This window comes from Nicotiana tabacum, chromosome 13, assembly GCF_000715075.1.
Source record: "Nicotiana tabacum cultivar K326 chromosome 13, ASM71507v2, whole genome shotgun sequence".
Taxonomy (NCBI): Eukaryota; Viridiplantae; Streptophyta; class Magnoliopsida; order Solanales; family Solanaceae; genus Nicotiana; species Nicotiana tabacum.
In genome coordinates this window covers 62,530,305-62,674,483 of record NC_134092.1, presented here as the reverse complement: position 1 = coordinate 62,674,483, position 144,179 = coordinate 62,530,305, and the positions used below count along the sequence as shown (strand labels likewise).

The 144,179-nt window shown below is 40.1% G+C and overlaps 1 long non-coding RNA gene across 1 annotated transcript; it reads right to left on the bottom strand.

The window, feature by feature from the left end:
• Window positions 1-49,645: 49,645 nt before the first annotated feature.
• Window positions 49,646-51,933, bottom strand: LOC142167844 (uncharacterized). The gene is made up of 2 exons (XR_012698021.1): window positions 51,316-51,933; window positions 49,646-50,901 (listed from the first exon to the last, which is right to left on the bottom strand). It is a non-coding gene; the product is annotated as an uncharacterized LOC142167844 (long non-coding RNA).
• Between the last annotated feature and the right edge of the window lie 92,246 nt (window positions 51,934-144,179).

Here is a 144,179-nt window from a genome sequence, read left to right as displayed (position 1 = left end):
TCTTCCGCTTCCCATGTCGTTTCTTTCGTATTCTTGTTCCTCCACAATACTTTGACGGAAGCTACATCCTTTGTTCTCAGCTTGTGGACTTGTCGATCTAATATAGCCACTGGCACTTCATCATATGATAGATCCTCTGTAACTTGTACATCTTTGATAGGGACGACCCGAGAAAGGTCTCCAATACATTTCCTCAACATTGATACATGGAATACCGGGTGGACAAATTCCAATTCAGATGGCAATTCTAACTCATAAGAAACCTATCCAATTCATTGAAGAATCTTGTACAACCCGATATACTGCAGACTCAGCTTGTACTTCTTCCCAAAATGCATAACACCCTTCATCGGTGAGATCCTCAGGAAAATCCAATCACCAACCTCACACTTCAGATCACGACGCCGGATATCAGAATAAGACTTTTGCCTATTTTGCGTTGTCCTCAGTTGTTCTTGTTTCACTTTCACCTTCTCAATGGCTTGGTGAATCAAATCTGGCCCATATAATTCTGTTTTGCTGACTTCGAACATCCAACTAGTGATCTACATCTCCTTCTGTACAACGCCTCGTACAGGGCCATTTTAATACTAGAAGGGTAGCTATTATTGTAGGCGAATTCTATGCGTGGTAGATGGTCATACCAATTACCCTTGAAATCTAGAACATATGCTCGTAGCATATCTTCAAGTATTTGAATGGTACGTTTATCCTGTCCGTCAGTCTGTAGATGAAATGCAGTGCTCAGATTCACTTGTGTGCCTAAACCCTTCTGAAATGAGCTCCAAAAGTTAGTCATAAACTAAGCTCCTCGGTCTGATATAATAGATACCGACATACCATAAAGCCTAATAATTTCCTTGATATACAACCTCACATAATCTTCAGCCGTGTAAGTTGTCTTAACTAGTAGAAAATGGGCAGATTTCGTAAGTCGATCAACTATCACCCAGATGGAGTCAAACTTATAGTAAGAGCGAAGTAATCCAATAATGAAGTCCATATTAATCGCCTCCTATCTCCAGGTCGGAATATCTATATTTTGAATCAGTCCACCGGGTTTCTGATGCTTGATATTTACTTGTTGACAATTAGGACACTGGCTACAAATTCTGCAATAGCCTTTTTCATGTTGTCCCACCAATATAGCCCCTTAACGTCATGGTACATCTTTGTCGAGCCGGGATGGATTGAATATTGAGATTGATAAATCTCAATCATAATCTTCTCTCGCAGCCCTGTCATATTAGGCACACATAATCGGCCCCAGTATCTCAGTGCCCCATCTTCTTCGATCTCGAAAGTCATAATCTTATGTTATTGAATGCCCACTCTCAATCGTACTAAGGTAGGGTCTTCATATTGTCGTGCTTTTATCTCGGCTACCAAAGACGATTCTGCCGTATTCTGTACAGTAACACCTTCGTCATCAGAGTCTAATAATCTGATTCTCATATTGGCCAGCTGATGAAGCTCTTTGGTCAACCCTTGTATGCTTGCCTCAATGTGTACTAAGCTTCCCATTGACTTACGGCTGAGAGCGTCTGCGACAACATTGGCTTTTCCGGGATGGTATAATATCTCGACATCGTAGTGTTTCAGTAATTTAAGCCACCTACCATGCCTCAAATTCAACTCCTTATGCTTGAAGATGTATTGTAAACTCTTGTGATCTGTGTAGATGTCCACATAAACGCCATATATGTGCCATAATATCTTTAAAGCATATATTACTGCAGCTAATTCCAAATCATAAGTCGGGTAATTCTTTTCATGTTTCTTCAGCTGTCTCGATTCATAAGCAATCACCTTCTCATGTTGCATCAATATGTACCCCAAACCTATACCCGAGGCATCACAATATACCACATAACCTTCTATTCCTTTTGGCAGAGTAAGCACTGGCACAGATGTTAATCGATTCTTCAGCTCCTAAAAAAGTATGTTCACAAGCGTTTGACCACTAAAACTTGGCAGTTTTTTGTGTTAACTTAGTCAATGGTGCTGATATAACCCTTATACAAATCGCCTATAATATCCTGCTATCCCCAGGAAGTTGCGGACTTCTGACGGCATTGTAGGTCTCGGCCAATTTCACTGCATCGATTTTCTAAGTATCGACACTAATACCCTCGTCAGATATCACATGGCCAAAGAATGCTACTGAGTTCAGACATAACTCACATTTAGAGAGCTTAGCATATAACTTATGATCCTGAAGGGTCTGTAATACTATCCGTAAGTGGCTTGCATGTTCCGTCTCCGAACGAGAATACACCAGAATGTCATCAATGAATACGATCATAAACACGTCAAGATAGGGTCTGAATACACTATTCATGAGATCCATAAAAGCTGATGGGGCATTTGTTAGCCCGAACGACATCACCAAGAACTCAAAGTGCCATATCTTGTTCGTAAGGCCGTCTTCAGAATATCCTTCTCCATAGCCCTCACCTGATGATACCCTGAACGTAAGTCAATCTTGGAGAAATACTTGTCACCCTGGAGTTGATCAAACAGGTCGTCAATCCTCGGAAGTGGCTACTTGTTCTTTATAGTAACCTTATTCAACTATCGATAATCGATACACATCCTTAACGACCTGTCTTTCTTCCGCACGAACAAGACTAACGCACCCCAAGGTGAAGTGCTAGGCCTAATGAAGCCCTTATCCAGCAAGTCATTCAACTGCGCCTTTAACTCTAGCAACTCTACCGATGCCATCCTGTACGGAGGGATAGAGATCGGCTGAGTGTCAAGCAACACATCAATGCTAAAATCAATCTCCCTTTTAGGAGGAAGGCTTGGGAGTTAATATGGGAAAACATCTGGAAATTTATTGACCATGTGAACTGATTGTAGAGTGGGCGGCTTCGCCTCTGCATCTCTAACACGAACGAGATGATAAATGTAACCTTTCGAGATCATCTTCCTTGACTTAAGATAGGAAATAAACCTACCTTTTGGCGTAGATGTTCCCCTTCCATTCAATGACAGGTTCAGTGGGAAACTGAAACCTAACCATCTTCGTACGACAATCAATGTTTGCATAACATGATGCCAACCGGTATATACCCTACCGGAGTGGATACCGCACGTGGTTTACTTATCAATTCAGGTTCAACACCAAACTTATTAGCCATAAAGGGTGTAACATATGATAATGTAGATCCCAGATCAATCATCGTATTTACATCATAAGAAAATATAGACAATATACCTATAACAACATCCGAAGATGACTTGAGATCTTGTCGACATGCTAGAGCATAGGTTCGATTTTGAGTACCGCTCGAACTCGGCACTGCACCTCTGCCTCTACCACGTCCCGTCGACTGCTAAAAACCCCTTGCTAGAGGTCGAACTGATGAGGAAGAACCAGACACAGATCCAGTTGGCTGAGCCATACCACCACTTCCTCTGTTAGGACAATCCCGCATCATATGGCCAGGCTGTCCGCAAGAATAACATGCATCGGAACCTCGACGACACAGTCCAAAGTGGGCCTAGCCGCAATGATCACAACAGGGTACTAGGGGTCTCGTCTGACTAGTATCCCCATGATATTGCGAGCCTGATGCCCGCGAACTCTGCCCTGGACCAGAATAGATAGATCGATCATACCGAGGCCTCTGAAACTGCAGAGGAGCACTAGCTACAGGTGGCACCGAACTCCTTGAGGACTAGGGTATGAAACTACCTCTGAAGTCACCAGAATACCCTTTAAATCTCGCCCTCTTATGTTGGCCCCTATCATGCTCCCTATCTACCCTTTGCTGGCGCTTACGATCCTCTAGTTGTCTGGGCATAAGCCTGAATGTGGGAAATATCCATGCCCTCCACCAAGGAGGCTGTCGTGTAATCATTGATCAGATGTGGTCCCAACCCGTTCACGAACTGGTGCACCCTATCGCTCATCTCGGCCACCATATGGGGAGAATACCTTGCTAAAGAATCAAACTGCATACTATACTCTCGCACACTCATTACTTCTGCACATCTTTTGTAAAGATCTAGGTAGTTTATACCAGTCTAGGCATCCGTGAGTTGAGCTTGGATCGGAGACTTAAGGTATACCTGCCGGCGTTCGCAGGCCTCGGAGTCACCCTCTATCTAGTTTCTATTTCATTCTCATTTTATAGATACTATTGTATAGGGATGTTTTAGTATATTCGTGTAGAGCTTGTGACTCGGTATCACCAAATTTTGGGTGTTATATTCAGTTGCATTGTGGAGTCCTTTTTATTATAGCTATTGGTTTAAATTGGGAGTTTTATTATTATTTCTGTAAATTCCTCATGTATGTTAGGCTTACCTAGTCTTAGAGACTAGGTGCTATCACGACATCCTACGGAGGGAGATTGGGGCCGTGACAAGTTGGTATCAGAGCTCTAGGTTCATAGGTGTTACGAGTCATAAGCAGGTTTAGTATAGTCTCGCGGATCGGCACAGAGACGTCTGTACTTATCTTTGAGAGGCTATAGAACTGTTAGGAAACTTCATTTCTTTGATTCCTTATCGTGCGAATTTATTGACTTTGAAATTCTGAATCTTTGTCTTTCTATTCTCTCACAGATGGTGAGGACACGCACCGTTAGATCTGACGATCAGACACACGCAGCCCCTGCTAGAGCTGCGAGAGGCCGGGGCCAGGACAAATGCCGAGGAGGGGCATGTGGTGTAGCCAAAGCACCTGCCCGAGCTACGACAGAGTAGCCACTAGTAGCTCTAGTTAGGGGGTAGGCACCTGAGGCGCCTGTTGCTACCCCTACACTTCAGGAGACCCTCGCACAGTTCTTGAGCATATTTGGTACTCTAGCTCAGGCGGGATTGATTCCACTTGCACCAGCCACATCTCAAACTAGGGGATGAGCTCAAACTCCCGCGGCCGTACCCCAGAGCATCGGGTCCATGTTGATTAGGTCCCAGAGGTTATACCAGTGCAGTCGGTTGTCCCAGTTCAGCATGAGGTTAGGACAAAAACATCTGAGGAGGAACAACTTAGACTTGCGAGGTTTAAGAAGTATCACCCTCCTACTTTTAGTGGTTTGGCTTTAGAGGATGCACATGGTTTCCTGAAGGAGTGCCACCATACTCTTCGCACTATAGTTATTTTGGAGACGAGTGGGGTTGCTTTTACTATATTCCAACTATTGGGACCAGCGTACCATTAGTGGCGGGCTTATGAGGAGGGTAGCCCAGCCGATGCAGCTTCACTCATATGGGCTCAGTTTTCAGAGATGTTCTTGAGAGAGTTTGTTACCTAGAGTCTTCGGGATGCATAGCGCGCGGAGTTTGAGCAATTGTGCTAGGGTGATATGACCGTGTCAGAGAATGCTGTCAGATTCAGTGAGTTGTCCCGACATGCACCCCCTTGGCTTCCATAGTCAGAGAGCGAGTCTGTCTATTTATCAAGGGGCTAAACTATGGTATTAGATTCACCATGGCTCGAGAGTTGGAGACATATACCCCATATCTGCAGGTGGTATACAATGCATAGAGATTAAAGGGTATGCGGGGCCGGGCGAGAGAGGACAGGGAGGCCAAGAGGCCTCGAGATTCTGGCGGATATAGTGGTGCCCATGCCTAGTTGCAACCCGCCATGGTAGATGCTACGTGAGCCGTCTAGTTCATTCAACACTTCCAACTTCTAGTGGTACTCTTGCTACTCCCAGGTCTCACGTTGATCATTATGCGCCGCTATTGTCTAGTGCACCTCCTACACGGGATGCTTTTAGCGGTCAGTCCAGCCGACTAGGCCCGAGCCAGTTTTAGCACCCACGTCTTCCTAGAGCTTGTTTTGATTATGGTGATACTCGTCATATGGTGATGGACTGCCCCAGACTCAAGAAGGGTGCACCTCCACTGACTACTCAGGCTCCACGTATTCCACAGGGTCCCCAGACTTCTCAGGCTATGGTTACTGCTCTAGTAGCTGCTCTACCTGCACAGCCAGCTAGGGTTAGAGGTTAGGAGGGTAGGGGTCGCCCTAGAGAGGGAGGCCAGACCTGATATTACGCTTTTCCGGGTAGGACGGAGACGGTTGCATCAGATGCAGTTATCATAGGTATTGTTCCGATTTGTCATACAGATGCATCAGTCTTATTTGATCTAGGATCCACTTATTCATATGTATCATCTTACTTTACTATGTATTTGGGTATATTTCGTGATTCTTTGAGTTCTCCTATTTATGTGTCCACGCCTGTGAGAGATTCTATTGTTGTTGACCGTGTGTATCAGTCGTGTTTAGTTATCATTCGTGGTTTTGAGACCAGAGTTAATCTATTATTGCTCAGTATGGATGACTTTGATGTTATCTTGGGCATGGACTAGTCGTCTCCCTTTCATGCTATTCTATATTTTCATGCCAAGACGGTGACGTTGGCTATGCCAGGTTTACTGTGGTTGGAGTGGAGGGGTACCTTGGATTATGTTCCTATAGGGTTGTGTCCTTCCTTATGGCACAACGGATGGTTGGGAAGGGGTGTGATGCATATCTAAACCTTTGTGAGAGATGTCAGTATTGATACTCCTACCGTTGAGTTAGTTCCGGTGGTGAGAGACTATCCAGATGTATTTCCATCAGATCTTCAAGTCATTCTGCCCGATATGGATATCGATTTTGGTATTGACTTGTTGTCGGACACTCATCCCATTTCTATTCCACCATATCGTATGGCCCTAGTGGAGTTAAAGGAGTTAAAGGAGCAGTTGCAAGAGTTGCTTGATAAGGGTTTCATTCGGCCTAGTATGTCACCTTGGGGTACTCCGGTTCTGTTTGTGAAAAGAAAAAGATGGTTTATGCACATGTGTATTGACTATCGGCAGTTGAAGAAGGTTACAGTGAAGAACAAATATCTATTTCCATGCTTTGATGACTTATTTGATCAGCTATAGGGTGCCAGAGTGTTCTCGAAGATTGATTTACGATCAAGGTATCATCAGCTGGAGATTCTGGATTCGGATATTCCGAAGATTGCTTTCAAGGCTCGGTATGGTCACTACGAGTTTCTTGTGATGTCATATGGGCTGACCAACGCCCCAGCACCGTTCATGCACTTGATGAACAGTGTATTCTAGTCCTATCTTGATTTATTCGTCATTGTGTTTATTGATGAAATCTTGGTGTACTCCCGCAACCGGGAGGATCATGAGCAGCATTTGAGAATTGTGCTCTAGACCCTGAGAGAAAAGTTGTATGCAAAATTTTCAAAGTGTGAATTTTAGCTTGATTCGGTGGCATTTTTGGGTCATGTGGTGTCGAGTGAAGGGATCAAGGTAGATCCAAAGAAGATTGAAGCAGTGCAGAGTTGGCCCATATTGTCTTCAGCCACTGAGATCCAGAGTTTTCTTGGTTTGACCGGGTATTACCGTCATTTCGTAGAGGGTTTCTCATCTATTGCTGCACCTATGACCAGATTGACCCAGAAGGGTGCTCTGTTCAGATGGACTTAAGAGTGTGAGGAGATCTTTCAAAAGCTCAAGACTACTTTGACTAAAGACCTAGTGTTAGTATTGCCTACGGGTTCGAAGTCTTACACTCACGTGTTGGCCTTGGCACGTTGTTGATGCAAGATGGTAGAGTGATTGCCTACGCATCTAGGCAGCTGAAGGTTCATGAGAAGAATTGTCCTGTCTACGATTTGGAATTGGCAGCCATTGTTCATGCCTTAACGATTTGGTGGCACTATTTGTATAGTGTCCTTTGTGAGGTCTATACCGACCACTAGAGCCTACAACATTTGTTCAAATAGAAGAATCTTAACTTGCGGCAACAAAGATGGTTAGAGTTGCTTAAGGACTATGATATCACCATTCTATATCATCCCGGGAAGTCCAATGTGGTGGTTGATGCCTTGAGTCGAAAGGCGGAGATCTTGGGCAGTTTAGCATATCTACTGACGGCAGAGAGGCCATTAGCATTGGATGTTTAGGCCTTGGCCACCCAATTTGTTAGATTGGATGTTTCGGAGCCCAGTCAAGTTCTAGATTGCGTGGTTTCTCGGTCTTCTTTATATGATTGCATCAGAGAGCGTCAGTATGACGACCCCCATTTGCTTGTTCTTAAGGACATGGTACAACACGACAATGCCAAGGAGGTGTCTATCAGTGATGACGGTGTGTTGCAAATGCAGGGCCGATTATGTGTGCCTAATGTGGATGGTTACGAGAGTTGATTCTTCAGGAGGCCCACAGCTCGCGGTACTCCATTCATCCGGGTGCCGCTAAGATGTATCAGGATCTGAGGCAGCACTATTGGTGGAGAAGAGTGAAGAAAGACATAGTGGAGTATGTAGCTCGGTGCCTAAATTGTGAGCAGGTGAAGTATGAGCACCAAAGGCCAGGTGGGCTGCTTTAGAGACTTGAGATTCCCGAGTAGATATGGAAGAGAGTTACCATGGATTTCGTTGTTGGGCTCCCAAGGACTCAGAAGAAATTTGACGCAGTATGAGTGATTGTGGATAGGTTGACCAAGTCAGCTCATATCATTTCGGTGGTGACTACTTATTCTTCAGAGCAGCTAGCTCAGATCTATATCCACGAGATTGTCTGACTTTATGGCGTGCCGGTATCCATCATCTCTTACTAGGGTACGCAGTTTATATCGTGCTTTTGGAGAGCCGTACAACGTGAGTTAGGCACACGGGTTGAGTTAAGTACAACATTACACCCTCAGACGGACGGACAGTCTGAGCGCACCATTCCGATATTAGAGGACATGCTTCGTACCTGTGTTATGGAGTTCGAGCGGTTCTTGGGATCAGTTCTTGCCGCATGCGGAGTTTGCCTACAATAACAACTACCATTCAAGTATTCAGATGGCTCCTTATAAGGCCCTATATGGGAGGCAGTGTCGTTCCCCAGTTGATTGGTTTGAGCCGGGATAGGCTAAGTTATTAGGCACGAATTAGGTTTGAGATGCCTTGGAGAAGGTGAAGTTGATCCAGGATCGACTTCGTACAGCCCAATCTAGACAGAAGAGTTATGCGGACCGGAAGGTTCATGATGTTGCATTCATGGTTGGAGAGCGAGTCTTGCTCCCATGAAGGGTTTGATGAGGGTCGGGAAGAAGGGCAAGTTGAGCCCTAGGTATAGCAGACCTTTTGAGATTCTTGAGAGGATTGGTGAGGTGGCCTACAAGGTTGCATTGCCACCTAGTCTATCTGTAGTTCATTCGGTGTTCCATGTTTCTATGCTCCAGAAGTATCACGGTGATCCGTCCCATGTGTTAGATTTCAGCTCAATCCAATTGCACAAGAATTTGTCTTATGTTGAGGAGCCGATGGCCATCTTGGACAAGTAGGTCCGAACGTTGAGGTCAAAGAGCATTACTTCAGTGAAGGTTAAGTGGATGGGTCAACTAGTTGAGGAGGCGACTTGGGATATCGAGCATGATATGCGTAGCCGTTATCCTCATCTTTTCATCACTTCAGGTATGTTTCTATACTCATTCAAGGACGAACGTTTGTTTTAAGAGGGGAAAGATGTAACAACCCGACCAGTCATTTTGAGTATTTTAGCCCCGTTCCTATTGCCTCCGGTATATTATATTGTGGTTATGTGATTTGCTAGGGTAGTTGGTTTTGGTTTCGGGTGAGTTTCAAAGTGAAATGAGACACTTAGTCCCTAAGTTGGAGGCTTAAGTTGAAAGGTTTAACTGGGGTTTGACTTTTATGTAGACGATTTCGGAATGGGGTTTTGATGGTTCCAATAGCTCCGTATGGTGATTTTGGACTTAGGAGCGTGTCCGAATATTAGTTTGGAGGTCCGTAGGTCGTTTCGGCTTGAATTGGCAAAAATTAGGAAGTTGAAGGTTTGGAAGGTGGAGAAGTTTGACCAGGAGTTGAATTTATTGATATCGGGGTTAGATTCCAATTTCGGAAGTTGGAATAGGTCCGTTGTGTCGCTTATGACTTGTGTGCAAAATTTAATGTCAATTGGAGTTAGTTTGGTATAAATCGGCGTTAGTTTTGGAAGTTGGATGTTCATGGTTTCAATAGGCTTGAATTGGGTTGCGATTTGTAGAATCGATGTTGTTTGATGTGATTTTAGGCCTTGAGCAGGTTCGCTTAGTATTTTGGAACTTGTTGGTGTATTCCAACGGGGTCCCGAGGGCCCCGGGTGTGAATCAAATTGAAATCGGATCATTTTAGGACTTAATGGAATGCTGAAGCTGCTGAGGTTCTGGTGCAATCGCACCTGCGCACTTTGGGCCGTAGGTGCGGCACCGCAAAAGCGTCCTGTGAGCCATAGAAGCGAAGGTTGGTATGGACAGCTGGGACCACAAGTGCGGTCAGTTATCCGCAGAAGCGGCCGGCCTCCACAGAAGCGCAAGCGCAAATGCGCTTAGGGGTCCGCAGGTGCGATATTTCGGGGGCCTAAGTGAGAGCCACACTTGCATTGGAAGTACCACAGGTGCGGAGCTGCAGATGCGGCTGAGGGCTCGCAGAAGCGAGATCACTAGGCAGAAAAGGATGAGTTCGAGGGTTTTAATTCATTCTTCATCTTTTGACTTAGAGAGCTCGGTTTGGGGCGATTTTGAGATGGATTTTCAAGGAATTGATTGGGGTAAGTGATTCTAACTTGGATTTGGCTATTATACGTGAATCCATCGTTGTTTTTATCATTGAATTAGTGTTTTGAGTTAGAAAATTTGGGAAAAATTGTGAAGACCTGTATGAGAAGATATCAAGTTAAAAGAAAGTATTTCACAGGAAAGCATCAAACACGGACAGGGGAACTTACCATGATTTTTGGCCTCCCATCGACCCTTGGCCAAATCACGCCACGAGCGCTCAACATACGAAGAGGTTGAAACCAATTGTCGAACCCAACCTGCAAGGTCCGGGACTGTACCAGGAAACCAGGGGGAAGCTGCACCATAAAGAAGAATATAGATGAGAAGAGGTAAAGGAAACATAACAAGTAATCAAACGTTATCGGTGAAGTTCTACTTACGCTTCATGTTCCATTCTTCGGGGAATGACATCTTCTCGGCGGGGATTAAATCGAAGGTCCTGACTCGGGCAAACCGGCATATCCATCCTCGGTCCTTGTCCTCGTATATGCTCGAGAATAGCACCTTCGTGGCCCGACGCTGAAGCCTTATCAGTCCGCCCCGATAAAGATGGGGGCTGTATAGCCTAATGAGATGATCGAGGGTGAAAGACATCCCCTCAATCTTGCTCGAGAAGAATCTGAGAAAAATGACAATACGCCAAAAGAGGGGTAGATCTGGCCTAGGATTACCTAGTATTGGCGGCAGAAGTCGATTATGACGGGATCGATGGAACCCAGTGTGAAAGGGTAAGTATACACACTTAAGAACCCTTTCACATGAGTGGTGATGTCCTCTTCGGGGGTAGGAATCACCACCTCTTTATTCTCCCAGGGGCAGTCCTTTTTCACCTGCTCAAGATCGCCTTCATATATTGAACAAATGTATCTAGACATGGGCTCTCATCGGCCAGGAACCGAAGAGGGTTTTTTGACTTTAAAGGGAAGTAAGTTCACATGGCCCGGGGATGCACTCTTCGATACGTGGCTCCACCGGTGTTTTGCCACCGGCCGACCTCGATGAGGAGGCCTTTTCTTCTTGAGGAACGGTCTTTGATGTTTTTGCCATTGCTATATGAGTTTTAAGGAAGGAAAAGGCGGAATTTAAATTTTAATAAGAGATTGGCAAATGGAAACCGACAAAGTTGATGGACTTGAAGAGAATAGAAGAGCTTTTGAAGATTAGAAGAAGTTTGAAAGTAAAGTTTGAAAAGATTATGAAGGTGGTCTATTTATAATAGCCACTTTGATGGTTTGAAAGCATTGGTGGCCGACCATCAACTAGCGTTAATTAATGACTTTGGGAACTGCGCAGACGCGACGCTTCAATCGATTCTGTCGCTTACGTCACGATGTTGGCGTCATAATTGATCGAGGTCCTAAATAAAAAGCTCAGTTCGTTTCTTCTCGTTACACTCCAAGAAACGAGGAGACTATCTGTATACGGTCAAATTCTACCCGATTTTGCTGTTTGATCGAGACAAGGGAGTTGCATCGGGGGTAGCCTCGTAATAAATCAGACCCGAGCTCGAAGATGAGACATCAAGCCTTGAGATCGAAGTGTACGTTGAGACCGACGCCAGCAATAAACGAGATCAAGTATGACCGAATTCGAGGGGAGCATAATAACGGAATGGCGAGATATCAGTAACCGGTCGAAGATCACGGCGTGAATCTCGGGACGGATATCCGTGATTGGTCGAGGATCATGGCGTGAATCTCGGAACGAACCAAATCAGAAGCGATTAACTAGCTGTTTATACGATTTCCTTCTGTAATTAGTGACATGCCATAATTAGGTTTCCTCTACTACATAAAGAGAAGTTCCAATCATTTGTAGGGCATCATGATTCACTGATAAGAATATACATATACACTGCTTTCTTTGTCTTACTTACTGTTCATCACTGCTGGTTCCATCCTCTGCTGTTCTTATTACCTAACCTCGAGACTATCTCGAATCGAAGTCGAGGCATTGTTTGCAGACCGATTTGATTTATTTTATTGTCCAATTTATCTATTTAATTCATTGTTTATCAATTTTATGCTGATTTAAATCACATATTCTTAAAACCACAATATAAGTTTAATTGTTATTCAATTTTTAGGGTAAACACAATTGGCACGAAACAAAATTATGCATACAAAGAACTAGGTTAAAACTTAATATAAACTAATATCAAATTTACACTAGTTTAGAATTAAAAAACAAAAAGAAAATTAACAACTGGACAGAAAAACTGGACATAATAATTTGACAGAAAACTGGACAGAAACTCCTAAACTTCTGATCTTCTCAACTTTTGACTTCTCTGGACTTATTGTAATTTTCTGGGATTGATACTATGCCCAACCTTTCACCCTAACCACCTGAAGCAACTGATATGCAGATGCTCACACAACAGATGCAAAACCTTTCAGTCCAGAGCAAAAACAAACTCAGCAACTTAGAACCAAATAGAGCAGAAACAGGGCAGTTTTTATGCTGCAGCTATGCAGACTTGCAACCTACAGGAAAACAGTCTAACAATGGCAGGGAAACTGTGTAGCTGATGCTCAAAACCTTGGCTTGAACTGGAACCAAACCACAGATTTGTTGGGCAGAAATCAGTCCAGTAGTTGCTGCTGATCTGCTGTTGGAATGCTTCTCAAACTGTACACAAATTGCTGCAGCAAGTGCAGACTCCTCAGCTCAACTGTGCAGATATTTTGGCTAGAAAATTACTGCTCAAAGCTGATCATACACTGCTGAATTTTGGCTAACAAAGCAGTCAACTAAGCAGAGCTCAACTGTGCAAAAACTGGGAGCTCAAAATGTGCAGATTTGCTGCCAAAAATACTGCAGAAAAAACTGATTAGAAACATAGACTGCTGAACTTATCAACAGAAGCTGGACAATGCAGAAGCTATTGTGCTGCAGAAACTGGAACTTGCAAAACAATCTGGAATTTCTGGCAAAAATTGGTGCAAGTTTGCTGTCAAAACCTGCTGAAACTTGTGCAATTCTGCTGTCAACTAATGTGGAAATCCGCTCCACCTACTGCAGCTCAAACTTAGGTTCAAAACCTCAAAAATCTCAAACTTGAACCAAACTTCTTAAAATTCAGCACAAACCAAAGCTGTAACAGCCTTTCAATTAGCAAACAGCAGCTCAAACAATTCTCAGCAGTAAACAATGCTCAATTAGACCATACAGTTTTCAGTTTTCTTGCAGTTTCTAGCAACCAGTTAAAAACTCAAACTCAGTACACTTTGCAGACTGTTTAATTCAGCAGAGAGAGCTGCTCAATTTAGCAAGGACAGAATTTCAGGAACAGGACAATGTTCTTCAAGATTTAATGCTTAAAGAAATTTGTACACCCCTCTTTTGCCTTCAAACCTTCAGCAAAATGCAGCAATAGAATTTCAAACAAAGTCTACAGAACTCCCAAACAATATTCAGCTCAGGATTTGCGACAAGAATTCTCAATTCAGGAAACTAACTCAGTTCATACAATTTCAAAACAACATCTCAAATTCGAGTCGCTAACAACTACTATCAACTAAAATGCATTCGACGACAGTCCAATATTAACTTTGATCACAAGTAGGATCATATTCTCACCAAGCGGTCTATCATCGAACTCAGATTCAATACGAAGATACTATGAAGATACCACCGGCCGACCTCGATGAGGAGGCCTTTTCTTCTTGAGGAACGGTCTTTGATGTTTTTGCAATTGCTATATGAGGATTAAGGAAGGAAAAGGCAGAATTTGAATTTTAATAAGAGATTGGCAAACGGAAACCGACAAAGTTGATGGACTTGAAGAGAATAGAAGAGCTTTTGAAGATTAGAAGAAGTTTGAAAGTAAAGTTTGAAAAGATTATGAAGGTGGTCTATTTATAATAGTCACTTTAACGGTTTGAAAGCATTGGTGGCCGACCATTAACTAGCGTTAATTAATGACTTTGGGAACTGTGCAGACGCGACTTTATCATTCAGAATAGTTTCCTATGGTTTATAATTATGGTATAAAGTTATTTTTACTAGATTCGAGCCGTTCGGAGTTGGATAATCGCGGAAAAGACTTACTAGTGGATTGAATTAGCGTGTTTTGAGTTAAGTATTTTATCTAACTTTGTGTGTCTGTGTATGGGAGGAGGGGGGGGATTACCCCTTAGGATTGGTATTGTTTTATATTAATTACGGTACGTGAAAGCCGTGTACGCAAGGTGATGAGTGGGTACATGGGCTAAATGTGGTAATTGACCGGTTTAAGCTATGTAGATTCTTTTCATACATTTAATTGAGTTGTCATAACATGTGATATCCATCATCGTTAGTCTACCTTCACATGCTTCACTTGACATTGTTAATACCTGTCTCATCTCTTACTTGTTATTTGCCTTTATATGCTTAGTTGAAGTTATTGTTTCTCTCATTTCATGGTTAAATATTTAACTGTTGAGTTACCATACTTGAAGTTGTTATTTCTTGGAATATCTTATTGTTGAATTTTGGTGTTGAGGTTATAAAGGCCGTGATTCATATTGAGGCAAAGTTGTAAATTGTTGAAATACCATTCTTGTTGAGATATTCACTTTCGGTTGCTATTGTTGAGACTCTTGTACATATTGTGGTTGAGCCATGTGCTATTTATTGTGGAAACATTATTGTTATTGACTTCTTTGGCAAATTGTGATTTTGGGTACTTGAGGTGCGATTTGTGATATGTTGTGATATTGATACACATGCGGTAGTATAAGAATTGGGGTTGATACGCATGCTGTGAGATAAGGTAAGATTTATACGCGTGTTGCTAGTAGGGAAACTACTTGAAGCCATGCAGTGCTGCTAGTAGCTATTCTTGTTATATTTCTTCTTTGTATCATTTCCATTGTTTCCATTATTATACTGTACTATACCTGTTCGGTTTCTTTATTGACTCCAGTAGGTGTCTTGACCTGATCTCGTTACTACTCTACCGAGGTTAGGCTTGATACTCACTGGGTATCGTTGTGGTGTACTAATGTACATCTTTTGTACAGATCCAGGTACTTCATACCATCCTAGGCATCCGTGAGTTGAGCTTGGATCAGAGACCAAACCTTGAGAGGTTTAGGGTATCTTTTATTTCTCTTTATTTACCATGTTTTCTAGATTATCTATGTTATGTTTATCATGTACGAGTTCTTGTTCATACTCTTGGATTATCTTTTGTGTTTGAATGTTAAATCATTGTTCTAAATATATCTTCTGGGGCTTTGAGTTGCATTCTTATTAGCTTAATCCATGTTAGTTGTTCTTGTTTTCCTAGATTAGTGTTTATTACAGGAATTTAAGAGGACTAACTAGTTCATAGTTAGATTCTTGTCTTTCTCTATTTTTAAACCTTATTCTCCTATCCTTTTTGATTCCGTGTATTTTTGCATTATTCGTACTTTTGATACGTTTCTGTATCATGACCCAAATACCCCTAAGCTAATTATAAGGAGCTAAGTGTAGTGAGTTATTACAAGTATAGCCTCCAATTACATGTAGTCTTCAATTAATGGCAAGTTACACACATAGCCTCCTAATTGCGATAGTATTTATCAATTGACATCCAAAGCGCGTGTTGGCTATCTTGGGCCGTACCATCCCCCCTCCCCCCTTGAAAAAGAATTCGTCCTTGAATTCGAACCTTGCAAGACATGGAAAGGAATGAGTACAAGAACAAGAGGCAAATATATGCATGTTAATGATAAAGCAAGAAAGTGCCCATGCATTCTTTTGACCCAATTCTCCCTAATAGACGCAAAGACTCCTCTAAAAATTATGTGGAAAACATCATCACATGGAATCACAAAATTTTCCAAGTAAGCACCAAGCATAACTCGTATGAACTTAACAAACAAGGAAAATGAATTAGGTAGTCCAAATATAGAAGCATACCACATGTATAAAGCATATTTAGATCTACCAACTCGCTTATCATTCAAATTCACTTCATGCCAAGAGTCGAAATAATCAAGCTCGAATTTCCATAAAGGCTTCTTAACACAAAGAAATAAAACATTAAGCATTTCATGCTTACGAAGAATTGTGCATAGTAAAGACACTTCACAAAAAGACTCATGCACCAAGTTAAGACAAAGATCTCTACCACATGCATCAAAGTGAACACTCTTGAAGTATAACCAAGTATCCTTAAAATCAACAAAGAATACTTTTCTCAACAAAATAATGGGCACTTGGCTCATTGCAAACCACAATCATGGAGTGAATAACTGGGATCAAACACAAATACTATTTTCAAATCATCTCTAAGGCCACTTATCAACTCACAACATGAATAGAATAGCATCATCAATAAACCATAGTCAATAAGTACAAGGTTGCTATTATGAAAGTCAAAGGTATAGCTAATTACCTCCATGGCTTTAGAAAGGCCAAAAATAAGCACTAACCATTCAAACATACCATTCTTGACTTTGAAAAACATAGGAATATCAACACCTATCACATGCCCACTTGGTAATTTCAAGCATCCATTTTTCTTTTTGGTCCTCCTTTGACAAACCTTCACAAAGAGTGGCACGGCATAAATGAAGTCATCAAAAGAAGATTTATCGCAAATAAGCTCAAAGAAATCTTTCCATGCTTCAAAATGATATTTACATTCATCCTAGAAGCATTAACAAAGACTATCCAAAATGTATCCTCAAAGCTTAAAGTAGAGAAAGTAGGGAAATTAACACTAAAGCTTGTATCAATTAGTGCACTCCCCTTTTATCAAAATCCTCTTCATCCGTGAGAATAGCATTAAGAATTTTCTTCTTAAAGGAACAAGTTAACTCCTCATTAGAATTTTTCTCTTCAAAGGAACAAGAAAATTCTCCATTGACATCCTCTTCAAAACCTTGCAAAAGTGAAGAAATAGAACTAGGTAAGGTAGAGAGAGTATCATTATCAATCAATCAATATTTATGCTTAATAAGAGAAATAGTAGGCTCATGAGAAACTTCCCTTAAAGGCTTGTAGTTGTTTGCAATGAAGCTCACCCTCGGTTTCTCTCCCTCTTCACTTTCTTTACATAAAGATTTAATCTTTACAATAGATACACCTTCATTCTCACTTTTCCCTCTCTTTCTCATTTTTGTCTTCTCTTGGAGCCTTACACTCATCACTCTTCTCCTTCTTTTGACTCTTCATCTTTTGACTCAACTCTCTCATTATATTGTAATCCTCACTCACGTGAAACGGGGTTAAGGGATAAAGGGTAAACTTTTGGCCATCCGTGATAAGGGAATACTTGTTTGTTCTCCCATCACGCTTTGCATACCTGTCGTATTTCCAAGGTCTCCCCTAAAAGTAGATGACAAGCTTGCATAGGAACAACATCCCACCAAAACTCATCTTTATATCTCCCAATTTTGAATTTTATGAACACCATTTTAGTGACTCTAAGGTCTCCACACTCATGTAGCCATTGGAGTCTATAAGGTGAAGGATGCTTCTTGGTTGGCAAATCCATTTGTTCAAGCAATGAGTGACTTACTATATTAGCCCAACTTCCGCTATCAATGATGAGAGAGCACAATTTTCCCAAAATCTTGCATCTTCCATGAAAACGATTCTCCCTTTGATCTCGAGCTTCTCTAGCTACGGCTAAAAAAGATCTCGGTACATCATTTTCTTGCTATTCTAATTCGTCATCACTTGTTTCATGTTCACTATCTCCATGCTCTTGGTCACTAGCTTCGGTTCTATAGCTTCCACCATCCATATCAATGCTAGTTCTTCTATTCGGACAATATTTCATGTAATGACCAAGTCCTTGACATTTATAGAATATCACAGTGCTAAGGGACTTGTTTTGAACACTGGAAGTCCCTTTAGTTTCCACTTTTAGCTTGCTTTTGTCAGCTTGAACCTTGGAGTCATATCAATGCTAGTTCTTCTATTCGGACAATATTTCATGTAATGACCAAGTCCTTGACATTTATGGAATATCACAGTGCTAAGGGACTTGTTTTGAACACTGGAAGTCCCTTTAGTTTCCACTTTTAGCTTGCTTTTGTCAGCTTGAATCTTGGAGTCATATTTGGAATCTTTGGACTTCTCCCAATTGTTTGTTGATTTCCATAGCTTATCATTCTTGTTCCAAGGAGATGAACTAGTAGCCTTGACTTGTAGCTTTTGTTTCCTTTGTGCCTTTCTACCTTCAAGGCCATCAAGTAAGCATATTCCAAAGCCTCACCAATTTTCTTGTGAAGACCCGCCAAGAATCTAGTGATAAAAACTTGGTCATCATCATCAACATCACACCTCAATCTTATTGTCTCCATCTCTTCATAGTACTCCTCAACACTCTTACTCCCTTGATAGGAAGTATGATGTTTCTTGAGCAACTCATGTTGATAGTAATCGAGTACATATCTTGACCTCAAAGCATTCTTCAATGCTCTCCAAGTAGTTATTGGAGGTTCATTGTGTCTAGCCCTTCTCCTCAACTCCTTTTCCCACCATGATGGAGCACCCTTCAAATTGAGTAATGCCATACTTCACCTTTTTAGCATCACTTATGTTGTAGATGTCAAAGTGCCTTTCTACTTTGAGTAACCATTCAAAATACTCTCCCGGGTCACTAGTTCCTTTGAAAGGTGGAAGAATTAGATTGGGAACCTGTAGGCATATTTCATCATCTTCTAGACCTCCTCTTGGACCTCTAGTATAAGGTTGGCCCTCTAGCGGGTCTGTCATGATCCTACTCCAAACGGAGCCGCGACGATGCCTAATACTACTTGCTAGGAAAGTTAATAGTCACATAACAACTATAAATTTGAAAAAATAATTTAATAAACTAAACGGCAGAAATATCATAAATATATGATAAAAACAATAACAATATCTCTACAACCATCCCAACGATCTGGTGTCAACGAGTACATGAACACTACTGAATATCAAAATACAAAGTCCAATCCTCAGTACAACTGTCTGGACAATAGAATAGTAATATGAAAATATATGAAAGAGAACTTCAAGTTCCGCGGACGACATAGCAACTATATTGTAGTATCCCAACAACCGGTACCAACACGACTCTAGCAATCACCACGCCTGGAAGTACTTGGATATGCGCACGAAGTGCAGAGTATAGTATGAGTACAACTGACTCCATGTAATCAATAAGTAACAAATTTAACCTTGGGCTGAAATCAGTGACGAGCTCAGAAGAAACAGTCAAAGACCAATAACAATAACAACACATGATATAATGATGGCAGAATCAGTAAATAACTCGAAGAGATTATCATTCTCAGCTCGTTCATATATCAGGAATTTAGACATGCTTACCAGTATAACAGTAAAGCCCAATAAAGATAAGAACATTTCATTTACCAGCTAGCATGAGAAAAATACATCTCTATGCCTACATGTCAAATATGAATGTCGAGTTAATGATTTCACAGTGAGATCCTCAAACACTCCTACTCTCAGCACACTTAGGTGCCTGACTCAAATGCCCACTTCATCACAATCACTCAGCACTGTACGAGTGCCTAGCATCAATACCCCTCACCAAAGCATGTGTATATATATCATCGTGTCTATGCGCACTACTGGTATGTCAGAATACGGAAAGGGCAGATCCTACCCAAGCTCTAATCAAAAGCCAATATGGCCTACTGTGGCGTGCAACCCGATCTAAATATCAATAAGCCGATAAGGCCTGATGCAGCATGCAACCTGGTCTAAATAATGATAAAGCCAATATGACCTGCTGCGACGTGCATCCCTATCCAAATAACACTCTCAACTCGGCTCTAAGGCCCACTTCAATCATCAACCTCTCAAGTCTCAAGGGATCGCAAATCTCATATCACCCAGCCCAAACCGTACCACATATGGACAACCACAACAATGTTCAATGTAATGACGAATAATGAACAGAAACTGTGATGTGATATGCAAATGAATAATCGTGACTAAGAATATAGCTACAGTTAAGACATATAGCTCAGAACAATAAAAATAACCCCATTAGGTCTCAACCGAATAATCACATAGCTTAAACATGATTTCTAATATGAATCACAACTCAGATAATCAACAAGTAGGGAAAACGCAGTTATAACAAGATATGATAGCAAACAAGTCGAGTAATCGTCTAAGGGTCAACACGGATCATGATTACACCGGTGCACGCCTACACGCCCTTCACCTAGCATGTGCGTCACCCCAATACATCTTATGTAACATGGTTACCAGGGTTAAATACCCTCAAATCCAAGTTTAGATATCTTACTTACCTCAAAATGCTCAAATCACATGCGAATCGGCTTCGAACGACTCGAATCTAGTCAAAGAAACTTAATATCATCAATAAAAACTATCGAAAACAATTTGAAATAATAAAGCTAAGGTCTTGTGTCAAATATGCAAAGTCAACCCCGGGCTCACACTTCGGAACCCGACAAAATTCATAAATTACGAACACCCATTCAATTATGAGTCCAACTATACAAATTTCATCCAATTCTAACTACCAATCGACCCTCAAATCACCAAATATTACTCTCCAATATCATAGCCCAAAATTCCCAGATTCCTCCTTAAATTCACATAATCTAGGTATAATAATCAATGGGTAATCAATATTTATCAACAAAAGTGATTAAACTTCACTTACCTCCTCAATTATGGTGAAAAGCACTCCAAACATCTCCCTTAGACGAGCTCTACAACTCCCAAAATGAGAAAAATAATGAAACCCTCGATTATAAAACTCTGCTAGTGATTCCACATCTGTGGTCCTGCAAGTGCGGCTAAATAATCGCTTTTGCGATCTCCATCCCGCTTCTGTGGCCTCACACTTGCGATCAAATCCTCGTAGGTGCGATTGCACTAGACTTGAAACCTTCAGCCATTCCTCTAAGTCCCAACATGATCCGCCAACCATCCAAAATAGACCCGAGGCCCCCGGGACCGTATCCAAACATACCAACAAGTCCTAAAACACGATACGAACTTACTCGAAATCCCAAATCACATTAAAAATCACCAAAATCATGAACCGCACATCAATTCAAGCCTAATGAAACCAATGAACTTCTACCTTTCAAAACTTATGCCGAATCACATTAAATCAACTCCGAATAGCCTCAAATTTTGCGTGCAAGTTCCAAATGAAACAACGGATCTATCCCAACTCCCGGAACCAAAATCCGATCCAATATCAATAAAGTCAATTCTCGATCAAATTTCTCAACCTTCCAAACTTTCCAAACCTTCAACTTCATCAAAAAATACCAAATCAACCTACGAACCTCCAAATCAACATCCAGACATACGCCTAAGTCTAAAATCACTACCCGAAATTTTGGAATCATCAAAATACCATTCCTGAGTCGTCTTCACAAAAGTCAAACTCCGATCAACTCTTTCAACTTAAGCTTTCAACCTTGGGACTAAGTGTCCCAATTCACTTCAAAACTTCCCCGAAACCAAACCTACTACCTTGGCAAGTCATATAACCATATGAAAATAGAAGAGGCAATAAATGGGGGAATATGACTACAATACACAAAACGACCGGCAGGGTCGTTACATGGTCACCTTCTTCAAAGTAGTTGATATCTCCATATTGCTCTTGTACAAACCGGTGACCCTGCCCTCTACCTCTTCCTCTCACTTGACCTCTTCCTCTCACTTGACCTCTTCCTCTTCCCCTTCCTATCATGTGGCCTCTTTCCCTTTGGTATATTCCATCTCCATTATATTCTTCATTGAAAACATGTTGGATGCGGTCCACATCAATCAAGGTGTCCTCTTGATTATGTTAAAAAAGTGGATTGTTCATCAGCCGAGGCTCTTGAGGTGGTAAGGGAGGGAGATTGTCCCTCCTTGGTGGAACTTCAGGCATATGTTGTGGAGGTAGATTCATTGTTGGTCTAGGTTGGGTCATTTGGGGTGTGGTATTATGGGTATGTGTGCTTGAGGTCTAAATGGTGGTTGGTGTGCTTGTGGGTAGTACACTTGGGTGGTGGAAAGTAACCTTAGTGGAGTTGTGATTGTGCACTTGTGGTTGTGGAGTGTGAACTTGTGGTCTAGGTAGTGTTGGAGTTTGATAAGGTTGTAGTTGAGGTACTTGTGGTGGTTGATGTGTGGTTGGAGGTTGGTAGTGGGTAGGTGGTCGGTAGTTTGGTGGAGGAAAATAAGGCCCCTTTGGTGATTGTGGTTACCTTGGTAAATTTTGTGGTATTTGGTTAGGTTGGTTGTATTGCAAATTTTCCCTTTGAAGCATTTGTCGCACTTGTGAATGAGAGGGTATAGTAGAGGAATTAGTAAGCATCATACTACGCTCCCTTCCTTGTTGCCTCAAGTGAGATTCCTCTATCATTGGATTCAACCTTGCATCCATTTGGTGTTGCCATATGGTAAGATTGGTAACCTTCTTACTTATGTCATAAAGCATAGATACAACTTCATGCATCAGATTCTCACTTCTTGGATCACAATTAGGACTAGAAGTTTGCCTGTACTCCATGATACATACAAAACGAGCAAACAAGTTAGTAGTAAAAGTCCTCACCAACTCACTTGATGTCGCTCAACCGTCGTGTATCACACTTTGCACCAATTGACTTTTGCGTAATCAAAGTCTTATTCACTTTTGCCTTATTCCGCTCGAGTAGTGAATGTCAAAATTGCTTGCAAACTTAAATCCCAAGGTTTCAAAACAAGTTCGAACCGTCTTCGGGGTGGAGTGGAAGTTGTGTATTCACAAGGACGATCAATTAAAAGCAAACACACTTAAACCAAGAATTTCACAACTAATTAAAAGATAAAAACACAAAACAATTTGTATATGGTCAAAATCGGGACTACCCGATTTTGCTGTTTGATCGAGACAAGGGAGTTACATCGGGGGTAGCCTCATAATAAATCAGACCCGAGCTCGAAGATGAGACATCAAGCCTAGAGATCGAAGTGTACGTTGAGACCGAGGCCAGCAACAATCGAGATCAAGTATGACTGACTTCGAGGGGAGTATAATAACGGAATGGCGAGAATTCAGTAACCGGTCGAAGATCACGGCATGAATCTCGGGACGGATATCCGTGATTGGTCGAGGATCATAGCGTGAATCTCGGAACGGACCAAATCAGAAGAGGTTAACTAGCTATTTATATGATTTCCTTATGTAATTAGAGACATACCATAATTAGGTTTTCTCTACTATATAAAGAGGAGTTCCAATCATTTGTAGGGTATCATGATTCACTTATAAGAATATACATATACGCTGCTTTCTTTGTCTTACTTACTGTTTATCACTGCTTGTTCCATCCTCTGATGTTTTTATTAACTAACCTCGATACTATCTCGAATCGAAATCGAGGCATTATTTGCAGACCAGTTTGATTTATTTTATTGTCCAATTTATCTATTTAATTCGTTGTTTATCAATTGGTGCTGGTTTAAATCACATATCCTTAAAATCACAATATAAGTTTAATTGTTACTCAACTTTTAGGGTAAACAGTTTGGCGCCCACCGTGGGGCTAAGGATAATAGTGATTGTTTAGTACTGATTTTGGTAAAACACACTATTTCACGCTTGTTCTTGTCAAGTATCTTTGCTTTCAGGTTAAAACATGTCAAACTTACAAAACGCATCCACACACAGTGACAACGACCTCGAATTTCACGGTGAAAACGAAAATGTGATTGCTCCAGGAGTCGAGGTGCCACAGGCTAATTTCGTGGGAGCACCGGTTGCCAACCCAATCGATGTCAGTTCGCACGTTGCTCTAAATGCGGAGCTAGGCGCAGGTCTCGATAGGAGCGTACGCAGAGAAGGCCGATCTAGTGACCAAGGAACACAGGGCAGAGGAGACGAAGGAGTCAGTCTCCAAGTGATATTCGAGATGCTTCAGGCTCAGCAAGCCGCTATTACTCAGTTACAAAATCAACATAGAGCTCCGAATAGGGTCGAGCCGCAAATTACTCGCCGTACCGAGCCAGTACCGGAAAGGTCGAATGGTAACGAATCGGGGACTGATCCTGTGGTAATGAAAATGCTCGAGGAGCTCACCAAAAGAATTGAATTGGGAGAGAAGAGAACCGAAGCCAACGATAAAAAAGTGGAAAAATACAACTCTCGAGTTGACCAGATATCGGGGGCACCGCCAATCTTGAAAGGGATGGATTCGAAGAAGTTTGTACAAAAGCCATTTCCTCCAAGTGCGCCTCCAAAGCCTATTCCAAAGAAGTTTCGTATGCCAGACATACCCAAATATAATGGGACCACCGATCCCAACGAGCATGTTACTTCATATACGTGCGTCATCAAGGGCAACGATTTAGAAGATGATGAAATCGAATCTGTGCTGTTGAAAAAATCCGGAGAGACCCTTTTGAAGGGAGCAATGATTTGGTATCATAACCTGCTACCAAATTCCATCGACTCATTTGCCATGTTAGCAGATTCTTTCGTAAAGGCACACGCCGGGGCCATAAAGCTCGCAACGAGAAAATCAGACATTTTCAAGGTAAGATAAAGGGATAATGAAATGCTGAGGAAGTTCGTATCCCGATGTCAAATGGAACACATGGAGTTGCCACCGGTCACAGATGATTGGGCCGTTCAAGCTTTCACCCAAGGGTTGAACGAGCGAAGTTCGATAGCATCACGTCAGTTGAAACAAAATTTGATCGAGTATCCAGCTGTAACCTGGGCAGATGTGCACAATCGATATCAATCAAAGATTAGGGTCGAGGACGACCAATTAGAAGCCTCTTCCAGTTTAGTACATCCAAACAGGTCGGCAGTTAAAAACCAGAGGGACATCGACAGGGAGCCAAGATCGAACAGAGACCGATATCAACCATATACCACAGATCGAAGGAACAATGGTTCAGGATGCAATTCCGCGCGGAGCGATCGAAGAAGTGATTGAGGACAGAATTCTCGGGGACTTATGAGAAAAAGTGGTTTTGACAAGTATGCCGATCCCACAGAGGCCCCTTGGTTATCGAAATATAACTTTAGCATCGATGCATCGGGTATTGTATCGGCAATCAGAAGGATCAAAGATACTAGGTGGCCCAGACCCATACAAACCGATCCTTCCCAAAGAAACCCAAATTTGATGTGCAAGTATCATGGCACGCATGGTCATAAGACCGAGGATTGCAGGCAATTAAGGGAGGAGGTAGCATATCTATTCAATGAGGGACACTTTCGAGAGTTCCTCAGCGATCGAGCCAAGAATCATTTCAGAGAAAGGGACGCCAACAAGAAAAATGAACAGTAGGAGCCCCAACATGTCATTCATATGATCGTCTGTGGGGTCGATATTCCACAGGGACCCATATTCAAACGCACTAAGGTATCAATCACTAGGGAAAAATGAACCCGAGATTATGTGCCCGAAGGCACTTTATCATTCAACAACGAAGAGGCAGAAGGCATTTCTCAGCCCCACAACGACGCTCTGGTAATTTCTATCTTATTAAATAAAGTTCAAGTTAAGTGTGTTATAGTGGATCCAGGTAGCTCAGCGAATATCATCCGATCGAGGGTCATGGAGCAGCTTGGCCTACAAACTCAAATCGTGCCCACAGCTCGGGTCTTAAACGGCTTCAGTATGGTCACTGAAATAAGTAAAAGGGAGATTATTCTATCGGTAAACGTGGATGGAACCATTCAAGATACCAAGTTTCACGTAATTGAGGGCGGCATGAGGTACAATGCACTACTCGGAAGGCCTTGGATCTACAATATGAGGGCAGTCCCTTCGACTCTCCACCAAATAATGAAATTCCCAATATTGGCCTGTGTAAAAAGAATATACGGGGAGCAGCATACTGCAAAGGAAATGTTTGCGGTCGATGAGGTAACGCCGATATCGACACTATCAACCTCAGAAAGGTCGAGCATCAAAAGTAAACAGGAAGTCAAATAGCAATCACAACCACCAGCCTCGATCGAATCAGGGAAGAAGGAGATAGAAGTAGAAGAAGAGGATTTTCTGACCCTTCGAACTTTTATTATTCCCCAAGATTCTGATGCCACCAAATCAACGGTCAAAGAGCTGGAGCAGGTTATATTGATCGAGTACCTACCCGAGCGAAAGGTATACTTGGGAACGGGATTAACCCCCGAACTCAGGAAAAAGCTTATTCAATTTCTTATTGATAACATAGATTGTTTTGCTTGGTCCCATTTAGACATGACAGGGATCCCACCGGAGATAACGACGCATCGGCTAGGCCTGGACCCTAGGTTCAAACCGGTGAAGCAAAAGAGAAGACCCTAGTCCGAGGTAAAGCACGCATTCATAAAGGACGAGGTAACTAAACTTCTCAAAATAGGGTCCATTCGGGAGGTGAAATATCCCGAATGGCTAGCCAATGTAGTTGTAGTCCCTAAAGAAAGGAACAAACTTAGAATGTGTGCAGATTATAAGAATTTAAACAAGGCGTGCCCCAAATATTCTTTTCCACTACCTAACATCTATCGCATGATCGATGCCACGGTCGGCCACGAGATCCTTACTTTTCTCGATGCCTATTCCGGGTACAATCAAATCCAAATGAACCCGGAGGACCGAGAATAAACTTCATTTATCACCAAGTATGGAACATATTGTTATAATGTAATGTCCTTCGGGCTAAAAAATGCAGGAGCTACTTACTAACGCCTAGTAATTAAAATGTTCGAAGAATAAATAGGTAAATCAATGGAAGTTTATATTGATGACATGCTAGTTAAGTCCCTGCGCGCAGAGGACTATTTGGCTCATTTGCAGGAAACGTTCGAGATTTTTAGGATATACAACATGAAGCTCAACCCCAAGAAATGTAGTTTCGGGGTCAGTTCGGGCAAGTTCCTTGGCTTCATGGTATCAAATCGGGGAATCGAGATCAACCCTGAAAAAATTAAGGCCATCAAAGACATCACCGTCGTGGACAGTGTAAAAGTCGTGCAGAAGCTGACTGGACGGATAGTCGCCTTAGGCCTATTTATTTCAAGGTCATCGGATCGAAGCCACATATTTTTCTCTTTGCTCAAAAAGAAGAACGATTTCGCCTGGACCCTGGAATGCCAACAGGAATTAGAGGAATTGAAGCGATACCTATCGAGCCCACCACTGCTTCACACTCCAAAGGCAGATGAAAAACTTTACTTGTACTTGGCAGTATCGAAAATCGCGGTAAGTGGTGTCCTAGTTCGAGAAGAGCAAGGTACGCAATTTTCCATTTATTATGTAAGTCGAACCTTAGGAGAAGCAGAAACTAGATATCCACATTTGGAGAAATTGGCACTTGCACTGATAAACACCTCTAGAACGTTAAGACCAAACTTTCAATGTCACCCCATATGCGTATTAACCACTTACCCACTTCATAATATTTTGCACAAACCCGAACTATCGGGCCGATTGGCCAAATGGGCCGTCAAACTCAGTGGGTATAATATCGAATATCAACCCCGGACGGCCATCAAGTCTCAAATTTTAGCGGACTTCGTGGCCGATTTCACGCCAACCCTCGTACCCGAAGTCAAAAAGGAACTCTTGTTAAAATCGGGTACATCATCGGGGGTATGGACCCTTTTCACAGACGGTGCTTCGAATGTGAAGGGGTCCGGGCTAGGCATCATTTTGATGTCGCCCACGGGTAGCATTATTAGGCAATCTATCAAAATTTCTAGGTTGACTAACAATGAGGCCGAGTACGAGGCCATGATTGTAGGTCTCGAGCTAGCTAAAAGCTTAGGAGCAGAAGTCATTGAAGCAAAGTGTGACTCTTTACTGGTGGTGAACCAAGTAAACAAAACTTCCGAAGTTCGAGAGGATAGAATGCAAAGGTATTTGGACAAGCTGCAGGTAACCTTGCACCGTTTCAAGGAATGGACTTTACAGCATGTACCTCGAGAACAAAACAGTGAGGCCGATATACTTGCAAGTTTAGGGTCATCGGTCGAGGAAGATGAGATCAGCTCGGGGACTGTCGTTCAACTCTCGAGATCCGTGATCGGGGAAGGTCACGCCGAGATAAACTCTACAAGCTTAACTTGGGATTGGAGGAATAAATATATTGAATACTTGAAGAATGGAAGCTCCTATCGGACCCTAAAGAGTCGAGGGCCCTACGAACCAGAGATGCTCGATTCACATTGGCTGAAGATGGAACATTATACAAAAGGACATTCGATGGACCATTGGCAGTATGCTTAGACACCGATTATGTTCTACGAGAGGTCCATGAAGGCACTTGTGGGAACCACTCCGGTGCCGAATCACTGATTCACAAAATCATTAGAGCAGGATACTAATGGGATAGCATGGAAAAAGACACTAAGGAGTTTGTTCGAAAATGTGATAAATGTCAAAGGTTTGCACCGATGATCCATCAGTCCGGAGAACAACTTCATTCAGTCCTATCCCCATGGCCATTCATAAAGTGGGGGATGGATATCGCCGGCCCTCTACCATCGGCCCTAGGTAAAGCCAAGTTCATTTTATTTATGACTGACTATTTCTCTAAATGGGTTGAAGCACAGACGTTCGAGAAAGTGAGAGAGAAAGAGGTTATAGACTTTATTTGGGATCACATCGTATGTCGATTTGGATACCTGCCGAAATAGTGTGTGACAATGGAAAACAATTTATCGGCAACAAAGTGACGAAATTCCTCGAAGACCACAAAATAAAAAGGATATTATCAACACCGTATCACCCTAGTAGGAACAGACAGGCCGAGTCGACAAACAAGACTATTATTCAAAACCTAAAGAAAAGATTGAACGACGCTAAGGGGAAATGGAGAGAAATTCTACCCGAAGTCCTTTGGGCATATCGAACAACGTCAAAATCCAGTACGGGGGCAACCCCGTTCTCCTTAGTATATGGCTCCGAAGCCTTGATTCCAGTCGAAGTCTGGGAACCCAGTGCCAGGTTTCGACATACAATAGAAGAGTCAAATCACGAGGCTATGAGTACTAGCCTCGAATTATTGGATGAAAAATAAGAAGCCGCACTCGTTCGAATGGCTGCACAAAAGCAATGAATTGAAAGATACTACAATAGGAGAACCAACCTTCGCCACTTCAGAGTCGGGGACTTAGTCCTGAGGAAAGTCACCACCAACCCTCAAGATCCTAGTGAAGAATAGCTCGGCCCAAATTAGGAAGGACCCTACCAAGTCCTCGACATCGTCGGAAAGAGATCTTATAAGCTCGGCACGATGGACGGCGAACAACTGCCAAATAATTGGAACATATCGCTTCTCAAGCGGTATTATTGCTAAGGTATGGCTTTATTTCCTTTTTTCATTTATATATTCGACACTAACTCACTGCAGATGATCGATCGAAGATATCGAGACTTCAGGTTTTAAAGCACGCATTGCACTATTTTTCCCTTAGATCGGTTTTTGTCGCAAGTGGGTTTTTCCGGCGATGTTTTTAACGAGGCAACAATTATGTGATACCTGAGGACGATTCAACAGTATTCAAGGATTCTTTACAATCAACCTCGAATACTGGGGGGCATCACCCTCGGATGTTACATTTTTGAGGAAAATACTTCGTGTCAAAAGGTCTCGATAGAGAAGCTTTGTAATGGACCAAACGGCCGAATGAACCGTATCCGTATAGATTAGTCGAACCCCGATGGCAAAACATGTACGCATGTATAAATTATACAAAGAAGCGTTCTTTCTATATCAAACATCTTGTGTCTCAAAGAAAATTTTCTACTATACAAGCTCCATACTTATGATTTTGTGAGAAATAGCTCAAAGGCCAAATGCAAATATACCTCGTACACTCGAGGACCGACGATCGACATATTCGAGTAATCTAAACTCAAATTTATAAGACCTCAAAGAGGCACCCTTCGATCTATACGCCAAGGGCATCACTCTCGGGGACTAACACTTCGAACAAGTTTGAAGTGTTATTGGGAAATAAGCCCAAGAGGCATACCCAAAGGCTATGGCCAAATTAAAGCGGCTCGAAGACATCCAAATTCCGCAATAAAAATAGGCCTTCGAATTCTTTGAAAAACCGGTTAAAAAAGGCTACCCTCGGCATGTAATCAAAAGGGCTTGGATAAAATTAGCCCTCGAAAAACCTTAAGAGGTATCAAATTATCTTAACACAAACATGCTAAGGCACACAAAGCAAAGGGGTTTCAATCGACATCGAACCCTAAAAAAATCCAATGGGTAAAGAATACATGTTAAGACATAAAGAATTTTTTTTTACTAAGTCTTCTAAGCCGAAAAGGGGAAAAAATAGCCATCTTTTAGGGGCTATATCGGCCCAATCTAAAGAGCCTAAGGGCCAATACACTTAGAGTTTGGGATTTTGTTCTCACTCAATTCGTACCTAAGGGTTCCACTATTCTGAGCTCAAATAAAATATAGCTCGAGGATTCATCATTATTTGATATAAAACCTTAAGGGGTCTGTTACTGTGAGTTGAAACTTACTCGAACTCGGCTATAAAAGCAGTACATTTACGGCTTCGATCAATCCATCCGAAATTAAAATCCAGAACATATTGTTAAGCTCGGGGACTCGTCCTCGCTTAACTAAAAAACCTAAGGGTTTGTTCTACTCTGAGTTCGAGCTATTGCTCACTCGATTATAGAGGCTACAATAAACCGATTGCAACAAAGTTTTAACAAGGCAAAGGCAAAACAAAATTTATCATAAATCAGAAATCGGAGATGAAACAGAAAGAAAAGAAATCTTTCATATATGCAAAGTATTTACAAAGACCACTCAGGGTCTTACACAAAAAACAAAAGGAGGAAAAATCCTAATTTCCTAGTCCGCCTCGGGAGCCGCATCTTCGGGAGCTTCATCTTCATCTCCGCTCTCGGATCCACTCGCAGAGTCTTCTTCATCGGAAAGCAAAGCTCCGGCCTCATTCTCCAAAACCTTTGCATTCTCTATATCAGTCGTGAGGTCGAAGCCACGAGCATGTACCTCCTCAAGAGTCTCTCTTCGAGACTGGCGCCTAGCATGCTCGGCAAGACGGGACAATCTAGCGTCAGCAGAGTCAGAAATTTCCTATGCCCGAGTGTTAGCGGCTTCAGCGTCAGCTCGGTAGGAGGCCACAAGCGCCTCTGCCTCAGATGTGGACCTTGCAAGCTCCACGGCCAACCGAGTCTCGAGCTCTTCAACCTTCTGGGCCCAGGCCAAGTTCTCCTCCTTCACACTTTGGAGTTGACGCTCAATCAAAGACAGTTGGGCCTAAACCACCCCAAAGTCTCTGCCTCTTTCATCTTGGCCTCCTCACGAAGCTGCTCAACCAATTCGGACTTCTGTTGAACCTGTAGGATCAAAGTGTTAGTCGCCAATATCAAGTTAATACATAACAATCTCCCAAAAATTTACATTACCCGTTGAATGAGCTCGGTCTAATCTCGATGAGTTCTTGTCAGCTCGGCTCGAATGCTCATGATCTCCTATTCTTTTTGCACATAGAGGAGTTTGAGGGCGTTTCTCTCCTCCGTAAGCTTTTTGAGATCAGCCTCACATCGGGCCAGCTCAGCTCGGTACTTGGAAGACATTTCTCGATGGAGCGCTTTAGCCTGTACGGAAAGAAAGGAAATCAGACTTAGAGAAATAAGAACAAACGCAATCATGGTAGCATGGGCTAAAACTCACTTGGTTCAGAAGCCGCTGAGCCTCATTAAAAATTAGTGATGCGTCAAGGTCGGAAACATCATCGACAAAAAATATATCATCCCCTTCGGGGGCCGTCCCCACATCGGGGGTCCCCATGGACCGGGCATCCCGAAACTGCCCCTCAGAGAACGTGGGGTCGGGCGGCGAATAGTTAATATTAATTGCCCCGAGTGAGTCACTTGGGGCATTCTCTTCTCTTTGAAGGGCCTCAGAACTAGACCCTTCGGGCACACCCACCGGTTGCTCATCACAGCAGGAGGCATCATCAACACCCGATGATTCGGGGACTCTACTCGGACCTTCCCCCGAGATCACCTCGGTCTGCGGCCAAACCCCCTCGACCTTCACCGGCTCAGCAGCTTTTGAAGCTTCGATGCTTTCCCTCTTCTGATCCACCAGTAGGTAGTCGGTATCTTCTCCCTCATCGTCTTCATCTCGTAGCGTTTGGACTACATCGGCATGCAGAACGGCGAGATCAGTCTTTGACTTTCGAGCCCTGCTTTTCTTGGGCCTTGGGGTATCTGGTGGCGAGGCCCTTATCCTTTTCTTATATTTGGTCGGCTTCGGGACCTCCTCTTCCCCAAGGGGAGGTGGCCTAATAACGACATTATCTCCAAGACCTGTATGAGAAGATATCAAGTTAAAAGAAAGTATTTCACAGGAAAGCATCAAACGCGGACAGGGGAACTTACCATGATTTTTGGCCTCCCATCAACCCTTGGCCAAATCACGCCACGAGCGCTCAACATACGAAGAAGTTGAAACCAGTTGTCAAACCCAACCTGCAAGGTCCGGGACTGCACCAGGAAACCAGGGGGAAGCTGCACCATAAAGAAGAATATAGATGAGAAGAGGTAAAGGAAACATAACAAGTAATCAAACGTTATCGGTGAAGTTCTACTTACGCTTCATATTCCATTCTTCGGGGAATGACATCTTCTCGTCGAGGATTAAATCGGAGGTCCTGACTCAGGCAAACCGGCATATCCATCCTCGGTCCTTGTCCTCGTATATGCTCGAGAATAACACCTTCGTGGCCCGACGCTGAAGCTTTATCAGTCCGCCCCGATAAAGATGGGGGCTGTATAGCCTAATGAGATGATCGAGGGTGAAAGACATCCCCTCGATCTTGCTCGAGAAGAATCTGAGCAAAATGACAATACGCCAAAAAGATGGGTAGATCTGGCCTAGGATTACCTAGTATTGGCGGCAGAATTCGATTATGACGGGATCGATGGAACCCAGTGTGAAAGGGTAAGTATACACACTTAAGAACCCTTTCACATGAGTGGTGATGTCCTCTTCAGGGGTAGGAATCACCACCTCTTTATTCTCCCAGTGGCAGTCCTTTTTCACCTGCTCGAGATCGCCTTCGGATATCGAACAAATGTATCTAGACATGGGCTCTCATCGGCCTGGAACGGAAGAGGGTTTTTTGACTTTAAAGTTGGAAGTAAGTTCACATGGCCCGGGGATGCACTCTTCGATACGTGGCTCCACCGGTGTTTTGCCACCTGCCGACCTCGATGAGGAGGCCTTATCTTCTTGAGGAACAGTCTTTTGATGTTTTTGCCTTTGCTATATGAGGTTTAAGGAAGGAAAAGGCAAAATTTGAATTTTAATAAGAGATTGGCAAACGGAAACTGACAAAGTTGATGGACTTGAAGAGAATAGAAGAGCTTTTGAAGATTAGAAGAAGTTTGAAAGTAGAGTTTGAAAAGATTATGAAGGTGGTCTATTTATAATAGCCACTTTAATGGTTTGAAAGTATTGGTGGCCGACCATCAACTGGCATTAATTAATGACTTTGGGAACTGCGCAGATGTGACTTTATCATTCAGAATAGTTTCCTATGGTTTGTAATTATGGTATAAAGTTATTTTTACTAGATTCGAGCCGTTCGGAGTTGGATAATCGCGGAAAAGACTTACTAGTGGATTGAATTAGCGTGTTTTGAGTTAAGTATTTTATCTAACTTTGTGTGTTGTGGGGGGGGGGGGGGGAATTACCCCTTAGGATTGGTGTTATTTTGTGTTAATTGTGGTACGTGAAGGCCGTGTACGCAAGGCGACGAGTGGGTACATGGGCTAAATGTGGTAATTGACCGGTTTAAGCTATGTAGATTCTTTTCATGCATTTAATTGAGTTGTCATAACATGTGATATCCATCATCGTTAGTCTACCTTCACATGCCTCACTTGACATTGTTAATACTTGTCTCATCTCTTACTTGTTATTTGCCTTTACATGCTTAGTTGAAGTTATTGTTTCTCTCATTTCATTGTTAAATATTTAACTGTTGAGTTACCATACTTGAAGTTGTTATTTCTTGGAATATCTTATTGTTGAATTTTGGTGTTGAAGTTATAAAGGCCATGATTCATATTGAAGCAAAGTTGTAAACTGTTGAAATACCATTCTTGTTGAGATATTCACTTTCGGTTGCTATTGATGAGACTCTTGTACATATTGTGGTTGAGCCATGTGCTATTTATTATGGAAACATTATTGTTGTTGGCTTCTTTGGAAAATTGTGGTTTTGGGTACTTGAGGTACGATTTGTAATATGTTATGATATTGATACATATGCGGTAGTATAAGAATTGGGGTTGATACGCATGCGGTGAGATAAGGTGAGATTGATACGCGTGTTGCTAGTAGGGGAACTACTTGAAGCCATGCAGTGGTGCTAGTAGCTATTCTTGTTATATTTCTTTATTGTATCATTTCCATTGTTTCCATTATTATACTGTACTATACCTGTTCAGTTTCTTTATTGACTCCAGTAGGTGTCTTGACCTGATCTCGTCACTACTCTACCGAGGTTAGGCTCGATACTCACTGGGTATCGTTGTGGTGTACTCATGTACATCTTTTGTGCAGATCCAGGTACTTCATACCATCCTAGGCATCCGTGAGTTGAGCTTGGATCAGAGACCAAACCTTGAGAGGTTTAGGGTATCTTTTATTTCTCTTTATTTACCATGTTTTCTAGATTATCTATGTTATGTTTATCATGTACAAGTTCTTGTTCATACTCTTGGATTATCTTTTGTGTTTGAATGTTAAATCATTGTTTTAGATATATCTTTTGGGGCTTTGAGTTTCATTCTTATTAGCTTAATCCGTGTTAGTTGTTCTTGTTTTCCTAGATTAGTGTTTATTATAGGAATGTAAGAGGACTAACTAGTTCATAGTTAGGTTCTTGTCTTTCTATATTTTTAAATCTTATTCTCCTATCCTTTTTGATTCCGTGTATTTTTGCATTATTCGTATTTTTGATACGTTTCTGTATCATGACCCAAATACCCCTAAGCTAATTCTAAGGAGCTAAGTGTAGCGAGTTATTACAAGTATAGCCTCCAAATTACATGTAGTCTTCAATTGATGGCAAGTTACACACATAGCCTCCTAATTGCGATAGTATTTATCAATTGACATCCAAAGCGCGTGTTGGCTATCTTGGGACGTACCATCCCCCCTCCCCCTGAAAAAGAATTCGTCCTTGAATTCGAACCTTGCAAGACATGGAAAGGAATGAGTACAAGAACAAGAGGCAAATATATGCATGTTAATGATAAAGCAAGAAAGTGCCCATGCATTCTTTTGACCCAATTCTCCCTAATAGACGCAAAGACTCCTCTAAAAATTATGTGGAAAACATCATCACATGGAATCACAAAATTTCCCAAGTAAGCACCAAGCATAACTCGTATGAACTTAACAAACAAGGAAAATGAATTAGGTAGTCCAAATATAGAAGCATATCACATGTATAAAGCATATTTAGATCTACCAACTCGCTTATCATTCAAATTCACTTCATGCCAAGAGTCGAAATAATCAAGCTCAAATTTTTATAAAGGCTTCTTAACACAAAAAAATAAAACATTAAGCATTTCATGCTTACGAAGAATTGTGCATAGTAAAGACACTTCACAAAAAGACTCATGCACCAAGTTAAGACAAAGATCTCTACCACATACATCAAAGTGAACACTCTTGAAGTATAACCAAGTATCCTTAAAATCAACAAAGAATACTTCTCTCAACAAAATAATGGGCACTTGGCTCATTGCAAACCACAATCATGGAGTGAATAACCGGGATCAAACACAAATACTATTTTCAAATCATCTCTAAGGCCACTTATCAACTCACAACATGAATAGAATAGCATCATCAATAAACCATAGTCAATAAGTACAAGGTTGCTACTATGAAAGTCAAAGGTATAGCTAATTACCTCCATGGCTTTAGAAAGGCCAAAAATAAGCACTAACCATTCAAACATACCATTCTTGACTTTGAAAAACATAGGAATATCAACACCTATCGCATGCCCACTTGGTAATTTCAAGCATCCATTTTTCTTTTTGGCCCTCCTTTGATAAACCTTCACAAAGAGTGGCACGGCATAAATGAAGTCATCAAAAGAAGATTTATCGCAAATAAGCTCAAAGAAATCTTTCCATGCTTCAAAATGATATTTACATTTCATCCTAGAAGCATTAACAAAGACTATCCAAAATGTATCCTCAAAGCTTAAAGTAGAGAAAGTAGAGAAATTAACACTAAAGCTTGTATCAATTAGTGCACTCCCCTTTTATCAAAATCCTCTTCATCCGTGAGAATAACATTAAGAATTTTCTTCTTAAAGGAACAAGTTAACTCCTCATTAGAATTTTCCTCTTCAAAGGAACAAGAAAATTCTCCATTGACATCCTCTTCAAAACCTTGCAAAAGTGAAGAAATAGAACTAGGTAAGGTAGAGAGAGTATCATTATCAATCAATCAATCTTTATGCTTAATAAGAGAAATAGTAGGCTCATGAGAAACTTCCCTTAAAGGCTTGTAGTTGTTTGCAATGAAGCTCACCCTCGGTTTCTCTCCCTCTTCAATTTCTTTACATAAAGATTTAATCTTTACACTAGATACACCTTCATTCTCACTTTTCCCTCTCTTTCTCATTTTTGTCTTCTCTTGGAGCCTTACACTCATCACTCTTCTCCTTCTTTTGACTCTTCATCTTTTGTCTCAACTCTCTCATTATATTGTAATTCTCACTCACGTGAAACGGGGTTAAGGGACAAAGGGTAAACTTTTGTCCATTCTTGATAAGGAAATACTTGTTTGTTCTCCCATCACGCTTTGCATACCTGTCGTATTTCCAAGGTCTCCCCTAAAAGTAGATGACAAGCTTGCATAGGAACAACACCCCACCAAAACTCATCTTTATATCTCCCAATTTTGAATTTTATGAACACCATTTTGGTGACTCTAAGGTCTCCACACTCATGTAGCCATTGGAGTCTATAAGGTGAAGGATGCTTCTTGGTTGGCAAATCCATTTGTTCAAGCAATGAGTGACTTACTATATTAGCACAACTTCCGCTATCAATGATGAGAGAGCACAGTTTTCCCAAAATCTTGCATCTTCCATGAAAACGATTCTCCATTTGATCTCGAGCTTCTCTAGCTACAGCTAAAAAAGATCTCGGTACATCATTTTCTTGCTATTCTAATTCGTTATCACTTGTTTCATGTTCACTATCTCCATGCTCTTGGTCACTAGCTTCGGTTCTATAGCTTCCATCATCCATATCAATACTAGTTCTTCTATTCGGACAATATTTCATGTAATGACCAAGTCCTTGACATTTATGGAATATCACAGTGCTAAGGGACTTGTTTTGAACACTGGAAGTCCCTTTAGTTTCCACTTTTAGCTTGCTTTTGTCAGCTTGAACCATGGAGTCATATCAATGCTAGTTCTTCTATTCGGACAATATTTCATGTAATGACCAAGTCCTTGACATTTATGGAATATCACAGTGCTAAGGGACTTGTTTTGAATACTGGAAGTCCCTTTATTTTTCACTTTTAGCTTGCTTTTGTCAGCTTGAACCTTGGAGTCATATTTGGAATCTTTGGACTTCTCCCAATTGTTTGTTGATTTCCATGGCTTATCATTCTTGTTCCAAGGAGATGAACTAGTAGCCTTGACTTGTAGCTTTTGTTTGCTTTGTGCCTTTCTGCCTTCAAGGCCATCAAGTAAGCATATTCCAATCTTTCAAACTTGTGTTGCTCCAAAGCCTCACCAATTTTCTTGTGAAGACCCGCCAAGAATCTAGTGATGAAAACTTGGTCATCATCATCAACATCACACCTCAATCTTATAGTCTCCATCTCTTCGTAGTACTCCTCAACACTCTTACTCCCTTGGTAGGAAGTATGATGTTTCTTGAGCAATTCATGTTGATAGTAATCGAGCACATATCTTGACCTCAAAGAATTCTTCAATGCTCTCCAAGTAGTTATTGGAGGTTCATTGTGTCTAGCCCTTCTCCTCAACTCCTTTTCCCACCATGATAGAGCACCCTTCAAATTGAGTAATTCCATACTTCACCTTTTTAGCATCACTTATGTTGTAGATGTCAAAGTGCCTTTCTACTTTGAGTAACCATTCAAGATACTCTCCCGGATCACTAGTTCCTTTGAAAGGTGGAAGAATTAGCTTGGGAACTTGTAGGCATATTTCATCATCTTCTAGACCTCCTCTTGGACCTCTAGTATAAGGTTGGCCCTCTAGCGGGTCTGTCATGATCCTACTCCAAACGGAGCCGCGACGACGCCTAACACTACTTGCTAGGAAAGTTAATTGTCACATAACAACTATGAATTTGAAAAAATAATTTAATAAACTAAACGGCAGAAATATCATAAATATATGATAAAAACAATAACAATATCTCTACAACCATCCTAACGATCTGGTGTCAACGAGTACATGAACACTACTGAATATCAATATACAAAGTCCAATCCTCAGTACAACTGTCTGGACAATAGAATAGTAATATAAAAATATATGAAAGAGAACTTCAAGTTCCGCAGACGACATAGCAACTATATTGTAGTATCCCAACAACCTGTACCAACACGACTCTAGCAATCACCACGCCTGGAAGTACTTGGATATGCGCACGAAGTGTAGAGTATAGTATGAGTACAACCGACTCCATGTAATCAATAAGTAACAAATTTAAACTTGGGTTGAAATCAGTGACGAGCTCAGAAGAAACAGTCAAAGACCAATAACAATAACAACACATGATATAATGATGGCAGAATCAGTAAATAACTCGAAGAGATTATCATGCTCAGCTCGTTCATATATCCGGAATTTAGACATGCTTACCAGTATAACAGTAAAGCCTAGCAAAGATAAGAACATTTCATTTACCAGCTAGCATGAGAAAAATACATCTCTATGCCTACATGTCAAATATGAATGTCGAGTTAATGATTTCACAGTGAGATCCTCAAACACTCCTACTCTCAGCACACTTAGGTGCCTGACTCAAATGCCCACTTCATCACACTCACACAATCACACAGCACTGTACGGGTGCCTAGCATCAATGCCCCTCACCAAAGCACGTGTATATATATCATCGTGTCTATGTGCACTGCTGGTATGTCAGAATCCGGAAGGGCGGATCCTACCCAAGCGCTAATCAAAAGCCAATATGGCCTACTGTGGTGTGCAACCCGATCTAAATATCAATAAGCTGATAAGGCCTGATGCAGCATGCAACCTGATCTAAATAATGATAAAGCCAATATGACCTGCTGTGACGTGCATTCCGATCCAAATAACACTCTCAACACGGCTCTAAGGCCCACTTCAATCATCAACCTCTCAAGTCTCAAGGGATCGCAAATCTCATATCACCCAGCCCAAACCGTACCACATATGGACAACCACAACAATGTTCAATGCAATGACGAATAATGAACAGAAACTGTGATGTGATATGCAAATGAATAATCGTGACTAAGAATATAGCTACAGTTAAGACATATAGCTCAAAACAATAAAAATAACCCCATTAGGTCTCAACCGAATAATCACATAGCTTAAACATGATTTCTAACATGAATCACAACTCAGATAATCAACAAGTAGGGAAACGCAGTTATAACAAGATATGATAGCAAACAAGTCCAGTAATCGTCTAAGGGTCAACACGGATCATGATTACACCGGTGCACGCCTACACGCCCTTCACCTAGCATGTGCGTCACCCCAATACATCTTATGTAACATGGTTACCAGGGTTAAATACCCTCAAATCCAAGTTTAGATATGTTAGTTACCTCAAAATGCGCAAATCACACCTGAATCGGCTTATGAACGACTCGAATCTAGTCAAAGAAACTTAATATCATCAATAAAAACTATCGAAAACAATTTGAAATAATAAAGCTAAGGTCTTGTGTCAAATATGCAAAGTTAACCCCAGGCTCACACCTCGGAACCCGATAAAATTCACAAATTACGAACACCCATTCAATTACGAGTCCAACCATACAAATTTCATCCAATTCTAACTACCAATCGATCCTCAAATCACCAAATCTTACTCTCCAATATCATAGCCCGAAGGCACTTTATCATTCAACAACGAAGAAGCAGAAGGCATTTCTCATACCCACAACGACGCTCTGGTGATTTCTATCTTATTAAATAAAGTTCAAGTTAAGCGTGTTATAGTGGATCCAGGTAGCTCAGCGAATATCATCCGATCGAGGGTCATGGAGCAGCTCAGCCTACAAAATCAAATCGTGCCCGCAGCTCGGGTCTTAAACGGCTTCAGTATGGCCACTGAAATAACTAAAGGGGAGATTATTCTACCGGTAAACGTGGCTGGAACCATTCAAGATACCAAGTTCCACATAATCGAGGGCTGCATGAGGTACAATGCACTACTCGGAAGGCCTTGGATCCACAATATGAGGGCAGTCCCTTCGACTCTCCACCAAATGATGAAATTCCCAACGTTGGCCGGTGTAAAAACAATATACGGGGAGCAGCATGCTGCAAAGAAAATGTTTGCGGTCGATGAGGTAACGCCAATATCGACACTATCAACCTCGGAAAGGTCGAGCATCAAAAGTAAACAGGAAGTCAAATAGCAATCACGACCACCAGCCTCGATCGAATTAGAGAAAAAGGAGATAGAAGAAGAAGAAGAGGATTTTCTGACCCCTTGAACTTTTATTGTTCCCGAAGATTCTGACGCCACCAAATCAACGGTCGAAGAGCTGGAACAGGTTATATTGATCGAGTACCTACCCGAGCGAAAGGTATACCTGGGAACGGGATTAACCCCCGAACTCAGAAAAAAGCTTATTCAATTTCTTATTGATAACATAGATTGTTTTGCTTGGTCCCATTTAGACATGACAGGGATCCCACCGGAGATAACGACGCATCGGCTAAGCCTGGACCCTAGGTTCAAACCGGTGAAGCAAAAGAAAAGACCCTAGTCCGAGGTAAAGCACGCATTCATAAAGGACGAGGTAACTAAACTTCTCAAAATAGGGTCCATTCGGGAGGTGAAATATCCCGAATGGTTAGCCAATGTAGTTGAAGTCCCTAAAAAAAGGAACAAACTTAGAATGTGTGTAGATTATAAGGATTTAAACAAGGCGTGCCCCAAAGATTCTTTTCCACTACCTAACATCGATCGCATGATCGATGCCACGGTCGGCCACGAGATCCTTACTTTTCTCGATGCATATTTCGGGTACAATCAAATCCAAATGAACCCGGAGGACCGAGAAAAAACTTCATTTATCACCAAGTATGGAACATATTGTTATAATGTAATGTCCTTCGGGCTAAAAAATGCAGGAGCTACTTACTAACGCCTAGTAAATAAAATGTTCGAAGAATAAATAAGTAAATCAATGGAAGTTTATATTGATGACATGCTAGTTAAGTCCCTGCGCGCAGAGGACTATTTGGCTCATTTGCAGGAAACGTTCGAGATATTAAGGAAATACAACATGAAGCTCAACCCCAAGAAATGTGCTTTCGGGGTCGGTTCGGGCAAGTTTTTTGGCTTCATGGTATCGAATCGGGAAATCGAGATCAACCCCGAAAAAATCAAGGCCATCGAAGACATCACCATCGTGGACAGTGTAAAAGCCGTGCAAAGGCTGACTGGACGGATAGCCGCCTTAGGCCGATTCATTTCAAGGTCATCGGATCGAAGCCACATATTTTTCTCTCTGCTCAAAAAGAAGAACGATTTCGCCTGGACCCCGGAATGCCAATAGGAATTAGAGGAATTGAAGTGATACCTATCGAGCCCACCACTGCTTCACACTCCAAAGGCAGATGAAAAACTTTACTTGTACTTGGCAGTATCCGAAATCGCGGTAAGTGGTGTCCTAGTTCGGGAAGAGCAAGGTACGCAATTTTTCATTTATTATGTAAGTCGAACCTTAGGAGAAGCAGAAACTAGATATCCACATTTGGAGAAATTGGCACTTGCACTGATAAACACCTCTAGAACATTAAGACCAAACTTTCAATGTCACCCCATATGCGTATTAACCACTTACCCACTTCATAATATTTTGCACAAACCCGAACTATCGGGCCGATTGGCCAAATGGGCCGTCAAACTCAGTGGGTATAATATCGAATATCAACCCCGGACGGCCATCAAGTCTCAAATTTTAGCGGACTTCGTGGCCGATTTCACGCCAATCCTCGTACCCGAAGTCACAAAGGAACTCTTGTTAAAATTGGGTACATCATCGGGGGTATGGACCCTTTTCACAGACGGTGCTTCGAATGTGAAGGGGTCCGGGCTAGGCATCGTTTTGATGTCGCCCACGGGTAGCACTGTTAGGCAATCTATCAAAATTTCTAGGTTGACTAACAATGAGGCCGAGTACGAGGCCATGATTGCAGGTCTCGAGCTAGCTAAAAGCTTAGGAGCAGAAGTCATTAAAGCAAAGTGTGACTCTTTACTGGTGGTGAACCAAGTAAACAAAACTTCCGAAGTTCGAGAGGATAGAATGCAAAGGTATTTGGACAAGCTGCAGGTAACCTTGCACCGTTTCAAGGAATGGACTTTACAGCATGTATCTCGAGAACAAAATAGTGAGGCCGATGAACTTGCAAGTTTAGGGTCATTAGTCGAGGAAGATGAGATCAGCTCGGGGACTGTCGTTCAACTCTCGAGATCTGTGATCGGGGAAGGTCACGCCGAGATAAACTCTACAAGCTTAACCTGGGATTGGAGGAATAAATATATTGAATACTTGAAAAATGGAAGCTCCCATCGGACCCTAAAGAGTCAAGGGCCCTACGAACCAGAGATGCTTGATTCACAATGGCTGAAGATGGAACATTATACAGAAGGACATTCGATGGACCATTGGCAATATGCTTAGACACCGATTATGTTCTACGAGAGGTCCATGAAGGCACTTGTGGGAACCACTCCGGCACCGAATCACTGATTCACAAAATCATTAGAGCAGGATACTAATGGGATAGCATGGAAAAAGACACTAAGGAGTTTGTTCGAAAATGTGATAAATGTCAAAGGTTTGCACCGATGATCCATCAGTCCGGAGAACAACTTCATTCAGTCCTATCCCCATGGCCATTCATGAAGTGGGGGATGGATATCGCCGGCCCTCTGTCATCGGCCCCAGGTAAAGCCAAGTTCATTTTATTTATGACTGACTATTTCTCTAAATGGGTTGAAGCACAGACATTCGAGAAAGTGAGAGAGAAAGAGGTTATAGACTTCATCTGGGATCACATCGTATGTCGATTTGGGATACTTGCCGAAATAGTGTGTGACAATGGAAAATAATTTATCGGCAACAAAGTGACGAAATTCCTCGAAGACCACAAAATAAAAAGGATATTATCAACGCCGTATCACCCTAGTGGGAACAGACAGGCCGAGTCGACGAACAAGACTATTATTCAAAACCTAAAGAAAAGATTGAACGACGCTAAGGGGAAATGGAGAGAAATTCTACCCGAAGTCCTTTGGGCATATCGAACAACGTCAAAATCCAGTACGGGGGCAACCCCGTTCTCCTTAGTATATGGCTCCGAAGCCTTGATTCCAGTCGAAGTCTGGGAACCCAGTGCCAGGCTTCGACATACAACAGAAGAGTCAAATCACGAGGCTATGAGTACTAGCCTCGAATTATTGGATGAAAAACAAGAAGCCGCACTCGTTCGAATGGCTGCACAAAAGCAATGAATCGAAAGATACTACAATAGGAGAACCAACCTTCGCCACTTCAGAGTCGGGGACTTAGTCCTGAGGAAAGTCACCACCAACACTCGAGATCCTAGTGAAGAATAGCTCGGCCCAAATTAGGAAGGACCCTACCAATTCCTCGACGTCGTCGGAAAGGGATCTTATAAGCTCGGCACGATAGACGGCGAACAACTGCCAAATAATTGGAACATATCGCTTCTCAAGCGGTATTATTGCTAAGGTATGACTTTATTCCCTTTTTTCATTTATATATTCGACACTAACTCACTGCAGATGATCGATCGAAGATATCGAGACTTCAGGTTTTAAAGCACGCGTTGCACTTTTTTTTCCCTTAGATCGGTTTTTGTCCCAAGTGGGTTTTTCCGGTGAGGTTTTTAACGAGGCAACAATTATATGATACCTAAGGACGATTCAACAGTATCCAAGGCTTCTTTACAATCAACCTCGAATACTGGGGGGCATCACCCTCGGATGTTACATTTTTTAGGAAAATACTTCGTGTCAAAGGGTCTCGATAGAGAAGCTTTGTAATGGGCCAAATGGTCGAATGAACCGTGTCCGTATAGATTAGTCGAACCCCGATGGCAAAACATGTACGCATGTATAAATTATACAAAGAAGCATTCTTTCTATATCAAACATCTTGTGTCTCAAAGAAAATTTTCTACTATACAAGCTCCATACTTATGATTTTGTGAGAAATGGCTCAAAGGCCAAATGCAAATATATCTCGTACACTCGGGGACTGCCATCGACGATCGACATATTCGAGTAATCTAAACTCAAATTTATAAGACCTCAAAGAGGCACCCGTCGATCTATAGGCCAAGGGCATCACTCTCTGGGACTAACACTTCGAACAAGTTTGAAGTGTTATTGGAAAATAAGCCCAAGAGGCATACCCAAAGGCTAAGGCCAAATTAAAGCGGCTCGGAGACATCCAAATTCCGCAATAAAAATAGGCCTTCGAATTCTTTGAAAAAACGGTTAAAAAAGGCTACCCTCGGCATGTAATCAAAAGGGCTTGGATAAAATCAGCCCTCGAAAAACCTTAAGAGGTATTAAATTTTCTTAACACAAACGTGCTAAGGCACAAAAAGCAAAGGGGTTTCAATCGACATCGAACCCTCAAAAAACCCAATTGGTAAAGAATACATGTTAAGACATAAAAAAAAATTTTTTTACTAAGTCTTCTAAGCCGAAAAAGGGAAAAAATAGCCATCTTTTAGAGGCCATATCGGCCCAATCTAAAGAGCCTAAGGGCCAATACACTTGGAGTTTGAGATTTTGTTCTCACTCAATTTGTACCTAAGGGTTCCACTATTCCGAGCTCAAATAAAATATAGCTCGAGGATTCATCATTATTTGATATAAAACCTTAAGGGGTCTGTTACTATGAGTTCGGTTATAAAAGCAATACATTTACGGCTTCGATCAAGCCATCTGAAATTAAAATCCCGAACATATTGTTAAGCTCGGGGACTCGTCCTCGCTTAACTAAAAAACCTAAGGGTTTGTTCTACTCTGAGTTCGAGCTATTGCTCACTCGATTATAGAGGCTACAATAACCCGATTGCAACAAAGTTTTCACAAGGCAAAGGCAAAACAAAATTTATCATAAATCAGAAATCGGAGACGAAACGGAAAGAAAAGAAATCTTTCATATATGCAAAGTATTTACAAAGACCACTCAGGGTCTTACACAAAAAACAAAAGGAGGAAAAATCATAATTGCCTAGTTCGCCTCGGGAGCCGCATCTTCGGGAGCTTCATCTTCATCTCCGCTCTCGGAACCACTCACAGAGTCTTCTTCATCGGAAAGCAAAGCTCCGGCCTCGTTCTCCAAAACCTTCGCATTCTCTATATCAGTCATGAGGTCGAAGCCACAAGCATGTACCTCCTCAAGAGTCTCTCTTCGAGACTGGCGCCTAGTATGCTCGGCAAGACGGGACAATCTAACTTCAGCAGTGTCAGAAATTTCCTTTGCCCGAGTGTTAGCGGCTTCAGCGTCAATTCGGTAGGAGGCCATGAGTGCCTCTGCCTCGGATGTGGCCCTTGCAAGCTCCGTGGCCAACCGAGTCTCGAGCTCTTCAACCTTCTGGGCCCGGGCCAAGTTCTCCTCCTTCACACTTTGGAGTTGACGCTCAATCGAAGACAGTTGGGCCCGAACCGCTTCTTTCTCCGAGGCGAGACGGTCCATGTTCTGCTTCCACCCCAAAGTCTCTGCCTCTTTCATCTTAGCCTCCTCACGAAGCTGCTTAACCAATTCGGCCTTCTGTTGAACCTGTAGGATCAAAGTGTTAGTTGCCAATATCAAGTTAATACATAACAAGCTCCCAAAAATTTACATTACCCGTTGAATGAGCTCGGTCTGATCTCGATGAGTTCTTGTCAGCTCGGCTCGAATGCTCATGATCTCCTATTCTTTTTGCACATAGAGGAGTTTGAGGGCGTTTCTCTCCTCCGTAAACTTTTTGAGATCAGCCTTACATCGGGCCAGCTCAGCTCGGTACTTGGAAGACGTTTCTCGATGGAGCGCTGTAGCCTGTACGGAAAGAAAGGAAATCAGACTTAGAGAAATAAGAACAAACGCAAGCATGGTAGCATGGGCTAAAACTCACTTGGTTCAGAAGCCGCTGAGCCTCATCAAAAATTAGTGATGCGTCAAGGTAGGAAACATCATCGACCCCCGCGAAGCAACCAAAAAATATATCATCCCCTTCGGGGGCCGTCCCCACATCGGGGGTCCCTATGGACCGGGCATCCCGAAACTGCCCCTCAGAGAACGTGGGGTCGGGCAGCGAATAGTTAATATTAATTGCCCCGAGTGAGTCACTTGGGGCATTCTCTTCTCTTTGAAGGGCCTAAGAACTAGACCCTTCGGGCACACCCGCCGGTTGCTCATCACGACAGGAGGCATCATCAACACCCGATGATTCGGGGACTCTGCTCGGACCTTCCCCCGAGATCACCTCGGTCTACGGCCGAACCCCCTCGACCGTCACCGGCTCAGCAGCTTTCGAAGCTTCGATGCTTTCCCTCTTCCGAGCCACCAGCAGGCAGTCGGTATCTTCTCCCTTATCGTCTTCATCTCATAGCGTTTGGACTACATCGGCATGCAGAACGGCGAGATCAGTCTTCGACTTTCGAGCCCTACCTTTCTTGGGCCTTAGGGTATCTGGTGGCGAGGCCCTTATCTTTTTCTTATCTTTGGTCGGCTTCGGTACCTCCTCTTCCCCGAGGGGAGGTGGCCTCATAACGACATTATCTCCAAGACCTGTATGAGAAGATATCAAGTTAAAAGAAAGTATTTCACAGGAAAGCATCAAACACGGACAGGGGAACTTACCATGATTTTTGGCCTCCCATCGACCATTGGCCAAATCACGCCACGAGCGCTCAACATACGAAGAGGTTGAAACCAATTGTCGAACCCAACCTGCAAGGTCCGGGACTGCACCAGGAAATCAGGGGGAAGCTGCACCAAAAAGAAGAATATAGATGAGAAGAGGTAAAGGAAACATAACAAGTAATCAAACGTTATCGATGAAGTTCTACTTACGCTTCATGTTCCATTCTTCGGGGAATGACATCTTCTCGGCGGGGATTAAATCGGAGGTCCTGACTCGGGCAAACCGGCATATCCATCCTCGGTCCTTGTCCTCGTATATGCTCGAGAATAGCACCTTCGTGGCCCGACGCTGAAGCCTTATCAGTCCGCCCCGATAAAGATGGGGGCTGTATAGCCTAATGAGATGATCGAGGGTGAAAGACATCCCCCCGATCTTGCTCGAGAAGAATCTGAGCAAAATGACAATATGCCAAAAAGAGGGGTAGATCTGGCCTAGGATTACCTAGTATTGGCGGCAGAAGTCGATTATGACGGGATCGACGGAACCCAGTATGAAAGGGTAAGTATACACACTTAAGAACCCTTTCACATGAGTGGTGATGTCCTCTTCGGGGGTAGGAATCACCACCTCTTTATTCTCCCAGTGGCAGTCCTTTTTCACCTGCTCGAGATCGCCTTCAGATATCGAACAAATGTATCTAGACATGGGCTCTCATCGGCCAGGAACCGAAGAGGGTTTTTCGACTTTAAAGTCGGAAGTAAGTTCACATGGCCCGGGGATGCACTCTTCGATACGTGGCTCCACCGGTGTTTTGCCACCGGCCGACCTCGATGAGGAGGCCTTTTCTTCTTGAGTAACGGTCTTTGATGTTTTTGCCATTGCTATATGAGTTTTAAGGAAGGAAAAGGCAGAATTTGAATTTTAATAAGAGATTGGCAAACGGAAACCGACAAAGTTGATGGACTTGAAGAGAATAGAAGAGCTTTTGAAGATTAGAAGAAGTTTGAAAGTAAAGTTTGAAAAGATTATGAAGGTGGTCTATTTATAATAGCCACTTTGACGGTTTGAAAGCATTGGTGGCAGACCATCAACTGGCGTTAATTAATGACTTTGGGAACTGCGCAGACGCGACGCTTCAATCGCTTACATCGCGATGTTGACGTTATAATTGATCGAGGTACTAAATCAAAGGCTCAGTTCGTTTCTTCTCGTTACACTCCAAGAAACGAGGGGACTATCTGTATACGGTCAAAATCAGGCCTACCCGATTTTGCTGTTTGATCGAGACAAGGGAGTTGCATCGGGGGTAGCCTCGTAATAAATCAGACCCGAGCTCGAAGATGAGACATCAAGCCTAGAGATCGAAGTGTACGTTGAGACCGAGGCCAGCAATAATCGAGATCAAGTATGACCGACTTCGAGGGGAGCATAATAACGGAATGACGAGATATCAGTAACCGGTCGAAGATCACGGCGTGAATCTCGGGACGGATATCCGTGATTGGTCGAGGATCATGGCGTGAATCTCGGAACGAACCAAATCAGAAGCGATTAACTAGCTGTTTATACGATTTCCTTCTGTAATTAGTGACATACCATAATTAGGTTTCCTCTACTACATAAAGAGGAGTTCCAATCATTTGTAGGGTATCATGATTCACTGATAAGAATATACATATACACTGCTTTCTTTGTCTTACTTACTGTTCATCACTGCTGGTTCCATCCTCTGCTGTTCTTATTACCTAACCTCGAGACTATCTCGAATCGAAGTCGAGGCATTGTTTGCAGACCGATTTGATTTATTTTATTGTCCAATTTATCTATTTAATTCATTGTTTATCAATTTTATGCTGGTTTAAATCACATATTCTTAAAACCACAATATAAGTTTAATTGTTATTCAATTTTTAGGGTAAACACAATTGGCACGAAACAAAATTATGCATACAAAGAACTAGGTTAAAAGTTAATATAAACTAATATCAAATTTACACTAGTTTAGAATTAAAAAACAAAAAGAAAATTAACAACTGGACAGAAAAACTGGACATAATAATTTGACAGAAAACTGGACAGAAACTCCTAAACTTCTGATCTTCTCAACTTTTGACTTCTCTGGACTTATTGTAATTTTCTGGGATTGATACTATGCCCAACCTTTCACCCTAACCACCTGAAGCAACTGATATGCAGATGCTCACACAACAGATGCAAAACCTTTCAGTCCAGAGCAAAAACAAACTCAGCAACTTAGAACCAAATAGAGCAGAAACAGGGCAGTTTTTATGCTGCAGCTATGCAGACTTGCAACCTACAGGAAAACAGTCTAACAATGGCATGGAAACTGTGTAGCTGATGCTCAAAACCTTGGCTTGAACTGGAACCAAACAACAGATTTGTTGGGCAGAAATCAGTCCAGTAGTTGCTGCTGATCTGCTGTTGGAATGCTTCTCAAATTGTACACAAATTGCTGCAGCAAGTGCAGACTCCTCAGCTCAACTGTGCAGATATTTTGGCTAGCAAATTACTGCTCAAAGCTGATCATACACTGCTGAATTTTGGCTAACAAAGCAGTCAACTAAGCAGAGCTCAACTGTGCAAAAACTGGGAGCTCAAAATGTGCAGATTTGCTGCCAAAAATACTGCAGAAAAAACTGATTAGAAACATAGACTGCTGAACTTATCAACAGAAGCTGGACAATGCAGAAGCTATTCTGCTGCAGAAACTGGAACTTGTAAAACAATCTGGAATTTCTGGCAAAAATTGGTGCAAGTTTGCTGTCAAAACCTGCTGAAACTTGTGCAATTCTGCTGTCAACTAATGTGGAAATCTGCTCCACCTACTGCAGCTCAAACTTAGGTTCAAAACCTCAAAAATCTCAAACTTGAACCAAACTTCTTAAAACTCAGCACAAACCAAAGCTGAACAGCCTTTCAATTAGCAAACAGCAGCTCAAACAATTCTCAGCAGTAAACAATGCTCAATTAGACCATACAGTTTTCAGTTTTCTTGCAGTTTCTAGCAACCAGTTAAAAACTCAAACTCAGTACACTTTGCAGACTGTTTAATTCAGCAGAGAGAGCTGCTCAATTTAGCAAGGACAGAATTTCAGGAACAGGACAATGTTCTTCAAGATTTAATGCTTAAAGAAATTTGTACACCCCTCTTTTGCCTTCAAACCTTCAGCAAAATGCAGCAATAGAATTTCAAACAAAGTCTACAGAACTCCCAAACAATATTCAGCTCAGGATTTGCGACAAGAATTCTCAATTCAGGAAACTAACTCAGTTCATACAATTTCAAAACAACATCTCAAATTCGAGTCGCTAACAACTACTATCAACTAAAATGCATTCGACGACAGTCCCATATTAACTTTGATCACAAGTAGGATCATATTCTCACCAAGCAGTCTATCATCGAACTCAGATTCAATACGAAGATACTACTAACTCGAGTACTCAACTCAAATTCATTAATCAATAACACTCAATGGATTAGGACTATAGTAGAATTAGAAGCTATTTTCAATTCCCAGAACTCAAAGATGAAATTTAGTTCATGAAGCTAAGTTTCAACTTAGAAGAGTCAAACCTGTTGCGTCGAGTAGTCGCGTATAGAAGGGCTTAGGAATGAGGCGTAGGCTACGCGGCTTCAAACTCAATCCCAGAAATTGTTCTCTGTTCTTCAATGTTCTTCGAGCTCGGCTCAAAATTTCGGTTCAATCTCACTCAAATCTTCACCAAATGATTTCAAACTTTGGATTCAACTTCTAAAGCACTCCAAGATCAAACCCTAGTTACCAATTTGAACAAACACCCAGAAAATCAGAGAACCCTAGTCGTCGTCTTCATCAAAAACTTGTTCGACAAATTTGAACCACAAATTTGTAAAACCAGCTTCAATCGACCCTAATCTTTTGATTGAGCTTCACAATGATGCTTCCAACTAGAATCTAGCACACACGAGCGAATTCAAACCCAAATTTCAGTCCTGGAGCAAAATCCCCAATTTTGCTTCTGCTATTCGTCGTCTTAGGGTTCAATTCTCAAAGCAACTTTCAATTCAAATTCAAATCATCAATCACTCAAGCTATGAATCGATCAATACTCAAATTTTCAGAATTTTGGAAGGTATTAGTGATAAAGAACAATAACAATTTATAACTTTTGAAACAAAAATATTAGTTTGACTTTAAGGAAATAATTTTTTTAAACTGTCTTAAAAACTTAAAAGACTAAAATATAAGGTGGGCCATAATATTTGTGTGATTATAAAAAATTATCATTAAGGGTAAAATAGATAAAATGAAGAGTTTAAAATTAAATTATTTCTAAATTTAAAAATGTGTCATTTATTTTGGAACAGACTAGAAAGTAACTCATTTAATTTGAAACGGAGGGAGCAACACGGATGGACAGTAACTCCAATTTTTTTTGTTATGTTTTTTTTTTTTTTTGTGATTTTCTAATTTGAAAATAAATAAAACACAACCCAAAATTTGATAGACAAATCCTTGTCTCATACGGATATTGCAAAATACGCGAAATCAAAAATAAGAGCTAGACCTACAATTGATCGGAAGAACAAGAACCAATTAGGCTATGGAGCCTAATTATCTCTATGAACTCAATTGTAACCCTAAGCTAAGAAAACCCGCAAGAGATAGACAACTCTTGAAAACTCGGATAAAGTAATTAAGATTAAGCATTCACTACTAATCAATCACCAACTAAGACTAATTTAACACTAATGAAAGTATAAACTATGCAATAAAGGAATTAAAGGCATAAACTCATAAATACATTAATTAAAAGATAAGGAAAGAGTGTGAGACTTGCATGTCTTCAAGTTTATTATTCATCAAGTCTACCTAAAATAAAAGCCTTAAGGGCTATTTATACTAGAGTGGGTATTTGGCTACAAAATACCCAAATACCCCTAAGCTAATGCTAATGAGCTAAGTGTAGTCAATTATTATAAGTATAATCTCTAATTACATGTAGTCTTCAATTGATGACAAATTACACATAGCCTCCCAATTGCGATAGTAGCCATCAATTAACATCAAAAGCACGTGTTGGCTATCTTGGCCGTACGAATAATGGTTGTGTCTAATCATGTAATTTAATTCACTCATTAATTCAATAAGAAATTACATCGTTCAACATCTTATCATAATATTTACCATGAATGAAATAAGCCATTTAACAACAAAATCAAGAATCAATAAGACATGTATATGACTACGACCCAACAAAGAAGCTCAATATGACAAAACAATCTTTTATGCTTAATTCAACTAGTCACATCCCTAGACATGCTTCTAAGCCACAATTACAAGTCATCGCATAGTCATAAAATCAACGAATCATGAGTAATAAGCTCACATAGTTCAAACAAGGCATAATCACATGCCAAACATTTACCGGATATGGTCATTACCTAGATACGCACATACGGTCGCCACCACGCATATATGTGGATCCTAAATCAAACAACATGTAGCAAATAGATCACCTATGAGGAGAATGTCCTCTTATAAAGATAGACAAGAGATTTACCTCTACCCGACAAGCTTTAATCAACAACAATCACGTTTTCCTTTCAATCCAACATCAAACGACTTGAATCTAGTCAAATACAACTTAATAACGTAAACAAAGCTATTGGAATAAATTTCAAATAATAAAGCTTCAATCCTTAATCAAATTCCCAAAAGTCAACAAAAGTCAACAAAAGTCAATCCAGGCCCACATGGTCAAAACCCGAGTCCAAGATCAAATCCCGATGACCCATAACCACACGAGTCTAAATATATAAGTAGTTTTCAAATTCGAGTTTAAATCGGTCTTCAAAACCCCAAACGACACTTTCTTAAGTTGTAGATAAAACCCCCAAATTTCTCTTCTTCAAATCCATGTTTTGATGTTAAATCTAGTGATAAATTCATAAATAAAGCATAGGTTTAGGTTAGAATCATTTACTCCAAGCTTGTGGGTGAAACCCTAACCTCAAACATCTCAAAATGAGCTCCAAAAGTTGAGAATAAAATAAAAATTACAAAACTCAACCTTATATAGCTTCCCAAAGTAGCTGACAAATAATTGCCCAGGTGACCGACCATTTGCTTCGCGGTCTGCACATCGAATTCGCGGATCGCATAACCATCGCATAATAGAACAGTCCCAAAATTCTGCACTGGCCGCTTTCTGGTAAAATGGCCATAACTCCATGTATAAAAGCCGGATAACGAACGGTTTGAACCACCAAAAACTAGTTTCAAAGGGATACAATCTCATCTAAACCGCATCCTAAAATCCTTTATAGATTGGGAGAAATGCTCTTTTGAAGTTAGGTCATCTATGGAAAAGTCCTGTTTCAGCAACTTAATTCTTTCAGAACTCGCTCCAAATGCGCCAAAACTCACCCGCTCCCCTCGGGACCCCATACAACCATTCCTACATGTCCAAATATCCCATATAAACTTTTCCAAAGGCTCAAACCACCCACTAGAATATAAGGAATCGAGTCTCAAACCGAATAGAATTTCTCTTAAGTTCTTAAATCTTCATTCTTTCAAAACAATGTCCAAATCGCACTTAGACACTTCGTATTACTTCCAAACTTTGCACACAAGTTCAATTCAACTATTTAGACCTATCCAAAGTCTCAGAATACCAATTGGAGTCATCAAAGTCAACTTTTGTTCAAATCTATGAATTCTTATGTTCTTCAAATTGCCAACTTTCGACAAATTATGGATAATCCTTCTAGGAACCTTCAAAACCAAATACAAACATACGCTCAAGTCCAAAATCATCATATGAATCTACTGAAACCTTCAAAACTAGATACTGAGTTCGTTTACCCAAAAGTCAAACCTTGGCCAACTCTTCCAACTTAAAGCTCCTATTTAGGAACTAAGTGTTCCAAATCATTTCTAAACCTCTTCGGACCAAAATCACTCATACCCTCAAGTCATAAAACATCAAATGGACCTATGAAAAAGCTCAAATAATGGAAGGAGATGCTGAAACTCATGGGTGATTCTATTTCACCTCTATCTATATATATCCATTAGCATATCCTGAACGAGATTCCTCCCTCAACCTTAGTTTATAAGCCTTTAAACCCAACTTCAATACCTGGGTCTTCCTGCAAGATCCAATTCTTTTCTATATTCACGGTATCAATTCCAATAACATATATCGAGTTATGAATTTACCGTCAAGATGTAACCACTTGATATATCCCATAACTCATACACCCATAGCAATTTCTTCTGATCGCAATAATGCTCATTACCAAATCCGGTATCGGTAAAAATACCTTATCTCAAATAAATCCTTGTTCCAAGCTTTCGTAAAACACTGATAATGATGCAAGAACCCTGTAGAAGCTCATAGCTACTCACCATATCAACAAATAGTAGATTCCTCTCGTCCAGTAAGAACCATTTCCTGTTCTAGGTTGCCTGAAGGTATTCTCTTCCAAATATACCTTATCTAAACTCGATCGTGTTTGTTCCAGGTCCATAAGCTTCATCTCATGTAGTGCAAGCTTCTCAACCCATAAGTCACACCAAATTCTATATGGAACCTAAAACAACATGGTTTGCACCATATAAGCAATAACCCAACTATGACAATTCTGTGAAAAAGTAATTCCTCACCCAATAACTCTCTGAGTTTGTGGTGTTCTATTATAATAAGTCTATGAGTAGTTATACAACTTATTCTACCTTTCCATTATGCAATAGTTAAGCAAACTCAACAAAACTCAACTCGTGTACCAAACCTCCTGCCATAACAACCTTAATCATATAGTGAGCTACTACCCTATCAATTTCGATGGTAGAAAGTATCCCATATAACTTTACCCCTTCAAGATGCCACACACATATGACACCTTATGCTATACAAGGAAATCAGACCCGCTGCGGAATGCACATCCTCAACTGCTCTATCAGTAGACAACTAAACTAATCCCATCTTCTTCGGAAGTAGTAATAAGTCTTCCATAAGTTAATAAGGACCCATGCCAACCTCTACTCATGGACACACATGAAACCTCTAAGCCACCGACCACAACTGTGAATATACCTGCAACCCGTTATCAACACAATTACTAACTACACCACTCGTGATCAACTGCAAATTCATGGAACCCAATACATTGATAATACAAGTCCTTAAGTCTCTAAAGTTCTTACTTAACTTTTTCATCATCTCAACATACATAAATAATGCCAACAACCTCTTAAACTATACTCCTCAAACCAAGAATTCAAGAAAGATATACCACTACACCTAGGAAAATTACAACATATAAAATACCATAAACCACGAGCTTTATCAAGCACAAACCCTCTAAATAGACCATGACAAACATACATATGACCAGCTATCTCACTATGACACACCTCTACTGACCATAAATAAAGAGATAGGCCCACCTTAAGAAATTCAACCATTGTACCCCAAAAGTGCAAGATTCCTCATCCTAGTAACTTCGACATGCCTACTCAAACACAAATATGAAGTCGCACCTGCAAGCATATCGAAAACATGCATATCCATAGATCCTTCCATGTCAGGCAGCTAAAATGTGAACCTCAATAACTGACCATCACACAATTTTCATAGCGCTTAGTCGAATTACCTATAGACCCCATATGCAACCACCCTCTACAACATATTCACTTCTTGGTGATGCTGAAATCTATACTATTATGCTCCTTCAGCAACTCAAATCATCTGTGTTATCTCTGATCCCAATCCTTTCGCCTGAAGACGAACCGCGACCTTGCAAAGCAATCCAAACCTCATATGACACACCACATTGATCATGATGCTATATCTAATTACAATAATCCCACAAACAAATACAAGTCATAAGTATGAGTCCTACCATAAAAGTGCCTGAAAAGCCCTATCATACCAAATGAACCGGTTATTTCTATTACCATATTGATCCGAGCCACTGCTATTCTGACCTAACTTCTTCATACTACTCTTGACTTGCCTTCACGACATCACTTTTCTTTCCAATACACTATGGTCCTTAAGCAAACTCATACCAATTGATCCTAACACAAAACCACGTAATCTTAAGATCCGTAAGCCACTTTATTCTCCTTCGTGCACCCAAAAGTACCTCAAATCGAAATGTCTGATCTAAGAAGTCCTTCGATGAATCTGAAGTTATTCCTTTCATCTCTCTAATACTGTGTAGGATCAATAATGATATAGAAGTTCTCCAAGTCCTCGTCATAATCCAATATGAATCTTAAATCTTTAGCCACACAATGAATATGATAAATCCTTAAGTATCATATCTTGGAACTTTAACCCGCTAGAACCATTCTCGAGAGTCGCCCACTCTGTTCCAGTCCCCAATACATAGCCAAACACATCGAATGACTTGTGCTCCATTATATGAATACTCAAAAAGAAGTAACCTCATCCTTAAGAAACCAAGTGAATCTTTTCCTCGCACAGTATATCCGTAGTGGAACATCAACATATTATACGTCCAGCAAATTCCTTGCCTGCATCATCCTCGAAGTCTTCCTCCTCAAGTCATATCTAATCCACAAACGTCCCTTAGTCCAGAATCTATAACAACACATGACTAGATGACCCGATATCCGATCGTAGACTCCCTAAGCCACAATCACATAACCTAAGAACCCATAATGACTGCTCCTCCTTAACTTCCATGATCCCACACTATTACTCAACTAAATTTATCGTAGGCTCATGATGCACCAACCATAACACATCCCAAATCATCATCCTAAATGCACTCCCAAACTCATGACAGTTGTGCCATCTTCCTTAAGTGATCCAGACCCACATCATAGCACATACATCCCATTGGATAGAAAGTAAAACTCTTCATAGAAATCTCATAAGAAATTATACAACCCCCAAATCGTCTCATAGGCGATAGCCCACCTGTGTAACTTTGTATCAATATCTTTCTATGACCTTGATATGGACACAACCACTATGCGATCAATGATAGTCTGCACTCATCCACATGTTGTAAGAATCCATTTCATCCCGCTAATGAATAACTGAGAGATCCCTCAACATATCCCAAAACTCAAGGTTGTATGTACACCAAGATGATAATCAAACATTCACATTCCGTTAGTAGCTCAAGAAAACCCTTCTCGTCAAAGTCGAACTCCTAGGGTGTAAGAAGTCATTGATAAGTTGGTATTTTACCAACTTATCTCGTCTTTAAGCTTAAGTTTTTGCTATGTTTGATTGATAAAATCATGTGTTTAATGTCGTTTACTTCTATTTTACAGATTTTATGTGATTTAGAAGTGATCATGAAGAAACCAAGTGAAAACGAGTCAAAAAGAAGTTGAAAAGAAGAAATCTGGAAAATGGCCTCAGATGTCGCAATTGCGACATCATATTCACAAATGCGACATGTCAGTAAAGATAGCAGAAGTCACAATTACGATGGACGATGCGAAGTCAACCAGACAAGTCAACCTTTGCAAATGCGAATTGGTTCATCGCAAATGCGAAACAAAGTGCACAGTGCCTAATTCGCAAATGTGAACTTTGAGACCGCAAATGCGATGATCAACAGTAATGCCATGGTTTGCAATTGCGATCCTTTATTCGCAAATGCGAATATCGCGTTTCAATTCTGGGCATTTCTATAATTTCACATTTGTTTTTTGCCCCAAACCCTTTAATACACGACCTAGCTCATTTGGCAGATATCTTTGGCTTATTTTCAGTCTCTTGACTTAGAGAAGACAAGTCTTGGAGCTAGGGTTCTTGCACAGACACTTGGGTCTTGAAGATTTAAAGCTTTTGGTTGAGAATTTCTTACCCATTTTTACTCATTTCTTTATTTTCTTGCTTTGTATTGTATATCTAAGTGTGTAGTATTTTTTCCAACACTTGAATCTTATTTATGGAAATATTCATGTTTAAAGTGTGGATTAAATATCTTGTTGTGCTTATGTATTGAATGATTTTTAGTTATATTGAAGTGAGTTATTGTTTCTTTAATTATTCTTGTTCTTTAATGTTTCCAAAGGGATTAGCTAACCCTAGGACTCACCCATTAACTTCGAATTAATTTTGGGAAAGGTAATTTGGGGTTGGGAAAGATTAATTAACAAGAACTTGAGGCTTTAATCCTCACTTTATAGATTCTACCTAGGGATAGGATTGAACTACTTGTATCCATATTTGGGTGTGCTTAATATCTTAATTATTTTAGGGATAATTCAATTAGGAAGTCTTGTTAGTCTTTGGAAGAAGCTAATAAAGAATTATTACCCGAGGGTAATTAACATAAACTCGCTCATGCTTGTATTAACATAAACTCGCTCATGCTCTATTAGATTTTTCTTCTTGGTTTGCGGCCGCAGATGGAATCCTATGGTCCGCAATTTCTTCTGCGGCCGCAGAATTCCTTATGCGGACCGCACATTTGTGCTTCTACGCCCTTTATTGCCTTGTACTTCAGAACAGTCCTTTTTGTGTCTAATTTCATCTCGGGAGACCAAACTTCCAGCATTCCTGCAATTTGCACAATTTCATTAGTTTCGGAAATACAATTCTATACTTTCAGACTAAAATAAAAGCTAAAAGGTGCTAATAAGCAGTAAAAATCCTCACTTATCAACTCCCCCAAACTTAAGTATTTGCTTGTCCTCAAGCAAATAAATTAGTTTCCACCTCCAAAAGTTAAGGGTCATTTCAACAAGTCAAAGGTGAGCCATCCATACATCAGTTGGGACCTACAATTACCCGCACTATTCATGTATTATCAACAAGGTGACAAGTTATGCACATATAGTTCTAATGTGACATTTGAGCTTCAAGAATTGACTTATCAAAGACTCTTGCTCTATCATGTAGGTCATGGTGGACTCCAAACTCTTCCTCCTCTACTTTCCATTTGCCTAGCTCACTTAAGAGATTTAGTACTCAATCCAAAGATTTATGAAAGGTTCACTCATCTCTCTCAAGAGAATGTCACAAGTACGGCTTCAAGTACAATAGGCTTGCCCCTCATGTAGATCACCACTAATGTAAGCTCACTCGGTTTGAAATCAAGTATGACTTCTTTCGGGATGTAATGAAGGCTTTTGGGTTAGGATAGGATACCGTATGGGTAAGTGGTTACACCTTTCCTTAAGCACTCCATCTTTTATTTCTCGGCTCACACTTTGCCAATTCTTAGAGGCACTTTCTTTTCATTGGGGACTAGAGAGACATAGCATCACTCTTTCTTGATCATTTCATTCTTTTTCTCCCCTTTTTGATTTCTCCATGTTTGGGATCATTACCTCTTTTTGAATCCCTTCAACCCTTCCACTTATTCACTTTTTGTATCTTTCTTTTTGTTCTTTTCTTTTCTTGCCTTTTCTTCTCATAAAGATCAATTCTTTTCTATTTTTGTGCCTTGATACCTTTTTCAAGTTTCTCATCTCTCCCCCAAACTTACGTTTTAAGCCATTTGTTTCACAAAAGTGTTAAGGAAAGCTCTAGTGCCAAGAGAGGGTCATGACCAAATGGGTAAAGGCTTGTAACATGGTTATCAAATGAGAAAGGCTAGAGGCTCAAAGGGGTTGACTAGGGATAATGACATTGTTTGGAAATAGAAAACTCAAACGGGCCAAGGAGAGCCTACAATCACTTCTCAAACCAAACAAAACTTAAGATTTCGCCTTGAAACACATTCGGGGCAAGTTCTAGACCCTTCGCATGCATATTTGGACTAGCAACAATTCATCTCACCCCTCACGCAACCGGATTGTAAAAGAGGGCAGAGTCGAGGGCCCACAATGACCACATTCAAGTTTAAAGATCACTATGGTCCAATTAAACCACTCGATGATTGCCAAAGTCAACACAAGAGTCACAAAGTCACTAACTAGAGCAATTTCTTTCAAAAACCTTATTTCTAACCATAATCACGTAGTTAAGTGTGTTGGTGCCAATTGAAGCATGGTTGACTCTTCAAGCATGACTTAATTAGGTCTTTTTATTCATTACTACTACCATTGTTACCTAATCACAAAAACTGACTCATTCCCCTATGAAGGTTGTCACGCTATCCAATGTTTAGACGAGTCACCCGGTTCACACAACAACTACCTTTGGAAAGAACCGTGGTATTAAGAAAACCAAAGGCTTATTATCTAATAAAACATAAAAAGAAGCTACTAAATCAAACAAAGAAGCTACTAAATCAAATAAAGAACTAATAAAGAAACAAAAATAAAGAAGCTAATAAACAAAAACTACTGAAGATAGAATGAATATACATAATGAGATAAAGAGAGAGAATATATATACATAATAAGAAAAGAGAGAATAATATCAAGTTACTACAGGTCAAATGTCTCAGAATGTATCAAATATAATAAATAAACTCCACCCCCCAAATAAAGATAAGCATTGTCCCCAATGCTTAACAAAATAAGAGTAAAAGAGGGAAAAGAGTGAAGAAAACTCCCTGTGGTTCCTTGGACATCTCTGTGTCCCCAGCAATATCATCGCCCTCAGGTTCAGCCAACTGAATCTCATCATCCTCAACTCTGGGTGTGGCTGGGTTGGCGAACATCTGACGCACTGTCTCAGCAGTGTCGGCAGTAAGGTCTGGCTCTTTAGACTGGCCAGCTGGTGCCACCGGTGCAGATGGTGCTGTAGGATCTGGGACAGAATGGTCTGGGTCAAGCAACATGTCAAAGGGGATATCTCTGGCTGTAGCAAGCCTGGTCACCTGTCTCCAGAGCTTGTCCACTGACTTCTTGCTGGCCTGGGACTTTCTCATCTTCTTTACTTCTTTTCCCTGCTTTTCGATCACTGACTCGTGCTGTACCAAGGTAGCCATAATAGTGTTCTGGTTCTCTAGGATCTTCTTCAATGTCTCTTTAACCGTCGGGGGAAACTGAGGTGCCTGAAAAGAAGACTGCGCTGCAATAGTACTTGATAAGTCAGATAGCTTTGCAGTGGCAGTCTGAATCCAGTTGTTGAGGCTCGCCAATGTCTGGGAGACTCGCAGCGCAGAAAGTGGGATAGTAGGCATAGGCACTGGGAGCTATGGCAGGAACTACAGTAGGGGCTGTGGATGTGGGAGCTATGGCAGGAACTACAGTAGGGGCTGTGGATGATGGCGGAGGCATAGCTGCGACACTGGAGGAAGGTTCAGCTAAAGTGGATGGAACATCAACTGCCTCAGCAGCTACCATAACTGGCTCTTCATACTGGCCCGCGGTGGAAGGAGGTTGAACTTTCTTCTTTGGATTGTTTGCATCCATCAGTGAATACCAAGTAAAAGGCTTATTCACCTTTATGTCATAATCCCTTGGCTCTACCCTTACATCCGTGAGATATTATGTAATAGTGTTGGGGTACGGGTAGGACGAGTCATCTTGCCGAGAAATTACTAAGATGTTGGCGGACATCACGACACCCATATTGATAGGGTACCTGGCCATAATAGAAGCAACCAGAACTGCCCGAGGAATCGAAAGGTAAGTCTCATTCTAGCTCGGGTGCAGTTTGATGTAGACAAAGGTTTGCCACCCCTTCGCCTCGAAACTCAAAGTGCTCCGGTGGATAGGAACCCTAGCGGCAATCCATGGTGGTGGTGGCCCTGGTGCTGCTAGAATTACCGCTAAACAAGGTCGGTCTGCATCTCCCAATGCATACTTCTCCAAATATTCCTTTGGCTCAACATCTTCGAAGCCCAAGTACGTGTTGAGTGAATGCTGATCAAATCTCACTTTTAGGTTACGTACTTTAGTCACTTTTGTCCCCTTTTTGATGTGAGCCACATTGGCATAGAATTCACGGACCAGGTACTCTTTGGTGTCCACTACACTTTGAGTGAACCACATCCACCCCTTGCTCTTCCTGAACTATCTCAACACTACTGGGTTGTACCTCTCCAAATCTTTCAACTGAAATTGTTGCTCAAGAGTTAGAGACCTCACTAGCCACCATGTACGAGAGCTGGTGAAAGCGGCCAGGCTGACAAAGCGGTCCACCCAAAACTCTTTCTTCTTTGATCTTTCAAGAGCAACTGCTGTAGCATCTCCCCCTCTGCCATCATCGGGGATATCCTGAACTGGTGTATCTTGTGCCTCAGGGACAGGTGTAGCCAATGGCTCAGAAGTCTGACTAGCACTCTCCGATTCCTCAGAAGTGCTATGAGATGAGGACGGCTCATCCCTGAGTTGGTATCTCCCTGGCGGCATTGACTGTACGGCCGACTGCTTCTGAACAGAGGCTGAGTTGCCCTCTGATGCTTCCCTAGACGGGACATATGAGCTTGTGTCAGAGAGATCTGCACTTCTCCCCCTGCCGGCTGTAGCTTTCTTTGTAATTGTCTTTTGTTGGCTAAGGGGCAAGGCACTCTTGCCTCGATCCCGAAAAGGTTTACCTCTCCCTTTAGATGTGTCACCTCGTCCCCTAGATCGAACCATTGTCTGTATCAAGCAAAGGCGATTGTTAGTTACAATTCAATGTTCAAACATACCTAGGAGACATGCAAGTAAGATATAAACCAGAAGACACAGTGAGGGTAGACAGTCAAAGCATGCTTCTAGGAAACCAGATCTGCAGTCCACATAATTTTCTTGCAGCCGCAGATGATGACTTGCGGACCGCACATTTTTGTTTTGCGGCCACAAAAGTCGAGTGCGGTCCGCACAATTCCACTTGTGGCCGTACCTCTGAGACCCAACAAATGCCAACTCTCTGATGACATAGAATTGGCTGATGTGCAGACGCAACACGATTTCTGCCATCCTCACAATTAAACTTGTGGCCGCACATTAGAGTCTCAAAGTAGGGACTCTCTGATGACAGTAAAAGTGCATTTCTGAGGCCGCGATGGGAATTCTGTGGTCCGCACATTTTACCCTGCGGCCGCAGATCCCTTCTTCACTAATGCTGCCCTAAAATCAGTTTCTGCGGACCACACAAATTCAGGTGCGGCCACTAAATTCAAAAATTACGAACAGTTCAGTTGTTTCATTCTAGGTTTTTCAATTTCGTGCACAATTTGATATGTAAACATCATAGAAGCATGAAAATATGTTAACCCAGTCCCCATAGAGCATGTATTATTTAACCCATTACAGATTTACCCCCACATGGATACACAATTGAATTCTAATGACAAATGGCCTAAAAATAACTAAAAATCTACAAATTAAAAGAAAACAATTAACAAGAAAATGAAGCATACCAGATGAATGAGTATAATGAGTGACTGATCAAGGATGTTGTGTGTGTGGACAGATGAAATCACCAAGAAATGTCAAGAGGGCACTATTTCTATGCTCAGAGAGTGAAAAATGTAACAAATGCCCCTGTTCCTCTATTTATACTAATTGGTTGGCTAAGGGAAAGAGGAGCGAGTGCGGCTGCACAATTTCATATGCGGTTCGCACTCTGTTACCTGGAGACCTTAACTCAGCATCTCATCTACGGTCAGCATAATTTTGTGTGCGGCCGCAGATTTCATATTGCGGCCACAGATTTCCTTTTGCGGTCGCACCCTTTTCTCTGACAGACTAAACTTCAGAGAGTTGACATTTTCAACCTTTCATTTGTACGGTCCACAAGATAATTTTGCGGCCGCATTGCACTTTTGCTGCAACAACCATAAATGTGCGGTCCGCACAAATCAACTGCGGTTCGCAATTCTTGCAACACTTAGCCAGATTTCTGTCCACAATTCTTGTAAGTCACACTCAGCCCTGTAGTACACTTCAAATCAAGTTAGCACAAAAATAACACCTAACTATAAAAAAAAAAAGGAAAAGAAATATGGGTTGCCTTCCAAGAAGTGCCTGATTTAATGTCGTGGCACTACACCGAATACCATCAATTGAAATGAATGACCGCCACGACCTGGCTATCTCCAACCTTTTCCAAATAGTGCTTCACTCGGTGACCATTGACTCAGAATACTTCATTGTTTTTGTTCTTCAAGTATAATGAACCAAAAGGTGTCACACCCACAATTTCAAAAAGACCACTCCATTTAGACTTTAGCTTCCCGGGAAACATCCTCAACCTTGAGTTAAACAATAATACAAGATGGCCCACCTTGAACTCTTTGTTCCAAATGTATTTGTCATGAAGATATTTCATCTTTTCTTTGTACAAGGATGAACTTGCATAAGCATGGTACCAGAACTCATCCAATTCATTCAAATGTGCAACCCTCAAGTTAGCGGCTACATCCCAATTAAGATTCAACTTCTTTAGAGCCCACATGGCCTTGTGCTCTAGTTCCACCGGAAGATGACAAGCTTTTCCGAACACCAACCGGTATGGAAACATTCCGATAAGCCCATAATTTATCATCAAGATTCTTGGACCAATCCGTCCGATTAGCATTCACCGTTTTGGACAAGATACTCTTTATCTCCCGGTTGGAAACTTCCACTTGCCCACTAGCTTGTGGGTGATAAGGAGTCGCGACTTTGTGAGTAACACCATACTTGCTAAGCAAGGTGTAGAAAGCCTTGTTGCAAAAATGTGACCCCCCATCGCTTATAATAGCACGTGGAGTACCAAACCGTGTGAAAATATTCTTCTTCAAGAAAGCCACCACACTTCTCGCCTCATTGTTGGGTAAAGCAATGGCCTCAACCCATTTGGACACATAATGAACTGCGACCAAGATGTAGGTGTTTCCACAAGAACTCACAAAAGGGCCCATGAAGTCAATACCCCACACATCGAAAATATCAATCTCCAAGATGGTTGTGAGAGGCATTTCATTCTTCTTTGAGATTCCACCGGCCCATTGACAATCATCACATCTTTTCACTAGCTCACTTGAATCCTTGTAAAGAGTGGGCCAATAGAACCCATAACTAAGTACTTTGGCCGCCGTTCTAGCTCCACCATATGGCAAAGAATGACAAGCCCCAAGAATTTCACCTTGCTCTTCTTCCAGTACACATCTTCTAATCACTCCATCCGTACAAATCTGGAAAAGGTATGGTTTATCCCAATAATAATCTTAACAATCCCGTTTGAGCTTCTTCCTTTGGTTTGAAGAGAAATCATCTAGAATGATTCCGCGCATAAGAAAATTTGCTAGATCCGCAAACCATGGCACCTTTTTCATTGAAATAGCCAAGAGTTGCTCATCGGGGAATGAGTCATTGATTTCGAGGACATCATGCAGCCTCCCCTCCTCCTCCAAACGAGACAAGTTGTCTGCCACTTGGTTTTCACTACCTTTTCTATATTGGATGTCAATATCAAACTCTTGCAACAAAAGCACCCATCTCATCAACTGAGTTTTGGAGTCCTTCTTGCTCATAAGAAAATGAAGCTCCACATGATCCATGTGGACAATGACTTTTTCACCTATCAAGTACGGGCGGAACTTCTCAATTGTAAACACAATGGCAAGGAGCTCTTTCTATGTAACGACATAGTTGACTTGGGCACTATTCATGGTCTTACTATCATAGTAGACCGGATGAAATTTTTTGTTGATGCATATACCCAAAATAGGCCCAACCTCTACGTCACTTGTATCACATATGAGTTCAAAAGGGACACTCCAATTTGGAGCGGTGATGATGGGAGTAGTTATCAACTTGAACTTCAACAATTCAAAAGCTCTCATGCAATCATTATAGAAGTTGAACTTTACCTCCTTCTCAAGAAGCTTGCACAACGGGTTCACCACCTTAGAGAAATCTTTGATGAAATGCCGGTAAAACCCCGCATGGCCTAAGAAACTCCGCACACCATTCACCAAAGTTGGAGGTGAAAGTTTAGAAATAACCTCAATCTTTGCCTTGTCAACTTCAATTCCATTCTTTGAGATTTTGTAGCCAAGGACAATGCCTTCCTCGACCATGAAATGGCATTTCTCCCAATTAAGCACCAAATTTGTTTCTTCACATCTAGACAACACTTTATCCAAATTTGCAAGACAATCATCAAAAGAATCTCCAACCACCGAGAAGTCATCCATGAAAACTTCAAGGTAGTCCTCCACTATGTCCATGAAGATAGCCATCATACACCTTTGAAAAGTCATCGGTGCATTGCACAAACCGAATGGCATCCGCTTAAAGGAGAAAGTACCATAGGGACATGTAAAGGTTGTTTTCTCTTGATCTTCCAGAGCAATAAGAATTTAATTGTAGCCCGAATACCCATCAAGAAATCAATAGAAAGCACGGCCGACCAACCTATCAAGCATTTGATCTAAGAAAGGAAGTGGAAAGTGATCTTTCCTTGTGACTTTGTTGGGCTTGTGATAGTCCATACACACCCTCCGTCTGGCCACTGTTTTGGTAGGAATCAACTCATTCATGTCATTGGTGACCACTGTCATTCCCCCTTCTTTGGGACACATTAAACCGGAGAAGTCCACGAACAATCGGAGATGTGGCAGACAACCCCGACATCCAACCACTTGATAATCTCCTTCTTGATAACTTCTTGCATAGCCTCATTGAGTCTTCTTTAATGTTCAATAGATGGTTTGGATCCATCCTCCAACTTGATCTTATGCATGCAAAAGGCGAGGCTTATCCCTCGAATATCCGCCAATGTCCACCCAATAGCCTTCTTCCTCTTTTGTAGCACTGCCAATATGAAATCTACCTGCATGTTAATCAAACAAGAGGAAAGAATAACCGGTAAAGTAGAACAAGGACCAAGAAATTCATACCGAAGATGTGGAGGCAATGGCTTTAACTCCAAGGTAGGAGGCTCTTCAATAGAAAGCTTTGTAGGAGGAGTTGTCCTATTTTCAAGATCCAAGGACAATTTCCGGGGTGCATAGTTGTACGAACCCATTCCTTGCAAAGAGTTCACACATTCCATGAAGCCATCCATCTCGTCATCATCAAAGTTGATCAATATGGCCTCCAACATATCACCAACATTGATTGTAGCAATTGTGTCATCAACAATAACATCGGTCACCAAGTCCACTAAAGATCACATCTCATTGCTATTTGGTTTCCGCATGGACTTACACACATGGAAAACCTCTATTTCATCACCAACCCGGAATATAAGTTCTCCGACTTCAACATCACAATGAGCCTTACCCTTAGCAAGGAAAGGTCTTCCAAGAATAATCGGCACCTCATAATCAACTTCACAATCTAGAATGACAAAATCTGTCGGAAGAATGAATTTATCAACACGACCAAGACATCTTCAATCACTCCCAAGGGTCTCTTCATAGTACGATCAGTCATTTGCAATATCATAGAGGTGGGTCTTAGATTCCCAATCCCTAAAGTCTTGAAAACCGAATAGGGCATCAAATTGATACTTGCCCCAAGATCACAAAGAGCTTTAGCAAACTCGGCACTTCCAATTGTACAATGAATCGTGAAAACACCGGGATCCTTCAACTTAGGAGCCATTGAATGCACAATTGCACTCACTTGATGAATGACTTTGATCATTTCAAAATTCATTGACCGCTTCTTTGTCATGAGATCCTTCATGAAATTTGCATAACCAGGCATTTGCTCAAAAGCTTCAACTAATAGCACATTGATTGAGAGACTCATCATCATTTGAATAAACTTCTTGAATTGGTTTTCACCATTTTGCTTGGCAAGTCTTTGAGGGTATGAAGGTGGAGGGTTAGGCAATGGTGCCTTAGCCTTTTGCACTACCAGCTCCGGTATGTCAATAATATGATCCTTAGATAGGTTTACCTCCTCTTGAATCTCTTCCACACTATCATCAATATCAATTCGAACTTAATCATTAAGTTGCACCTCATTGCTTGGGATCTCTTCTTCTTGCACCACTTGCTCATCATCCACAAGTTGCCTTTGACTTGAGATGGGTGCATTCCCACATCTTCCACTTCTTGTAGTAATGGCCATGGCATGCCCCGTGTTGTTTCCACCCTTTGGTTTTACTACCGTGTCACTTGGTAGTGCTCCCTTAGGACAAGAATTTAGAGCTTGAGATACTTGCCCCATTTGAGATACTTGTGTGAGGCAAGTTGGGCATCCGAATCGACATTCTTTTCCATCATTTGCTTGAACATGTTTTCAATACGCTCTATCTCGTTGTTTGAAGAACTTGAACCATGGGAAGGATAAGGAGGCAGGTTATTTGGTTGTTGATACATCGGGGGCCTTTGAAAGCCCGGCCCCCGGTTGCCTTGATTGTTGTTCCATCCTCCTTGATTGTTACCCCCCCAATTTCCTTGATTATTTCCACTCCAATTTCCTTGATTGTTGTTGTTATGCCAATTCCCTTGATTGTTGCCACCACTCCAATTTCCTTGATTGTTAGAATTCCAATTGCCTTGATTGTTTTGAGGTCGCCATTGTTGTTGGTTTGGGCCTTGGAAGTTGTTACTTTGCCCTTGAAAATTATTCACATATTGCACCTCCTCTTCTTGTTCATTATAAGAATTATCTTGATCAAAACCACTATCTTCTTTCACATAATTCTCCACTTGATTTTGCACTTGTGGACCTTTAGTCCTCCTCTTGTTCACCATCATGTTCACTCCCTCCATGGCATTGACTTGCTTGGGATTTTGTACTTGATTTAGTTGGGCCTTTGCTATTTGCATCATGGTGGTTGTCAACTCGGCAATGGCTTGCCCATGGAATTTTAACTCTTTGTGAAGGTGGATCATGTTTGGGTCACCTTGTGAAACATTGGCCCGGGATTGCCAAGCCGATGATGTTTCCTCCATCTCATCCAAAATCTCACATGCCTCCGCAGAAGGCGTACTCATGAATTTCCCACTGGCAAGTTGATTCATTACACATTGGTTGGTTGTGTTAATCCCACGATAGAAAGTTTGTTGAATCATTTTCTTCGTCATATCGTTGTTGGGACATTCCTTATCCATTGTTCTATAACGTTCCCATATCTTGTGTAGTGGTTCATTTGGCTCTTGCTTGAATGCCAAAATCTCATTCCGAAGTGTAACCATGTGCCCCGGAGAGAATAACTTAGAAATAAACCTTTCCACCAACTCATCCCATGTTTGAATAAAATGGTTCGACAATCGTTCCAACCAATCTAAAGTTTTCCCCCGTAAAGATAAAGGAAAAAGCCTTAGCCTTAATGCATCCTCAGAGATATTTATTTGTTTGCTCCCCCAACAAATATCCACAAACCCCTTTAAATTTTTGTACGCCTTTTGAGTTAGAGCACCGGTGAAGAAACCCCGTTGCTCAAGCAAAGTGAGCATCATATTGGTGATTTGAAAGTTGCCCGCCCTAATTCGGGAAGGAACTATTGCACTTGCATATCCTTCATTGGGTAATATCCGATGTGGAGCCACTTGTGGGGGAGGTGGGGGTGGAGCGGTGACATTGTCATGAGGCACTTGACCTCTTCTATTGGCTTGAGGTTCAAGAGGAACCTCATCAACTTGATCATCATCGACGTCCACATCCCCCAAAGGAAAATTTCCGAGCTCATTGTTCGCCATGGTTGTACCTACGATTTCTCACACAAGTTAGTAACACGGAAGGAAAAGAAGATATTCCAAAAACAAAACCAAATATATAGTTAACACCGTTTTAACTCCTTGGCTATGGTGCCAAAAATTGATGACATCCACAACACACCTCTATAGGAGATATGATACAGTCGTATGCAATAATAATTACCCTACTATGAGTCGGGGTCAAATCCACTAGGAGTTATGAGGGGTGTAAGGAGTATATATTTGAAGTAAGTAAATGGGTTATCTAAGATTGCACTTCCACAACAAGGTTTTGTTTTCTGTTTCTACTGTTACTCTAATGAATGCAAGCTAAAGAAAATAGATTATAGATAAATGTTTTTGAGGTTTTTCCAATTGGATTAAAGGCCTAGGGCTGTGACCATAACCTAGGTGTTTGCCTAATGGGATAAAGATGTTTATACTTGTTTTGTTGATTGGGGTGTATTATAGCTCTCAACTCCACGTTACCCACTCAATACTTCTCGGTCAGAGAGTGATTTTGCCCAATTTGGCTTTCTCAAGTCCAAATGGGTATCAACCAAAACAGTTGATAAGAGCTCAAGTCGGGTTCTTACTATCTCTAGTTTGAACACTTTAATTTGGTTAATCAATCTCTCAATTAACCCAATTCCTTGTTAGCTAAGTTATCCTAGACTAGGTCCCTCTTTCTCAAGTAGAGACTAAGTCAAATAAGCATGAATCAATGTTTGCAACCATTAATTCTTAAATTGAAGCATGAGCTAAGCTAAATAATCAACACCCAATCATAAACAAGTATAAAATTAATCACCCATAAGGTTTACACACTAGGGTTGGGTCACAACCCTAGTAAACATCTAGCTACTCATAATGGGATTTGAATAAAATAAAGATGAAAATATAATTAAACTCATAATGGAAGATTAAAATGATGAAATCTAATGTTAAAAATACTCAAATAAGCTAAAACTTCCTAAAATAGCAAAGATAAACGGCTACAACAACTTTGAATGTTCAAACTTGACCTAGTTTTGTGAAACTCGTCTATTATACAGGGCTGAAAATCGTAGATAAAAATGCCCCTCAAGAGGTTCTGCGGCCGCACAATTCCATGTGTCGTACGCAGATTTTTTCAGTTGGCAGGAAGGTTAGTTCTGCAGCCGCACATTTCTGAACTGCGGCCGCATAATTCTTTTGCGGTCCGCACTTCACAAAGGCTCCTGGACCTGGTCCTTTTGCATGCTCTCTGATCTTTGACTCTTAAGCCCAGTTCTGCGGCCTCAAAATTCATGTGCGGTCCGCACATTGCCGAAAGTTTTGTTAGATTTTTCTTCTTGGTTTACAGCCGCAGATGGAATTCTGCGGTCCACAATTTCTTCTGCGACCGCAAAATTCTTTTTGCGGATCGTACATTTGTGCTTCTATGCCCTTTATTGACTTGTGCTTTGGAACACTCCTTTTTGAGTTAAATTTCTTCTTAGGAAACTAAACTTCCAGCAATTTGCACAATTTTATTAGTTTCGGGAAGACAATTCAATACTTTTGGACTAAAACAAAAGCTAAAAGGTGCTAATAAACAGTCAAAATCCTCATTTATCAGCCGCACTTGCAGAAGGATCAGTGTAGGTGCGACTTTGTAGATGCGAAATACTGCACGCAGAAGCTATATTCTGTGGAAAATGGCTACTCCGCAGAAGCGGACAAATGGCCGCAGAAGCGTGTCCGCATAAGCGGACTCCAAGCATAGAAGCATGACCGCAGGTGCGTTTCATCAATCGCAGATGCGTTTTTTGCCTCGTATGTCTTCTTCCATAGATGCAGACCTTTTCTTGCAGATGCGAGACCCCAGATGTGAGACCATTCTGCGCAGATGCGATTCCACTGGAAATATTTTCACTTCTTTTACTCTTTTTTGCACAAATCCATTTCATTTGATTTCAACTCTCTTAAAGACATCATTTACCTGAAAATCAAGTAATAGACACCATAAACAACCTCATATTATAATTAACGGATACAAAAACTAAAGAAAAGAGACTAAAATAAATGATAAAATCACCACTCGTCATGCACGGTGTGCCAATGTTTATCATTTCTGATCGGGGTACGCAGTTCACGCCGCACTTCTGGAGGGCCGTACAATATGAGTTAGGCACATAGATTGAGTTGAGTACAATATTTCACCCCTAGATGGACGGACAGTTCGAGCGCACCATACAAATATTGGAGGATATGCTTCGCGCTTGTGTTATGGATTTCAAGGGTTCTTGGGATCTGTTCTTGCCGCTAACGGAGTTTGCCTATAACAACAGCTACCAATCGAGTATTCATATGGCTCCCTATGAGGCACTATATGGGAGGCTGTTCCGTTCTCCAGTTGGTTGGTTTGAGACGGGAGAGGCTCGGTTGTTGGGTATCGATTTGGTTCAGGATGCCTTGGAAAAGGTCAAGATGATTCTTGATTGACTTTACACAACTCAGTCTAGGTAGAAGAGTTATGCCGATCGTAGAGTTCGTGATGCTGCATTCATGGTTGGAGAGAGGGTTCTGCTCCGGGCTTCACCCATAAAAGGTGTGATGAGGTTCTGAAAGAAGGGCAAGTCGAGCATTGTCACCTTGTTTATTAGCATTCCATCCGGTGTTCCATGTGTCCATGCTTCGGAAGTATCACATTGATCCATCCCATGTATTAGATTTCAGCTCAGTCCAATTAGACAAGGATTTGACTTATGAGGAGGATCCGGTGGCCATTCTAGCCCGGCAGGTCCGGAAGTTGAGGTCTAAGAGTTATCCTTCGGTTAAAGTGAAGGGGAGGGGTCAGCCAATCGAGGTAGCTATGTGGAAGTTCGAGTATGATATGCGGAGTAGATACTCACACCTTTTTACCAGACCAGGTACGTTTCTATATCCGTTTGAGGATGAACGTTTATTTTATAGATGGAGAATGTGATGACCCGATCGGTTATTTTGAGAATAAGCCTCCATTTTCATGTTCCGAGAGCTCGATTAGCTCCGTTTAGTATTTTTCGATTTGCGTGCGAAGTTCGTTTCTTATTCCAGAAGGTCTTTATGTGAAAAATTGAAGAAAATGTGAATTTTTGCCTTAAAATTGGTTTGAGTTTACTACTTTCAATATTTTGTGTAAATGGACCCAAATTGGCATTGACAATTCCAGTGGGTCCGTATCATGATTTAGGACTTGGGCGTATCCCCAGAATTGAATTCGGAAGTCCTTAACTTGTTTTGACTCATTTTGCCGAAAACTAGCATTTTTGAAAGTTGAAAATTTCTAGGTTTGACCGTAATTTGACTTCTTAGCTAACAGGTTCGAATTTTGATGTTGAAACTTGGAATAGGTCCGTATCACTATTTGAAACTTGTTTGCAAAATTTGGTTCAATTCGAAAATTATTTGACATGATTCAGACTCTTAAATGTGATTCTAGTGTTATTGAGTATCACTTTGAAAGTTCATTTGTTTTGAGGGTTGATTCATAGATTTAGATGTTATTTTGGTGATTTGATTGTGCGATCAAGTTCGTATGATGTTATTACACTTGTTTGCATGTTTGGTTTGTAGCCCGAGGGGCTCGGGTGAGTTTCTGACGTGTTTCAGAGGAGTTTGGCCAATGCTAGGATTGCTGGTGCGCTTCTGTTGCTGGTGCTCTGCTGCAGATCTCGCATTTGCGAGGTCTGGCTTGCAATCGCGAGCCTCGCTTTTGTGAGCATGGGCTGGACTGGGTGGCCTCGTATTTGCGAACTATCAGAGTCGCATTTGCGACTCAGTTTGTTCTTGAGTTACTTTGCATTTGCGAAGGAATGGTCCACATTTTCGAAGGTTGAGTGCCTGCATTTGCGACTTCTGTGTCTCTGAGGTGGGCGTCACATTTGTGACGCTTGTCTCACATTTGCGATGTTCACAATTGCGAGCATGACTTCGCAATTGCGACATCTGTAGCTGGGTAAAAGAGGGAAAAAATGGGACTTAGCTCATTTAACACCATTTCTCAACCCTAAACACTCTAGAGGCGATTTTCTAAGAGGATTTTCTTTCCAAATTCATTGGTAAGTGACTTTAATCTATTTCTTTCAATTACCTATTACATTTCATGAGATTTCAACATCGAATTTAGGAATTTCATGGTAGAAATTAGGGATTTGGGTAGAATTGAGATTTTTTGTAAAATTGAGATTTAGACCTCGAATTGGGGTCGAATTTCGAAACAAATCAGATAACTGGGCTCAGGGGTGAATGAGTAATCGGGTTTTTATCCGAATCTTGATTTTTGACCAAGCAAGCAAGGGGTTGACTTTTTCAAAAAATGATCTAAATTGAACCTCTTTCATTTGTGGGTAGTTTCGAAAGCTTATTTTGAATCATTTGGTTAATAATTTGCTAGATTTGGTTGGTTTGGAGGCTTGTTCAAAAGGCAAGGCCATAGTCGATTGATTTCTTGAGTTGCGGAGTGAGATAAGTGTCGGGTCTAACCTTGATTTGAGGGAATTAGGAACCTTTGAACTACAGTTTTTGTGAATTACGTGGGAAACGATGTGCGAGGTGATGAGTGTATATACGCCGTTATGTTACTTGTTTCCATGTTTTCGTCACTTCATAATGTATCTTGTTTCATGCCTTAATTGCTACATGCTTATTTGACTTCCATGCCATAATTTTTACTTGTCATTTAGTTATATTTGTATTAAATTTTCCATCCCTTCCATGATTCCATGCTTATTTTCTATTTGTCTCCACTTGCTTTACTTGCATATTTAAAATGTCATATGTCTTGTCTTTTAGTTTTGTAGAATTTGTTGCCTTCTGTAACGTAGTTTCACTTGTATGAATTGTTAATTGTTAGATATCGATGAGTTGGTAAAGTTGAGACATTCGAATTGTTAGAGATTCTTGGATTATTATGTGATTCTTCATTGCATCGTACATTTACTGTCATGCCCCGACCTCGGGGAGCGCGACCAGTGCTCAACCGAGATAACCCGGCCGAGCGAGCTTGTACAATACCTTGTGCCCGAACTCACTTATGAATAAAGAGGAGATCTATTTCATTAATTAGTCAAAATGGAGGATAATGTGAACAACACCAATTCATCATCATTAGTTACATCGTTTATAAGTTTCAAAATACATACACTTTCATAGTTTGAAGTGGAACAAGTGGTACAAATACAACATTACTAGTTTGACCTTCCGAGCACCAACATACAACCCACACTATGTCTACGGAGCCTCTAATGGATAAAAATAGTACTATGATAGTGCCAGCAACAAGGTCCCGGCTATACCTCAAAACATAATACACATGGGACAAAAGATACACGGCCTCGAAATGAAGTAGGGCTCACAAAGTTAGCTGGGAAGAGGGTGTACCACTATCACTGATCAACGCCGCCTACTGTGGAATCACTTGCATCCATTAAAGATGCAGCGCCTCCAGCAAAAAGGGGCGTTAGTACATATGGAGTAGTACTAGTATGTATGACTAAATACCCTCTCATTAGAACAGGTTACAATATAAGGAAGAACATTCATAAAATCAATGGAAGCCTCAAACAATACTAAAACATCAAGTTAAGAGCAAGAGTAGTTTTCAAGTAAATTTCCATTATTTTTCAAGTACAATCACCACCATGTGTGCGGCGTGGTGTCCGATCACGACCCGACCGGCTATGCCGTCTTGCCATAATACCGTGTGGATCGACATCACCCTTTTTCTAGCAATCATCTCATCCCAATAAAGGGGAATATTCTCATCACATGATTCTCATCCCAAATGAGGGGAATAATCACAATTCACTCCTACACCAGCACTTGTAGTTTCAGGGTTAGGCTATTTCAACCTACCCTTCCTCAGTGACTAACGATACTCCCAAAGGGTTTATTATTTAAAGGATTTAAAACTCATTTCAACATCTTTTACACGCTTCTCAGTTTCATTGGCAGTAATGGCCCAAATGTAATATCATTCTTGGCACGTTGGCCGTATTTCATATTTCATGCTCACCTCTTTCACTTTCAAACATCATCTCGGATCATTAACAACAAAGCATTTCTATTCCAGACATTGAGTACACATGTGAGCAAATAAGAGTCTTAAGCACATTGATATTTCTACACAATCTGGCATAATAGCTTTCCTTTGAAACATGATTTGAAGTCATAACATTTCTATACGTAACCCATACTTTGAACACAGTCTCAAATAGTAACATAACATGACAAGAGCATTTGGAATATATATTGAACATATATATTTTTTGGCACAAAGCTTTCTCGGAATAGTCAAGTAATAATGAACAACTCGTGACATACAAGGACATCGTGGGATTCAATTCTAAGAGAGAACTTTAGCCAACATACCTCATTTTGAGCTTCCTTAAATTACTACAATGTTTCTGAAATCTTAGCAACTTTGATCTATTTAGAAACATAACAAAATTGAACACAAATTAGGAAGGATTTCATGGTTCCAGCTCATTTGAGCATTTAATCAAACACTAGGTGGACATTATGATTTCAAGGTCCTCCTATGGTGGATTTCTTCATCCCACTACCCAAAGTCTACCCAATTGAGCTCAACAATCTTCCTAAAAACCTTGATAGTACATGCATGCATAATGAACAACTCCCACACCCAATAATTGCTTTTCTCATTACCTAATTTCAGTTAAATCCCTAAATTGAAGGCTAGGGAGTAGAATCTTACCTCTAGGATAAAGACCTAATGAGTTTTCCTTGTGAATTCTCCAACTTTTGAGCAAGAATCGATGAACAATAAACTTAGAAACTTCCCCTCTCACTCTATGGCACTTCCTCCCTCTAGAAATATCAGATTTTCTCTTTACAAATGGTCTCTAACGACTATATATCGAAATAGGGTCGGGTTATGAAATTAGAAAAAATGAAGCCCCGATGTAGATTTGCGTTCGCATAAAGGACCGCATAACACTTCAGCGGTTCGCAAAATGGACCGCATAATGGCCCTCCAGAACTGGGCATTTCTTTGCTGGTCTGCGACAGGTTTGCAGTCGCATAAAGGACCATAGAACCTCCTTCCGAAAATTCTCATGCTATCTTCTGCGACGGATGTGCGGCCCGCAAAATAGTTATGCGGTCGCATAATGGACCACATAATGGTTCTCAAAATTTGCTCAAGTTCTGCTTCACTCTGCGGCAGATCTGCGGCCCACAAAGTGGTTCTGCGGTCACATAGTGGACTACAGAAATGCCATGGTCTGCAAAATTATTCCTTTAACTCCCCAACATATTGTTCAACCCAAAAAGTCCGTACCGCTATTACTTCGGTACAACCCTCGATCACATTACTCTACCTCGGCGCCTCAAAACTCAATTTTTTAGGTGAAATTTTACGGTGCCTTACATTTACTCTCTTGATGTAGAAATTCTTGTAAATTTTGGTTGTTGAATTGCTATTGTTGATTGAAATTGTTTGGGTAGAGGGTTGCACGCCGCAACGGAAATTGAAAGGTAATGACTTGAAATAATCGAATAAGGACGTATTATGATATTGACAGATGATGATATGGTGGGATCGGGTTGCGCGCTGCAATGGATTGTATAGGTTGTATTTGTTTGAGACTGTTGGATTTTCCTTGGTATTTGAGATGAGTTTATAAGACTTGTTATTCAGGACTCTTTGGTATTTGGATTTTGAGTTTGTTGTTATGAGTTAGCTGCTTTATTTCCATTCATGTCTTTTCTTTTATTATTATTACGCACATGTTATTGTAAGTGACCCACCTTAGCCTCGTCACTACTTCATTGAGGTTAGGCTCGGCACTTACAGAGTACATAGGGTCAGTTGTACTCATACTACACTCTGCATATCTTGTGTAGATACTGGAGTTGGTCCCAGCAGCGCTGAGAGAGATTTGCTCGGATCTAGATATCAGTGGAGACTCGAGGTATAGATGCATAACGTCCGCATCCCTGAAGTCTCCTTCTACATCATTTTAGCTGTTTAATTGGATTCAGACAGTTATGTTTTATTCAGACCATCATCTGTAGTACTCTAGACGCTCATGTATTCGTGACACCTGATCTGGGATTGTATTTGGATTACACCGCTTATTAGTTTATTAATTCTATTTCAGACTATTTAGTTTTATTGTTGTCATTTGATTTAAATTGTTAAAAATGGTTAGTAAATATAGCTAATGTTGGCTTGCCTAGCACGTGAAATATTAGGCGCCATCATGGTCCCGAGGGTAGGAATTCTTGGTCGTGACAGTATGACTGTTCTCGGGGTTCAGCAACTCCAATAAGATGACTCGTAGGGAAGTAACATTGATTACCATTGCAAAAGGGGTAACCAAGGATACCCTATTCTAGGATGTAGCAGGAGATATGGCCTACAACGCCATCCTTGGAAAGCCATGCATTCATGAGATGGATGCGGTACCTTCGACTTTGCACCAGTTGATAAAGTTCTTGTCCAAATGGGGGATACTACAGATCGGAGAAGAACAAAGAGCATGCCGAGAAGTTAATTCAATTGCTGCCGCTAATAGTATCTCCAAAGAGGAAACAACCAAATAACAACTACAGCAACAGGAGGACGAGAGTGCAGCTAACACCGCTATAACATGCCCCCCTCCAGACAGAATCTTCAAACCTGAGGAAGATGACATTTCACCACTAACAGTGGAGGAACTAGAAGAAGTGGTCCTCCTTATTCACTATCCAGAAAGGAACGGCTCGGGACTGACTCCCGAGCAGAAGCATAAGATAATTAAATTTCTACAAGATAATTCAGACTGTTTTGCTTGGTCTCATGCAAATATGGAAGGCATCTCGGTGGATATAATGGTGCACAAATTCAACGTGGACCCAAACTACCAGCCTGTGAAGTAGAAGAAAAGAAACATCGAACCCAAACAAGCCCGAGCGGCGGAGGAAGAAGTCACCAAGTTGCTCAACAACGGCTTTATCCGTGAGGTGAAATACCCAAAATGGCTAGCCAATCTAGTTGTGGTGCCTAAAAAAGAACAGAAAATTGAGAGTTTGTGTCAACTACAAAGACTTGAACAAAGCCTGCCCAAAGGATTGCTTTCTTATGCAAAACATCGATCAACTCATATATTCGACAACTGGTCACGAGTTATTAAGATTTTGGATGCATATTCGGGATGCAACCTGATCAAAATGGACCCAAGGGACCAAGAAAAAACTTCATTTATCACCCACAGGGGGACCTACTGCTACAACATCATGCCATTCGGGTTAAACAATATCAGCTCAACGCACCAGAGATTAGTAACTCGAATGTTCCGGGATTATATCAAAAAATATATGGAAGTATGCATTGATGATATGTTAATAAAATCGGTTCGAGCCGACGACCATCAGGCCCACTAGAAGGAAGCCTTCGAAGTCCTTCAAAAATACAACATGATACTCAACCCAAAAAAGTGTGCCTTCGGGGTCGATTCAGGTAAGTTCCTTGGCTTTCTGGTTTCAAATATAGGTATGAAAGATAATCCTGTGCAGATTAAGGCAATTGAAAGCATACCCAAAGTGCTAAAAAGTCAAAAGGAGGTGATGAGGCTGACCGGAAGGATAGTGGAGCTCAGGTGATTCATATCCTGCTCCTCCGAGAGCTGCCATAAAATCTTTGTGGTGCTAAAGAAGAATAAGAACTTTGAATGGACAATTGAATGCTGACAAAAACCACGAGACCTAAAACTATACTTGTCTAACCCGCCTATTTTGTTAAAACCCGAATCAGGAGAATGACTCTTGGTGTACCTGGCTATGGCATAAATTACGATAAGTGTTATTTTGGTCCGAGAAACCAAAGGTACGCGATCTATCATTTATTATGTAAGTAGAGCACTAGTGGATGCTAAACCTAGGTACCCACATTTAAAAAAACCCGCACTAGCGCTCATAATGTCTGCGCGAAAGCTGAGACTATATTTTCAATGTCATCCTATTTTAGTAGTCTCTACTTTCCCGTTGAGGAGTATTCTCCAAGAGCCAAAACTCCCGAGGCAACTCGCCAAATGGGCAGTCAAATTAAGCACATACCATATCACGTACCAGCCTCGAGCCGCAATAAAATCACAGGTCCTGGCAAACTTTGTTGCTGATTTTAGTGCTAACATACTCCCCGAGGCGGAGAAAGAGGCATTAATCACTTTTGATACTGTCTAAGGAATATGGAACCTATATACAGATGGCTCATCTAATGTAAAAGGGTCCGGGCTTGGAATAGTATTAATCACACCAACGAGTGAGACAGTCCGAGAGTCGATCAAGTGCCCTTCAATGACTAACAACGAGACCTAGTATGAAGCAGTTATTTTAGGACTTCAACAAGCTCGAGGACTCGGTGCTAAACGAGTAGAACTAAAAACTGACTCACAATTGGACGTCAACTAGGTGCTCGGGACTTAGCTCCTAGTTTAGGAATACCATAGGAAGGTGATTAGAGCATGGTATTATTCGCTCCGCAAGGAATATGATGCCACCGACTTTTTCAAAAGATGTGATAAGTGCCATTGAATCTCACACTGGCTGCACCAGTCGGCCGAACCACTACATTCCATATTATCCCCTTGGCCATTCATGAAGTAGGGGATGGACATAGTAGGACCCCAACCGCAAGATCTAGGTCAGGTAAAATTTTTACTTGTATTAACTAATTACTTTTCCAAATGGGTTGAAGAAGGTGCTTACTCACAAAATCCAATTGATTTGGCTTTCTCGAAACAAGAGTAGGAAGATTCCAGCTTTGAATCTTGTGCTTGACAGTGCCATTTCTGCCACGTCGTAACAGTTTTTAGTGCTTTTTGTTTCAATAGTTTGGAACCCTTCTTACTTTCTTTATTATATCGGGAATTTTTTTTCTTGCTCTGTTAACTCCATAAAGGGATGGTAGGTGGGGGTAGAGCCTCTAGTGCCAATGTCGATGAATCAAATGTGTCTGTTTATGGTATGGAATAGGAAGAGCAAGAATGGAACCGCTATCGCTTGTCCTATCATCTACAGTAAGCTTCTTTCATTTGTCAGTATGGGGTAGGTAGAGTCCTTTGCTCGTATGATTCAGCGTACCAAAGGAATTTGCATGTGATAATGGACCACAATTCATAGGGGTCAAAGTCACCAAGTTTTTCGAAGATTGGAAAATCAAAAGAATCACCTCCATTCCCTATCACCCCGGAGGTAACGGACAAGCCGAATCTTTAACAATATTCGGCTTGGATATTAAAAAAAAGGTTAGAAGCAGCAAAAGGCAAGTGGGCAGTGGAATGTCCCGGAGTATTATAAGTGCACCGCACAACGGAAAAATCGAGCACCAGAGATACTCTTTAACAATGTTCTGTTTGGCTATTTAAGAAAAGGTTAGAAGCAGCAAAAGGCAAGTGGGTAGTGGAATTTCCCTGAGTATTATAAGCACACCGCACAACGGTAAAATCGAGCACCAGAGAGACTCCTTTTTCCCTAGTGTGCGGGTCCAAAGCGCTAATTCCGGTTGAAATAGGGAAACCAAGCCTAAGGTTCGCACACGCGATTGGAGACTCAAACAATGAAGCAGTGGTGCATAGTCTGGACTTGGTCGAGGGATGAAGGGAGATGGCTTTGGTTTGTATGGTTGCAAAAAAATAACAATTCAAAAAAATATCACAGTAAGAAAGTTAACCTGCAATGACAAGATATGCGACTACATACTCCGAAGTGTGTTTGCAGCATCCCAAGAGCCAAATGTGGGAAAGCTAGGTCCGAATTGGGAAGGACCCTACAAAATCACCAAAATAACGCACAAAGGATAATACAAGGTTTATTAAATGGATGGCAAGCCGATAAAGGCAAATTGGAATGCTGCACATCTCCAATACTTCTACTTCTAGACTCCATGGTTTTGTTTCTCTATCTCTTTCAACTTATCTTTCGAATTTGGTATCTTATACTAACATTCTTAGATGATAGCCAATAAACCGGCCCAGCCTGAATGATGACCCCACAGATCTTTCAAATGTAACCAATGAACCTCCGTTGTTCTATACCAAGGTCGAACAGTCAGATAACGAAAGGACACGGGTACCATCTTCATCTAAAGAAACTCCCCTAATCACCCAACTTCCTTGTGAATGAATTTGGCTATCGGGAGAAATCACTAGCACTGGATGACATTCAGCGTTCGGGTATTCTCCTCAAACCCGAACACTAGGGGGTTGGATGCAACTATACAGGGTTCATATGAGAACATTCGGGACAAAAAGAACCTCAAAATGTTGGAAAAAGGCGGCTAGAAGGTCTCAAGACAAAATGCAAGGCCTATTCCCCCAAAGCTTGGAAAAGCCTCAAATGTGTGCATATAAACATATTTCATTAATGTACAAAAAGAAGCCCAAAACTGGGAAGTACAAGAAAGCGCCTAAGAAGAACTACAGACTATGGCCGGGGGCTTGAGAAGTTGACGTAGAAGGGGTATTCGGGTCATCATTATTTTTCGGAGGGGTTGAGAAGTCAGGGGAAACCTCTTCCACCTCCTTGTCTTCAACATCGATGTAACACCCCGAAAAATTTTGAAGTGTTTTAAGACCATTAAGAAGATTGACAGGTACTAATTATATTAATTCGGGTATGAACAAGACTGATAATTTGAATTATATCAAATGATCATGATAATATATGTATGAGGTTCATTAAGAATGGTTTATAGTCTAAGAAGAGCCCTAAGGCTAATTCAAGTTGAAAATTATATGATGGGATAAAGTTTCAAGTGAGTTTGCAAAAGACCTAACTTCAAACGAGCATAACTCTCAATATATGAAGAGTTATATGGTGTATAACATATCAAAAGAAAGGTCTATGTGTCTAGCGTCTAATGATTTAAACCGTTTGTCATTTTGAGATTCCTAAAAGACGTTATGACCTTTTTACTAAAGGGTGGTAGAACAGCTATGCAAGTCTTATGTAGCCTACGCACCATTGCGTAGGTAAATCCAGCAGCTTCCAACTGAAGGAGGATAGAAGTCCACCATTAGTAGCCTTTGTGCGTAGCCTACGCAGGCGGGCTACGCAACTTTAGGGGCCATTTTAAAGGGGCTGAAACAAGGGGTTTAGAGAGAGAAAACATTAGTTCTTCGACTTGGAATTGATTTCTAGAGAGAAGGAGGAGCTCTTCCACCATGGATACACTTCAAGGTAAGTTGTTTTTGCACAAGGATGATTATATAATATCAATTAGTGATAACACTAACATTATTATGGATCAAATCAATAGAAAATGTGTTCAATCTTCAAGAACACCGAAAAGAGGAAAAGCAAGATTCTTCCACCAAGAGGTAATCTCTTTACTTGAGCATCATATATATGTCATATTGGAGTATGGATAGCATGTTTATGAGTTTTATTTGAAGTTATAATGGGATATTGTATGAACTCTAAGGGTGGGTCTTGAGAATGCCATTTTTGGGTAAAGAAGAAGATGAATAGTGATGAATTGATATAAATACATATGTCATAAGTTTCTAATGATTCCAATAGACTTGATAACTTAATTTATGAATGAATTTAATTGGGAATCACCATTTGGATAAGATACAACACTAGTTCTTGAAATGGATGTTCTCGAACCTAGAGTTTTGTTGGAGAAGGCAATGAATAGTGACTTGATGATGTTGGGTAATTAACATAGTATTATTTATACATGCTTGTACTAATAAGATTTGTGGGAATATTATTGAGCTAAAATAAGTAAGGATTGGGTTGTGGAGTGAAGGAAATCTTGTAGAAGATCCTTGTAGCCAAATTTGCACACCTAGTGTTTGATAAAATGCTCAAATGAGCTGAAACCATGAATACCTTCCTAATTTGTGTTCAATTTTCTTATGTCTCAAAATAGATTGGGATTGCTAGAATTTCCGGGACGTTGTATTAATTTAAGGAAAGCTCAAAGCGAGGTATGTTGGCTAAGCTACTCTCTTAGAATTGAATTCTAAGATGTTCCCGTACGTTTCAAGTATGGTTGTCTTAAGTTCCTTATTCTATGTTCCGAGTTGTTCCCAATAAATTCGATTGTCCCGAATAAGCAAAGAGAATTATGTATTCAAAATGTGTTTCTAATGTTCCTATCACATTATGTTATCCTTTGGGAATGTGTTCAAGAATGATATGTGTATTAAAATGCTATGTCTTTGAGTCGTGTTTCAAATGAAGGTTATGATGCCAAATTGTGTGAGAAAATCCCAATATGCTTAGGACTCTTAATTGCTCATATGTGTACCTAAAGTCTTGATTGAAGATGTCTTATTGTTGATAATCTATAAAGATGGTTGGAAGTGAAATAAGTGGATTGGGGATATAAATTGTGGCCAACGTGCCAAGAGTGAATGTTATACTCGTGGCCAATGGTGCCAATGAAATGAGATGATGTGAGAAAGATTATGAAATGAGCTTTGATTAAACTGTTCCAAAATTGACTTCAAAAAATAGAATTGCTTAAAAGCTTATGAACTGAAGTGATGCCCAAATGTGGTTGTTTTAACCAATGCTATGCTTTGTAAGTAGTTTCGATGTGTTTTGCGTTCTTAAATATTAGTGAGTTGAAATGGTGTATTGCCCTTTTTGGGGAAAAGTATTTCAAGAATAAATGATGTGTTACTTGTTTATGATTTTAACTTGTGCTTTGATTGCCAATCATTTTACTCTATTTCTTGGAAAGAAATCCATTGTGTTTAAAGCCTTCATTACTAATGAACCTAAAGTTGTGATTTCTAGAATATTCTATTCATTGATATTTGTGATGATGATCCATGAAAGGGAATAAATGAAAGTGTGGAATATGAAATACTGCCATTGTGCCATGAATGAAGAATTATATATATGACCAAGAGAGCTAATGAAATAATGATGTTGAAAGTTGTTGAAAGTGCCAATGAGGCTATATACAAAATGTAAGGTTATGAGGTAAATACATTTGTATTGTTGTTTCCTTTGCAAGCAAATCAAAAATATTTTTGGGAGTATCGATAGTCACCGAGGAAGGGTAGGTTTAAATAACCTAACCCCGAAACTACACGTGCCGGTGTAGGAGTGGATTGTAATTATTCCCTTATTTGGGATGAGATTGATGTGATAAAATTATTCCCCTTATTTGGGATGAGATTATTGATAGAAAAGGATGATGTCGATCCACACGACATTGTGGTGAGACGGCCTAGCCGATCGGGTCTTGATCGGACACCATGCCGCACACATGGTGGTGATTATGCTGGGCATTGTAATTTAAATTGTGATTGTGGTTGTCATGCCTCAAACTCAAGGAGCGCGACCGACGCTCAACCGAGTAACCCCAGTCGAGCAAGCCTAATTTACATTAACCTCTCATCATTACTCATGCATGATTTACCATAACATAATAAGATCTTGACTTTCATATTAATTACACTTGGCTCAATGACCTATATTTTCTTTTCTTTTTCTGGTTAAACAGCTCTATTAATAGCTGTGAACATTAATACGTGACAAAACGAACTAGACCCAAGTACATGGAGCTTCTATGACAATGGATAGCTATATACATAAAACGAACTAGACCCAAGTACCCACTAGAACTGTAGCGGGCTCACCATAAGCTGAGTAGTGAAGAAGATCCCTATCAAAGATCCATATCATCCTATAGAAGTATACCTGCATTCATTAAAAGATGCAGCGCCCATGGCAAAAGGGACGTGAGTACATGTGTAATAGTACTCATATGTAAGGCAGTCAAAACAACATATGAAAATACGGTAACTCAAATAAGAGGCAAATAAAGTACATAAAAAAACTACGTAATATCCCATAGATTCACATTTCAATTGTCGTTATGCTTACATCATTTTAAATTTCGTTTAGGATTAACTGAGCCATATGAACTATGCGTGGAATACATAATATAAAGTAATTGAAACACATGTTCAAACAAGGCCAATGAAAATGGCACGTAATGTCTGCGTTAACAATGTGTCTCACTAGACCGTCCATATCCCTCTCTTTTCTTACACCTATACATTTCATAGACCGTTATTAGTGTTTACATGTCATATTAAAGACTTATGTCTTTCATAGACCGTTCATAGGATTCCATAGACAATACACCTATGCATTTCATAGACCATTCATAGGATATCATACACAATACACCTATGCGTTTCATAGACCGTTCATAGGATTCACATAAATCATACAATACACCTGTGCGTTTCATAGACCATTCACAGTGTTTACACAATACACCTGTACGTTTCATAGACGGTACACAGTGTTTACTTACACAATACACCTGTGTGTTGCATAGACCGTTCATAGTGTTTACTTACACAATACACCTGTGCGTTTCATAGACCGTTCACAGTGTTTACATAATACACCCTTGCGTTTCATAGACCGTTCACAGTGTTTACTTATACAATACACCTGTGCGTTTCATAGACCATTTACAGTGTTTACTTACATAATACACATTAGGAAATTTTTAACGGGGCCTTACACAATACACCTGTGCGTTTCATAGATCATTCACAGTGTTTACTTACACAATACACCTGTGCGTTTCATAGACCGTTCATAGTGTTGATTCATATTATATTATACACCTATACGTTTCATAGCCCGTCCATAAGGTTCACATATTATAAACATATGCGTTCCATAGCCCATCCATAGGGTTCATAACACATCATTATGCACATAACCATTTATAAACTCAAAGCAATATGGTTAACATTACATTAAGGTCGTAAGTTCCCTGATCATTGGAACACTTCATGATCATGCTCATCATGGAGAATCATAGCTCATTACATTAGCACATGCATGGTGAATCAATAAGTCAATTTCAATGGCATATGAGCCCAATTTCTTTTCTTAAGGTTCATCATCATTTAGCATAGGACATCTCCCTTTCATCTCGTTATTTACTCACTTGACATCTTGAGCTTATTAGCTAAGTTCATAATTCTTGAGGACTTAACATAGAAGTCATTTACATACATTATTTCAGAAGCATACAATTATAGTTTAAACCATTTGGGACATACAACACCTCATAATTCTCATTTAGGCAAACAACCACATTTCATGTTCATACTATCACTCCATTAGTACTTTCAATACTCATCATCATAAACATCAACATAGAGAATATTCTTAAAGTCCTTTCCCCAAAAGGACAATACACAATTTCAACTCATAAATATGTAAAGGCTTAAAACACATTGGAATACTTATGAAGCGTAGCATTAGTTAGAACAACCATATTTGGACATGACTTGAGTACATAAGCTTTTGGATAATTCTATTTTCGGAGTCAATTTGCAATTATTGAATCAAGGCTCATATCATAATATTTCACACATCATTTCATTTCATTGGCTCTATTGGCCACAATTATAACTTTCATTATTGGCACGGTGTCTACACTTTATATTACCAACTCACTACTTTCACTTTCAAGCATCTTTATAGATTATCGACAACAAAGAATCTCTAATCACAACTTTGAGTACACCTATGAGCAATTAAATGTCTTAAGCACATTGAGACTTCTTACACAGTTTGGCATAATAGCTTTCACTCGAAACACTACTTGGAGTCATAATATTTTTATACCCAACTCATACTTTGAACACATTCTCGAAGGATAACATCATATGATAAGAGCATCCAGAGCACATGTTGAACATATACCTTTCAACACAAAGTTTATTCGGAATAGTTGATTTATAAAGAATAACTCGGGACTTACAAGAACATCATGGAATTCAATTCTAGTTAAGAAGTATAGCCAACATACCTTGCTTTGAGCTTTCCTTAAATTACTACAACGTTCCGGAAATTCTAGTAATCCAAATCTATTTCGAGACATAACAAAATTGAACACAAATTAGGAAGATATTCATGGTCTCAGCTCACTTGAGCATTTTATCAAATACTAGATGTGCAAATTTGATTACAAGGTTCTTCCACAAGATTCCCTTCACTTCACAACCTAATCTTTACCCACTTGAGCTCAACAATCTTCCCATACACCTTATTGGTACATGCATGTATAAATAACACTCTCACACCCAAGAATCATACTCTCAATCAACCATCTTCTACCCAAATTCGGAATTGAAAATTAGGGTATGGAACCTTACCTCTTAGATGAAGAACTTGAGGAATTTCTTATTGGATTGCAAGGCTTGAGCAAGATTTGATTAACAAGGGCTTAGGAATTCCTCCTCTCACTCTAGGGACTTTCCCCTCTCTAAAAATACCAGAGTATCCCTCCAAAATGACCCTAATATCATTTTATTGGAACTAGGGTCGGGTTATGAAATTGGAAAAATGGACTCTCAAAAATCTGGACAAGGCTACAAACCATGCTAGTCATGCTCTGTAGCGAGCTATAGAGTAGGCTAGGCACGCTCTGTAGCAAGCTATAGAGTAGGCTAGGCACGCTCTATAGCGAGCTATAGACCAGGCTAGGCACGCTCTATTGCACAGTCTAGCGCACTATAGACTTGGCTTCGCTAGGTATATAGCATGGTCTAGCGCGCTGCAGACCTGGCTTCACGAGGGTTATAGCACGGTCCCATTCTTCCAGCCTTTGAGAATTTGGTCATTACGTCTTGTAGGACGAACGGTTTGAAGAATTAGAAACTATTCTCAAAGGGCTTTAATTTGATAGGCTGTTCATCACATAACGCATTATATATATGTAGATATTCGCGTCCAAAGTTTCATCTTATGCGAATTGAGACATCCTTTCCACTTAATGTATCCAACTTGTTCCACACGAATTTTTGTCATTCATAAAACTACTTAGTATGTTCCAACACACCTTAAACATATATTGTTTTTTCAAAATTATGTGGTTCTATCCCATGGGTCTCCTTTAATACTCGAACACATTATTCCCAAATACCGTTGGCACACTTTAAAATCTTAAATCATTAGGAAATTTTTAACGGGGCCTTACATTCTCCCCCGCTTATGATCATTTGTCCTCGAATGAGGGTTAGAGTCTGCCATAGACACCTAATGTGACTTAAATCTTTATCTACACACCAAAGGCTCCAAAATTTGGCTAACTCCTTAAAATTTCAAAAATTTTGCCAGAGTCTCCCCTGTAATTGGGGCCTATCCATCTGCCAGAGAATCTCAAAAATCAATCCTAAACAACAGATAGATAACACCATATTTCACCATATACATGAAAACAACAACCACGACTCTCGAGACCAACTCTACGGCCTTGCTTACCTTAGTCGTATCCTTGACTTTTCCTTCCTCCATTACGAGGACAATTGGGCACCTCACACATTATGCCTGTTATGCGCATCATTTCTTTAATCCTTAGGCCTTTCTCATTTCGTAGCACGATATGCAACATTCCTTGATGTTAACAAGGAAACTCAGAAACTAACTCGGAACCTTAACGCACGATCGGTGATAGAAGAAGAGAAACATTTCCTAAATGTTGTTGTAGCCTCCCTATTATAAGTGTGGCCGGCAACACACCGATAAGAGGGACTCTACTGACACAACTCCATGACACCTTAGGACTCCTAAACCATGCTCTGATACCAAGCTTGTCACGCCCCGAACTCAGGGAGCACGACCTACGCTCAACCGAGTAAACCCAGTCGAGAAAGCCTAATTTACATTAACCTCTCATCATTACTCATTCATGATTTACCATAACATAATAAAATCTTGACTTTCATAATAATTACACTTCGCTCAATGGCGCATATTTTCTTTTCTTTTTCTGGTTACACAACTCTATAAATAGCTGTGAACATAAATATGTGACAAAACTCTAATCTTTAATTACATGACCCACAGTGTACATGGAGCTTCTATGACAATGGATAGCTATACATATAAAACGAACTAGAACCAAACACCCACTAGAACTATAGCGGGCTCACCATAAGCTGAGTAGTGAAGAAGAACCCTATCAAAGATCCATATCATCCTGTAAAAGTATACATGCATCCATTAAAAGATGCAGCGCCCCCGGCAAAAAGGACGTGAGTACATGTGGAATAGTACTCGTATGTATGGCAGTCAAAACAACATATGAAAATATGGTAACCCAAATAAGAGGCAAATAAAGTACATCAAAAAACTATGAAATTTCCCATAGATTCACATTTCAAGTCTCGTTATACTTACATCATTTTTAATTTCGTTTAGGATTAATTGAGCAATATGAACTATGCGTGAAATACATAATATAAAGTAATTGAAACACATGTTCAAACAAGGCCAATGAAAATGGCACGTAATGTCTGCGTTAACAATGCGTTTCACTAGACCGTCCATATCCCTCTCTTATCTTACACCTATACATTTCATAGACCGTCATTAGTGTTCATATGTCATATTAAAGACTTATGTCTTTCATAGACCGTTCATAGGATTCCATAGACAATACACCTATGCGTTTCATAGACCGTTCATAGGATTTCATACACAATACACCTATGCGTTTCATAGACCGTTCATAGGATTCACATATACCATACAATACACCTGTGCGTTTCATAGACCGTTCATAGTGTTTACTTATACAATTGTGTGTTTCATAGACCGTTCACAATATTTACTTACACAATACACTTGTGCGTTTCATAGACCGTTCACAGTGTTTACTTACACAATACACCTGTGCGTTTCATAGACCGTTCACAGTGTTTACACAATACACCTATGCGTTTCATAGACCGTTCATAGTGTTTACTTACACAATACACCTGTGCGTTTTATAGACCGTTCACAGTGTTTACTTACACAATACACATGTGCATTTCATAGACCGTTCACAGTGTTTACATACATAATATACCTATGCGTTTCATAGACCGTTCATAGGATTTCATATACAATGCAAATACACCTGTGCATTTTATAGACCGTTCACAGTGTTTACTTACATTATATTATACACCTATGCATTTCATAAACCATCTACAGGATTCACATATTATACACCTATGCGTTTCATAGCCCGTCCATAGGGTTCATACATATCATTTTGCACATAACCATATATAAACTCAAAGCGATATGATTAACATTAAATTAAGGTCATAAGTATTCGGATCATTGGAACACTTCATGTTCATGCTCATCATGGAGAAACATAGCTCATTACATTAGCACATGCATGGTAATTCAATAAGTCAATTTCAATGGCACATGAGCCCAATTTCTTTTCTTAAGGTTCATCATCATTTTAGCATAGGACAACTCCTTTTCATCTCGTTATCCACTCACTTGACATCTTGAGGTCATTAGCTAAGTTCATTATTCTTGAGGACTTAACATCGAAGTCATTTACATACATTATTTCCGAAGCATACAACTATAATTGAAACCATTTGGGACATACAACACCACATAATTCTCATTTAGGCAAACAACTACATTTCATGTTCATACTATCACTCCATTAGTACTTTCAATACTCATCATCATAGAGAATATTCTTAAAGTCCTTTTCCCAAAAAGGCAATACACAATTTCAACTCATAAATATGTAAAGGCTTTAAACACATTGGAATACTTACGAAGCGTAGCATTAGTTAGAACAACCACATTTGGACATGACTTGAGTACATAAGCTTTTGGATAATTCTATTTTCGAAGTCAATTTGCAATTATTAAATCAAGGCTCATTTCATAATATTTCACACATCATTTCATTTCATTGGCTCTATTGGCCACAATCATAACTTTTATTATTGGCACGGTGTCTGCACTTTATATCCCTAACTTACTACTTTCACTTTCAAGAATCTTTATAGATTATCGAAAACAAAGAATCTCTAATCACGACTTTGAGTACATCTATGAGCAATTAAGAGTCTTAAGCACATTGAGACTTCTTACACAATTTGGCATAATAGCCTTCACTCGAAACACTACTTGGAGTCATAATATTTTTATACTCAACTCATACTTTGAACACATTCCCGAAGGATAACATCATACGATAAGAGCATCCGGGACACATGTTGAACATATACGTTTCAACACAAAGTTTATTCGGAATAGTTGATTTATAAAGAATAACTCGGGACTTACAAGAACATCATGGAATTCAATTCTAGTTAAGAAGTTTAGCCAACATACCTTGCTTTGAGCTTTTCTTAAATTACTACAACGTTTCGGAAATTCTAGTAATCCAAATCTATTTCGAGACATAACAAAATTGAACACAAATTAGGAAGATATTCATGGTCTCAGCTCACTTGAGCATTTTATCAAATACTAGATGTGCAAATTTGATTACAAGGTTCTTCCACAAGATTCCCTTCACTTCACAACCTAATCTTTACCCACTTGAGCTCAACAATCTTCCCATAAACCTTATTGGTACATGCATGTATAAATAACACTCTCACACCCAAGAATCATACTCTCAATCAACCATCTTCTACCCAAATTCGGAATTGAAAATAGGGTATGGAACCTTACCTCTTAGATGAAGAACTTGAGGAATTTCTTATTGGATTTCAGGCTTGAGCAAGATTTGATGAACAATGGCTTAGGAATTCCTCCTCTCACTCGGGACTTTCCCCTCTCTAAAAATATCAGATTATCCCTCCAAAATGACCCTAATATCGTTTTATAGGAACTAGGGTCGGGTTATGAAATTAGAAAAATGAACTCTCAAAAATCCGGACCGGGCTACAAACCAGGCTAGGCACGCTCTGTAGCGAGCTATAGACCATGTAAGGCACGTTCTTTTGCGAGCTATAGACCAGGCTAGGCACGCTCTATAGCGAGCTATAGACCAGGCTAGGCACGCTCTATAGTACGGTCTAGCATGCTACAGACCTGGCTTCGTGAGGGATATAGCATGGTCTAGCGCGCTACAGACCTGGCTTTGCGAGGGTTATAGCACGGTCCCATTCTTCCAGCCTTTAAGAATTTAGTCATAACTTCTTGTATGAGTGTCCAAATGACGAACAGTGTGACGCGTTAGAAACTAGACTCAAAGGGCTTTAATTTGATAGGTTGTGCATCACATAACGCTTTATATATATGTAGATATTCTCGTCCAAACTTTGGTCTTATGCGAATTGAGACATCCTTTCCACTTAATGTATCCAACTTGTTCAACACGAATTTTTGTCATTCACAAAACTCCTTAGTATGTTCCAATACACCTTAAACATATATTGTTTTTTCAAAATAATGTGGTTCTATCCCATGGGTCTCCTTTAATACTCGAACATGTTATTCCCAAATACCGTTGGCGCACTTTAAAATCTTAAATCATTAGGAAATGTTTAACGGGGCCTTACAGTGGTTTATGTCTCGGATGAGACGGCCTAGCCGATCAGGTCGTGATCAGACTCCGTGCTAAAAATACGATGGTATTGTTATTGTGAATGGTGGTATTATGAAAAGTGGTATATCGGTACTAAAGATCTCCCAACCAAAAATATATAATATTATCTTCGTATTTTTGAATTTGTTATGTTTTAACTTGGACATCTGGATATCATTGATTGTTGATTGTTGTTCCATGGTTTTCCCTTTCTTACATTAGAATTCTATTTTGAAGGAGGACATTTAGCTTTACATACTAGTACTATTCCCTATGTACTAACGTCCCTTTTGCCGGGGGCGCTGCATCTTCAATGGATGCAAGTGATTCAGTATCGGGCAGCTTTGATCCTCGTTAGCAGTTACTCCCTATTCAGCAGGTTTTGGTGAGTTCTAATCTATTCCGGGCCCGATGTCACTTGATTTTACACTTTGTGTATTGAGGTATAGCCGGGACTCATTGCCGGCACTTTCATACTATTTTTCTGTCGTACTTAGAGGCTCCGTAGACAGGTTGTGGGTGGTGTTTGATGTTGGAAATTGAACTAGATGTGTTGGTATTTTGGCAAACATATTTTTCATTATATCTATAAAGTTGTAATAATTTGGAAATTATGAATGAAGCTTCTAATGGAAATGAAATGGGAGTTTTAATGAAATATTTTCAGTGTTTGATTAATGGAGTGCATCTCCTCTTTACTCATGGATGAGTTTGGGTAGAAGGAAATATAACAGGCTTGCTCGGCCGAGTTCACTCGGTTGAGCGCCGGTTGCGCTTGTCGATTTCGGGGCGTGACAAACTTAGTATCAGAGCCTAAGGTTTTAAAGTGTCCTAAGATGTCTCGAAGCCATGTCAAGTAGAGTCCTTCTTTTTGGTGTGTTATCGACCACATCTATAATGAGGAGGATACTTGGATATTTAGGAATTTCACACTTCTTTGATACTCCATATCGTGCGATAGAGCTCAAGATTGAAAGCTAATTTCCTCGTCATGTCTCATTTTTCATATGAGTAACCCACGGGTTCAAGGCAGCGAGGAGGAAATGAAAGAACCAGTTGCTAGGGGAAGTGTCCCTATTCCTATTAATGTCACCATGCCACTAGATCATATGGTGAGAGAATCTAAGAAACTAAATAGGGTTGTTTGTACCAATAAGCCAAAATGTTTGATTTGTAAGAAGCGCCACTTGGTTACATGTTTGATAACTCTTGAAATATGTTATGGTTGTGGAAAGAGGGGGTACAAGAAGAATAAATTCCCTAGGTTGGGTATACCTAGCCCGGTCTGCCCGATATACGGGCAGGAACATTTTGCGTCATGTTGTGAGTATGCTCAAGAGTGCGTTAGGGCTGGCAAGCTTGGGATATTCAAATGGCCCACATAACAAACCGATATAGAAATTGTTACTCCCGCCATGAAGGCTTGGATGAAGGATAGGGGGAATGTTTTTGATGTATGCAAAAAGGGTAAATATCAGGTCAGTGGGGTGAGTCAGTTTAGTGGACCTCATCCTCGTTGCGTGAAGTGTAGGAGGTATCATTCGAGGGTATGTCACTATGGTACCAATGTATGTTATGGATGTGGATTCGAGGGGCATCAGTTAAGGTACTGTTCTGTCAATCAAAAGTTACCAAGTGAGACATTCCTTAGTACATAATTATGAACACCACATTATTTTCCTTGTTGTATATGTACATCCATATTAAAGGGGGCCTACATAAATATGGTCTTAACCAAAACGTTGAATCACAAAACATTGCATGTACTTACTTTCTGAATGAGACGCATTATTCGTGAAGCCACTCGATCACAAATTCTCTTATTTACAACCTCTTGTGGAATTGAGCTCTATAATTATGTCCTTGAATTGAGTTATAACTCTAGGATTAATACTTCCCACTTGCTTTCCTAAATTCTCAACAAGGGACTATACCTGATGAATTTCTTACAAAATATTTTGATTCAAATGGATAACATCTGCTCACTTGTGCTTATGCATGCACAGTCATAAAGTTTGCCTATGTTGTATCAAATCCAATGTAAAGCAGCATAGTGTTGAGATCATTCTTGACCCAATCTTTTTCTCTTCGGTGTGTGTGGCTCCTATGGTTTGAACAATCACTTTGTTCCTTTGTGTATATGATCATGAATCTTTTTCACCATCTAGTAACATGAGAGCATATTGATTTGAAAGATAAGTTCGTCGTATCTCTAGTCCTCTCACATATGATCAACTATTGGCAAAGGTTAAGTTGTGAGAATGATAATAATCTCACAAGTGTTCAACTTCTTTTTCATCCTCATGGGCTTGTGGCATAGATTCCTTGTGCTAGTTACTGTTAAGAGCATAATGCAACTTCATGTATTTTGAAACCCATATCACATTCAGAGTGCTAGAATATTCTCATTTCGAGTTAAACTGATTTTCCCTACTGTAAGGCCCCGTAAATATTTTCCTAAAAATCGGGATTTTCGTGATGCCGAAATAGGCGTAGAGGTTAATAGTAGTAGAACCACTCTGCGGAGTTGAAGAAAATGTGGGGCAGAAGTAGGCATTTTTGCGGCCTATTCTGCGACCGCAGAACCACTCTACGGACCGCAGAATGGTCGCAGAGTGGGTCAATTTTCTGGGCCATTTTGGTGTCAAATTTCGCGGCCATTATGCGATCGCATAACCACTTCACGGGCCGCACTCTTGTCGCATATCCCGCTTTGGAATTTTTTGTAGGGAGATTTTGCGGTACATTATCTGACCGCAGAACAAGTCTGCGGGCTGCATAGTGACCACTGACCCAGACAGATTTTTGGCCAGTTCTGGACACCAATTATGCGGCCGATATGCGGTCTGCATATCGATTATGCGATCGCATATGCTACCGCAGAACCTGTTCCAGAGCTTCATTTTTGGGAGTTTTTAAACCCGACCCTATTCCGTTAAAACACCTACTTTGGACCATTTTGAGCTTATTTTCTGATATTTTTAGAGTGAGAGAGATGGTCCTAGAGGGAGGAAGTGATCTTCATCAAATTGCTCTTCAATTCTTACTTAAAACCTTGAAGATTATCAAGAGAGGCACCTAGGTCTTCTTCCTAAGAGATAAGATTCTATCACCCAAATTCTTAATTTCAAAATGTAACTAGAATGGGCCATTAGTAAGGTAATTCATGGGGATGGGAGTGCTTACCTTGCATGCATGTGTCCCTAAGGTATGTGGGGAGGTTGTGAGTTAAAGATAGAAATGAATGGGGTGTGGGTTAGTGGAGTCTTTCATAAAAAGGGCCATGAAACCTTAATACACACATAGTGTTTGATAGAATGCTCAAGTGAGCTAGAATTATGATCATTTTCCTAATATTGGATTCAATTTTGCTATATTGCTAAAGTAGATTGAAGTTGCTAATATTCCGGAACATCTTAGAGTTTTAAGAGGCTCAACTGAGGTATGTTGGCTAAACCCCTTCTACTTAGAATTGAATCCCATGGTATTCGTGCAATCGACGTAAGTCCCAAATTGAACATCCTTGAAATTGCAATCCCAAATGTGCTTGCTTTGCAAATGTATGTGTGATATGTATTCCCATGCCTTCATCATATTATATCGTCATCTGAGGAAATGTTCAAGACTTAGAATATATGCTAATATGCCTAGACTTCACATCAAATTCGATTAAAGACTGTTATGCCAAATTGTATGAAAAGCCTCTATGTGCCTTGAAATCTAAATTGCTCATATTTGAACTCAAGAGTCTTGAATGAAAACTGTATTGTTATTGATGATAATAATAATGTTGGATTGTGGAAAGGAGCTTGAATTATGAAATAAGGCCAAGTGCCAAGAATGAATTTATAATTAAAGCCACTTGTGCCAATGTGTTTAAAAGATGGGAAAGTAATATGAAGTAAGATGATCGATTGAAATGGTTGATGTCTCGAATGAGATGGCTTAGCCGATCGGGTCGAGATCGGACTCCGTGTAATAACACGGTGGTATTGTGAATGAAATAGTGAATATGGTTGATGTCTCAAATGAGATGGCTTAGCCGATCGGGCCGAGATCGGACTTCGTGTAAAAATACGGTGGTATTGTGGATTGTGGTATATTGGCATAAAAAAAATAAAACCATCAAACCAAATAACGTGGCAATTGACTTGGAAATCTAAGTGATCTTTAACTTGATGTTTTAGTGTTATTTGAAGCTCATATTGCATTCTTGACTGTCTCCCCCCCGTATTATTTTCATTCTATTGAGATGGTGTTTAATTATACATACTAGTACTATTCAATAGTACTAACATCCCTTTTGCCGGGGGCGCTGCATCTTTAAATGGATGCGGGTGGTTACGTAGCAGATAGCGTTGATCACAGATAAGTGCTGCATCCTCATCCCAGCGAACTCCGTGAGCCCCATTTCATTCCGGGGTCGTGTAATATATCTTTTGTTTATACTGTTGTACTTTCTGAGGTATAGCCGGGGCCTTGTTGCTGGCACCTTCTTTACACTCTTTTGTATCTTTAGAGGCTCCGTAGACACTGTGTGGGTTGTGTGTGGGTGTTGGGAATGTTAAGCAAGTTATGTTGTGTTTGATCACTTGTTCCACTCAGACTATAAGAATATGTGTATTTTGAGAATATGTGTATTTTCATGTCTCTTGGGATATAACTTCCTGAAATGCCCTGCTCAGCACATTGATGGATTCTTGAATAATTCCAGCCCAATCTCGAACCTCTATGTTCCTATTTCTAGTAAACCTATGGGGGTTTAAGTTTCAAACATGTTAAAGAAGAAGCATCATCCCGTGATCAAATATATTGAATAGAAATTTTTATGGTCATATTCAAGCAAGCACATCTTAGAGTAATTGTTGGAGGTCGCCACTGGTTTAGTTTGGGTGTTCGGCGTAGGGATTTAGAGTTGAAGAAAGTGATCAGGTTATTCTCAAGATTTTCTCTATGAATATATTGGGTGAATTGTTAAGGAAGGTGAGTAAATATGTCGAACTATGAGTATGGTGTTTCCCTATTATTGTCCTCCGTGTACCCGCTATTTCATGTGTCTATGTCTAAGGAGGTAATTGGAAATCCTTTTTATATCATTCTGGTGGAGGTTATTGAAGGTGAAGTTAATAGGTAGTTAGCTTATGAGAGGTACCTAATTGTCATCCTTGTTAGATAAGTCCGTAAGTTGGGATTGCCTACGTTTATGTGTTATGGTGAAGTCCGTAGGTCGAAAAGGTCACCTTGATGGCCGAAAATGTTGTAGAAAGAAAATATTCTTGCTTGGTTGTATAGGAAGTGGATTGAACATTTCTCATATAGCGGAATTGTTAGCAACCGTATCAAACAATTAGAGATCTAAAGGAAACTCAAAAGTTACAACTGTAAGTGGAGGCATAAATCACCCACGTGAATGGATCTAAGTAAGACAAATATCTTGTTGGTATTCGAATGGAATAAAAGAGTATTATGGAAGGAGTTGGCAACTAGAGAATCAAGGGTCCTATGAGGACAAAATGTGCTAAGAAGAAATTTTATATTTATGAGAAAGTATTCGAATGGGAGAAATAGAATTTTAATAGAGGCAAGAAATACTCTTTCACGCGTGACTTGGTGTACACATAATAAAGAATGAATACATATATGCATGGTAGTAATATGTAATGCAATATAGGGTAATCAGTGTTGGAATGAGAGAGGTATAGATATGTAATTGTTTAAAATTGTAAAGAATTATTTGATGTAATTTTGGTATATGCGCAGCCACATGGGGCTTAGTTTGTTGTTGTACATTGAGCATATATGTGCGGCTGTGTGGGGCCTAGATATCATATTATGTAAAGATATTTGGTTGTTGAATTATGTTAAAATTGGTGCCCGTGTGGAGGCTTGTTCTGGACATGTTGAATTATTTGGATGGTCTCAGTTACAGGGGATACTCTGTCGAAACATTTAAGAATTTAGAGAGTTAGCCAAATTTTGGAGTCTTAAGGAAGTCGAAATGTTGGAAGAATATCTAAGATCTATATGAAGTCAAGAACGATTAAAGATGATGGTTAAGGTGAAAGTAGGATAATACTGTGCCTAATAATAACTTGGAAAACATTCGAGGACGAATGTTCTTAAGCGGGGGAGAATGTAACACCCCGAAAAATTTCGAAGTGTTTTAAGACCATTAAGAAGATTGGCAGGTACTAATTATATTAATTCGGGTATGAACAAGACTGATAATTTGAATGATATCAATTGATCATGATAATATATGTATGAGGTGTATTAAGAATGGTTTATGGTCTAAAAAGATCCCTAAGGCTAAGTCAAGTTGAAAATTATATGATGGGATAAAGTTTCAAGTGAGTTCGCACAAAACCTAACTTCAAACGAGTATAACTCTCAAGATATGAGGATTTATATGGTTTATAACCTATCAAAAGAAAGGTCTATGTGTCTAGTTTCTAATTCTTCAAACCGTTCATCAATTGGAAGATTCCTACAAGAAGTTATGACCTTTTTACTAAAGGGTGGCAGAACAGCTACGCGAGTCTTGCATAGCCTACGCAGCATGGCAGCGTAGCCTACGCAGCATAGCATAGGCAAATCCAGTAGCTTCCAACTGAATGGGTATAGAAGTCCACCCTGCGTAGCCTTTGTGCGTAGCCTACGAAGGGGGGCTACACAGCTTTAGGGGCCAGTTTAAAGGGGCTGAAACAAGGGGTTTAGAGAGAGAAAACATTAGTTCTTCAACTTGGAATTGATTTCTAGAGAGAAAGAAGAGCTCTTCCACCATGGATACACTCCAAGGTAAGTTGTTTTGGCACAAAGATGATTATATAACATCAATTAGTGATAAAACTAACATTATTATGGATCAAATCTATAGGAAATGGGTTGAATCTTCAAGAACACCAAAAAGAGGAAAAGTAAGATTCTTCTACCAAGAGGTAATCCCTTCACTTGAGCTTCATATATATGTCATATTGGAGTATGGGTATCATGTTTATGAGTTTTATTTGAAGTTATAATGGGATATTGTATGAACCCTAAGGGTGGGTCTTTAGAATGCCATTTTTGTGTAAAGAAGAAGATGCATAGTGATGAATTGATATAAATACATATGTCATGAGTTTCTAATGATTCCAATAGACTTGATAACTTAATTGATGAACGAATTTAATTGGGAATCACCATTTGGATAAGATACAACAATAGTTCTTGAAATGGATGTTCTTGAACCTAGAGTTTTGTTGGAGAATGCAATGAATAGTGACTTGATGATGTTGGGTAATTAACATAGTATTATTTATACATGCTTGTACTAATAAGGTTTGTGGAAAGATTGTTGAGCTCAAATAAGTAAGGATTGGGTTGTGGAGTGAAAGAAATTTTGTAGAAGAAACTTGTAGCCAAATTTGCACACCTAGTGTTTGATAAAATGCTCAAATGAGCTGAAACCATGAATACCTTCCTAATTTGTATTCAATTTTGTTATGTCTCAAAATAGATTGGGATTGCTAGAATTTACGGGACGTAGTAATTTAAGGAAAGCTCAAAGCGAGGTATGTTGGCTAAACTACTCTCTTAGAATTTAATTCCATGATGTTCCCGTAAGTTTCAAGTATGGTTGTCTCAAGTTCCTTATTCTATATTCCGAGTTATTCCCAATAAATTCGATTGCCCCGAATAAGCAAAGTGTCAAGAATTATGTATTCAAAACGTGTTCCAAATGTTCCTATCACATTATGTTATCCTTTGGGAATGTGTTCAAGAATAATATGTGTATTAAAATGCTATGTCTTTGAGTCGTGTTTCAAATGAAGGTTATGATGCCAAATTGTGTGAGAAAATCCCAATATGCTTAGGACTCTTAATTGCTCATATGTGTACCTAAAGTCTTGATTGGAGATGTCTTATTGTTGATAATCTATAAATATGGTTGGAAGTGAAATAAGTGGATTGGGGATATAAAGTGTGGCCAACGTGCCAAGAGTGAAAGTTATACTCGTGGCCAATGGTGCCAATGAAATGAGATGATGTGAGAAAGATTATGAAATAAGCTTTGATTCAACTGTTCCGAAATTGACTTCAAAAAATACAGAATTGCTTAAAAGCTTATGAACTCAAGTGATGCCCAAATGTGGCTGTTTTAACCAATGCTATGCTTTGTAAGTAGTTTCGATGTGTTTTGCGTTCTTACATATTAGTGAGTTGAAATGGTGTATTGCCCTTTTTGGGGAAAAGTATTTCAAGAATAAATGATGTGTTACTTGTTTATGATTTTAACTTGTGCTTTGATTGCCAATCATTTTCTTCCATTTCTTGGAAAGAAATCCATTGTGTTTAACTGTGAACTCTGGAGGGGTAACCCTCAACTTAGGCCGATGAGGCCTACCTGCAAGATGACAATACCAATCAACGCTGATGAGGCCATATTCTGAATCATCTAAAATAACGTCTCTCTCATCTGAGGGGTAAACATACCCAAAAGCACATATACATAAATGTGTAGGCTGACGAGGCTTCCATGAACGTCTACAACCAGCAATACCAAACTGAGTATGCACACAGGGCTAGCAAGTATACAATACTAACATACAAAATATACAAGACTCGTCTACAAGCCTCTAGAGATAATTGAACTGTATAATGGTCGGGACAGGGCTTCTACCTATCCATCAAACATGTGTATATAAAATGAACTCCAAGGTCTAGACCTGGTATCTCCGGGGAAGTGGAGCTTACCAACCATGCTGATGTTTGGCTCTGTTTTCTAGTAAGGTCTATCCATCTATCTATCAGGACCTGCATGCATGAAATGCAACGTTCCCAGCAAAAGGGACGTCAATACAAATAATGTACCGAGTATGTAAGGTAACAAAATAACTGAAAGCTGAAACTGAACTATATAATAACTGAAAGTAACTGGGAGTCAAAGATAATCTGAAGATATGCTTACCTATTGATACTGACTCAACTCTTTCTATACAGTATGTAAAATAATTGTCCGGTTGTATAAGGCTCGGTACGTGTAACTGCTTTGCCATAGTAGGCTCGCTCATAGGAACTCGGTCATACTAGGCTGTGTATCTCGTCCATTCTGAGCTCGGTCATAGGTGCTCAGCCACAATAGGCTCGGTATATAACTTACCATCTGATCAGAGGTTGCCCAATAGGGACCTGCCCATCGGTTATAGCTCGATGGTGGTAAAAATACTGTAATACTGCCCAATAGGGGACTGCCCACTGAGTATAGCTTGATAGTGGTGAAAATACTATAATACTGTATATATATAGAGAGAGAGAGAGAGAGACCCTATTCTCTCTTGACTAGAAGAAGACAATACTTAACTGAATATAAAGTCCCGATAAGGGAGAATACTATAACTCATGAGACTAGGATAGTGTACATAGATTCAGAAATATGAACTTCTCTTTATGTCTTGTTATCAAACATATGTAGTTATGGGATCATGCCAAAATGAAGGAAAGTTTTAGCCTTAACATAAAGTTTTAGCCTTAACATACTTTGTTGATAACAACTCAATATACACTGCATGTAGTACTTCAACCTACATCAAGGTATGAACTATGGTTAATACCATAGAAGAACTCACAACACATTTCTAAGATATTAGCTCTCTTACGGAGAATTGGGCAGCACTTCCCCTATATTTCCTCACTTCTACGAATAAAAAACAACAAAAAAACAACAACGTCATCAATATCAACAACTAATCCTATCAATTCAGCCCCTCAACAACTTAAGAACAATTCCAACAATTCAAACAATAGTACAACGAGCGACAAGCTTGCTTTGTGATTAAACCACTATTTTTTTAAACTTCTTCTTCCTTCCTGAATTTATCAACAACATTAACCGCCACATATTCAATAATACCTACTAACCTTCAGCCACAATACAACTTCAAAACAACCCCATAACAGTCCCACAAGTTCAGCAACTCAAAACTGATTTTTTAATTTACTAAAACACGTTTCCGACTTGTCTTTTCTTTCAACTCGAGCAACACAACCAACAATACATAATTAAGAATTTTACCATATCAACCAGCCATGAATTAAACTTAAAAATAAGTTCAAAACCAGCCAACAGTGTCGCAATAACAACCAGCATACCACTATTTCAAAACTCGCAAGGTCTAGTCTCTACGATCGAGTTACAACTCGTAGAAGCATAGTTAAGGGAAGGAGAAGCATAAAATTACCTTGGATGGAGTAGAACCAACAAAACCTAGTCCTTCATCATCCAAAATCAGTCCCCCAACGCAGCTACAAGAAGGAGAAAGAGAAACTAGCAAGCTGTCCGGGATTTTCGGTACTAGAATCACATCGTATCACCCGAAATCACCTAGGGTTTGAGTAGGATTATTGGGGAGAAGTTGCAGGGGTTCAATATGATGTTCTTGTTCTAAATCATGAGCGAAAGTAATGAGTTAATAAGTCCTTAAAATGTTTCGCTTGACCGCCCCTCTCTAGTCACTTTAGAAGCTTTTAATTGAGGCCTCTCCTTTTGGCAAGTAGGTGATGCACCTACTTGTTACCTACTAGTCTGCGCAGTCTAGCGAAAACATAAATATCTCTCTACTTCGATATTGTATCAATGAACGGTTTAAAAAATTAGAAACTAGACTCATAGATGTTCAATTTGATAGGTGGATCATCTCGTAATTTCAAGTACATTAGGAGAAAAGCTCAGCTATATTTGACCTAATTTTCAGAACATTTATTAATGTAACTTATGATAAACTTGCCAACTTTTGTTCCACAACTCGCTTGACTTCAAAACAAAACACACGACTATCATACGACTAAAATAACTCGTAACATAACTTCTTTATCATGTTTAGCACCCCTAGTCTCATCCCAGAAATACATGTTATATCATTCCCAACCGACTTTCGACAAAACTTATTTTCTTCAATTCGTTTAGTTTCTAAACCTTCCAACCCTCTTGGTACTTGTTCTTCATGATCATAACTATTTGTAACCTCCACGGTAACATGATTAACTTACTTTATGTACTTTCAAAGATGATCTCATTTCTGAGCTTATATCAATTGACTTACGACGTACTCTAACGTGCGAAAATATGGAGTGTAATAGAGCCATCCTCCTCCTTTTTACCTATCAAAGCAGTACGTCCCCAAACAATGATTACAATCAGGTGCGACCACGTGCCGGCCGCATTAAAGGGGTGTGATGTCAAACGTCAAGTACTTGAAAGGACGTCTGACAAAATGACGTGCCTTTTCAAGTTACTCTTCCCCAAAAACATCAAACCTAATCTGAACGGTTCAAACACCGGACATGTATTTCAGTAGCTATGAAAAATCGATGATGTAGGAGCACCGCATGTCGTACACATATGCTCTATCGGGGAATACAATAAGACCCTTTGGGGCTCGAAGAGGCACAATTAATGTAATTCAAAATCGTAATTTATCATGAAAATATTAAAGGCAAAATACTCTTAATATGATTAAATCAAGGTTCATTACAAAGGCTGTGGTATAACCTCAAATGAAACGAACACAAAAGAAAGAAGGAAACATAACTTAGCCAATTAGGCAATGCCTTAAAACTCCTACGCACTAGCACCACGCCCTTAATGGTTCCCACCTGGGGATTGCGGACTAGGGATCCATCCCAAGGGGTCGAAGGGCCAGGATGTGAACCCGAAGGTTCTTTGCCACCTCCCTCGAAGGGCTGGCAAATCACTCATTCCGAGGGAATCCCCCTTTGGAAAAGGTTGCGTTTAGATAAAATTTAGGTTCCTCCACGGCCCACCTTGTCCTGTTTATCTCATATTCTAGATCGGGGATCCCCGCATGAACACACTCCAAGTGAATAACTTGGACTTGAGGTAAATAACGTTTTGCGCAAACTCCAATTGCAGCTTCAACTGATCAAGTTCTCGGACCACTTTGTCCATCTCTCCTTGCAGCCTCGCCACCTCGGTCTGTTTGGCATTAGTGGAATCCTTTCATGATCTGAGGGTATCCTCAAGGTACGATGCACGCAACTTGGCCCCAACCAAGTCATAATACAAAGTGGCATTCTCTTCGGCTAATCGGTTCGCTTGCGCCTCCTTCACAACCAAGAATGCTTCCAAGCTATCGAGCCTGCCACTGTATATGGTGCCCATCTTCTCAACCTCTTTCCTCAACTCCTCTAGCTTGTCCTTGTTCAGGTGGGATAATAGCTCATAAGTCTTCTTGTTCGTGAGCCCCGCTTCACAATGACTTTCCTAGTCTTTGGCATGCTGCCTCGATCCCTCAATGGTTCTTTCATAGAATGAAAACCTTTTTATGATCCAGGTCAAGATCAAATTCGTTTGCACAAAGAAAAGTTATCCTTATGAGCGAGGAAAAAGATAAATTGAGGAGATAAAAATTAGAGACATTACTCGGAGGGTAAAATGAAGTATGTCATCGGCCAGTGCAGTTCTAGATTACATAGATAGTTCCTCCCTCTCCAAGGGGCCTATCAATCCTTCTAATCAAGCCTTCTCCTCTACCGAGCGATCCAAAACTCCAACAGGTACATTAATTAAAATCGGACAGACATCGGCGCTCGTCGAACAACTAGTAAGGGGAGCGCATGAAGCAGAAGGATGTAGCAGATGAAGGTGAGATGGTCTCTTGGAGGGTTTGACAACAACTATTCCTTTTCCCCGATCTAAGGGAGAGGGTTCGCCTTTTCCTGATTCCAAAGTGGGGGACTCTGAACCTTGGTCCCCTAAAACCTCTTCCACTGATTCAGAACCGGGGGACTCAATTCATCCAACTCAATTGCGGTGGTTTCTTTAGGATGCTCAGATTGAGGGATAGCTATAGGAAAACCCTCGACATTGTCAGGGTCTACCAGAAAATTTGACCTTGTTCTTTTTTTATGAAGACCCACCGGGATAGGAACCAGAGGGTTTACTTTTATTTTCAAGGCAGAAAGTTGCCTATCCCTTTCTCGAGTAGAGTCAATAGAGGTGGGAAGATGTATCAATACTTACGGAGCAACCTTTCTCAAAGGGATGCCTAGAAAGGGATATAAAATAAGAGAGAGATGTCAGAATAAGAAGCTCGAATGGTTGAAATGCAGTTGGTATGAATGCTTACCATGATCCATGGCTCGCCACTCCGATTCCTAAGATATGAATCTCCAACACCTATCAGTTATCTGAGAGGATGCCAAAATATTTCATACCCACTGTTCAATGTCTGGAATACCTTCTGGGGCTACCAACATGACTGCCGAAAAAGAAGAAGGAAGATTAGAGCAATGAAAGATAAGGAATGGGGGAGGGGAAAATAAGGAATGCTGATGCAAATGAAGAAAACTATGATTATGTCTTTCATTCCACCTCTCCGAAATAATCCCATCCTCGGACTTGACCAACTCATAAGTGGGGATTGCAACAAAATTATCAAACCATCCCATGTCGTGGTCATCCTTTACATCCACAAGGGTTTGAGTACCTCGACTAGCCATCAAAATAATGCTCCCCCCTGAGCGGCTCGAGAGCCAACAAATGTAACCGGTGCGAGATAGAGAAAGGAATGTTGGCTACACTAATTACGAAATGGAAGCACGCCACGAGTCTCCATACATTCAGCCTAACTTGGCCTAAGTACACGTTGATATAGCAACAAAAGTCATAGGTTCGAGGTCAAGGGCAAACGGATAAGTGCTAACGAAGATTAAACTCGGTTTGTGGCTGGAAATTCTTTCGGTCGCCCGAGGAAAAAGAATGGCGACACGATAACCCCATTGACAATCATGAAGGATCTATGAGACATGATCTTCATAGACAAGGGAATCTATGTTATCAACATGTGAATTCCCGCATTGTCCTACCACCTCGTTCCACGCTTCAATCACTCCCTCGTTATTCCATCTTTTGGAAAGAACCTCCCAGACCATAGGATCAGAGGTTTGCTTCCCGTTTATTCCTTTATGAGACTTGGAAGCCTTTTTATTAGAAAGACCCGCGAGTGAAGACCCCGCAGGAGCGATAGATGCAGAAGAGGAGTCGTTTCCTAGAGAAGGTGGGAAAGAACCTCTGGCTAGAGGTGTGTAAGGCTAATCATCTAGTGAAGAGAAGAAAAAATCTTGGGGGTCCATGTGAGTCGCAAACAAAGGGATAGAAGAATGAAGTGTTGATTTAAAGTAAAAAAATGAGAAAGGCATAGAAGAAGATTGACAAAGGGATTTTGAGTTAATGGGAAGGCCCATAGCCAAATGTATATATAGGTGTATGCTGTACGTTTGTTTTATATATATATATATATATAGAGGCTGATAGATATACTTTTTTTCCCTGCTTTCATATCCTCCATTTATAATATTCATCATTGCCTAGAAACTATAACAGGTGAGGAGTCCAACGAAAAACGGCCATGTGTTCTAGCGTATTGTCCCGACCCAAAATCCCATCTTGTGGATCATGATGGCACCTAGTCCCTAGTACTAGGTAAGCCTAACACATGCTTAGTTATTAATAGATTTAAATAATTCAACTATCAAATATAATTAGTAAATGACATAACATCACTGAAATGAGTATTTAATCATACAATCCCAAAATCGGTAGTACGAAGTTATAAGCTCTATTGAGTACACTAAGATCTTAATACAATACAGTTCCAGAATCGAAATAAACAATAGTAGTGAAAGACAACAGAAGGTGACTCCGAGACCTACAAACGCAATGACAAGTATATCATGAATTCTTCGCAGCAAATCACAAGCAACTACTAATGTCTGGCTTGCTCCGAGATTGGATTTGCACAAAAATGTGCAAAAGCATAGTATGAGTAGACCACAATCAGTACCCAGTAAGTATCAAGACTAACCTCGATGGAGTAGTGAAGAGGTAAAATCAAGACACCTACTAGACAGAATAACCTACACAAACTATTAGTATAAATCTAACAGAGGAACGAATATCAATATAAAGCTAAACATGGAAGGAATAAAATTATTATGCTAGCAATGGAAAATAACGGCAACAACTAACAAAAAGGAGTAAATATGTGATAACGCAGCAAAATGACCAGAACGCAGTTAAAGTACCCATGAAACCAACTAGGGAAAACAAGCTACAACTAGATAATCAAGTTGTTCAAACCCAAGGTTTACAACAAGAGTCACCCTGCGGTCCCACACCTCATAACCACAGATCACGAGTCCGAAATCGCAAATCATATATACATGGCACTTCGTGCCCATATCATCAATCACAACCGCACAAACAACTCACGCACCAATAATATCAATAACTCACATCCGCACGGACAACTCACGTGCCAATATCACAATCCGCCCAGCATGGTCATAGGCTCACTATCATAATCCCCCCGACGTAGTCACAGTCTAACAGTCCATTCAAATAGTAGAAAAATAGATATACAAGAATACATATGCATGATCAATGAACATCAAGTTCCATATTCTTGAAATGGTATAAATGACACGTTATGGTATATTCATGTGCAAGTGTACTATCACAGCTCAAGTCAACAAGTGAAATCCGATATACCGAGTAAAACATTAGAAACAATACAACAAATCACGTAATATGCAGTACACATACAAGGAAGTTACACCACCACACAAATATCATCAATAACAACGCCTCTAGGCCATCATAAATCATCCCTGATATAGCCCCCCTTGTCTCGCTGCGTGCGCAATAATAAAGTAAATGTCCTCATTATCTCGCCACACGTGCATCAATAATTATCCCACCTTGTCTCGCCCTATGCACAAACTCGATATATATATATATATATATATAGCCTGCTTTGTCTCGCCGCATGTGCAAATATCAATAATAACAATAGCATATACAACTCACGTGCAAACACCCCGACTATCCTCTCAAAATTTCCACATGTGCCAAGTCACAATCAATTCAACAAATTATCTCGTACCATACGTGCCTGTGTCACAACATTGCCTAAACAACACTACCAGTAAACAATAATGCATAGCCCACGACTTAACAATAATGTATATAAGAGTCTCAACAACCACACATTGAAACGGAAGAATAAACTCATCAACGAAAGATATAACATGTAATAACAACTTCAAATAAGAATAAGAATAACTCAACAATAAAAGAGGTATCATGACAATAAAAGAGGCAACAACTTCAATTAAACTATATAAGGGTAACCTTGACATTCAAAGATAGAACTTGTAATAACATCTTCAATTAAAGCATGTAAGAGTAAACTTGGAAATGAAAGATATTACATGATATGGTTACTTCAATTAAGGGCATATAAGGAACCTAAGAGTCTAAATCAGTCAATTTCCACATATAAGGCCATGTACACATTCATCTGTAATCACCCGATCGGTTGTTTTGATTTTTAGCATGTAATTTTGTAGTTTGAGGCTTTGAGTAGCTTCATTTTATGTATTATAACTTACACGTGTGGTTGGTTTCAGTTTTCAAGGAGTTCAAAGTTGATTTGGAAGAAAAATTCTCAATTAGGAAGCTTTAAGCAGAAAGAGTTGCCCAAGGTTTGACTTTTGAGTAAACGACCTCAGAATCAGAATTGGAAGGTTCCAATATGATGATTTTGGACTTGGGCATATGTTCGGGTTGAGTATCGGATGGTCTGGAAGCTTTTCACCATCTATTGTGGAAAATTGGCACTTTGAAGGTTTTAGAATTTTCTAAGTTTGAGTTGAAGTGTACTTTGGTGTTATCGATGTCCGTTTGAGATTCTGAGCCTTGGAATAAGTTTTTTTTTTGTGATTTTTGACTTGTACGTAAAGTTTGATGTCATTCCAGAATGTTTAAGTATGATTCAGATGTGTTTGGCAAAGCTGAAAGTTTGACAGTTTATAGAAGGATTTCGATCGTCGATTTTTGGTTTTGATATTATTCGTGGCATTTAGAGCCTTTGGATAAGTTTGGATAAGGTATTGGGCTGGTTGGTATTATTGGACGGGATCCCGGGGGCCTCGGGTGTGATTCGGGGTGGTTTCAGACCAAGTTTAGGTATTTTGATGCTGCTAGTTGCTGGTGCTGGTGTTATGCTTCGTGATTGCGAGTGGACATACGTGATCACGAAAAAGGAATTTGGTGGCTGCCTTTTTGTGCTTTGTGAATGGGAAATATGAGTCACGAACGTGAAGAAGGACTGATGTTTAGGGGACTTTACCCTACGCGAACACGACGAGATAGTCCCGAACGCGACGAAGTGCGGGGCTGGATGAATGCCCTTCGCTAATGCGGAAGGTAGACTACGAATGTGAAGGAGGGGTTATGGCTGGGTGGAAAGTTGAGCATTGCGAATGCGATGGCCTGGTCACGAATGCGTATCTTTGTGTTGCTAGGCCTTCGCGAATGTGACCAGGTGTCTTCGCATTCCAGGTGTTTGCGAACGCGAAGAGATAAGACCTGAGCAGACTTATTTTTATTACGGGACTTGGCTTATTTTTCTATCATTTTCACTTGGTTGGGCAATTTTTGGAGCTCTTTGAGGGGAAATTTTTATCATGTATCATGAGATAAGTTATTCCCACTTGTTGCAAGTTCAATACACGGATTATATATGGATTTTAACATGAAAATTGATAGAAATTATGGGATAGCAAGTCTAGTAGAGTCTTCCACATTTGCAATCTTAGGATCGCTTTTGGGCTAGTAGAGCCTGGGCTAGCTAGATTGCATTTGCAATCTTAGGATCGCTTTTGGGAAGGGACTGAATTTGCAAATGCAAAGTCAGGGTCGCATTTGCGACATTCCCTGGATTCTTCAGGGTCCGCATTTGCGATGGGTTATCCGCATTTGAGAGGGTTCGCATTGTGTCGCATTTGCGACATCTACACCTGAACATAAGGGCGGAAAATGGGACTTAGCTTCATTTTATCATATTTTGGAACCCTAGACTCGGTAGGAGGCGATTTTGAGGAGGGATTTTCACATACAACTATTGAATTTGAGCCGAGCGAAGGTGAATTTTAAAGGAAATGCTATTTTTGAGTGATGATTTGGCCTAGTTAAGGTAAGTATCTTACCTAACTTTGTGTGGGAAAACAACCCCATAGGGATTGGTTTGATTGAACTATTTGAATTATGTGTAAGATATGTACATGAGGTGACAAGTTTGTGCACGATTTTATATGTGGAAATTCACCGGTTTAGACTCTTAGGTTCCTTATATGCCCTCAATTAAAGTTGTCATATCGTGTTATATCTTCCATTTCCGAGTTTACTCTTACATGCTTTAATTGAAGATGTTATCATATGTTCTATCTTTCAATGTAAAGTTTATCCTTATATACTTTCATTAAAGTTGTTAAATCTTTTACTATCCTGTTACCTCTTTTATTGTTCAGTTATTCTTATATGAAGTTGTTATTACATGTTATATCTTTTATTGTTGAGTTTATTCTTCTGTTTCAATGTGTGGTTGTTCAGACTCTTGTATACATTGTTGTTAAGCCGTGGGCTGTGTCTCAACCTCCTGGTTTTTTGGATACCGCTCAGTGCGTTGTTGTGTACTGGTAGTGTTGTTTTGGCAATGCTGTGACATATGGGCATGTGTGGTATGAGTTGATATGTTGTGTTGATTATGTTTTTGGCACATGTGGAATTGTTGAGAGGATTGTCAGGGTGTTCGCACGTGAGTTGTCCATGCTATTGTTATTATTGATATTTGCACATGCAGCATAACAAGGCGGGCTATATATATGGGTTTGTGTATATGGAGAGACAAGGTATTTGGGTTTGCGCATGTGGAGAGACAAGGTGGGATAATTATTGATGCGCATGTGGTGAGACAAGGCGCGCATTTACTTTATTGTTGTGCATGCAGAGAGACAAGAGGGGCTATGTCAGGGATGATTTGTGATGGCCTGGGAGCATTGTTATTGATGATATTCGTGTGGTGGTGTAACTTCCTTGTGTGTGTCATGCATATCACGTGATTTGTTGTGTTGTTCCTAATGTGCTACTCTGTATCGATGATTTCACCTGTTGACTTGAGCTGTGATAGTACACTTGCACATGCATACACCATAAGGTGTCATTTATACCAGTTTAGAAATATAAAACTTGATGTTCATTGATCATGCACATGTATTCTTGTATATCTATTTTTCTGCGATATGGTTGGACTGTTAGCCCGTGAATACACTGAGGGGATTGTGATAGTGAGCCTGTGACGATGCCGGGCAGATTCTAATATTGGCACGTGAGTTATCCGTGCGGATATGAGATATTGATATTATTGGAACGCGAGTTATTCATGTAGCACGTGAGTTATCCGTGTAGCACGTGAGTTGTCCATGCGGTTGAGATTGATGATGTGGGCATGAGGTTCCATGTGTATATGATTTGTGATATAGGACTCGTGATTTGTGGTTATGAGGTGTGGTACCGCAAGGTGACTCTTGTTGTAAACCTTGGGTTTGAACGACTTGATTATCTGGTTGTAGATTATTTTCCCTAGTTGGTTTCACGGATACTTTAATTGTGTTCTGATCATTTTGCTGCGTTATCACCTGTTTACTCCTTGTTGATAGTTCTTGCCTTTATTTTCCATTGCTAGTATTATAATTTTATTCCTTCCATGTTTAGCTTTATATTGATATTCGTTCCTCTGTTAGCTTTATACTAATACTTTATGCAGGTTATTATGTCTAGTAGGTGTCTTGACTGTACCTCGTCACTAATCCACCGAAGTTAGTCTTGATACCTACTGGGTACCTATTATGGTGTACTGATACTACGCTTCTGCATATTTTTGTGCAGATTCAGGTACCTTAGAGCTTGCTGGACATTAGTTAGATGCTTGTGATTTGCTGCGGAGACTTCAAGGTATACGTGTCGTTGCGTTCGCAGGCCTCAGAGTCACCTTCTGTTGTCTTTCATTACTACTGTTTATTTCCATTCCGGAATAATATTGTATTGAAAGATCTTAGTGTACATAACTCCGTACTACCGGTTTTGGGATTGCATGATTAAATACTCATATCATTGATGTTATGTCATTTACTAGTTATATTTGATAGTTAAATGGTTAAATCTGCTAGTTACTCAATATGTGTTAGGCTTACCTAGTCTTGAGGACTATATTCCATCACAAGTCATAGGTGCTACGAGTCATAAGCATGTTTAGTAGAGTCTTGCGGAAAGGTATGGAGACGTCTGTACTTATTTTCGAGAAGCTACGGAGCTATTAGGAAACATCATTTCTTTCATTCCTATCGTGCAGATTTATTGATTTCAAAGTTTGAGCCTTTGTCATTCTATTCTCTCACAAATGGCGAGGACAAAAGCTGTAGTTACTGATTATGCTTCCCCCAGATTCGATATTACTAGAGGCCGTGGCAGAGGCAAAGGCAGAGGAGGAGCATGTGCAGCAACTACAACACCTTCCAGAGCAGCAACTAAGGAGCCGCCAAGAGCTCCGACTGGGGGATAGGCACCGGAGATGCCTGTTGCTACTCGACTTCACTACTTTACAGTTCCTGAGCATGTTTGGTACATTGTCTTAGGCGGGATTGATCCTAGTCGCACCAACTATTTCACAGGTTGGGGGAGGAGCTTAAACTCCCGCCACCCATACTCCAGAGCAATAGGCTCATGTTGGCCAGATTCCAGATATTATGCTGGTACAACTCGTTATCGCGGTTCAGCTTAAGGTCAGTCCAGAGGCATCTAAGGAGGAGCAGAAGAGACTTCAAAGGTTCAAGAAGTATGACCCTCCTACTTACAGTAGCGCAATTACTGAGGACATATAGGGTTTTCTAGACAAGTGTCACCATATTCTCTGCACCATTGGTATTGTGGAGGTGAGCAGAGTCGCCTTTACTACATTTCAGCTGTTAGGGGCAGTGTACAGGTGGTGGCAGGCTTATTAGGAGGGTAGGCCAGCTGATGCAGCGCCGCTCACTTAGACTCAATTTTTGAATATGTTTTTGAGGGAGTTTGTTACACAGACCCTCAGGGATGCTTGGTGCACTGAGTTTGAGCAGTTGTAGGAGGGGACTATGATTGTGTCTGAGTACGCTATGAGGTTTAGTGAGTTATCCCATCATGCACCTGCTTTGGTTTCGACCGTTAGAGAGAGAGTCTGTAGATTTATCGAGGGGCTTAGCTATGGTCTTGGACTTGGGATGACACGAGAGTTGGATACTGATACTTAATTTGATTAGGTGGTAGAGATCGCTAGGAGGATCGAGCATATCCACGGTATAGAGAGGGAGGACAGGGAGGCTAAGAGAACTCGTGGACTAGGAGGATTTACTGATCCCTATTTTAGAGACAGGGCACATCATGGTAGATCTAGGTTTTGTGGGTCTACCAGTTCAGTATGCACTTCAGGTTTCACGTGATGGTTTAGATATCCATGGGTCCTAGAGTACCCATTTTGGATAGCTGACACATCCACTTCAGCAGAGAGGTTTCTTTGAGTGTGGGGATACCAGGCACATGGTGAGAGATTGTCCCAGACTCCGGGCGGGGGTACCGCAACGGAGTATGCATTGTATGGGTTCCGCTCCAATTCTTGCTACACCTACACAGCCAGCTAGAGATGAGAGATAGGCGGGTAGAAAGCGTCCTAGAGGGGGAGGCCCAACACGATGTTATGCTTTTCCTAGTTGATTGATTATGCTGCACCAGATGATGTCATTACAGGTATGGTTTCGGTTTGTCATAGAGACGCATCAGTATTATTTCGATCAGATCCCACTGGTTGGTAAGATTCATCCTACCTTGCTTCATATGTGGTTATGTTTCATGATTCTTGCACTTTGTTTATGTGTCTACGCTAGTTGGGGGATTCTATTATGAGAGCCCGTGTCTATCGTATGGGTTTGGTCACTTTTTGAGGACATGGTGGACCTTCCGTTACTTAATACGGTAGGTTTTGATATGATTTCTAAATGGTTTGGTCACGACTTGTTATTTTGGTGCTTTATAGGTATGGAAGTCTATTACATGTTGTGGTTTTGTTCCACGGGATTGAGTTAGTAGAAGGTTTTAGTTGTCGGGATGTTTATCTTACTTGTCATTCCGAGTTGAGAATGGGAACCTTGTGTTCTTTGTTGATAGATATGTTTGGACCAGGCTATGTGCTGCGGTGAAACTAAGTTAGGATGAGATTTTTGGGATTTGTTCGTATGCATTGTTTTTTCCTTGTGGAATGGATTCATAGTATGGTACCGATGGGGAGTTGAACCTATTGGACTTGTTGATAGTTATTTCATATGTTTCTCTTTCCATATTCAGTCATATTCGAGCTGTGCTTGTTGGGTTTGGATTGCGATGTATGTGCCCAGGTGGCCTTTGATGTGGCTTGTTGGTCGGGTGAGTAGTTATAAGTTTCACATGTTTCTTGAATTAATGTCAGTGTTGTGAAGGTTTGGAAAAAGGTTCTAGTCATTATGAGGCTATTTACCGTATCAGGTTGGGTAATGGGCAGCTATTGTGGTAAGAGTTATTGGTATGGGCATATGAGTGGTGTGTTATGTCGTGTATCTTGTGGATGTATGCAAGAGCTGTTGCAGCTAGTTGAGGATTATACAGTATGTTTATGAGAGAATAGGGCCCTTAGTGGATGTTGAAATTTGGTTCTAAGGCTTATCGGTAGGAGTGGAAGGGATAATTTTCGGTAGAGATGGTGTTGTCCGGCTTACGCGGATTGGGGTGACGTAGGATCACCCGTGTGTATGTGTATGGTAAGTATATATGGTGATTTTATGGCTTTGGAATGACTCTTGGCACGTTCGAGGACGAACATTTGTTTAAGAGAGGGAGAATATAACGACCCGACCGGTCGTTATGAGCTTTAGCATTCCGTTAAGTGGTTTGAGGTCTTGAATGGCTTCATAATGTGTATTATGACTTGCATGTATGGTCCTTTTCGGTTTTCGAGTATTCCGCGATTGATTTGGAAGAATATTTTTCATTTTTGAGGCATAAGTTGGAAATGTTGACCGAGGTTAGACTTTTGTGAAAATGATCCCAAAATGGTGTTTTGATGACTCCAATGCTGAAACTCCTTCAAACACTCCGAAACACATCTGAAACTCACTCGGGCCCTCGGGGCTCCACACCAAACATCAATGTAAGTCTAAAAACATCACAAGAACTCGCTCACGCCATCAAAACATCCAAATAATATTCGAAATACTATGTGGAGTATTGAAATACTGTGTGGCAAGGAAATACAAGAAGGGACAAACACAGAAGCCGGGGTGAAAGCCATCTTAGAAGCATTGAAATACTATGTGGAGCATGACTATATTCTTATTGATTTGCATACTGATTCAATGCTTGTTAAGAATATAATTCAAGGGGAATGGAGTACACCATGGTTTGTGGCTGTGTATGTTGAGGAGATAAGGGACTTGATGGGGAGATGCCATTTGAAAATCTCACATACACTCAGAGAAGGTAACCAATTGGCAGATCACATTGCCAACTATGCTCTGGATAATGGACCTATGGAGTGCAACAGTTTTGGAGAGTTGGATGTCAAAGGGAAAAGAATTGTCAATAGGGATAAGTTGCAATGCCCATATTTAAGAGTAAAGGTTGCAAGGAGTTAGGAGGAGAGGAGGAAAGGGTTAGCAGGAGAAGGGAAAAGTCTGGGAACATACTCGATCATCATGCTCAACTCCTTATGGAGGAGAGTATGGTGACCATAGTTTTTGCTAACCTAGTTTTCTTTTTTGCAGGAAACACTACTGTAACCATGCCCTATTCCTTGAACAACTCTCATTTGATGGTATTAGTACTATGTACTCATTCCAATGAGAGAGAAGCAGGGGGTAGGCACAAGCATGGCATTGGTGATACTTAGGAGACAGCTGAGTGATTACGACATTATGGGGGAACTTTGGCATGAGAATTTTCATGTCCATTGTTCTACTGTGTTAAAGATAGTAATCAACTCAGTAATTGCTTACAAAATACAAGTTGACAAGGTTAGAATCAAACACAAGAAACAAACACTGCCCAGCTTTCCATGGATGAGGCAGTGTATTTCGAAGGACTTCACAGGGTACATAAGCTGGACAACATGTAGCTGCTCTACACCTACAACATTAGTGATATGCAAGGAAGAGGTTTCAGGAGGAGATTCACACATAGGGCCAGGAATCGAGCTGCAATTCTGGACACAAGAGGTCATGGTCACAACACTGCCCAGTTTTATATGGGCGAGGCACTGCTTTTCAAAGGCGTATATGGGCTACAAGAGATGGACAACAAGGAGTTGCTTAGCATCAACAACACCTACAACACACAAGAAAGTATTTCATGGGGAGCTTCACATTCAAAGGCAGGGATCATGAACAAAATCTGGGCTCAAAATGGCATAGTCACCATGCACATTAAGTACTGGATACTTGAAAAAATGTAATGTTTGGCCGCAGATCTGGGTATCTCAAATATTTGCAGGTACTCAACACATGAGAATGCACTCTTTCATGCAAAGGATATAATCACTACAAGGTCGAAAATCACTAACAAGCAGGGCCAATATGGCAAACACATAAGAATTATTGCGAATTGTGGCTATTTTTTACTTTAGCCACTTTTTAGTACATAATGTGATATCAATTTTGAGCACATCACTCAAAATTGATAATAGGGAGTATGTAATTTCATTACATAGGCAACTACACTACTTAGAGTCATTGACATTATGTTTTCTTTATTTTTAGATATATATAAAAACTAGCCCTAGGCACCTCGCCTAGTGGATTTATTTTTTTAAAAAATATTCGAAACCACAAATCGGACCCCAAAACACACGAAATTTACATTGGAACTCAAGAACTTTTAAAAACACAACCACGCGTCCGATTCCTATCAAATCAACTCGGAATGACGCAAAACTTTGCAGATAAGTCACAAATGTCAAAACGGACCTATTCAAAGTCCCGAAACTAAAATCTGAACTCTATAGTTATAAAGTCAAACCGTGGTCAAATATAAGGAATTATTAAACCTTCGAATTGTCAACTTTCGGCAAAATAAGTCAAATCAACCTAGAAACCTCCGAATTTAACTCCGGGAATATGCCCAAGTCAAAAATTATGATACAAACCCACCGGAGTTATCAAAATACCGTCCCGGGGTCATTTTTGCAAAAGTCAAATCTCGATCAACATTTCCAACTTAAGCTTCAAAAATGAAAAACATTCTTCCAAACCAATCTCGGAACACCCGAAAACCGAAATTGATCATACACGCAAGTCATAATACATAATATGAAGTCACTCAAGACCTCAAACCACTAAACACAATGCTAAAGATCAAAACAACTATTCGGGTCATTACACATATTAAGTATGGACTACGCATGAGTCACATCAGTCCTAGAGATTGAGTTTTGTTGAACTCTTTCTTACAAAGGGATAAATCTCTACAAAATTGATCCATACCAAGGAAAGAAGATTACCACTTATTGAGAATTTATCATGGAATCACCCGACAAGTGGGGGGGACTGACTGTGTGGGTGAAAATTACCCTTTCCACATGGCATGGTCAAAAAGTTCCACGTGGCAACTATGGCCTATAGGTCAAGCAATGCGACCCGCTTCCAAGTCTGGAAGGTACTGAGATCGTGCTCATTGAAGGGTCAAATACTCAAAGGGTGGACGATTTCATTCGAAGACCCAGACAATCATATTCACAAATCGTGCATGTCAACATTACGCCAAAAAGGAAGCCATTATCGGAGATCTCTCTTCCCACTACCTAATCCACTAGCGTGCTGGCTTGAAACTCGAGATGGCGGTTCACCTCTTATTTCTATAAAAGTCTCCCCAATGCACCAAAGCATGATCATCAAAAAGACAAAGAAAAACTCCCCTTTATAGTAAAATATTATCTTATGCTAGCCTTTTCCTGATTAAGCTTTGTAATTTAGTCATATCGCTCGGAACTGGAAGAATTCATTATTTCGCGAATTGTTTGTAGTTACTCATTATCTGCAAATGCTTCAAATCAAACAAATTTCCAGTGGCCCTTAAAACAACAAATTTACTTGTTTTATTCTCAAAATTATTTTTGGGTCAAACAACTACCTTACCCTTATGGATCATCCTATTGTCCATCCTAGACTCTTCTTGGACATGAATTTAGGCCATAAAATAATTATAATACCTAGACAACTCCTATCCTTTATCCTAGAGCTTTTCCTCCCAACTAACAACTTTATTTGCTCCTGAAGTCCAATGACCTTATTTTGCAACTTTTTAGCTTGAGATCTTGTTAAAGACCCTCTTTGAGATTCCAAAGATTCATCCTTTTCCCTGAATAGAGTTGATCTTCCGAGGATGTTAACATTCCCCTCTTCTTGAAGAAAATTCGTCCTCGAATTTTGTCCTTGCAAGAAAAAGAAGACATACACTAATAAATGACATCCACTAATCTGAAAAAATAGTAGGAATAAAACAAGATAGCGACCGTGTGTCCACTTAACCCAATTAAGCCTAATAGATGTAAATACTCCCTTATAAAGCATATGGACATCATCATCTCAATAAAATTTATGCCTACTTAAATTTATCCAATAAAAACCTCTCTTAGATGGACTATGCAATGAAACTTTAAATTCGAACTCGTCAGTAAGGTAGTCCAAAAATATGCATGACAAAGAAATTACAAAAGATTGATCACGCATCTATTTAATACAGGTATCTCTACCACATGTATCAAATAAGACACTTTTATGATATAGCCAAGTATCTACAATTACAAATCCCATGGATTCTTCTACATGTAAGCTATTCAAAGAAGCACATAAATTCTCAAGAATGTTAGAAGAACCCATAATTCCCAAACTAAAATTTTTAATACATTCAAGCTCATGATTATAACTTTTCCCAATAATATTCTCAACATTAATGGATTCTAAGCAATTGCTCAAACTGTCACAGAAAGATTCATAGATAAGCTCATGAAAGAGTATTTGATCACTAATGATACAATAATCATGCATAACCTCTTTAATAGTAGCAAACACTTTCACAGGCTCACAATCAACATGACTAGAAGAATGACTTCCTATCACACAACAAAACTCACATTCTAGTAATTTATCACATGAACACTCATATGCAATCCTCTTCTCATAAATTTTATGCCTCTTTCCACCAAGCTGGAAAACGTAATCATCTATGTCATACTCAATTTCAAAAGGAAGCAAATTACTCATGCACTTGAACTTAGATATTACAGTTAATGACTTGATATGCATCAAAATATCATCATCCATAAAATTATAAAATCACCAATATAAGAATTAAGAGTATAGTTCATTACCTCCAAAAATACCTTAGGTGTTCTAGAAAGCCCAAGAATTCGAATAAACCAATTACACATACCATACTTGGACTTATTTACTAATGAAACATCATCACCTTGTATTCTTTTATGCAATGGTTCCAACTTATCAATGGCATTAGGGTACTCCATGTAATAAACCTGAAAATAAGAATCAAAATAGTTAAAAGGTTCAATAACAAAGAATTTAACCAAGCTTTTATCTTCCACCATCTAACAAGAATTAGTTTCGCTAAATTCATGTTGGAATCCGATTGGATCCTTTGCTACCATCTCTTGTGCCTCACCTCCCCTTTCAAAAGGTCTTTCCATATATGGATGCACATAATCACAAGAACTAAAAGAAGAAAGAGTTAATGGGTTAGGAAGTAAAGAAAAAATTTTCTTGCTTACACTCTCTTTGGTTTTTATCACAAGACTAATTTTTTCCTCACCCTTAACCTCTTTTCTCTCACTAAAGTTTTTTTCTTTTTCTTCACGCAAACCCTCTTGTTTTTCTCTCTCTACCTCACGGACTATTTTTATCTTATTACCTTCTCTCTTTTCGTTTCCCTCAAGCTCACTCTTTTCCTCACTTTACATCCCACTCTCTTCACTTAACACAACCTCTCATTTTTCCTCTCTTGAGATGTAAATATGCCCTCCTTTACTCCTCACATTCTTTTCTCTCTCATAGTTTTTCATGTTCTCTTTAACAGTCTTTTCATCTTAACAAATATTTGAGAGAGTCAAAGACCCAAGAATGAGTTTCTTCTCGTTAACCTCAAAAGAGTATCTATTTTTTCTATACTATATAAAGCTCTTCTATAGACATACCATGGCCTTCCCAAAAACATATGTAAACTATTCATGGGAATGACATCACACCAGATCACATCCTCATACCTTCCAATAGAGAATGGCAATAACACTCTTTTATCTACCTTTACTCCTTTCAACATGTAGGGTTCAAATGATCCACACAAGACAAATTCAATTTCTCAACCATACAAGTACTAATTGAGCTATAACCAAACCCTTTGTCAATTCTAATGGCACAAATCTTAGATAGCTCTTTACTTCTAGTGAATTTCGACTTTTTGAGTTGTTGAGTCATAGCTCGCCTCCTTTCTTCATAACTATCTATTTGAGACATCTTGAACACTGATTAGAATAATTATGTATCTCTCAAATTTGGCTTTTTCCTTCTAATACTCTCACCTCTCTTGCCTTTTCCCACTCAAAGAAACTCTTGGTCGTTATCTTTATATTTATTAATAAACCTTACTAGTCACAACCCTTAGTGATAAGAATATGGAGTTAAAAAAGAAAAGGAAAGTGAAGGACCAAACCTAGGAAGAATAGAAATTGGTTAGTAGGAATAAAAAAGGAAAGAATTTAGGAAATTCAAAACCCACAAGAATAAGGAAAGAAGTTACCTTAATCTTCAAGAACTAGGATACCCTCTTCTTGTTTTCTTTCTTGACTTAGAAACTAAATAATACTTGAATTTTGAAATAATAATGAGCAATAACACTTTTCTTTTTAGGCTGATTTTTTTTTTGTTTTTGTTTTTGGTTTTTTTATTATTGCTTAAGAACCTCCCAAGATTATCAAGATTGAAATCTTGATTAGCCTATGCTTGGATGCCACTTGATAACAACACGATAGGGGTCCAAAAACTACTAAAGGAAAACAACAAAATCAAGAAACACATGGACGCTAATAGAAAATAAAGAAACCAAAAAGAAGACAGAAATTAGAGATAGGTTCAATTCAAGAAAGTGTTTCTTGAATTCAAGAAATCTATTATTGAAGTTGAATCCTAACAACAACAATTAGCTAACAAAGAACTAATTGTCTTTGGTAGAGAATTAAAGACAAGAGATAAATTTTGAAACCCAACCCTTTAGAATAACATGAACAACAATAAGCCTAAACATATCACTTTTCTTGAATACCTAAAAGTGATCTAAGATTTCGAAGAATCATCCTACCACCTTAAGTTGAGTCTTGAAGGTTGAAGAATAAATCCAAGAGTAACCACACACAAGAGTACAAGAAGAATCTCAAAATTTTTATTGATCATAGTCTGCAATAATCTAAGCCTAAACCAAGTCAATCTTGGAAAGTAACTCCAACAATCTTAGGAGAAGGAAAACATAACCTTAACTACCTAGGAAAGAAATAAATCTAGTACCAAAATATATGAAAATAAGTTAAAACCAATCTAGGATAGGATTTTGAACGTCCCAAACTAATCTTAGAAGGATCTTGGAAATCTTAAAAATCTTGAAGGAAATTTGCAAGCAACTTAGTACCAACATGCACTCAACTTCTATAACACCAATTGTACCCTTCTTGGAAATCAAGTAAGTCATTTTTATGTTATAAAAATGTGACTTTATGTAGCACTTCTTGTGCTGAAAGTTTGGACACATTTTAGGTGCCAAGTAGGTCCAACGGCGGCTTGATTTGGACCTTCTTCAGAGGATGTCTCTTGGAATCTAATCCACCTCTTCTTGGACATGAATTTGGGCCATAAAATAATTATAACACCTAGAGAACTCATATCCTTTATCCTTGAGCTCTTCCTCCCAACTAACAACTTTTTTATTCGCTCCTGAAGTCCAATGACCTTGTTTTGTAACTTTTTAGCTTGAGATATTGTTAAAGGCCCTCTTTGAGATTCTGATGTCTCATACTTGTCCTTAAATAGAGTTGAGATTCCTAGGATGCTATCACCTACGCACGCTCCGGGATCACGGGTTGTATGCCAAATTTTTCAAGTGTGAGTTATGGCTAAGCTCAGTGGCTTTTCTTGACCATATAGTATCAGGAGAAGGTATCCAAGTTGATAGTCAAAAATTTGAAGCAGCTAAGAATTTGCCAAGGCCCATAACTCCTACCGAGGTACGGAGCTTCTTGGGCTTGGCCGGTTACTATCGGCGATTTATGGAAAATTTCTCATCCGTAGCTGCTCCGTTAACAAACTCGACATGTAAGGTAGCAAAATTCCGGTGGACCGATGACTGTGAGAAGAGCTTCCATGAGTTAAAAGATAGGTCAACCTCGGCACCACTGTTAACCCTTCCTGAGGGACTCGAGGGGTACGTCATATAGTGTGATGCCTCTAGAGTAGGATTGGGAAGTGTTTTAATGCATTATGGGAGAGTTATTGCATATGCTTCAAGGCAGCTGAGGAAACATGAGCAAAATAATCTGACCCGTGATCTAGAGCTAGAAGATGTCATTTTCGCTCTAAAGATATGGCGTCACTATCTGTACAAAGTTCATGTTGACATATTCAACGATCACAAGAGCTTGCAGTACATATTCAAGCAAAAAAAGTTGAATTTGAGGCAATAAAGGTGGCTCAAACTATTAAAGGACTATGATGTGGATAGTTTATTGATAACGACAAGGTCGGGAATCCAAACTAGAGTAAGAATTTGAAAAGTAAATGCGGAAGCAATAACAATAAGGAATTGAGCAACTAGAACTAAATGGCAGAAAATAAAGGATATGGGAAAATTCAAGGAAAGAATTCCAAGAACTTCCACGAACGCAAGTTCTATAGCCTTGACAAGATCAAAGCAACAACGTCTTGATTTATTGAAGAAATCAAATGCCTTTACTTAAAAGCAAATCAAAACAATAGATTCGGATCTTGACTGCTTTACGAGTAACTTGAGACAACAATTAATAACTAGTATTAATCGCCTTCTAAGAATACTACAAAGAAATCAAAGATATCACAATAGAGAAGTAATCTTACTACCTTGAACTATGAACTAGTAAAGGTTGAAAGATAAATCTCAAAGCACAAGTAACAAAGGTTCAAAAGAACTCTCAAAGTATGATATACTTAATCAATAATGAAGTGTCTCAATGAATGAGAAGAACTCCTTATTTATAGGAGTACTAAGGCATAAAAAGTCATTACAATTAGGTAGGGGGCTGCTAAGGGGTAACAAAGTCATCAAAATTAGGTAGGGTAGTTACTAAGAAATAAGAAAAGTCACAAAATTAGGTAGGAGACGGCCAAATCCCTTTGGGGCAGATTTGGACCTTAAAACTACTAGTTTGGGTCATTGGTTTGGACTCCAATTGGGCTCCATTTCAAACACCCCCATTTGGACCTCTTTTAAGCTCATTTTGCGCTCTTCTGGGTGCCCTTTCGCTAGATTTCAAGGGCCGAGTTCGGGACTCAATCTTCCTCCTCTTGGACTTCAATTTGGGCCACCAAATAATTGTAAAACTTGTATAATTTATCTCCTTTGGTCTTGAGCTCATCCTCCACAATTAAAAGCTTCTTTAATTACACTTGAAGTCTAATGGCCTTATTTTGCAACTCTTTAGCTTGACATATTGTTAAAGGCCATCTTTGAGATTCCAAAGCTTCATCCTTGTCCTTGAATAGAGTTGAGCTTCCTAGGATGCTATCATTTATAGTACCTCGGGAAGGCAAACGTTGTGGCCGATGCATTAAGTCGGAAGTCTATGTGCAGCTTGCAGCATATGGAGGAGTAGAAGCTAGAGATAACTAAAGACTTATGCCAGTTGGCAAATCTAAATATACTATTGCTTGATAACGGTGATGGAGGAGTCACATTTAGAAATACTATCGAGTCCTTGTTAGTTGCTGAAGTAAAGGCACGGAAATTTAATGATCCAACCTTGGTGAAGTTAAGAGGGAGCATCCCCTTTCAAAAGAAGAAAGTGTTCGAGTTATTCAAGGACGGGGTCCTTAGATATAAGGACCGGCTATGTGTGCCCGATGTTTGATGGCTCCGAGAACAGATCATGGCGGAGATTCACCAATCCCGATATTCCATTCAATTGGGGTCAACCAAGATGTAACATAATCTTCAATAGCTATATTGTGGAACGACATGAAGAGGGACATATATGTCGCTCGGTGTCTAAATTGCTAATAAGTTAAGTTTGAACATCATAACCCCCCCGGGGGGGGGGGGGAGGAGGAGGGGGTTGTTGCAAAATATGGAAATTCCAACCTAGAATTGGGAAGTGATCGATATGGATTTTGTCACCGGGTTACCATGATCACACCAAAGATCTAATTCCATATGGCTCATCATGGATCGGCTCACCAAGTCAGCTAATTTGCTACCCGTGAAAGCTACTTTCTCAGCTGAAGATTACGCTATGTTGTATATTAAGGAAACAGTTCGACTCCATGGGATTCGAATTTCCATCACATCAGATCGAGGTGCCCAGTTTACGACTAACTTCTGGAGATCATTTAAAAAAGGATTGGGGACAAGGATCAACCTTAGCACAACCTTTCACCCCCAAACAGACGGTCGGGTCGAGCGCATTATTCAAACGCTCGAGGAGATGTTACGAGCTTGTGTTTTGGACTTCAAGGGTAGTTGGGAGGATCATCTACCACTCATCGAATTTTCCTACAGTAGCTATCATGCTAGCATTCAGATGACAACGTACGAGGCCCTATATGGATGAAAGTGCAAATCTCCTATCGGCGTCGGTTCGAAGTTGGTGAAACCAAGTTACTGGGCCCTGGATTGGTGCAATAGGCTATGAAAAAGGTGAAAACATTTAGAAATCGATTGGTGACCGGTTATATCAAGTAGAAATCTTACTCGGATAACCGACGATGAGATTTGGGGTTCGCTGTAGGAGACTTGGTGTTCTTAAGGGTGTCGCCTATGAAAGGCATGATGAGATTTGGCAAAAGAGGCAAACTTAGTGCCACGCCCCATCCTCGGTAAGTGCGACCGGCGCTCAACCGAGTGAACTCGACCGAGCACTCCTGTTAGATACTTTCTACCCAATTAACCCATGATCAATAGAAGACGATATTTCATTAATTATACAGTAGGAGTCTCATTCATACAATCCTAGATCATTTCATTAGTCATATCGCTTTTAAGTCCCAAAATACACATTTCTTATAGTTCAAGTGGAACAAGTGATCGAACACAACATATCCTGTTTAACATTCCCAACACTCATATACAACCCACATAGTGTCTACTGAGCCTCTAAAGATACAAAAGAGAGTAAAGATGGTGCCGGCAACAAGGCCCCGACTATACCTCAAAAAGTGACCATAATATAAACAAAAGGTACAATACATGTCCCGGGAATGAAATGGGGCTCACCGAGTTCACTGAGAAGATGATGTAGCACCATCTGTGATCCGCACTGTCTGCTATGTAACCACCTACATTCATTTAAAGATGTAGCGCCCCCGGCAAAAGGGACGTTAGTACCGTCGAATAGCACTAGTATGTATAGTTAAACACCAATTCAATAGAATGAATAATAATACAAGAGGAACGGTCAAGAATTCAGTAAGGGCTTCAAATAAATAATAAAACAACAAGTTAAGGATCATATACATTTTCAAGACAATTTCCATATTACTAGGTTGGGTGACCTTTAGTACCGATGTTCCACAATTCACAATACCTTCGTGTTCTTACACGGAGTCCGATCTCGGCCTGATCGGCTAGGCCATCTCATTTGAGACATTACCACAATTCCATTCACAATACCACCATGTTCTTACACGGAGTCCGATCTTCGCCCGATCGGCTAGGCCATCTCATTTGAGACATTACCACAATTCCATTCACAATACCACCGTGTTCTTACACGGAGTCCAATCTCGTCCCAATAGACTAGGCCATCTCATTTGAGACATTACCTTTTTTCAGTCAATTATCTCACATCGTACTTCTTTCATGTACTTTCGATTCATTGACACTAGTGATTATGATTACAAAGGCATTCTTGGCACTTGGCCGTATTTCATAGTTCCAGACCCCTTTTCCACATTCAATATCATTATTAAAATCAATAAGGCTCCCCATTCAAGACATTAAATTCGCGTATGATCAATTTGGGAATCTTAGGCACATAGAGGCTTTTCATACAATTTGGCATAACAACCTTTATTTCGATCTTGACATGAAGTCTCAACATTTGCAACACATATTCCACATTTTTAGACACATCCTCAATGACAAGATAACATGATGATGCATTTAGAATAAATATTGAACTTACATCCTTCAACACAAATACGTTAAAAATTGCCAATTCTATAACGATCAAGGGCTTACTCCAACTACATGGACACCATGGGATTCGATTCTAAGAAGACGGGGGGTTTAGCCAACATACCTCAATTGAGCTTCTTAAAACTCTATGATGTTCCGGAATATTAGCAACTTCAATCTACTTTAGCAATATAACAATATTGAACCAAAATTAGGAAGATGAACATGGTTTTAGCTCATTTGAGCATACTGTCAAACACTAGGTGTGCATCAATGTTTTAAGGCTCTTTTGTGGAAGATATCATTTTTTCCCCAACCCATTCTCTATCATTTTTAGCTCACAATCTTCCCACATACTACAAGGATACATGCATGAGGTATAGTCGACCGAATAATTGCTCCCAGACTGACCAAATAACTGCCTCACTCTGTGGCCATTATGCGGCACCACGAAACATTATTAACATTATTTTGCAAAACTTTACGGGGCCTTACATTCTCCCCCACTTAGGATCATTCGTCCTCGAATGAGGGTAAAAATCTGTTAATAGCATCTTATGCAACTCGATTTTCATACCACACACCAGCAACCCCAAATTTGACTAACTCCCTAAATTCTCAAACATTTCGCCAGAGTTTCATTTGTAACTAGGCCTATCCACCTGTCAGAGAGCCCCAGAAACACATCTTACAAACATGTATAGAACCCAATGACATAGCAAACTCTTGACCACACCAACTGTGGCCTCATGTAAACAACATATAATCAAAAGGAACACCTTTACATTAACTGAACAAGTGATGCAAAATTCTTAGGCGACAGGTTTACAAATGAAAGGATTACACAATTATTCAAACAAGTGAGGATACTTCTTCTTCATCTCTTCTTCGGCCTCCCACGTGGCCTCTTCAGCCTGCTGGTTTCGCCATAACACTTTCACAAAGGCAATTTCTTTATTCCTCAACTTTCAGACTTGCCTATCAAGAATGGCAACTGGAATCTCTTCATATGACAATTCTTCATTTACCTCAATGGTCTCAACTAGAACAATGAGTGTCGGATCTCCAACTACTTTCTTCAACATAGACACATGGAATACCGGGTGTACTAATGACATCTTAGGTGGTAGCTCAGGTTTGTATGCCACCTCACCGATCCTCTGAATGATTTTGTACGGCCCGACATACCTCGGACTCAATTTTCCTTTTTTCCCAAATCGCATAATACCCTTCATGGGGGAAACCTTCAAGAATGCCCAATCATCTTCCTTGAACTCTAAGTCTCTGCGACGAACATCTGAATAGGATTTTTGACGACTCTGAGCAGTTTTCAACCGCTCCTTTATGATCTTAACTTTTTCCATAGCCTGATGTACAATGTCTGGCCCTATCAACTCTGCTTCCCCAATCTCGAACCACCCAATGGGAGATCTACATCTCCTACCATATAATGCCTCAAATGGTGCCATCTGGATACTTGCATGAAAGCTGTTGTTATAAGAAAACTCTATGAGTGGCAAATGATCATGCCAGCTACCCTTGAAATCAAGAACACAAGCACGCAACATGTCCTCGAGCATCTGAATAGTCCGCTCTGCTTGCCCGTCGGTCTGTGGATGGAAAGCTGTACTAAGATTCTCCTGAATACCCAAACCTTGCTGAAATTTCCTCCAAAAATTAGCCGTGAACTGAGCCCCTCGATCAAAAATGATAAAAACTGGAGTGCCATGTAGCTGACTATTTCTTTGATATACAACTGAGCATATTGTTCCGCTGTGTCGGTAGATTTAAGTGGCAAGAAGTTTGCTGATTTTGTGAGTCGGTCCACGATCACCCAAATTGAGTCAAACTTGAGCGTAGTGTGTGGTAATCCTACCACAAAATCCATATTAATCATCTCCCACTTACACATTGGAATTTCACCCACCAGATCGTTGATGTTCGGCCTTCACTTGCTGACAGTTCGAACACCTTACCACAAAGTCCGCCACATTCCTTTTCATGTCATTCCACCAATAGACTTCCTTGAGGTCGTGATACATCTTCGTAGAACCTGGATGCACAGAATACCTAGAAGCGTGAGCTTCGGTCATGATTCTTTTCCGGAGACCATCTACATTCGGAACACATAGTCGCCCTTGGTACCTTAGTGTACCATCATCCATGTCAAGAGCAAAAGTCGTAGTCTTATATTTTTGAATCCCCTCATTCAATTGCACCAAAAATGGATCGTTGTATTGCTGCCCTTTGACTTCCACAACAAGCGATAATTCGGCCCTATTTTGCACATTTACCCCTCCTTCATTAGAGTCTGTAAGACGAACTCCCAAACTAGCCAATCGATGGACTTCCTTAGCCAATGGCCTTTGATATACCTCCAAGTGTACTAAACTACCCATAGATTTCCAGCTAAGTTCATCCACCACAACATTGGCTTTCCCCGGGTAATATAGAATATCGATGTCGTAATCCTTGAGTAACTCAAGCCATCTTCTCTGCCTCAAATTCAGCTCTTTTTGTTCGAAAATATATTGAAGACTCTTGTGGTCCGTGAATACATCCATATGGACCCCATACAAATAGTGATGCAAAACTTTCAATGCAAAAACCATCGCCGCAAGTTCTAAGTCATGTGTTGGATAATTCTTTTCATGATTCTTGAGTTGCCTAGAAGCATATGCTATAACTTTGCCGTGTTTCATTAACACACACCCAAGCCCAATTCTCGAAGCATCACAATATACCACAAATTCATCTGTACCCTCTGGCAAGGTCAACACCGACATTGTAGTCAATCTCGATTTCAACTCCTGGAAGCTCCTTTCACAAGCATCAGACCATTGAAACTTAACTGCTTTCTGAGTCAATTTAGTCAACGGAGAGGCAAGAGTAGAGAACCCCTCCACAAACTTCCTGTAATACCCTGCTAAGCCCAAGAAACTATGAATCTCGGTGGGCATTGTAGGTCTAGGCCAATTCTTTACTGCTGAAATCTTTTGAGGATCAACCTTGATTCCTTCTCTAAAGACAACATGACCCAAGAATGTGACAGATTAGAGCCAAAATTCACACTTTGAAAATTTTGCATACAGTTGGTGCTGATGAAGAGTCTGCAATACTGCCCTGAGATGATCGGCATGGTCCTCCCGACCTCGTGAATACGCAAGAATATTGTCAATGAACACTATTACAAAGGAGTCGAGGAAAGGCTTGAAAACTCGATTCATAAGATCCATAAAAGCTTCCGAGGCATTTGTTAGCCCAAAAGACATCACTAGAAATTCAAAATGCCCATACCATATTCTAAAAGCTATTTTCGGTATATCCTACTCCCTGATATTCAATTGGTGATACCGGGATCATAAATCAATTCTGAAGAAGTATTTAGCACCCTGTAACTGATCAAACAAATCATCTATTTTTGGTAGTAGGTATTTGTTTTTGATTGTGACTTTGTTGAGCTGCCGGTAGTCAATGCACATCCTCAGTAATCCATCTTTCTTCCTCACGAAGAGAACTGGTGTGCCCCATGGCGACACACTCGGTTGGATGAAACCCTTCTCTAACAAATCCTTCAACTGTTCCTTTAGTTCCTTCAATTCTGCTGGTGCCATCCTGTAGGGCGGAATAGATATAGGCTGCGTGCCTGGCATCACATCAATCCCAAAATCAATCTCCCTGTCTGGCAGAATCCCATGGAGTTCATCAGGAAAGACCTCCGGAAATTCTTTCACAACTGGCACTGACTCTAGTTTAGGTGCCTTAGCATCGTTGTCCGTAACCCGGACCAAGTGATAGATACATCCCTTGTTAATCATCTTCTTGGCTTTAAGGTAAGAAATAAACCTACCCTTTGGCACCACATTATCCCCCTTCCACTCAATAACCGGCTCATTAGGAAATTCAAACCTCACAGTTCTAGTTCGAAAGTCGAGCTTAGAAAAACAAGAATAAAGTCAATCCATTCCCATAATTACATTAAATCAACCATCCCCAATTCAATGAGATCGGCCACGGTGTCCCGACCGCGCACCGTGACAACACAACCCCTATAAACTCGTGCGGCCATAATAGACTCGCCAATCGGAGAAGATACAGAGAACGGCTTAGGAAGCTATTCCGGTTCTATCCCAAAATCCATAGCAACATAAGGGGTAACATAGGACAAGGTGGAACCGGGATGAATAAGAGCATATACATCATGAGTTTGGACAATCAATATACCTGTGACGACATCTGGAGAAGCCTCTCTACTCTGGCGACCACTCATAGCATAGAAACGGCTGGGTCATCCTGAACTCTGCACACCACCCCTAGCTTCACTATGCCCTGCTGGTGCCGGAGTGTCTCGAGCTGGAGAGGGTGCTGAAGATGTAGCAGCTGCAGAACTCGATGGCTGTGTTGTGCCCCTGCCCGCACCCTGGCGGGATAAACGACACTTCCTCTGAATATGACCCCTCAATCCGCTCCCGTAACATATAGGTAAGTCCATGTAGTAAATCCCTGAGCGCATCCTCCCACACCTGGGGCATAGGGGCCTCCGCTATTGCGGGAATCTCCCTCCTGATCGGCACTGATGCCACGGTCCCCTGCTACCCTGATTAGGCCTAAAGTGACTCCGCTGCTACTGACTGTGCCCTGTTGGAAGTGCACTTGCTAAAGACTGAGCATGAGACTGGGTTGGCCCTGATGACCCTCCCAAAAAAGCTGATCTTCCTTCACCAAATGACTCCCCAAAGTTTCCCGTGGATCGGGCCTTGCTGGTACCCTCTCACTCCCTTCTGTTCTTCAACTTGCGGTCCTCTGTAGCTTAAGAAAATGCTACCATTTTCCCGTAGTTCATGACTAAAATTAAGGCAGCTGTAGCAGCCTCATTGATAACCAAGGGGCCAAGGCCCTGTACAAACCGACGCACTCTAGCCTCCATAGTAGGCAACATGAGAATGGCATATTTTGACAGTCCCGCGAACTCCATGTGATACTCCCACACACTCCTATTCCCTTATTTAAGATTCTCAAACTCTGCGGCACGGGCTGCCCTAGTCTCGGCATGCAAGAAATGGTCTATAAAGGCATCCGCAAACTCACTCCATCTCGCTGGAGGGCTCCCTCCTCCCGAGAGTCCTCCCACAACTCAAACCAAGAATAGGCCACCCTTTTCAGGTGGTAGGCGGCCAACTCCACTCCCTCCGTCTCAGTAGCGCGCATAACCCCTCCTTCAGTAGGTGTAGGAACTAGTATGGCCTAGGCCGGTGTAGTGGAATTAGGTAGTGTAGAAGTCATGGGATTATCCTCACCCCTCGGGTGTTCACCCACTTCATCAAATAAAGGGTCAACTGCCACTCCTAAGACAGCGTTGGTTCCTTGGTCAGTTCTTGCTCTCTTCTTAGGTTCCATATACTGAAAGTTAAAGGAATTCACGAGTTAGAGGAGGAACAAGTGCACAATTAGTTTCATAGCACGATACAGAATATCAAAGAAGGGTATTGTTCATAAATGTCCAAGTAGCCTCCAACCTATAGATGTGGTCGACAACACACCGATAAGAAGGACTCTACCAGACACGGCTCCGAGACATCCTAGGACACTTCAAAACCTTAGGCTCTGATATCAAGTTTGCCAAGCCCCATCCTCAGAAAGCGCAATCGGTGCTCAACTGAGTGAACCCGGCCGAGCAAGCCTGTTAGATACTTTCTACCCAATTAACCCATGATCAAGAGAAGACGAGATTTCATTAATTATACAGTAGGAGTCTCATTCATACAATCCTAGATCATTTCATTAGTCATATCGCTTTTAAGTCCCAAAATACACATTTCTTATAGTTCAAGTGGAACAAGTCATCGAACACAACATATCCTATTTAACATTCCCAACACTCACATACAACCCACATAGTATCTACGGAGCCTCTAAATATAAAAAAGAGAGTAAAGATGGTGCCGGCAACTCACAATACCTCAGTGTTCTTACATTTTCAAGACAATTTCCATATTACTAGGTTGGGTGAAATTTAGTACCGATGTTCCACAATTCACAATACCTCTGTGTTCTTACACGGAGTCCGATCTCAGCCCGATTGGCTAGGCCATCCCATTTGAGACATTACCATAATTCCATTCACAATACCACTATGTTCTTACACGGAGTCCGATCTCGGCCTGATCGGCTAGGCCATCTCATTTGAGACATTACCACAATTCCATTCACAATACCACCGTGTTCTTACATGGAGTCCGATCTCGGCCCGTTCGGCTAGGCCATCTCATTTGAGACATTACCTTTTTCAGTCGATCATCTCACATCGTACTTCTTTCATGTACTTTCTATTCATTGACATTAATGATTACGATTATAAAGTCATTCTTGGCACTTGGCCGTATTTCATAGTTCCATACCCCTTTTTCACATTCAATATCATTATCAGAATCAATAAGGCTCCCCATTCAAGACATTAAATTTGCGAACGAGCAATTTGGGAATCTTAGGCACATAGAGGCTTTTCATACAATTTGGCATAACAACCTTAATTTCGATCTTGACATGAAGTCTCAACATTTCCAACACATATTCCACATTTTTAGACACATCCTCAATGAAAGATGACATGATGAAGCATTTAGAATAAATATTGAACTTACATCCTTCAACACAAATACGTTAAAAATTGCCAATTCTATAACGATCAAGGGCTTACTCCAATTACATGGACACCATGGGATTCGATTCTAAGAAGAAGAGGGTTTAGCCAACATACCTCAATTGAGCTTCTTAAAACTCTACGATGTTCCAGAATATTAGCAACTTCAATCTACTTTAGCAATATACCAATATTGAACCAAAATTAGGAAGATGAACATGGTTTTAGCTCATTTGAGCATACTATCAAACACTAGGTGTGCATTAATATTTTAAGTCTCTTTTGTGGAAGATTCCATTTTTTTCCCAATCCATTCTCTATCATTTTTAGCTCACAATCTTTCCACATACTACAAGGATACATGCATGCAAGGCAGTATGGCTCATTATCCTTCCTATTTTTTTGGAGGGAATACCATTCACTATAATTTACCAAAATACGCTCTCGCATCTCTTTTGAAGTTTCAAAATAGCCTAAACTAAATTAGAGCACGGTTTTATTAGGATTTAGCTTGAAGAAACATTGAAATCGCTGATGTAACATCTATCATCTGGTAGTATTAATTCTGAAGATTCATTAGAGGCAAAGTTAACACCATAGAAGTGTAGTTTGTTCTTCAACGATGTTTGTAAGGCAACTTTCTTTCTTGGCATGAGTTAGTGTAAGTATCTCCTTCCTTCTAAATGATTCCTGCACTGTAAGGTTTGGTAGCCCTCATCGGGATGTTGCCCTGTCCTTGTACATTCTTGCTGGTGGCATTTCTTGTGAGGTCTAAAATGTCCCATTTGGTATCCTAAGGTCAGGAAGTATGATTACTTCTTAGTCTAAACTGAATATTTCTTGAAGTTGATTCTGCGTTTCACTTATATGTATATGTATCCATTACACTTTACTGAGTCGCGCTATAGACGGCCATGTACAATACCTATTGTGCAACTAGTGATCCGTTGGATACGATGTGTAATTCTATCTAGCCCTTGCATGGCTGGGTACAACCGAGCCCTAGTGTGGCCGAGTATGAACTAGCTCTCTATGAAGCTCGGTAGGAGATAATGTAAGATAAGACACTACCAATCCCTAATATGGCCGGGTACGACCGAGACCTCCTGAGGTCGGGTACGACATAATGAAGGAAATAAAATTTACCGAGTCCTCTGCGAGGCCGGATACAATATGAAGCATGTGCCCCAAGGGGGGGGGGGGGTAAATAATATTATTATATTGTATGAAATGAATAAACTCCATGAGGGGTTTAACCTTTTTATGAAACTTGCATGCTTTAAGTTTGATGAGTTCTACAGTTTATGCCCCTGGTGGTTTGTTTTCGGTTATCAGGTTAAGAACAAGTACTCATATCTCCTATAATAAGACACTGATTTGTCATGTTTCCTTAGTCTTACATACTCAATACACTGACGCCTTTTTTTCGGGAGCGTTGTGTTCATGCCCACAGGTACAGCTAGACCCGGTGATGCCCCTCCCTAGTAGGTGCACGTTTCAGTTGTTGGTCATCGCTCTCCACTTCTCTAGATTAGTTGTTCAAAGGTTAATAAGTACTAAAGCTCGTGTTCTCTTATAGGCTTGCAGACTAGAGTAAAGTTGTATGTAGGAAAGTGGAAGTATGACTTTGTTACAATTGTGAATATGTATGAAATATAAATGTTTCTTTTGCTAATCAGTTGTACAGGATTGGATGAATATGAATGATAACAATAAGGTCGGAAATCCAAACTATAGTAAGAATTTGAGAAGTAAATGCGGAAGCAAAAACAATAAGAAATTGAACGACTAGAATTAAAGTGTAGAAAATAAAGGATGTGGGAAAATTCAAGGAAATAATTCCAAGAACTTCAAATAACACAAGTTCTATAGCCTTGACAAGATTCAAGCAACAACGTTTTTTATTTATTGAAGAAATCAATCGCCTTCACTTAAAAATAAATTAAAATAATATATTCGGATCTTGACCGCTTTACGAGTAACTTGAGACAATAATTAATTACCAGTATTAATCGCCTTCTAAGAATGCCACAAAGGAATCAATGATATTACAATAAATAAATGATCTTAGTACCTTGAACTAAGAACAAGTAAAGGTTGAAAGATAAATCTCAAAGCATAAGTAACAAAGGTTCAAAAGAACTCTCGAGTATAATATTATTAATCAATAATCAAGTACTATACTGAATGAAAAAAACTCCTATTTATAGGAGTAAAAAGTCCTTAAAACTAGGTAGGGTTGATTCCAAGGCATAAAAGAAACCCTAAAAGATTATTCTAGAATCATAAAATAAAACCCTAACTAGGAGGCAAAGATAAAGACTAGAAAATCTATTAAAAACTAATAAAAATAAGAGGGTGGGCGGCCAAATCCCTTTGGGACAGATTTGGGCCTTAGAACTACTAGTTTGGGCTATTGGTTTGGTCTCCAATTATGCTCCTTTTGAAACACCCCCTTTTGGACCTCTTTTAAGCTCATTTTGAGTTCTTCTAGGTGTCTTTTTGGTGGACATCAACGGCTGATTTTTGGATCCAATCTTCCTCCTCTTGGACTTCAATTTGGGCCACCAAATAATTGTAAAACTTGGACAATTTTTCTCCTTTTGGCTTGAGCTCTTCCGCTACAATTAAAAGTTTTTTTCTTTGCTATTGAAGTCCAGCAAACTTAGTCTGCAATTATTTAGCTTAAGATCTTGTAAATGTCCTTATTGGAGCTTCCAAAACTCTATCCTTGTCCTTGATGCTATCATTTCCCTCTTCATGAAAAGAATCCGTCCCCGAATTCGACCCTACATCAAACAAAGTTAAGTCAGCAACATTGAATGTAGCACTTACTTGAAACTCACCAGGAAGGTCCAGGTTGTAAGCATTGTCTCTAATCCTTTCAAGGACTTGAAATGGGCCATCTCCTCTAGGATGTAACTTTGACTTTCTTTTGGAAGGAAATCTATCCTTCCTAAAGTAAACCCAAACTAAATCTCCAGGTTTAAAAATAACTTGTTTTCGACACTTATTTTTTCTCAAGGCAGTTTTCTCATTTTTCTTCTCAATTGCAAGCCTTGTTTGCTCATGAATATTTTTCATCATCTCAGCCTTTGTCCTACCATCAAGATTAGAAATATCATTAGTAGGTAATGGTAATAAATCAAGGGAAGTATGGGGATTAAAACCATAAACAGCCTCAAGAAGTTAAGGGTTTAGTAAGCAAATTCAATCATAGGTAAGTGATCTTCCCAAGAAGTTAATTTACCTTTCAAAACCGCCCTCAACATGTTTCCTAAGGTTCTATTAACTACTTCAGTTTTTCCATCAGTTTGTGAGTGACAAGAAGTAGAAAACAACAATTTCGTGCCTAACTTCCCCCAAAATACACACCAAAAGTGGCTCAAAAACATAGCATCCCTATCACTAACAATATTTCTAGGTATACGATGCAATTTAACAACTTCTTTTACAAATAGATTAACAACATGTGAATCATCATTAGTCTTTAAACAAGGAATAAAACAAGCCATTTTGGAGAACCTATCTGCCACAACAAATATACTATCCTTACCATAACATAAAATCCATAGAAATATCAATCCAATGTGAAGTAGGAATAGGTAACGGTGTGTAAAGACCATGTGGTAGAACTGTAGATTTAGCTTGTTTACATTCCTAACATTGTGCACACACTCTTTCAACATCTTTTCTTATGCCAGGCCAAAATAATTTTTTAGCAAGTATGTCTTGTATCTGTGTGACTCCAAAGTGACCTATAAGCCCTCCACAATGTGCTTTCCTTATAAATACTTTACGTAAAGAGCAATTAGGGATTCAAAACTTATTTTCCTTAAAAATAAACCCATCTTGAAGATTAAACCTTTCAAAAGGATCCAACTTATAATCTGCAAGAATCTTGGCAAAATCAAGATCATTAGCATAAAGTCCCTTGATTTGATCAAATCCATCAATTTAGGAGTCAGAGTAGAAATTAAGACATACCTTCTTGAAAGAGCATCAGCAATAACATTCTGTTTCCCTGGTTTGTAAGAAATTATATAAGGAAACGTTTCAATGAATTCAACCCACTTATCATGCCTCCTACTAAGCTTACCTTGACTCTTCAAGTATTTCAAGGATACATAGTCAGTTTTAATGACAAACTCTCTTGGCCATAAGTAATGTTGCCATGTGGATAAGCCCTTACCAAAGCATATAGCTCTTTTTCATAAGTGGAATAGTTCAATGTGGCTCCACTCAACTTTCCACTAAAGTAGGCAATAGGTTTAGAATATTGCATCAAAACAACACCTATTCCTTTGCCAGAAGCATCACATTCAATTTCAAAAGATTTAGAAAAGTCAGGAAATTGTAACAAAGGAGCAGAACATAAGTTTTCTTTCAACAAGTTAAAATCATCATCTTGTTCTTTTCTCCATGTAAAAATCTTATCCTTTTTTATAACTTCAGATAAATGAGAAGATATGGTGCTAAAGTCTCTCACAAACCTCCTCCTATAAAAACTAGCAAGTCATGAAAACTCCTAACCTTAGTTACACTCTTAGGTTTAGGCCATTCCTTCTTTGCTTTGATTTTCCCCTCACCAACCTCAACTCCTTTAGAATTAACTACAAAACCCAAGAAAATCACATGATCCACAGAAAAAAGTACACTTTTTAATATTAGCAAATAAAAGTTGCTTCCTAAGAACTTCAAAAACTTATTTTAGGTGTTCTACATGCTCTTCTAGAGTGTTAGAAAAGATCAAGATATCATCAAAGTACACCACAATAAATTTTCCATGAAAATCCTTAAAGATATGATAATCTCATGAATGTGCTAGGTACATTAGTCAAGCCAAAAGCCATAACTAACCACTCATAAAGCCCATATTTTATCTTAAAGGCAGTTTTCCATTCAACTCTAGGATTCATTCGAATATGATGGTAATCACTTTTTAGATCAATCTTAGAAAAGATTTTGGATCCATGTAATTGATCCAACATCCTCTCTACCTCGCCAGGTATGGGTAAGGTTTGCGTACACACTACCCTCCCCAGACCCCACTTGTGGGATTATACTGGTATGTTGTTGTTGTTGTTGTAATTGATCAAACATGTCATCAAGACGAGGGATAGGATGTCGATACTTTACTATTATCTTGTTGATTGGTATACAGTCCACGCACATCCTCCAAGTTCCATCCTTTTTGGGTTTCAATAGGACGGGAACAGAACTAGGGCTCACCCTCTCTCTCACAAAGCCTTTCTCAAGAAACTCCTCAACTTCCTTTGAAGTTGTTTTGTCTTTCCTGGATTATTCTAATAAGCAGGCCTATTTGGGATTTGTGATCTGGTACAAAATCAATTTGATGTTCAATTCCACGTAAAGGTCGCAATCCATTAGGAATATCATGAGGAAAGACATCTTCAAAATCCTGCAAGAGAGAAGGAATACTAGGCAAAAAAGTAGTTAGCAACTCAAAATTAATCAAAATTTCCTTGTAACTAAGTAGTATTATGGGCAACCCCTCTTTTATTGCATTTAAACACTCTTTGGATTTTATATAGAAACTCTCTCTTTTCCTTTCCTTAGCCTCTTTCCTCTCACCAAAACTTTCTATTTTTCCACTCAAACCCCTTTTTATCTCTTCTCTCAAATTGCTGCCCCCTCTCTCTCTCTCTGCCATCTCTCTTTTTCTTCTAACCCTTGGCCTCGTTTCTTTTCGTTTCCCTCAAACTCACTTTTTATACCTCCCCTTGGTTTTTCCATTGTTTCCCTTAATCTCTTTTGATCTTCAAATACTTAAGAAGGAGATAAAGGTGCAAGAGTAAATTTCCTGCCATTAAGCTCAAGAGAAAATCTATTCTTCCTTGCATCATGAAAAACATTCCTATCATACTGCCAAGGATGACCCAGTAAGATATGACAAGCTTGCATAGGGATTATGTCACAAAGAATATCATCCTCATATCCACCAACACTGAATGAAACCATGCATTGTTTGTTCACCTTTAGTTCACCACTATCATTTAACTATTGGAGTCTATAGGGAATAGGGTGTTTCATGCATACAAGTCCCAATTTTTCCACAAAGTATGAACTCGCCATATTAGCACAACTACCACTATCAATGATCATAGAACAAGTTTTTCTCTTTATTCTACACCTAGTATGGAATATATTCTCCCTTTTCTCTTCAATATTGCTTCTCAAATTGATAGTCATAATCCTCCTAACTAATCCAATCATGCCATCATTAAAAGGTAGTTCTACTTCATATTCATCTTCACTCACACCTCTCTCCTCTTCCTCATATTTTTCACTCTCGTATCCTCCACTCTTAATCTTCCTAGCCACTCCAATCATACTATTATGGTAGTTCTATATCATATTCATCACTCACATCTCCCTCTTCTTCTTCTTCTTCTTCTTCTTCTTCTTCTTCTTCTTCTTCTTCTTCTTCTTCTTCTTCTTCTTCTCCTTCACTTTTTTCACTCTCATATCGTCCATCTTCTCTAAGAATGATGTTTCTTCTACTTGGATATTCATGCATCATATGTCCCCTTCCTTTACATTTATGACATTGAATAGAACTATAAGGTGTAGAAGGTTTAGGGTTAAAGGTTTTACCTCCCTCTTTATTCTAAAAGTTACCTTTACCCTTGTCTTCTTGAGGTCTAGAAGAACTCTTTATCTCTTAATTTGGCCATGGCTTCTTGTAGATGATGTTTGACCGACCTTTCCACGAGCTAGTTTGCTTTCTTTTATTTTGATTTTCTACCTTTATAGACAAATCAACTAACTCATCTATTGTTACATATTATTGTAATTCTACTACATCAGCTATTTCCTTATTTAAATCATTTAAAAACCTAGCCATTGTAGCCTCCTCTTCCTCCATACAATTAGCTTGGATCATAGCCATATCCATAGCCTTAAAGTATTCATCCACAACCATGGACCCTTGCTTCAAAGTTTGAAGACGTTGTTGCAGCTCTCTTTAAAAGTGTGATGGCACAAATCTCTTCCTTATCACCCTCTTTATCTCAGCCCGAGTAGCAATTAGTGCTTGTCCTTCTTGTAATCTATCTCGAGTAAGCTTTTCCCACCAAATACCAACATAGTCAAAAAAACTCAACAACAACAAGTTTAACCTTCTTACCCTCAGAGTAGTTGTGGCAGTCAAAGATGGCTTCAACCTTTCTCTCTCAATCAAGGTACAGGTTTGGATCCCTTGTTCCTTTGAAAGATGGCATCTTAATCTTTATACTACTTGTATTATCATCTTCTACTCTACCTCTTTGTCCCCTCCTATCTATTCCCACCGTACAAAAATCAATATCATTAAAATCATCTATGGGGTTTTCTTGATTTACAATGGGGACAAGGGGTAAATTTCTCCTAGCTGGGGGTCTAACATTATTTTCCCTCCTAAGTTCAGCTATTGTATCATTTTGCTGAGCAGTAGTATCCCTCATCTCTTGGAATTGCGAATTCCACCTTTCGAATTGTTGATGCATGGCTTGCAAGTTGAAATCATTTCTTGCTTTGATTTTGTCTTCTTGGAGAACTCTTCATTCATCATCACTATCTGTACACGACATCTTAAATAAAATAATTAAACTGTATCACACAAATTGGCCTTTCCCTCAATATTTCTCACACACATTTGCCTTTTTCCTCTCGAAATAACCTTTGAACAAAATACTTTATAGATTTATAGTTAAACCCAACTCGTATGAAGCTCTTAGTAGTAAAATATAGATTTTTGTGGAACGAATGAAAGAAGAACCAAATCCTAGAACTAGAAGGCTCAGTTGAAATAAGACATGAACAAAAAGGAATGGATTATATATTTAGATCTAAAAGAGTAAGAAAAATTGATTTTTTTTTCTTATCTTTTAAATCTAGGATCCCTTCTTCTTGTTTCCTTTGTAAATTTTTGGAAACAAATTAAATACAAAGAAATTTCTTGGAGAGAAAGCAATTATTTTTCTTTTTTTAACTAATTTTTGTTTTTTTGCTTTTTTTTTAAAAACTTTTTTTGAGTTACTATTCACGATGCTACAGTAATGATTTTTTTTTTTGCTCTTAGTATTCAAGAAATCCCAAGAATTATCAATAACAAAATCTTGATAGAACGGCTCTAATACCACTTGATAACAACAAGTCCGGAATCCAAACTACAGTAAGAATTTGAGAAGTAAATGCGGAAGCAATAACAATAAGAATTTGAACGACTAGAATTAAAGTGCAGAAAATAAAGGATATGGGAAAATTCAAGGAAATAATTCCAAGAACCTCCAAGAACACAAGTTCTATAGCCTTGACAAGATCCAAGCAACAACATTTTTGATTTATTAAAGAAATGAAACACATTTACTTAAAAATAAATCAAAATAATAGATTCGGATCTTGACCGCTTTACGAGTAACTTGAGACAACAATTAATAACTAGTATTAATCGCCTTCTACGAATACCACAAATGAATAAATGATATCACAATAAATAAGTTATCTTACTACCTTGAACTATGAACTAGTAAAGATTGAAAGATAAATCTCAAAGTATAAGTAACAAAGGTTCAAAAGAACTCTCAAGTATAATATTATTAATCAATAATCAAGTTCTACAATGAATGAAAGCAGAGATGGGGTAGGCTTCACTTTTGCGACTGTTTCTTTGCATTTGCAGGGCTCGCATTTGCGAATCCCAGGTCGCAAATGCGACATCTGCAACTGATCAAAATGGGAGTTAGATGGGATTTTTGTTCATTCTTCAGATTTTCAAAAAAAGAAAACCCTAGAGGCAATTTTTCAAAGAACTCTTCTTCCCCAAATCATTTCAAAGAACTAATCCATTTTCTTTCAATCTTTCACTATATTTCCTAAGATTTCAACCTAAAATCTAGTGTTTTCATGGTGGAAATTGGGAGTTTGGGTAGAATTCGGGATTTTTATGAAATGGAGATTTAGACCTCAAATTGAGGTCGGATTCCAAAACAAATTACATAACCGGGCTCGGGGGTGAATGGGTAATCGGGTTTTGGTCCGAATTTTGGGATTGGACCAAGTGGGCCTGGGGATTGACTTTTTCAATAATGACCTAAATTGAATCCTTTGCAATCGTGGGTAGTTCCTAAGGCTTAATTTGAATCGTTTGGTTGGTAATTTGATAGATTCTATTGGTTCGGAGGCTTGTTTGATAGGCAAAGTTGTGATTGAGTTTTGAGTGAACTTTTGGAGTGAGGTAAGTATCGTGGTTAACCTTGACTTGAGGGATTAGGACTTGTTTGTCTATTTGCTACATGTTTAGATGTTGGGTAGAACGTATATGTGAGGTGACGAGTACTTATGCATTGTTGTCGGGTTAAAGCATGCGGGTGGGACTTGTTCCTTGTAGTTTATTGCTTACTTTGATCCTGTTATCCATGCTTAGACTAGTTACTTACTAAATTGATCGTTCTTACCGTGTTTACGGGCGTGATAATTGAGTATTGATTCCAAAGTTGAGATTGGTATTATGGAACCATTGTTAAAGTAAGGCTTGTTCTTGTTGATTCTATCTCCCTATTATTACTTGTTCATTGTTATGTGGTAAGGGAGAGTGTAATGCACGA